Source organism: Tiliqua scincoides, chromosome 2 (assembly GCF_035046505.1).
Source record: "Tiliqua scincoides isolate rTilSci1 chromosome 2, rTilSci1.hap2, whole genome shotgun sequence".
In the NCBI taxonomy this organism is placed as follows: domain Eukaryota; kingdom Metazoa; phylum Chordata; class Lepidosauria; order Squamata; family Scincidae; genus Tiliqua; species Tiliqua scincoides.
In genome coordinates this window covers 144,995,837-145,110,564 of record NC_089822.1, presented here as the reverse complement: position 1 = coordinate 145,110,564, position 114,728 = coordinate 144,995,837, and the positions used below count along the sequence as shown (strand labels likewise).

The window sequence follows — 114,728 nt, the reverse complement described above, 5'->3', positions numbered from 1 at the left end:
CTGGTATTATCTATGTGTCCACTAGGTGTCAATCTCGTTTGTCAAAAACATCCTTAGACTCACTCTGCTCTTTGAGCAGCACTTCTTTGGTTGGTAATGAAATCCCGAGCCTATCAGGATGCCCACCATCTCCACCACCTGATGTTCCAATTGAAGATGCAGCTGGATGTCTGAGGAGCCTTCCCCAATCCCCCTGGAGCTGGGTTAAGGAAGATCTGCCATGAAGTCGTGACCCACTACATGGTCAAATTTAATATTTGAGAGAAATATTTCAAAGGTTTGTTGCCCAACTCCCCAGTCAGATACCTGGGAACAGGAAATCTGCCTTTTGTCAGCCTTCAGGCATCATTAAGGCACACCCAAGGCTGGTGTCAGGCTATTTTGTGCCCTCTGCAAGGCTAACTACTTACACAGACACTGTGGATATGTGGGGGCACTATTCAAATATTGAAGCAGCCCACACATGCCCCCAAAACGCCCCCCTGCACATCCCATTACCTTAGTTTTTGTGTTTCTTAAAGAATGCGAAATCCTTGCTGAACTGAAAAGCGGCATACGGTCAACAAGCTTGCATACAGAGGCTTCACACCCCTGCTCCTTTCCCTGTGTAGAAGGAATGGAAGTGAGAAGCCACTGCAGCTAGCACTCCGCCTCTGGGGAGAAGCCGGAAGTGACTGCCTTGCATCACAAGTGGCACAAGGTAACAACAACAACAACAACAATAATAACAGTATTTATATACCGCTTTTCAACAAAAGTTCACAAAGCGGTTTACAGAGAAAATCAAATATCTAATGGCTCCCTGTCCCAAAAGGGCTCACAATCTAAAAGATGCAAAGCACCAGCAGACAGCCACTAGAAAAGACACTGCTGGGGTGAGGTAGTCACTTCTGGGTTCTCCCCAGAGGAAGAGGCGCTGGTGGCTTTGTGCTCCCGAGCCTATGGAGGCTCCCTTTGAAGGCGCCAGGGCAGTGCATTATGCCTCTGAGGGAGACTTTGGGCACAATCCTAATTCACTATCCAGCACCAACATAAGGACAATTTAGTTCCAAGGTAAGGGAACAAGCATTCCCTTACTTTGAGGAGGCCTCCATGAGTGCCACCCAACTACAGGGTTCAGCACATGTCCCATTGGCACCACTATGCCAGTGCTGCAAGGTTGGTTAGGATTTGGGCCCAACTCAATGTTAACAGGAAAACACTTCCTGTTAATGTTCAGTTAGGCTCCATCTAGTGTGCAGTCTGGTCCAGTTATTCTTCATTTCATCAGTGATTTAACTTTGTTTGAGGAAGAAACGCCACCACTTTCTGCACTGGTACCCAACAACTATGGTAACGGAGTTGGCACAGGCTCGACCTGGATCCACGGATAATTCAATCCACAGATACATGATCTGCAGATACAGAGGCCCACCTCTATGTTTTGTCTGTGTGTGTGTTTTATCCATTCATTCGCAACTTTATCTATGTGACAGAGACCCGCCTCTGTTTTGTGTGCACGCGTATTTTGTTCATTCTTGGTGACTTTATCGGAGAGAGCTCTCCATAGCACCATGTCAAACATGGCTTCTTCTGATTGTTGGACTTCATCTCTGTATCTGTTCTGATGGTATCAAGCCAGCACATTCTTTGCCTGCGCCTTCTTCTTATTCCAGTAACAATTCCTAACATCATTGTCTTCTCTAGTGAATTCACCCACATGACATGTTTTATGTATGTTGTGATATTGATCTTAAAATTTAAAATATATATATATATTTGCATTTTTGCAGTTGCATTTTTTACATAGGTTAAAAAACTAATCTTTATAAAACTGTGCCCCACCTGAGATCTGTGCCGTAGGCAGTTGCCTAGTTGTCCTAATGATAGCACTGACTCTGGTCACATCTGTGCACATGTTTCCTCAGTTGTGGTAAGTTTAGCACGTTTTCTGCTATGGAGCCCCTGATGGGGTAAGGAATCAAACGACAGAAGATTGCTTCAGCGTGCAAGTGCTATATTCGCAGGTAGAGGGGTTTTGTCCTCTCGAGGCCTGGGGGACCATCCTTTCAGATTTCACTTGCTGTAACCTCTCTCCCCTCTCCTCTGTGAATGCAGTCTAACCTGGTTTGCTTGGGATAACTTCTCTTCTTTAATCCTCTGCAGGATGCTGTGTTAACCCGGTTCGCATTTTGAACTGCAGCCACTCCATTATCTTTTGGGCCCACAAGAGGGTGACCGCTAGCAGTTTGGAATGCAGCTAGGGCTTGGCCCTGCCATGCAAGTCAGCTGGTTGGCCAGGCGTAGTATGCGATGGGGCCAGCTGCTGCCCACGATGGTGGAGTTCCTGAAGGACCACCCCCCACATGCGATAGTTGTGATCCAACTCAGTGGAAACAATCTGGGCAGGAGGTCCAGTCTGTCACTGGGGCTCAGAGTGTGCAAAGACTTGCCACTCTCAAGGGTGGCTGCCCGGCACCACTTTGGTCTGGTTGGACTTCCTGCAGCATCACGTGTGGCGCGGGGCCTACGCTGCCCCAAGAAGAAGGTCACCAGGGAGATTGACCTGTTTGTCTCACAGGCGGGCAGCCGGGTTATATTGCATCCTACTATTGTCTTCTTTCTGCCATCCCCCTGCAGGGGGGATGAGGTTCACTTGTCTGAGAGGGTGCTGTCTGCTTTCTAGAAGACCTGCAGGGTGGCCTTCGGGCGCTTCTTCCCCTGTTTAGGAGTGAGGGAGTCAAATGCTAGGCTGACCCCTCCTTGTGGCAGGTGGTGTGGGTTAGAAGATGTGAGATGGACTTAGGTGTGCACCTTCAGGCAGCATAGGCAGGGCAGAACCCACTTTTAGTCCTCAGGGGCCCAGCGGCATGAGGGCATGGACGGGGCCCTGGCTGGAACTGCAGGGCCAACTCAGAGGCTCTGCGGCTTGAGGTGGCATTGCCCACAGTCTGGCTGTCTCACCCCTTCACAGGGTAGACCTGGATAAGCTGCGCCGCCTGTAAAAGGGGCCAGGCTTGAAGTCGGGTGCACAACCAGCCCAGGGAACAGATGCGATTCTGGTTCTTTCTGATGGTCCAGCCTCCAAACCACAGGTGCTTTTCTGCCTCATAACTGAAGGTCTCATCCTCTTTCTTCTGTACTATCTTTAACTATTAATAAAGTGGTCCTTTCTCCCAGCTACGTTGTCTTGACTGCTGCTCGCTGCAGCCATAGGGTGTCCACAGACCTAAATTAGAACAAGATTTTGGAAGAAAAACAAAAAAGAGTAAACTTTTGTCACTCTTCATTCGTGCTGACTGCACATATGCAGTCACTTCAATACATGAAGGGGTCTGCACGTGTACAAGCTGTCTTCTAGCACATGGGCATGCTTCTGTTAGCTCTTCATACTTGCCTGAAAACTTTGGATTTTCATCCTCCATTTCAAAATTGCATTTTTCCATACCAGTGCAATTGTCTGTTGGCACAGACTTCTGTTTCTCTGCTGCTGTTTCTGCATTTCAGTAGCTGCTAAAAAGAGAGAAAAGTTTGTACAGGAACTTAGGCAAGATGGAGCATGGACAGAAAAATCACAGCACAGTTCCCCCTCCCACTGAGTGGGAAAATACTTCATACATGCCTCATATTTTGATCAGATCAGTAGCTGGGTACGAGATGGTACCATGCAGTGTTTAGGCTTAGCAGTGAAGATGGGAACTCAAGTCAGGTGAAGAGTCAGGTGACAAAAAACATGTTTTTTTGCTGACTCATGTACACTCAAGTCAGGCGTGTGTAGCGACATCACGGAAGATATCACCAAGGAGACAGGGTGTGGTGTCCGCAGTGCCCCTTGCTCTAAGTAAATGTAGGGTTAAAGCCTAGCTGGTAGCTGGAGGTGTGCTGCACAGCCACTAGAGGCTAAAGTGAACCTGGGAGCATATAAACAGGACCTGGAGGAACTAGGGGGTGTGGATTGTAGAAGGAGTGTAGGTTGGAGGCTGGCCCGCCTCAGACTGTGACTCAGCTTATTGGCTCTGATTTGGCAACGTCATTGATTGGACTGGCTTACTTGGAATCTGTGGACTGGGACTTGACTCTGACTTTTGCTTGCTGCACTTGTGAGTTTAACAAGGCAAACTAATCAGCCTTAAGTGGGCATGAGGCCCAGTGGGGAGGAGCTGTGGCAAGACATTGTGTTGACTCACATGTCAAATCCTGAGCTGCCTGGGGTGTGGGGCTGAGGCAGCGCCAAAAATGGCTGCTGCTGCATTCTACATAGCCCAGGCAGCTGCCAGCAGCACCCCAGAAGGGGACTTTCATCCCCTTCCCTGGGTAAATGGGGTAGCCCTGCAATGGGGCTACTTGTTTCACTACCAACCATAAGGTCAGAGGTGAATCAAAAAGTGCTTCCATGTTGGACGGTGAGCCTGACATGGAGGCTTTGGATCTGGTGGAGCTTTGCTCCACTGGTCCCACCTCCCTCCCTTCCCTTCCTTGTGTCTTTTGGGCACAGTTCAAAGGACTGGCTTTGATGTCCTTCAGAGTCAGTGCTAATTAATAGGCTGTACTTTAAATCACTGCAGGATCCTCAACCTCCCCACCCCAGTTCTTACCTGCTGAGTTTCTCCCCCTCCCTGCCTCATTCCTCCCTCACCCCACTCCTTCCCAGTCTCTGCTTGCCATTCCTGCTCTGGAAAACACTGTGGGGCTTCCTCATCCAGATTTCACCATGAGGGTATGTCTCAGCTTCTGCTGCACCTCAGTTCAGAAAGGAAGGGCTGATGGCAACTAGTTCCTTGTTCACATCATCAGCTGGCATGAGGGAGGCTCTTGGGAGACAGTTAAAGGTGCAGCTGGTCCACCCTCCTTCACAACTGCTTTGGAGTTCAGTTTTACTTCACATACAACATTGGCTGAGGAACTCAGTGGTTGCATAACCTCCAGCTGTCTTAAATGATTTAACGGAACAAGAATGATCTCTTGTGTGTGTTCACAGCTTGTTCCCTATGAAGTGAACCAGTCATCCTACATGCTGCCAGCCCTATGTGCAAAAGGCAGCCCCCCATGCGCTTATGCTCACACACACAACTTTAACAAATCCACTTTGAAAGGTCACTCACTTGTGGATTCCACTCAAGGTTCAGAAGAAAATAGGAAATATGATTCCAGAGACTTTCTTCAACCAGTCAAATCAGAGCTGCTGTTGGGTAAGAAAATAAGTAACAGCTGTCTAAACTATGCAACTTTCTGTAAAAACAGAGTCTTGCAAGTTACTTAGTGCTGCCAGCGGAGGATAACGCTTCATGTATCTGATGAACTGAATAGTAGTCCACCAAAGAGTCTGTGGATATAAATTGTTCAGACAAAGGTACTGCAAGATTTTCTGTTGCAGAGTAACAGGGCTGCCCCTTTGGACATCTTGTACAGTGACCTTGGGATTGCAATACTGAGGGCGGAACTTTTGGCTACTACTAGACAATGCAGTTTCAACATAACATTAGTCCTACATTTCCCACTATGTGGTTTTGGTGTTATTTCTCAAGCCTTTTCAGATTTGATCAGATTCAATGGAAACACTTGCAAAAATACTGCTGCGACTATGAGGCTGCAATCCTAACCACACTTTCCTGAGAGTAAGCCCCATTGAACAAAATAGGACTTACTTCTGAGTAGACCTGGTTAGGATTGTGCCCTGAGACAGCAAGATATTAACGAGATCCAGACTGGGAAAATTAAATAACCTCACCAATATTCCAATCAAAACCTGCAGATATTAGCAATTTCACAGCCCAATCCTATTCGTGTCTACTTAGAAGTAAGTCATAGTCAAAGGGGCTTACTCCCAGGTAAGTGTTGATAGGACTGCAGGAATGAAATTGGTCTTATATTTTGTTCAAGAAAGAAAATACTTCTGACATTGAATAACAAATGAAATGAGTGTTGGCAACCTTCAGTCTCGAAAGACTATGGTATCGCGCTCTGAATGGTGGTTCTGGAACAGCGTCTAGTGTGGCTGAAAAGGCCAATTCGGGAGTGACAATCCCTTCCACACCGGGAGCAAGTGCAGTCTGTCCCTGGTCTGTCTCCCTGGCTATGGGCCTTCCTTCTTTGCCTCTTTGCCTCAGACTGTTGGCCAAGTGTCTCTTCAAACTGGGAAAGGCCATGCTGCACAGCCTGCCTCCAAGCGGGTCACTCAGAGGCCAGGGTTTCCCACCTGTTGAGGTCCACTCCTAAGGCCTTCAGATCCCTCTTGCAGATGTCCTTGTATCGCAGCTGTGGTCTACCTGTAGGGCGCTTTCCTTGCACGAGTTCTCCATAGAGGAGATCCTCGTCCTGAGTACACTTCTGTACTGCAGCGAGTCATGGACTCTTCGCTCACAACAGGAGAGGAAACTGAACGCTTTCCACATGCGCTGCCTCCGAAGCATCCTCGGCATCACCTGGCAGGACAAAGTTCTAAACAATACAGTTCTGCAATGTGCTGGAATCCCTAGCATGTATGCACTGCTGAAACAGAGTTGCCTGCGTTGGCTCAGCCATGTTGTGAGAACAAATGAAATAATATGTAAGAAACAGGAGATAAAATAATCAAAGTAAAGCAATAAAGAAAAACAAACAAAAAAAGCTTAAAACATGTCAAAAACCTGCTGTTAAAGTAAAGCAACAGTTGTATACTGGTACAGAAGGGGCCAAATGAACCTCCCAAAGCAGGTGGCTCCATCTACTTTTGGGTGCCATGGCAGAGAAGACCCACTTGTATGTTCATATCAACCATGCCTCAGAAGGTGTTAGGATACACTGAACGGTATTCTCAAGATAACCTAAGCAGACGAGATGATCAGTTGCGGGTCATGGTTCGAAAAGCCATTTTGGGATTTAAAGTCAAACCAAGAGTTTGAATCCCAGCCCTAGCCAGTGTGGTTGACCCAGCAGCGGAGCAACTTGCTCCAAAAAAAGCAACATTGGCCAATGTTGTTACAACATTTACAGCTTTTTGTGCCAGTTGTACTTGTTGTTTCCAAACAGCATTTAAAAGTATGATGGGTGACAAAGTCAAGTGTTAATCCAAACAGGTACCTTGCAAACAGTGTACTCATTTTCTGCAAAAAGCAGCTTTGGGGGAGGACTTTTGGCAGCAAAATGGTATGCCCCATTCCTGATCAGGATCAGCCTGGCCCTGCTCCCCCCCCCCCATGAAAGTAGCTCAGGGCACACCTCTTTAAGATGTATTTGCATACATTTTCAACCCCTTGAAATCTGGATGGACGAGCAGCATGCACTATTAGTTTTACTACTAAGTGGCAAGGAGAAGGGTAACATTTAGAAAGCTTACCTTAAGCAATCAGAGGTGGGAATTTATCAGAGAATTAAAAGAGAATTTCCAAACTGTGGAAAAGTATCATTTCTCCTTCTTATAGTGACTCAGGACCCCATCCTATCCAGGCCTTACAATGATGGATCTCATAATATGCCACTGTACTGCCCAACCACTGGCATGGCACCCTCTTCACTGTTCTGCAGGCTAGTGCCACCAGCACAAAGCCCTGGAAGCCATGCATGGGTGCCCACAGAACTTCCACCATTGCCCTTAGGTAAGCAGTGGAAACAGATCAGGGGAGGATTAGGATCAGTGTGACAAGATACAATGGAGGACAGAGTGCCTATACCTTTAACTACTTATAGAAGAGGGAATTTTAGCAAGTTCAGCTCAGCATGGAAGGGTTTAAAAAGCTGCACCTGCCAAAATTCCCTCTTCTATGCACTGGTTAAAGGTATATTCATTTGGCCCTCCATTGTATCTGGTCACCCCAATTTGGGGTGGATCAGGGAAAGGCTGGCCAGTCCAGGCAGCCCCCAGGGCAGACTGGGCTGGGAGTGGGAGGATCTCAGCAGCAGTTGTGCATGCTGAATCCTATCCTCCCTTCCCAGCTCCAAACCACCCACTGAGTCTCTTCAGACTTACATCAACTATGAAACTGGGTAGGTATGAGGAGACCAGGTGGCTTACACTGGCCTGGGATTAGATTGGGCTCTAAACTACAAACTGCAGATCAGAATGGTTTGAAGTGTAAGATACCATATAATTTTCTGATTTGATCCAGGCAAAAAGACATCTTCCAAGCAAGTGAAATGTAGGGGAAGCAATGGAAATTTTTTTCCCCTATGTGAAATGACATATTGGGGGGGGGGAGTGCAACTAGGAGTAGAAGCACAGCAAAGTCCCCGAATCTCCCCCCTCCATAGTTCTACAACATGTTGTGACTGGAGAACAGATTGGAAAAAAAAAAACTTGCCATGCTACTTGTTTAGTGTAATATTTTATTGGTCCTTATTCTACAAGTCTGAAATGTCACCCCATTCAGCGCAATCTGTATCAACAGCAGCCTGTTGATTATTTTTCTGCACGTTGGAGGATTTTATGTAATGTTTTAATGTTTAACTTTTATTATATAGTTTCAAGATGACTTTGTATTTTGTACTTTTGTTAACTGCCTTGGGTACGCACACTATGGGGGAAAGGCAGCATATACATATACAGTGGTGCCTCGCAAGACGAATGCCTCGCACACCGAAAAACTTGCAAGACGAAAGCGTTTTTGCGATTTTTTCTGGTGACTCGCAAGACGAATTTTCTATGGCCGTGCTTCGCGAGATGAATTTTTAAAATTAAAAAGTTGAAGTTTTGTGCTTGAAATTTTTGAAATCCTCTGTACAGTATGTATGCCTTTAAAGAGCACTTAATAAACACTTTGTAAACCAAATTTGACTTTGTTCTGACTTTTTTTTGCCCATAGGAACGCATTAATTTAATTTCAATGCATTCCTATGGGAAACCGCGCTTCGCAAGACGAAATTGCGGAACGAATTAATTTTGTCTTGCGAGGCACCACTGTACATATAATAAATAAATCCCTGTTCCCAGACCAACCAAATCCCAGTCAATGGAGCATCCTTCTCTGGAAAAAGTTTAATCTATTCATTTTCAGTCCATTATCACTCCCCCCCAAGCAGCAGAACAGAACTTCCTGAGGCCTTGATGTCAGCAGGCTGATTCTAAAGAACCAAGGAAGACTAGGCTATGGTTGGACTCCATTTTGTGGAGCTGCCTCCATTTTGAGACAGAGAGCTGAAGCTGTGAGCCAGAAGAAGACAGATGGGAGTGAGGTTGGGGAAAGTACAGCTGAGCCCCCACCACTTGTGATGTCTGATCTTTTAGTGACACCAGGACATTCCATCAGTAGGTCAGGAGATTTCAGGCCTGTCTTCTGATTGGATGATTGATTGTGCTAAAGGTACAAAGATACCTAGTTTGGGGAGGCAGGTATCAGAACGTCTTCTCAACACTTTTCTAGATTTCCAGCATGGAAAGGTGAACTAACAGTGTTCTTACTGGGCTCAGAGAGCTAACAGTGGAAGGCTTAGTCAAGTTGTAGGAATATAGCTTTATTGTATTAACGTGTGTCTCTGGTGAGTCTCTACTGGTCTTTCTTTTGTCTTATAGCTTTCATTAAGTGAGATGTAACCACAGCTGTTTAATTCGGAATAAATATACTAAGCTATAAGCTTGCATTCTTTGTGAGCATCTAGAACTGTTGCCATTCTAAACTCAGGCACTCTGTATGGTTAAGGGTGCAATCCTGACTTGCACTGGAGCAGGCAGGTCAGTGGGCCTGTGCTGCATCCAGCACAAGTTTGGGGCCAGAAACAGTGGAACCCGAGGCAAGGGGAAAACTCTCTCCTTACCCGTGTCACACTGCACTGGCACTAACCCCAACCCTATGCGGATCTGAGCCACCTCAGGAGGTGGTGCAAATCCAAGTAGCGCCAAAGGGTGCTCTGTGCCACTCAAGAATGGCGTCAGGGTCCAGAATAACCACCAGATCCTGGCCCCACCTCTGCCTACCCTCCCTCTGCTCTTCCCCGACAGATCCCTGCTTCTGCCAAGCTCCACCGACCCAAACGTACCCTGTCAGGACTGGATCTGGCACAGGGAGGCCAGTGCAACTCCATGTGCTGGCCACTCTGACTCCAAAGTTGGCACAAACATGCTTTGTGCCAGCCTAACCTGGGAGTTAGGATTGTGCTGCATGCTTTATAGCTTTTACTGGGTCCTTGTAGTTCGGCCATTATCATCCACGGAGACATTCATAACCAAGAGACAATCCAGTCTCCTCCAAGAAATTTGTTTGCATCTAGCTATATGCCCTAGGCTGGTCATAGGTTGTATGAGCATGTGAATTACAGTAATCAGCATACTGGTGGCACCACAGCCCAAATTCCAAGATGACCTCCACTTCATTTCATGTAAGTGTTAAATGCTTTGTGGAACGTGACCACTTGTGTCATTCTGCAAGTCAAAAGCCATAGGGTACAAAAGGCAAAACAATTTCTGTTTTATTTACAACCTTTTAATTTCAAGATACAGAAACTATCATCACTATTAAGTGATATGCAGCCTAATCCTAACTAACCCCCACCCCAATGCAGCCGCACCAGCAAAGCAGAGGGGGGCAGTCCAGAGGTTTCCTCAAGGTAAGGGAATTTTCATACCCTTATCTTGGGGTAAGCTTTCCTTACCCCAACAGATCTCCTCATATAGTTATTTTACTGGTGCAGAACTGAGGTGAGTAGGGAGAGGTCATGGATAATGAACAGGGTTAGCATACCAACGCACATGTGTGGTGCCAGAAACCTCCCCTTCCCCATTCTGCCCCCCACCCACCCAGACACTTCACCATTCCTCCCCATCCCTGCCACATTCTACCCACCCCTGCTACAGGCTTACTTGCCCCTGCTGGAGGTAGCTAGCTGCAGTAGTGGGCCTTTGACACTGCCACCAATTGTGGCAGCACTCAAAATCACTGCCAGTGGCATGCTGTGTGTGTTGCCAACATTCATTTTACAACAGCAGAAAACTGTTCCACTCTCAGAATGGGCAGTACAGCCCTAGTTAAGATTGGACTGATTGTAATTTGGTGTGTACAGTATATCAAAGTACAGACCAAGTTCTGATTCAAATGCCTGGGTAACTCAGCTTTAGATAAATATGCAAATATATAATGGTCAAATGCAAAACAGTAAGTAGTACCACACTGGCATTTATTCCTGTATGTCTGGTATCACAGATGATTAAAATAGCCTTCAAATAGAATACTTTTTTGCTCTGAAATTTAACACATGTGAAGATCTGTAAGGGGTGCATATTTCCCTCTCAAAATGTTTTTAAATTTTTGGGTCTTGTGAAATACAGTTCTCTTAAGTGAAATACTCTTAAGGCAAAATTTTCAACTATTGTTTTAAATGTCCTTGACAAAATACTTTCAAAGTCAAGCTACAATATATGGTAAGTATGGCTCCTGAATCTTGCAGATCTTCTTGCCTGCTTCATATTTCTCTGTCTTCTGCCACATGAAACAGAAGGAAATATATACTTGGAAATATATACACTAAGCACTTAAGAACAGCCCCACTGGATCAGGCAATAGGCCCATCTAGCTCAGCTTCCTGTATCTCACTAGCTCATGAGACAGCCTAACATGTGAATTGATAGAGGAAGTGTACAGTATTTCAGCCCATGCAACCTTCAGTTTGTTGAAATCTATGAATAAAATTCAGAATCAGAACTATTGATCTTTCAAAAATTGATTGTAATTAGATAACTGCACATGAGCTGGAATAATTTTCAAGGAAAAAACACTGATGGTTTAAGGCTGCAATCCTAGGCACTTACCTATGAACTACAATGGGACTTACTTCTGTGAATAACATGCATAGGATTGGGCTGTAACTGACATGGACATGGGGCTCATCGAGTGCAACTTTGTGCAGTGTTACGATGGACATAATAAGAGATCCATTCAGTGAAGGGTTCATTATTGTTTATTTAATAAAATAAATTTTAAAAATTAAAATTTAACAAAATATCCATAAATGAGCCTTTTTCAGCAAGTTGGAAGCAATTTGAAAAAGGGATTCTTGCTTGCATATGTATATTCATCCAATATTGCCTCTGATAAATAAGTACTGTACTGTAAGTTATCATATTGTTCTGGATAATTCTAACTGCACAGACAGGATTTCTTATGCAAACCCCTTAGTTTCAGCCTGTACAGAGCAAGCAGGGCAGGGACAGCAGATGCTTCAGGCCATCTGCCTCATATCCCTCTTGGTCAAGGGATCACAAGCACTTACATCTGTACATAAGTCTTTTCATTATTCCATGCACAACTTAGAGCTCTTCCTGCTGCAGCTGTTTCCATTCAAAAGTTGTGTCCGGAGCCATATCACGCTCTTGCTCTTTGCAAAGTTCCAGGAAAACCTGCATGATACAAGCTTTCTTCAGCTAAGTAGAAGAATGCTAAACACCCACCTCATACATTTCAATATAGTTTTCATTTGCAAGAGGAACAAGTTCTCACTTGTGTCTCGATAAATGCCACAAAAGAACATTTCCGTCCAGCCATTTTTGGTTAGAGTCTTTTTTGTTTCCCTAATGATGCACCCGAGTCCATTCAAGATGTTAATTAACTGTCCCTCATATTTGGGCAACTAGCAGTCTTTATCCAGAAATGCCCATCTAACTATCAAGCAGATGGTCCGAACTATCAGTATGGGCACCTCCAATCAGAACCCAACTCCCACTCCTAAATGCATGTACACACACGTGCACATCAACTATCTTTGGCACAGTGTTCACAGTTTCCAAATAGGGTATATGGTACTGGACAGAGCATATAAACTACAGTTCTAAATGCAGACTCCCACTACTGGATTGGAAACACCTGGACACCTCTCTTGTGCACTTACATTGGCAGACAGGAAAGTGAAACCTGGCTGGTGCTGAATAGGACTTTTGACCACCTAGATCACACTTTTCCCTTTCAGGTATTACCACTACAGACAACCCACAGTTGAACTTTAAATTCATCTTACCTGTTCCAAAGTGTTCAAAGAAAAGCTGTAATCCTCAAAGCCGAAGCTTCGTTTAGCTGTGTGGATACAAAGTTGCACCAGTTACATTCTACAGATTTAGGCCTGATTCTGATGTCTCATTCCTGCCTTCTATGCACACTCTGAGAGGACGATTGTGCCATGTTGCCATATCAACAGGACACACCCTCCCTGCTATCAACATCCCAGATGTCCAATAATGGGCAGAAAATCTGGAGAGAACACACATTTATAAAAACCCAACATGTGAAAGTCAAAATTGTATGGTTGATTTTGACCACGTGATGTGGGATGCCAGATTTTAACATATCCGGTATGTCTAGCACAAGTGTACACCCACTTCAAATGTTCCATGTATATGTGGCTATACGGGATACTACTGGTATGAAAATGTCTCTAATGGGTAGGACTGGACACTCTGGTTTGCTCGCTGAGAAGAGGGAAGATAAGAGACAGTATCTTTCACACCACGTCTTCAATACCTCTATACAAATAAATGAACAGTATAATAGACAGACCTTCCTCTAGCTTGGAGAAGGCTTTGGACAGAGGCAGTGCATCTTGCATTGGGATCTTGTAGACCAACAGAGTGGACACCCTAAGAGAAGGAGACAACAATCCAGCCACCAATATAGCTCTGACCTGAGCATGGAATCATTAAAAAAAACCATTTGGTCCCACTTGGTAAGTGAAATCCAAACAAGACCCCTCCACATTTTCTTTCATAAATAGCTGGTTAGCAAGATTCTGGCTTTTATGAAGAGTTCCATATGCACAGTATTGGCTTTTGGGAGAGGAAGGGAACTTCATATAAAGTTCCCCATCCAAGTGGAAATATTATATATTGATCAGGGCATGTGACTTTGTCCCCAGAAATAATAACTCCTGCTTAACACTGTGGGGTAGGGACAGTTTAATAATGTACATAAGTAAAATGTTAGTTTATTTAGGGCACAATTCTAACAGCCACTTGGGCTGGCGCAAGCCGGCCCAAGAGTGTCGTCACTTGGAAGGCCAGCACACAAACATCTGCCTGCCTCCCCGTGCTGCTGTGGGCTCCGGAGGATGGGTGAATTGTGCCGGTCCAGTTCAGCCGACGCAGTGATCTGGGGCGCATGGGGAGGGCAGGGAGTAGGTAGGAGGGAGGCATTCTGGGGTGGGGGGAGAGCAGGTGAGTAGGTGCTCCCAGGGGTGGGTGGGTGGGGAGCGGGAGGCGGGGCCAGGATCCGGCAGTTATGCCAGATCCTGACCCCCATTCCCAGGTGTCATGGAGCAGCCTCTGGTTGCTCTCTTCTGCTTGGATCTACACTACCTCCTGAGGTGACTCAGATCTGAGTAGACTCATTGGGGCCACTGCAGCATGGCATGGGGGTAAGGAGAAGCGATTGCCCTTGCCTTGACCTGCACTGCTTTTGGCCCCAAACTTGCACAGGATACAACGCAGGTCCACTGGCCTGCCTGTTCCAGCGCAAGTTAGGATTGGGCTGCTAGTTAAATTTAAATCCCACCTTTCCTCCCCATAATGGGATGCAAAGGGTGGCTGGATTTGGGTGAAAGGAAGGAAAAATAGATATTCTCTCCCCATCCTCCTACCCCAAAATGTCAGGGATGATAAAAGAAATACAAACAGAACTAAAATCCAGAATATATTCACTAAAATAACACAGTACATTTAACAGCAGGTTGTAGAACTTGGCAGGTTACCTTGCTTGCCGAGCAGCATGTGGGAAGATCTTCAAGATCTCAGTATTCAGAAGGTCTCCTTGTTCTATGCCCTTTACTTTGATTTGAAGCAAATAATGTTTGCCAAATTTGCTTTTCATGTACTGAATAGAACCCAGGCACCTAAGGAAGGAAAGAATCAGCATACAGCACAAGGACACAAAGTGTAATCAATGCAGGGTTTCCTGGGCACTGCAGGCTGTCACTAGACTAGTCAAACTGTCTGGCACATCACAGGTTAATATGTTCTTCTTAATGTTTGCTACTGTATGAGTGCTCACAAGGTAGGGCTTACAAGTATTGGAGATCATTCACTTCGACTGCAATCCTAACCAACTTTCCAGCGCTGACATAAGGGCAATGCAACTCTGAGGTAAGGGAACAAACATTGCCTTAGCTTGAGGTGGGCTCCATGACTGCCCCCAACTGCAGGATGCAGTACATGCCCTACTGGCACAGCCATACCAGTACTGGAAAATTGGTTAAGATTGTGCCCTTTATTACATAGGAGTACATTTACTATATGTATTTGACCCTTCATCCAGATCCTTTTAAAGCGATCACATAATTTTTTATAATAGCGATCATATGATGTTTGGAGGAAAGATAATTATTATTTCATGCTTAGTGCATAGGCTTCGTGTAGGAAATAGATCACCCATGTCTTGGGCACTGACCCTCTGAAACACAAGAAATGATCATTCAAGCAAAACAAGCTTTTCTTTATAAAGAGATGGAAACAAGAAGTCTCATTCACTCCATCAGGACCTTCTTTACTAATGGTATCTTATACTAGAAATAAGGTGCATGAGAAAGCTCACCTGAGCAGCCCAGATACCATGATAGCGACTCTATCACACACTGCCTCAGCCTCTTCCATGTGATGAGTTGTCAGAATGGCTCCTTGATCCTTGTCCTTCAGTACAGTGTGAATTGCCTTCCTGTAGACGACAGAAGACTAAGTATGAGGACCTCCAGGTTGAGGTCCTGGAGCGCTGTCTGGAGGCAGTGAGGATCTGGATGGGGGCTAACAAGCTGAAATTAAATCTGGATAAGACAGAGGCTCTCCTGTCTTGTTTAAAAACAAATGTTTTTAATTTGTTTTTAACCTTTGTTGTAAGCCACCTTGAGTCCCTCCAGGGAGAAAGGCGGGGTAATAATAATAATAATAATAATAATAATAATAATAATAATAATAATAATAATAATAATATGGAGTGCTATTAGGGAAGTAGAGTGCTGAAGCAGTCATGATGGCCCTTTTGAACCCAAAACATTCAGGATGGTGCACCAGCAAGAGAACAAATGAGGAAGAGGCACCCCACAGAGCAAAGGAGGTTGGAGAAGCATAGGATAGAAAATACCTAGTGAAGGCTGTGAGAGAGGATGGTGTTGAAGAAGCTAAAGAGAGGGAAGACCATTTTAAAGAGTCATAGAAAGCATGGGGAAGGTGAGACAAAGTGGAGTTCTTTGGTCTGTACCCTGAGTCAAGGACTCAGCTCTCCAACCCACAGAGTTTGAATTTAGCCAGCAGAATAAATGAGCCCCCCTCTAGAACAAGGACACTGAGGATCATATGTGATTATACAACACCTATGAATGAGAAGGTATTTTGTTGCCCTTGGGAAAATATAAGGTGATTGGCAGGCAAATGTCTCTCTTCACCCAGCACAGCCAGTCCTATCACCTGGTGAATCTCAGTAGGGTTTTCTTCATTCTTCTGTCCCGAGTTAAACTCACCACATCTTGCTTCTCGGGTAACTCTGGTCCTTGCATTTCTGTTCCTCCTCGCCCACCTATTGCTCATAGCGAGACACAGGCCCAATGGATACCTTCCTGGCATCTTCCCTGGTCTCATTACACCACTTCTGCTTCCCTGTGCTCTTGTGTAGCATCAGGCACTATTTCCTTCATTTATCTTCTGCAGTTCTAAGCAGCAGAAGCACAAATTTCATGAAGTTTGTGACTGCTACTTAATGAAAGAGGTGCAATAGTGAAGTGTTTTTAGCTAAGCTGTGACCTAATCTTACCTGCTGAAGAAGTTCCAGACAAATTTAGATCTTGTTACTAGCTATTAAGGGGAACTTTTACATTTAGTCCCTCATAATAGATTTATAAAACCTGCCACCACCATCAGAGACCACTGGGGAGTTTCTGGCTAAGAACCTTCGGTCATCTTTGCTTAGCAGTTCAGTTATGGAGCTTTAGAGCCCAATCCTATTCTAAGAGAGGGGGCTTATGGGGATCCAAAGCTCTGTAACTGAACTACTGAGCAAAGAAACTGAAAGTAATTGTGCCTTTTCTTTGTTATCTATATGCCTTTAATAAACTATCTTGTTTTGAAAAGCTCAGTCTCATGGTTACAGTTAGCCTAATTTTGAGACACTTTGAGGTGGTCTGCACCACTCACTCACATCAATGATCTCAAAACTGTCAGACCCTGCTGAATTTGACCACTCACTCTAGTATTTCCCCCAATTTGATTCAATTTGAATTATTGTATAATGCGCATGACACGGGTAGCAACACACATGTGCATATAAATGAGCAGTGTTGGCAAAAGCAGGCTGGCCCTAGCCTTCCAGATCCAGGTGTCTGTATGTGTCCTTTTGACAGGGTTAGAGCACAACCCTGATAGAATTTGCAGGCCTGAATAAGGCAGGGCCTAATATATTCCATAAGGAATATAACTCCCCCCTCGACATCTTTTTAACACAGAGATTGCTGGCCTCTTTTCTCTCTTATCTGGCCCCATCTACTTTACCCATAGAAAAGGCTGGTATTTTCCCTTTAGTTTCCGAGTCCCTTCATTGTGCTATAAGTGGCATGATCCTAGTAATTTTAGATTGTGAGCCCTCTTGGGAAAGGGAGCCATTTATTTCCTCTGCAAACCCTTTTATGAATTTTTTTGTGGTTGAAAAGCAGTATATGAACATTCTTATTAAAAAATAAATATAATAATGCCACAATCTTTGAAATGACAAAGACGGGGGGGGGGGAACTACCCATCTACAACTATCTGCACTGCTCTTATGGGTTGGGATGAACTGATGTCACCTAAATAAATCCAGCATTGAAAGGTTGAGTTACGTTATCTTCTGGGCACAGACAGTGAACAAAACAAATATGTTCCAACAATTATCAAGTCCAAAGATTACCCGTGAGATGAAAAGCATTGCACCACAGAAACATTTTAGCCACATTGGTAAATTGTAACCACTTCTATTGGGGAAGACGGTTTGTTTTTGCAACCAGAAGGCCCAAACTTAATAGGGGCCTTGTGCAGCCGGAACCAGTGTTCCAGCAGCACAAGGTCCTTTACAGCTGCCAAAAAATGAGACACACCATTCAGCACAGTTGGGTTGCCACAAAGAGTGGCTGCAGCCATGTACCAGCAGCTGGAGAAAGAACTCCGGTGTGGGTGATGGGTAGGAGGTGGGGGACAGGTGGAACACATCAGAGACCAGGGTGGGGAGAGGTGCAGATTGAAGCTGGGAAAGTAATAGTATTGGTGGTGGCAGCACCTCCAATAGCCTATTCCCCTTCTCAGCCTTGATCTGCCTTCCTGGGTCCACTCTGCAAAGCAGCTGGCACAAGTCCAAGTAGACCCATTCAGGCAATCAAGGCTTTCTTGGAGTAGATCTCCAGGACCTGAAACTTTGCCATGGGATGCAGTGCATGTTTCAATGGTGCGGTTTCAATGGCTATGGGAGGGGAATTTAGGTAGGATCGGGCTAGACAATTTTTTTAATAGCATAAGCTTTCGTATATCACAAAAAGTATGCAGAAGTTATGCCTGTAAGGTTGCAATCCTAACTACACTTTCCTGAGAGTAAGCCCCATTGAACAAAATAGGACTTACTTCTGAGTAAACCTGGTTAGGCTTGTACCCTTAGCCTTTGATTTTGGTTGGCTGTGATCCGATTTTTAAGAAGACCAATTCAGATTCTTTGAGTGCCTAAATACGAGTACAGCAGGAGACATTACTACCAGATGTATATTTAAGCTTAATGCTATGCTATGCACAATACATTTACAAATCCAGTACTCATATATTGACAGATGAGTCACTCACCACACCTGACGCTTTCCTTTGGGATCCATTCCTGTTGTTGGTTCATCTAAAAGCATCACAGTTGGACTACCCAGCATGCTCAGGGCAAAGCATAACTAAAATGGAGGAAAACAAATTCTATTTGGGATAAGAAGTTACATAGATAATATATGCAAGTACTGCATCAGGGTGGGGCAGATTTCCGCCTAGACTGTAGGAATTTCTCTAGGAACGCATGAATGGGACAAGCTGCAAACATCAAACTTTACCCAGTCAAACAAGTCAGCAAGGGATCTCTACAGTGTTTTCATTTCAGTTTGGCTCCAGCAGTCTGGCTGATGGACAAGATGTTCTCATTTTATTCTTCCAACAGTCCTGTGAGGTTGGTTAAGCTGAAGAGACAGTGGCTTGGCTCAAGCCCTTCCAGGAAGCTTCATAGCTAAGAAGGAACATGGGCATCCAACACTCAAACTTAACATTCTCCCCCATACTACACTTGCTTCCTACCATAATAATTCCTAACAATTAGTACCTTTTCTTTACATATGCCTGTCATTGGACTATATGGGTGCCCACCCATAAAACGTGACACTCTCATAGCAGAATAGTCCAAATCAACTGGGCTTTTTTGCAACAGCAGATCTTATGATCCACTGTCACAAAAGGGCCAGCAAAAGTGCAAGTGTCATACTGCTGTTGCATGCGATGAAGCCACTGCCAGAAAGAGCTGGTAGCTCCTTGCATGCTTCAGAACTTTCTGGATGCTGCAACGAAACAGGTAAGTCAGCAGCATGGTTGCCTATGGGTGGTTTGAGGGAGGTTAAGGGCAGGTAATGGGCCTGGCTAGGGGCATATTGAGTGCAGGCTGGAGGGGCGTATCAGTGGTAGCGGCAGCATCAATATGCCCCCAGCCCAGGCTTGACATGTTCCTTGACCTACTTGGATTTACAGCAGCCAAAAAGCTGGCACAGATCCAAGTAGGCACATTGGCAACCAGGCAGTGGCAGAATAGGAACGTAAAAAAGTTGTTTGCTTACCTCTCCCTCACTGCCTGGTCCCTGGTCAGCCATAGCAAGTAGTGAAGGCTGTGCCAGCACCATTGAACCCAGCAGAGGATTGGGCTGTAAGGAAACTTCAGAAACCATAAGCTGGTTTTCTTTTCCTCTACAATGAAAGTCAAAGCAATCATTGAAAAAATGATTGCTATCTGAGGAAGTTACGGGACGTTTCACTGGACTTTTAATACAGGCAATTAAGGCTACAGTCCTATCCATACTTACCTGGAAGTAAGCCCCATGGGATTTACTTCTGAGTAGACATGCATAGGATTGAGCGCTAGGATTCCCAACAGTGCAACCTTATTCATGCCTACCAAGAGGTAAGCTCCACTGAACTCAGTAGGACTTACTCCCAAGTAAGTGTTTGGGAATTGAAGCCTAAAGATGGTTCCCAGTTCATAACTTGTGACTGATCACTCCCAATTTGGTACTGAATCCTAACAGCAGAAAAATATTAATCAGGAAATAAATGCATTTGTGAGTGTGAATATGCTTTGAATGCAACACCACTCCTCTACAAGTACGCTTGTGGAGTAAGCAAGTATAAAATATCTTTATCAGCTCACCCACAGCATGCAGCGGAGGCTCTGTCAGTACTGCTGTACTCTGAGCTGGCCCTGGATAGAATTCGGCCATTTAAGGACTGAAGTTGTTTATATCACAGGCTGAAAAGAACAGTCAATCCTCTCCCCTCCCTGCCCTTTTGTGCCATATGTCATCAGGTATGCTTTTAAAAACGTGCATAACACGCACACATGGAGGAAAAGCTGTGTGCTGGGATCTTGTGTAGCTATATGGTTTGCTGGGGAAGGACAAGGGAGGCAAGGGTGAAAAGTTTAAGAAAACAAATTCATTATGGAGATACTTAACAATAAGGAGGAATGAAAAACCAAAATAGAACAGTGCCTTGCTAAGCTTTCCCACTTATAAATACTTAGCTACCTAGACATTACAGTTCTAATAATAGTTCTGCTCCTGACCATTCATTTGCAGTAGTTCATAAGCATAAACAGTTGTTAAGGAGAAGAAGGAAAGGACACACAGAGCAGTGCAGACATGAAGGTAGAAAAGAAGGGGAAGAGGGATGTAGAGAAATTATGGGGATTTCCCAGAGTACAGCAAGAATGAGCCAAGGGTTAAAGAATATGTGGGCCTACTTCCCAGAGTTTTTGTAGACTTTTCACCCATAGAATTCTACAGGACCTTTGTGGGATGAACTCATCAAGGGCCTTTTCTTTATTGGTTGGTGGCATGCTATCCTGGTGCACGCTATCCTTGATTTTGCATCTTGCCAAGCATGTGGTGGCTAGCTTAAGAGATTGATTCAAGTGAGTTTAGCCCTGGAGCTGGTAACCACTGAATCACCCAGACAGAATGGGGAGGGGGTGTTGATTGCCACTACTAATCAAAAGTGTGGCCTTTCTCTTTGCCTGTAAATACTTCCTGTATAGATGGTAGAAGATCTTAACCATCTGTACAGGAAGTATTTACAGGCATCCCCCGCTCATTCAACAGGTTAGGAACAGGAGCAGTGGTGAAAAGCAGAAATGGTTGAAAAGCAGAACCTGGTCTTTTTCTCAGTTTACACATGTTGCTTCCAATGCTTTTTTAGCTAACAAATTGCAAATCCCTTCTTGTCTTGCAAATTCCTGCTGTTGCACAAAGTTTTCTGCAAATGGACTCTCATTAATGCCTTTGGGAATGGGAATAGACCTGGAACTAAAGCGAGTGTGCGCAAAACAGTTTGAAGCACCATGTCATAGTGAATCAACGGGGGGGGGGGCAATTCTAGCCTTTAGAACAGTAGAGAGAGGTTGAAAGAGTGGAGCCTGTGTTGAATGAATGATTTCTGCTTATAAATGAAATGCGTTGAAAGACTGGATCCTTGAAAAACAAACTGTCAGAAAGCAGGGGATACCTGTACATAACTGGCCCGGGTTACCCTTCACTAGCACCCAAGTATACATATATAACTGCATGTGCTTCTTAAGCGTATGAAAAGGCAGAAAAAGACTAGCCAAGCAACACATACAAATCCAAGGAGCTTGGAAGTTAATCCTTTCTCCAAGCCAGTGCACTGTTCTAGGAACACCAATAATGAATACTCTGAATGTAAGGTAGCCATAGCCAACCCTAAAGATTGGGCCCATCGTTTAAGGAGGAAACGACACTCACTTTCCTGGTTAATCCAGCAGCTAATGTCTTCGTTGCCTTTTTTAAATGTCCTTGGAGTTCTAGAGCTTGTACTATTCTGGGGGAAAAAGCAGAAAAAAACATGCAGGTTTCCTAATATTGTCCAGGATGCTACAACACTAGATAAGTGTATCATATCAGGTGTTTGATTGCTTAAGAACTCCTATTTATTGTCTCCCATACAAATAAAAAAAACACATCTGAAAATGCCTAGCTTCCCAACACTGCTATTTTAGGTATGTTTACTCTGAAGTACCGGTAAGTCTCATTGTGCTCAATAGAACTTACAGCCCAATCCTATCCAACTTTCCAGTACTGATGCAGCTGTGTCATTGAGATGAGCACTGCACTCTGTGGTGGTGGGGTCAGTCATGGAGGCCTCCTCAAGGTAAAGAAATATTTGTTCTCTTACACTAGGGCTGCACTGAGGTTGTATCGGTGCTGGAAAAATGGCTAGGATTTGGCCCTTATTCTAGCTAAAGGTGTTCAGGATTGCCACCCAAGCCCAGTCAATTTAGAGAGAGGGTAGAATGAAAACGTTTCTTCTCAGTCCCCCATGACTTTGACAGAAGAAGAATCCTTTGCTGACCGTACCGATTGATAGCAATGTTGGCAGCACCTTTCGGTATCCCTTTCACAGCTGCATAAATCTCCAGGTGTTCCTTCACGGTCAGGTGAGGCCAGAGGGTGTTCTCCTGGGGGCAGTAGCCAAGGAAGCCAACATTGCTCTCTTCTGTTGCAGCTGCATCAGCCCCTTTTATCAGTACCTGATATTAAAAAGAGCTGGCACTGTAACGTTGTTTAAATTGGTTCAACTTAAGTGCGCTTTTGAATGACCAAAAGGCCCCAGAGGAGAAAGTAAAAGGTAGTGAGACTCCGAATCTGATAAGATGAAAAGGCCTCCCATGATGTAGAAGTAGGCAACAGACATGCCTGACTGAAGGGGAAGGAATGATCAGGGACTTAAACACTATTACACTCCTTAAGTGGGACCCACACCAAAATGCGGCATCTCCCCAGCTCTCATGTCCAACTGGCTCAAGCATTCCTCTGCATCCTGCATTCCATGTTCTGCTGTTGCTTTTCTCCAACTTCTATTTCAACATTCCATGGCTCCTGGAGGCCACTGAGCGTGCCCAGTCTGCATAAGGCTGTTTTTAAATTCTTTTTTTTTGTTTTTCTTTTACCTTAGGGAGTTCTGCCAGTATGTAGAACTGTCAGCTGTACATATCTATCAGCATGCAAGTCCTGCGCTTGATATTAAAGCACAGGACTTTAATGAGTTTGAGATGATGTTCACACAGCTATGGTTGTACACAAATGGAAGCATAAATAACATAATTATTACAAGCATATACTGAGCTATGATGAACAGGTGAAGAGTGTTAGTATGCCTTTAGTAATTCAAGCAGGAACTAGCAGTTAAGCTGGTGGCCAGCTAATACTTGAGAGGACACAAACTCTTTGTAACCCCTGAAAATGCTTTCCGCAGCTGAAAGCAAAAAGTCTGGACTAGATCCTACAATGTGCTTTAATCCGTGGCTTAGAGAAAGTCTTCAAATTATGTTTTGGGCATAATTATTGCTCATTGGATTTACATTTCATTATGTGAGGCTCTGCATACCTGTCCAGCAGTCAGATCTGTGTCTCCTGTAATCATATTGATTGTTGTACTTTTCCCAGCACCATTGGGTCCCAGTAACCCTAATACTTCTCCTAGAACAAACAAACAAGCACCAGTTCCATCCTTTTTAACAGGGCTCCATCCCATAGCAAACATAGATTCTATGCATATGGTGGTGGCTGTCTTTGGAATGGCTACACAGTTCTGCCTCATTGTAGGTGGCTCTGTCACAAGGTTATGCTTCAGGTAAGGCCAGGTCTCATCCCACACCAGTGAATTAGGTCAGTGGTTCCCAAACTGGTGCGTAGCAACCTACCAGGTGAACAGGAAAAAGCCCAGAAATCAGCAGCAACATGATTGCTACAATTGCACTGCTGCTGGGCAGGGAAGTGTCTTTCATTTTCCTGGGGGTTGCTATGGCTCTTCAGAGGGTCTGGGGAGCCTGTGACCCCTCTCCTTCAAAATATTGTAAAAAAGGGGGGGGGGGAACCAATTCCAGTTTTCATCCTGAGATAGGAAGTGTTTTTTTTTTCTTTTTTCAACATTTTCAAGCCTTGAGGAATGCTACAGAGGGGGTTGCAGGCTCCCCAGATCCACCAGAGAGCCATAGCGACCCCCTAGATAAGGGGGAAAAAATGCTTTCCTGCCTGGCAGCAGCACAATCATGGTTATGTTACGCCCCCCCCCTCAATATTTACAGGGTTCCCAAAAGGGTTCAAATGCTTATAAAACTGATACAGTACTTAGGAGGAAGGAGGACATCTCACCTTTTTTAACACAAAAAGAGACATTTCTCGTGGCCACTTTTTTTTCCTTCTTCCTGAAACAGGAACAGGCCTTCTTGATTTTGTATTCCTTGCGCAGGTTGTGGACAGTGATAACTGGTTTCTAAGGAGGGAGGCAAGAAGACACATTTGCTTAGGCCAGATCTATATTGTTGTTTCCTGTTCTTCTTCCAGCTTGAATGGATCAAAGCAGGTCCCAAACAAGGCAATCTTCTAAGGGGGATGTTGTGCTGTAGTTGATTTGGTTGATGGCACAATAGACAGTACTCACTCAGCCAGCACTATAATCACACACCTTGGCAATGCAGACAATTTCTCTTTTATACATTCTTAGCGGGGCTCTGTTATGATGGGGAGGGGGATACAACGACAAGTTCTAGCACTTTAACATTTACCACTGCACACAAGATGAGCACTGCTGGATCAGATCACCAGACCAAGAGTGGTTCAGCATCCTGGTTCTAGCAGTGTGTCAGGCAGCTGCTTCAGGCAAGCCCAAGTGCAGGGTGTGATATAAATATATGTAGAAGGGCAGGAGGTCTGGTCTAGAGGGTAGAGCCTTTGTTTGCCTGAAGATAACATCCGCAGGTCGCCAGTTTGAGGCCACCGGCACCCTGAATGGTGAGACCTTGAAGCAGCTGACAAAGTTGAGACGAGTTATTCCACCTGCTCTTTGGTGTGAGCGAAGAAGCGTCTTGGCTGCCCTCCATGTGAGAGATGAAGAAGTTGCTTGTCAGCTTGCATGGGAGGAAATTGGAGGCCAGAATGTGATACCAGATCAAAAAGATCCGTCTGAAATGTTGTGGTTCTTGAATGAGAGAACCTTCTTCAATTGTAAAAATCCCTACTGGGTTTAGAACAGCCTGCCCATGTAAACCGCCTTGAATAAAGTCTGAGGCGAAATCTGACGACCAAGAAAGGCGGTATATAAATACATTTATTATTATTAATTATTATTATTATTATTATTATTATTATTATTATTATTCTCACTGTTCCTCCTCTAGCAACTGATCTTCAGAAACACCTGGAGGGTCCACTAAGCTTTTCTCATAGAGAAAGTGCTCAGTCCATTGGATCATTTCTTACTGCCCTCTTTGGAATTTTTTCCTCCTCTTTTTTATCCTTTTGAGAATGGATGACCAGAACTGAACACACTATTCCAAATGTATCTTCACCACAATTTATGTTGAGGCATGACAATGCTGGCACATTTATTTTCACTAAGGGCACAATCCTAACCAACTTTCCAGCACTGATATAGCTGTGCCAGTGGGGCATGTGCTGCATCCTGCCGTTGGGGGGCAGTCATGGAGGCCTCCTCAAGATAAGGCAATGTTTGTGCCCTTACCTCAGAGTTGCATTGCCCTTACCTTGGTTCTGGAAAGTTGGTTAGGACTGCACCCTAATTTTCCTAAAAATCCCTAGCACCTTTCCCCCTAAGGGGCCTGGCTGGTGCAGCGCCTTGTTCCATACCAGGATGCTGACACTGCCACTGGCAAGTACTAGAAACCCTTTCATTCCTGGCAGTGGCACCATCCTTGCAATCATGTCACTGCCTTTGCACCCCTCTTCCACAAAGACTTACAGTGGTTCCAAAACTCGTGGAGAACCACTGCATTAAGCCTATCTCAATCACTTTCAGGTCCCTTCCGAAAGAAGACTCAACAGCATAGAGGGAATGCTGTGGCTGCATTTTTCTGGGGTTTCTTGCTATGCTGGGCCCAGCTGCTCAAGAGGAAGCAACACCCAAGGTTCAACTGCTGCTATATTTGCTGCATAACCAATGGCTAAAGCAACACCCCCTCAATCTAAGGCTGAAAACAGTCCCTTCTTCAACCATCCAGGTTGGGAAATGTTGGGAAAGGCTGGGCATTTTTGCTCCCCCAATGAACATCAACAAATGTCCTATGCTGGGTCTCGTTAGTCAGTGACTCCTCCACCCTCCTGTTCTGGAAGGGACAATTGTTCCATTTAGTGTGACTAAGACTGCATTCTACGGCAGGCACCAAAAAATGCAACTGGAGGGGGTGTTTCCTCCAAGGCCCAGTTAGTGTACTTGTTATGTATGCAAGTTATGCAGGATCGAAATCCTGCATAACTGATTGGCCCGGACTTCTGGCTGGCCAATCAGGTGGTGGATCGAAATCCTACCATCTGATTGGCCCTCTAGTTAATGTTTCAACAGCACCAATCATGGGGGGTCTGGGCAGAGCTAAAGGATATAAAAGCCAGGGGTGTTTGCCTTGTGTCAGATTCATTCAGATTCTTTGCCAGGTTCTGTTCTGAAGATGGAATAAACATATTGAGCTGTTATCTCTAGGCCTTCCTTTATTCACACGAACCCACTATATAACAGTACCCCCTTCTCATATGCTTCCTCTCAACCAGGCCGTACATCAGGGGTGTCAAACTCATTTCACACAGTGGGCCAAATAGCATTTATGAAGCCTGCTGATGGCTGGAAGTGATGTCATTGGCAGGAAGTGATGTCATTGAACAGGTCATAACCAATAATAAGTGCTTTTTCTCACTTAGGAACTCAATAGCTACAAATGACAGAAGAGAAAATATGCAAATCTTGATCATATTTCAAGTTACATGAGAGCCCAATTTTCATGTGGGCTGACCTTTCAGCAGTAACATCTCAGCACAGCTCAGCAGCTGAGAGACTGAGGGCCAGATAAAAAGCTTCCGCGGGCCATATCTGGCCCCCAGGCCTTATGTTTGACACCCTTGCTTTACATGAATAATGACAGGTGGGACAGGGAGGAAGGAAGGAAGAAAAAGGATGATATATTAGGCCACACACAAAAGGAAAAAAACCTGCTCCTGAAAAGAGCCTTGAGAAACTCTGGAATAAAGGTCTTGATTATCTGCCAGGAAGTAGGGCAAGTCTGGAGGATGCGATAGCCCCTCCAACTATGGGGGCCATGATAATCTTTAGGACCCAGCCTACAACTCCAGGAACAAGTGTTAGTGGACAGTGCTGGAATGCCCTTTGGAAATCATAGGAGAACAGTTGTTGCTGTTTCTAGTAATAACGTTTATATACTGCTTTTCAAGAAAATGTAGTTCACAGAACAGTTTACACAGCAAAAGTTACAACACTGAAACAAATATCAGAACCAGTGCTTTCCAAGCAGGAGGGGTGCATGGATTATGTTTTACCTCTGTGTGATTTGCAGAGACCAGCACACTCTGAACTCTCTCTCTCTCCTCCTGAACATCTCTGTCTTCGTCTTCACTGGGTTTCTCAGGATTCTGCTGGCTGCCCTGTCTGGCTGGAGAAAACCTACAGCTAAAAGACATTGCAAAGAACCTATAAAGCTCCAGGCACCAATGAAGGAAGGTTTACAGTTAAGTGTGCTGTGAATGATGTGCAATAATGCTAGAGTTGTGCTCCCAGAATGAGGCTGAAGCACGTGAAAATAACCCACTTTCACAACATTATGGAACCATAAGCACTGATGTAATCTTTTGCTCATTCTGGGATTGTATGTTTAAACTATGAAATACATCTCACGTACAATAGCAACAAGCCCCATGAACTTCATAGCCAGCACCTAAGCCCGCTGAAATGAACAGCGTCACCAATAGTGGCTTCTAAGACATGGGAGCAGAACTCAGAAAACTGGCAATCTTAAAACCATAAATAAAACTCACACTTAAAACTGTTGACAATTCATTATAAAACAAGAGGACAACCTGTGCATTACCAGGACAATGGGGCTTGCATAACCCTAAAGACAGGATCTCTTCTCATCACTGGCCTGCCGTATTTCATCTCCAGAAGTCCAAGTAAAAAGACGAAAATGACACTCTGGACCAAAGGCTAAATGAAAACAGAAACAGCCAAGTATGTAAGATGAGTATATAGAACTAAAATCCATTTCATTAGCTCTATTTGAAGCCTGTGAACATAAGAACAGCCCCGCTGGATCAGGCCATAGACCCATCTAGTCCAGCTTCCTGTATCTCATAGCGGTCCACCAAATGCCCCAGGGAGCACACCAGATAACAAGAGACCTCATCCTGGTGTCCTCCCTTGCAACTGACATAGCCCAACATAGCATAGCCTGTGCTTGGCTAAACGTCTCTGGTTCTGTGATTAAAGTGGCTAATTTATCATCCTCTCTTTTTTTTGTGCTACTTTTTCGCTTACAGAGAGCCACTCAGCCGATCACCTATAGCCTTGTGATCTTTAACTCGTTTGAGTCAATTTTTGCTATCAACAATTGATCAGAACACTGCCTAAAATCTGTACTGCAGATAAAAAACTCGCCATTTCTCACCGCAATAGAAGATACAATAAGTTCATTCTTCATATCAGTTGCATACTCAAAGTCAGCTACAAACAGTGCCTATAAGAGAAACAGAACTGATGATGTAAAAAACATAATAAAATATTAAGCTATGCTTGCATGTAGCATCCAGTGTGTGTTAGTGGCATATTTAGAACCTGATGTTATCCATTAGCTTTGTAACTTCCTGGTTCAGAGTACAGATATGCAGTGCTTGGAATGTCTGGATGTGCTGTGTGTTGAAAACATTTACCTGAGAAGCTCTTCTTACGGCACAATCCTATTGTCTTACAGCACAGTCCTATTGTGCCGGTGCAGTGACAACTGTGCGGTGTGCACTGTTGCAAACATGCTGTAAAGCAGGTTGCAATAGCACAGAAGACAGGGGTCCTGGCAGGAAGACCTATGTTGTCCAGCCAATGCAAGTAGCAGGAACGCAAGCCAGGGCAGGTAAGAGCTGGGGAAGCACAGGGAGCGGGTGTGGCAGGGAAGGGCAAAGAAGGGGGTAGGGGATCAGGCCCAGAGGGCAACAGGATTGGCAGCACTGGGGCACTGAACACTATGTTACTTCTGCCTAAACATGCTTAGAACTGTGCTGTTAAAAATATAGTTCTCATTTGCCATTTAAATGGCAATTGTGAACATTCTGCCTCTAAAGCACACTGAACCTTTGAAATAGTTAGAGCTTCTTTTTTGCATTACAGTGTCCTCCAAAAATCTACTCATACTCCCTCATACCTCCCCCCCCATCCTGTTGCCTGTATAAGGTGGCCGTGTGCCACCTCCACCTTCAGTGCAAAAGTGCCATCCATGTATTTCAGGATGTACAGAGATGGTGAGAGGAAACCAGGAAGAGATCCCAACCCTCCAGTCATTTGAGGTGCTGTGGCTGGAGGCAATAAGAAGGCTGAAACAGAGGAGACGCCCTGAGAAATAAGGACAAGTGCACATTTCTGCCTTAAAGACTGAGAGGGTATACTATGCTGGCTGTGATAATTCTAGAAGCTTCTCCTTGTACAATATCAACCATGCAGTTCCACAGGAATAAGCCTATGGGTCACTTTGCACAGGAACCTACCTCTGTCAAGGAAATAGAAAAATTTATGGCGGTCATCATAGGAATTAAGAAGTTCATCAGATGATTCAGGTAGGTCAGTATCATGATTTTTACGACAGCAACTGTAGCGACGAGAAATAAGGAAACCTAAAATGAAGCAAGAGAGAACCTTAAAAAAAAATTTACAGAGATTAAACATCTCCACTCACTTCCTTTTGTTGTATCTGATGCTTGAAATGACCTCACTGACCGGGGGATTTTTAATTTCTTGGGCTGGCCGCATCAAGCCCCATAGCTGGCTCAGGTAGCACACCAGTAGATGGTGAGGCCAACTCAGAACATGTTCCAAGGTGCTCATTCTTCCTTGTTCTAACCACTCTATGAGCTAACTGGATCTTGGAACAAATATTCAGCATCCTGTTAGCTAACCAGGGTCTGATGCTTCTGAATGGGCCTGGAACTAGGGAAATGACTGGTCAGAATCCAGGATTTCACAAAACAGAAAGTGTGCCTAAGGGCCAGAGTATATATTCCGTGGAATTAATAACATGGCTTAATTTTTTTTTTTTTAAATAACATAGCATGTCAAGAGAGTGGTGAAAGTGGGTGAAACCATTGTGGGGGGTAGTGGTGACTTAGTACTTTTGCTCCTTCCATGATTCCAATTCAGATCGTACCCTATGAGCTATTTCAATTCGGAAAAAAGTAAAATCAGCTTTCAGTGTAATCTTTCCTTCCTAATTAAAACAGCATACAAGGAGGGTCACAATGGGTAGCAGATCTGGAAAACAAGTAAAGTGCTAAAACCTGCCTAGCTGCCACTGGGGCTTTACCACCACCCTGGTGCTCTATTTTTCCAAAAAAAAAAAAATGACAGGCACCCTATGCACTCCAGATAACATGTAGTCAGGCCTACAATGGTCCTCTGAGGCTTCCTTAAAAGGAAAATTCTCTTCCACCTGCTGATGAATGCATATGTATGAAGTAACACAAGAAGCAGCAGCAGGGATCTGAGAAGCAGTTTTGGGGACAGTGGCAGACAGCTGTAACAGCAAAGCTGAAGAAGAGAGCTGAAGCACCTTATGGGTTGTAGGGCTCTCTCTAGGGATCCGAGACCAAGTGGATTTGCTGCCTGTCAGAAGTGCATGCTATTTGTCTCCACCCAATGCTCAGTTTCTATATTGTAAATACACTGGATAATACCAAGTCTCCACAAGCCTGCAATGAGCTCTACTCCAAAGGAAGCCCAAACTCTAGAAGTGCTGCCCATCTCAATCTTCTCACTGATAAGGCCGTAGGGAAGACATAACAACACATTTTGACATGACGTACCCTATGTACGTAGGGGGCCCTTCAAAAAATTCACAAGCTCCATCCCCTGACTGCCTACAATTTGGTCCCCTGAAGTATGGTCCCCTGAAGCCAATTTGAAAACACTAACTGAAAGGCTAGCACAAAGGGGGGGCTGGCCACTCTCTGCCCCATCCTATAATTCAGTCACTGAAAATAGCAGTGAGATAGGATAGACTATGAAGCTACAGAAATGAACACATCCATATACTTACCACAAGGAAGATGAACGACCAAAAACTACTAGCATATGCCTTTTTTCGAAAGAGGAAGGCAATGATGTATAGGAGCAAGACAATTGATATGCCATAGCCAAATACAAAGAACACCTGTTAGGGAAAAGGTTAGATGCCACGTTAATAGTAAGCTCATATGCCTTGTTTAAAGTATCAAATATTTAGACCTAAGAATTGTATTCATATCAGTGTTATTCAAGTACTATAACATCTGAATTACCTGTATTAATTATTGCAAATACTTGTGTCTTAACACCAGGGCTAATAGTAGAGTAATTTCCATAGACAAAACTGGCAAGTCGGTTGTTTGAATGAATCCAGGCTGATGTGATTAGCACATAGTGTAGCAGTCATGCGATTCTTTCACCACATATACTTCAAGGAGGAGCATAACCTCTGTCTCCTGTCCCTTTAAGACCAGGGCAGAAACCGCAGGCAGCCAGCACCTCCCAGCTAGAAAGAACAATACAACTACCCCTTCCCTCATGGCCTTTCAGCAAGGGCTCAAAACATTCATATTTCATCTGGTGTTTGAGTGATGCTTTGTTGTCTGACCTGATGTCTATGTGTCTGTAATAATTCTGTGGTCTATAAAGCTGCACCTCAATGGTTTTACTATTCTTATTATGACTTTATTGTTTCACATATTGTACATTTTAATGTGGCATATGCAAGTCACCTTGGGCATTTGTTTCAGTGTGGGAAAGATGGGAATTAAATATTTTACAAATATTTTATAAAGTAGTGCGTGAAGATAATGTACATTAATGCATCAGAGAGCACAAAGGACTTTGTCCCTGCTATAGGCAATTCCCATCACCCCAGCAATCCCCATGGGGAGAAGCTGGAAGAGTTCAAATCATGTGATGGCACCCAAGACATCAGTCTACTATCAGGGAACAAACAGGACCCTCTCCACTCACCAGATTTATCTGTGGAGCATAGCCTGGCCTAGACATTCTGAGATGAATCCAGGCAGCAATAAATGCTGAAACATTTATTACCACTCTAAATGGTATAGCTCATTCTACTCCAAATCCCCCACTGGATTATTTGCGCTTAACGGCAGCAACTTTCTTGTACAAAATTGGTCATGTATCACCTCCTAATGAATCTCTTAAATATATGGGGCAATATGAGTGTGTTGTACAAGAAGTTGGAACCCAATTAAGTCATTACATGACTCTATATAGAGGGTTGAGCCTCCGTTTGCCTGAAGATAACATCCGAAGGTCACCAGTTCGAGGCCACCGGCACCGTGCGACCTTGAAGCAGCTGACAAGCTGAGCCGAGTTATTCCATCTGCTCTGAGCGTGGGAGGATGGAGACCAGGATGGAGGCCAGATCAGAACGAAACATCTGAATTGTTGTAGCTCTTGAAAGATAGAGCCTTCTTTCAATTGTAAAAATCCCTACGGGGATTTAAGTTAGCCTGCCTATGTAAACTGCCTTGAATAAAGTCTGAGGAGAAATCTGAGGACCTAGAAGGGCGGTATATAAATACCTGTATTATTATTAATTTTAAAACCATGAATTTTTAAGTTATTTCCAAGTCCACTTTTTAAACAGTATAAATGATTAAACTTACCAAGATGAAGGCAATGCTGGCATTATTTCCACTAAGTACAGAGGCAATGAATAGAAACCATGGGCCGTACACTAATAAAAGTAGAATCCAACACAGAGGAATGTCCACCATAGCTAGTCCACACCAGTATGCAGAAGTAAAGAGTCCTGAGACGCGGAGCTGAGCACGACTTTTTAACTAGCAAAGAGAATTACAAAAAGATTGTTGCACCTTCAATTTCCTCCTTAAATTGTGGTTTATGTTGAATACGAACCACAGTAGCAGAGTTTAACTAATTCCCTACATGCATATTCTCTTTCTCCATCAGACCCACAAAGAGTCAATTATTCACAATAATACTCATCTGGCTTCCAGCTCTATTTCCCATTTCCCTAGTTTCTTTCTGCTTCGTAATCTTGTACCACAAAATTTATTGCCATACATATCTTTCCAACTTGTTGGTAATAATTTACTGTAAAATACATTCCTTTGTTTTCCAAATCTTTGTGAATCCCATAATGTCTTCTGGATGTGCAAAAGGTTGATGCTCACATACCAATCACTGTGCACACAGAGCTCATGAGCAGGAAATCCCCAAGGGACCCATTAGAGCTGGGTGTTCCTTCCTATCCATGCCTACATGCATCAGCATGATGGGCTCATGGGAAAATGGGTGGTCTTAGCATGCCTCTCATATTCCCTTCCAGCGTGCTCTCTGCCAGATTCAAGTTATTTGAGTAATTTATACTGAGGTGAGCAGAAGCGCAGGAGGGGAATAATGGAGGCACACAGAGACAGCCCAGAGTTCATAAGCAGAGTTAATGTGGAAGGATAAGATATACAAATCCAATAGATCAGTGGTTCTCAACTGGTGGGTCACAACCCACCTGAGAACAACTGCCCCTTTCATTTTAAGGGGGAAAAGCAGAAATACAATTCCTAGGATCATGCCGCTGTGGAGGAAAGGGGACTGTTTTGAACCTAACTTACCTGCTGCTGGGGTCCAGGAGGTGTGGGGAACCTCTGCAGAGCCCTCTGCAGTCTTGTAAAATGGCTTGTAGAATGTAAAAAAACATTCACAATCCACTTCCAGGTTGTGATCATGAAACCAGATGTGGGTCGTAATTTTTTTTTAACACATTCTAAAAGCCGCTCCCTGAACCCCCCTGGACCTCAGCAGAAAGTTATGTTAAAAACAGCCCCCCTTCCCCTGTAGCGGCACAATCCTGAGGATTGCGTCACTGCTTTCCACCCCAACCCAGCAAAGACTTTCCTTGGTTCTCAAACTCTCCTAGATTCAACTAGATTCTCAAACTCCTAGAGAGTTTGTAATAGACAGAAGTGCAATAGACAGTGCAATAGACAGAAGTCAAACTATAAGGGTCTATGGTGTGAGGATGGGCCCCCAACCTGGAAAAAACAACATTGCTGATGATGCTTGGACTGCAACAGTAAAACACAAACAGCTTGCATGCTCACATTTGAAGCACCACCCTAAATGAAGTCAGTTATATTCACCAGAACTGAATATTTGTCTTCCTCAACCCCAAGAAAATTTTTACCAGATTTAATTTTTACCTTGTAGTAACGAGCGCTGTTCATTGCAAAGTGCATTGGAAAAGCAGGGAATAGCACAATGCTCCCGATAAAGTAAAAATTAGCAAAATACGCCCACAGATCTTCATTATGAATTGTCTGGGGAAAGAACAAAACAAAGCTTACTAATAAGTGTCTGTTATTGTCACATGGTTCGAAAGTACATCTACAGTAATTTAGTGGGTATTTAGTAGGTTTAGGAATGACCAAGAACAGGGTGCCCAAACCCCGGCCCTGGGGCCACTTGCAGCCCTCAAGGCCTCTCTATGCGGCCCTCAGGGAGCACCTAGTCTCCAATGAGCCTCTGGCCCTCCGGAAATTTGTTGGAGCCCACACTGGCCTGACGCAACTGCTCTCAGCATGAGGGCAACTGTTTGGCCTCTTGAGTGAGCTGTGGGATGAGGGCTCCCTCCACTGCTTGTTGTTTCACATCTGTGATGCAGTAGCAGCAGCAAAGGAAAGGCCAGCCTTGCTTTGTGCAAGGCCTTTTGTAGGCCTTGCGCTATTACAAGACCTTCGTTCATTCATATAAGTTCATCTTTAATATATTCATTTATGTAAATTTATTCAAATTTGAAATGTAAATTAATTTGGCCCCTGACACGGTGTCAGAGAGATGATGTGGCCCTCCTGCCAAAAACTTTGGACACCCCTGACCAAGAATAAAAGGCAACCAAATACTGCCGAGGCAGGTAGTCAAGCCAGGAAGAGAGTGACCAGGTGGACCAAGGGCAGTGCAGCCTGAATGTGAGTGAGAAGCTGCTCAGACTTTGACACCAGACTAGAGTTACAAGCTTGCTAGCTCCAGGTGCAGCCTTCTTGACCCCTTGAATGACTTGCTTCCTGCAATCAGGTAGCTGCAATAGCATCTTCTTTCATCTCTGCTGGGACACAGAAATCCAACACACAATTTCTGAAAGCTCTCTGCTGCGTAAAGCTCTGTGATGCCATAGATCAGAGTGGTCCAACTTTTTATACTATGGGAGCCACAAGACTCTGGTGAAAACCCCCAACTGTGCGAGTGGAAGCAACTGGCAGTGACATGATGAAATCACTGCCAAATGCTTCCGGGTTCTGAGTTGCCAAAGTCACTCAACACGTTCAGGTGGCAGGAGAAGGAGGTGGAGGCAGTGGGTGAGACAGGACTTTAAGGACTGCCAAAACAGTCTTTGTGGGTCACATGCAGCCTGCCGGCCACAGGTTGAACCACCCCAGCATAATTTTGCAGGTGCCCCTCTACTTTTTTTTTTAAGCTTTGGCTAGGACTCCTCTGCTTTTAGTGAATGAAGAATAGGTACCTGGGGGTGCCCACTGGGAGGTCAGCTGGAGGGAGGAAGAGAGTTTGCGCCCAGCCCACAGCACTCCCTGTCTCGCAGCAGCCAGCTCTAGAGCAAAATGGGGGCGGGGGGAGAAGAGGACAGTGCTTGGAGCTGCAAGGGTAGGGAAAGAAACAGGTACTCCAGGCAGAACTGCATCAGGAGGTGCAGGAGCTTGAGCAGGAGCATGTTGGCAGGCACCTCCTCTACCTCAGTTGCCACCTGAGTCCACAACCATGGCACTCGGCCACCACCAGTCCGGGGCTTTGTGTCAGGGCTGGAACAGCGGCAGCGCAGCAGGCAGCAGTGGGCTCAGGGAGTCGTGGAGAAGGAAGAACCAGAGGCCGATCATGGGGATCATGGCAAAGGGACAGTAAACACTTTAGTTTCAGTGCTAGCACTCATTCCCTTTGCCCTGGAAGTAGGATCTGACTGTCTGGTCCAAGTCACAAGGAGAGAAGAGAAAGAAGGTCCTCAAAGGACAGAAACAGAGCATCTTTCCTCTGCTTGTGGTTTCAGAGAAACAGAGAAAGGAGCCCAGCTGCTGTTGTCTGTGGCACCTGGACTCTGTGCTGTCCATTCAGGGCTGCAACAAGACTCACAGATTTTTCTAAAGATCCATCATTCCAACGGATACAAGATCGCAATGATATCCATGCCCTGGAGAAAATGCAGCTTGTAATTTGTGAATTTTTTTTGGTGAAAAGCGGTATATAAATAATGTTAATAATAATAACCCCTGGCAGAAGGAGACCACATATCCCTTCTCCTATCTATGGAATGCAGCATCATTCTTGTAGAAAGAGAAACAGAAGGGGTGGCTACAAAGGGATGGGACTTAACATAACATACTTAACATAAACCTTTGTTACACCTGTACTAATCACTTCACTACTAATGACCTGAATAGAGATCACTGGAAGAGCTTGTATACAGAGATATCTCTCCTGAGAAAACCCCTGGATGTCTTATAAGCTCAAGAGATCCTGAGGTCCCTTGAAATAGCATTTTACAATTTTGTTCTTTAAGAAACGATATCCTACATTTTAATGAATTTTGAAAAATCCATATACTGTACATTTCTTAAAACTGATTTTCCTATATATCCCAGCCCTGTGCAACACACAAGCGCGTGCGCATGCATGCAAAATGGGTTTTATGATCCAGTTGAATCACTTACCAAAAATAAATCATTCCAGATTCTAATGTGGGCAATGGAATTTGACATTCGTAGAAGTGCATTGCTGATTATGTTGATCAGCACTGGAAAGCAATTAACGACTTCCATGTGGCACATAAGTGTGAACCTGTATTTCTGAAGCAAAGCAAGACATGAGATCAATGCTGGAACTCAAATGAATCTGTATAGACAGGGTCAAGAAAAAACAAATGATAAAAGAAAAAAGCTGACGCTCATAATTTGCATTCTTTTTCCACAAACCACTTTTACTGATGGTGTCCATGCACATATGGACCTTTGTGAGCCTCTTGTTGCAGATACAGAAATACAACCAAGTGCTAATAGGTTACCAAATGAATCCCATTGTCCAGGGGTACCTACATCTAACCATTGTTGTCTAATAACTAGTTGTTTGGGAAAGGTATAGAAGAACTGCTTTTGGAACAACTAGGCTCAAGAGTCAGGAAAATGCCTTTTGTCTGAAGCCTAAAACATGCATCATCAAATTCCATTACTAGGCATTAATTTCCATTGTGTGATTGTTATGATCAGGCAGGAATGCTCTTTTCTGTACCATCTGTAGAGCAAGGGCATATGGAACCCCATTATGAACTCTATCCCTCACATCTCCCTAACCAGGCCAAAGAGCCTGAAAACACCTTAAGATGACCAATCCAGAGTGTACATAGGGAAACACCATCCAGATTAGCATCTACGAATAATTCACCTGACCATAGATGGGGAAGTTCCTGGAGTTGTGTGAGTTTTCCCACTTTAGGATTAGCCAATAAGAAACATCCAAATACACCTTTAAAAAGGAAAGTTGGTGTGAAGATCTCCAGTCGGATTAGGAAGTCAGAGTCAACTACACCAGACAAACCTGCCCCTCAATCTATTACTTTCTGAGAAAGCGGATGTTTTGATGCATGGACAAGGTGGTTAGATAAAGTTTTCCTTTTTTTTCTTTCTTTTTTTTTGCCTTTCCCCTGATCATAGCAGTTTTCTTTCCTTTACTTTGCCTATTTTTCTTTTTAATAAACCTTGTACTACACAGTATTTCAAAAGGATCCTGCCTTTTAAAATACTGTAGCACTGCATGTACTTGTAACAGTTCCCTGTTGTCTTTCCCAACACAGTTTTAGAGAGGGGAGCAGGGATGGATTTTCTGCTCTTGAACATTGATGGTACCACAACAGTAAAGCAGCCTTTAACACCCATTTCTTAGGAGTTTATCATAGGTCCGATGTTAAGGTTCATTTTCCCAGGAAGAGGAAAGTGTTGTAAAGTTACCTTTTCTTGAAGGGCTACTTTTATAGCTCCATTGTGCACCAGCTGGTCACTGACATTGAAGCCGGTGATTGCTTCTACCAAGACATTCTGACTCCTCACAGCCTGGATAAAGTTGTCAATGCTTGCACCTGGTAAGACAGTATGACCAGAGGACACACAAAAGAGAATCAAAATGAAGTAGAATGTAGAATTTAGATAAATTTTATTGCTTCACATGTGATGCATAGCTATTTGTACAGGTGCTAAAAGGGTTGCAATATTAGCTACAAGTTAAGCTTATAATTCTCACCTGTTTAACTCTGTGGTAATACCACATATTTCAGCACTGCCTGTATTTTGAAAGAAGTGGGTTTAGGATTGCAATATCATAATCCCACTGACTTCATAAACTGGGCAAGACAACCTGTGTTCCCTTTGCAATCTGATTTGTATCTGGGCCTGGCAATCTCAGTTATTTTCCTGAAAAAATTGGAAAAGCAGTTGCATTTTCTTTTTTGAGCTCAATTACAGACCAAATTGTAACTATTACTGCTGCATCCCCGTTGATGACGACATTCGGAGCTGAAGAGGATCTAGTCCTTTCCCAGGAAATATCTGCCTCCTTGCCTTCAACTCAACCCACCCACCCCCAATCCCAGTTTCCCTTACTGCTCTGCTGGTGATAGTAGCAGTGAAAGGGAGGAAGAAGGAAGGACTCTTTCGACCCTTCCCCTCACCTCAATCCTGCCATTTGGCACTGATCGGGCAGCAAGCCAGAAAGCAAAAACCAAGGAAATTGGGGAGGGGGGAACAATGTACCCTTCCTGCTGATGCTGCTCCTGGGTTGCCTCCTGCCAGCTCTGCAGGATATTCTGTCTCCATATTCTGTTCTGCACCCTTACCTGTATCATTAAGGATCAGAAGTCCGGAGTATCCTGTCAAAAACTTTGTTCCTGGCTCAAAATAAAGACCAGGATGCAGCTCAACATTATGTAGGTTCATCCAAACAGCAAGTGAGATTATGTGAACAAGCACAGGTGCTAGTACAAGTGCAGAAAGGAATAGTCTGTAATTAAGGAGAGAGTCTATTAATGCACAGGACAGATGTGCCTGTTGTATTATTTTATCTATAAAGACGAGGTAAAGGAGCTAACATTTATAGAATCGTAAAATACGAGAATTAGAAAGGATCTGGGTGGTAATCCAACCCCTGCTCAGTGCAGGCGACTTCTCCAGGATCCCCGATAGGTGGCTGTCCTGACGTTGCTTGAAAACCTCCAATGAATGAGAGCCAACTGCTCTGCCTCAGAAAAGGTAGGTTTTCCAGCTTTTGCAGTTAGGACATATCTAGCCTAAATCAACTTGCCTGTCATTTCAACCCAGTGGTTCTAGTGTAGTATTCTCCAGAGCCACAGAGCTGTCTCACAGCCCTTCACAAACTTGAAGACACCATCATTTGTCCCGTTTGTCTTGTTCAGGACAATCCTATCAAGCTCTTTCAACCATTCCTCCAAAGACCTAGTTTCCAGATATCTCACCATGTCCGTTGTTCTTCTGGAACCATTTCAAGCTTAGAAATGTTCTTAAGATGTAGTGCACAGAACTAGATGGAGTATTCCAAAAGAGATCAGACTAATACAGATTAGAGTGGAAGCATCACTTCTCATCTGAACAGTATGCTTTTGTTAACGTACCCAGCAATGCATTCACTTTTTTTAAAAATAAAAGTTACATTACACTGTTACTTCAATTTAGTTTGGGGTTCCCTTACTGCCCAATTCTAACTAAAGGTGTCCACCGGCAGAATTCTGACAACAGAAGTGTTTGGATCCCGCCATACATTGCACGACACTGGTGAGTACAACGAGTTCACCACCACAATTGTTGCCCGCTGTTTGCGCAGGGTGGTGGTGAGGCCATTGTTCACCAGCACCACATGAGTCAGCAGTGGGAACAGGTGGTAGGAGGGACATAGAAAGGGGGAAGAAGGGGTGGGAGGGGCAGGTGAAGCATTGGTATCCTGTCTCTCTTCCTTACTTACCTTGGTTCTGAGCCAGCAAAACAGCTGTTGCAGAATCAAGGAGACCAGTAGGGAAAGAGGAGGCTTTCCTTTACAAAGTTCCCTTACCCTGAACTCTACAACAACTCCCCACCCACAGCTGGCTTTAAGCCAAATGGACCAATTGCTCCCAATTGGGAGCTATCTACTCTAGTCGTGATGCAATTTTGTATAAAAATGTTGCTTAGCTTTATTTGGTCCATTAACTCACATGCGCTTCTTAAGTGCACATTTTGATTGCTTTCCTCTCTACCATAGAGATACAAAGTCTATAATATATTTTATTTATATCTGTAGGATTCTACAGACCTTGGCTGTGAACCTGGGGCCCCACAAAAAATGTTTCCAATTAGGCCCTGCAGCTGCTAAGGCCAGTTCTGCCTCCCCCCACCATAGGATGCAGCATGTGTCCATCAGCTGGGGGGGGGGTCAGTTACAACTGGGACATTAGATACCTAGATCCTTTTCACACATGTGGTGAAAGCAAGTCAGTATGTCCCCACCCTGTACTGTGATTTTTTTGTACCAACATGCAGGACTTAACGTTTGATGTCACATCTGTTAATTGTCATATTGTTCCCAATGATCAATTCTGATTCAGGGCTCAATCCTATCCAATTTTCCAGTGCTGCTGCAGCTGTGCCAATGGGGCGTGCACGGCATCCTGCGGTGGGCAGACAGTCACAGAGGCCTCCTCAAGATATGGGAACATTTGTCCCCTTAACCTCAGGGCTGGGTTGCGGCTGCACTGGTGCAGCAAAGTTGGGTAGGATTGGGCCCTCAGTCTTCCAGAGCATTAGCCATCTTACCCAGCTTAGAATCATCTGCAGATTTGATAATCATGCCCATGATAATCATCCAGGTCATTCAGCAGCACAGGCCCCATGAATGGTGAAGCCATTTATTAGTATTCTTGGGAATGTCTGCCCAGCCAGCTGTTCCAAGTTAGTACATGTAAATGCTATTTACTAATAATATTGTTAAGGAGTGAAATCGTTTCACAAGGATGTGATGCAAAGGAGTTTTAAGAAGAGCTCTCTTAGTTAGGGAGTTTACTCTCAGCTGCTGTTCTCCCCATGGGATTTTAAATGGTGCTTATCCTGAAACTTTCCATGGAGGAAGAGGCTTGGGGGTAATATTCTGAGTAGGACATGGCTAGTGGGGAAAGGCCAAGTACAGGGGGGGCCGTAATGACAGATCCCATATCCACAGATTCACTTATCTGTGGGGGCCCCCATGCACCTCCGCTCACTTCCAGGGCTGGGCAGCAATCCCTGATATCCATGGTTTCAGTTAACCATGGGGGGTTCCTGAAAAGAACCCCTGGAGATACCAGGGCATGCCTGTATTCCTTTCCAATGTTTCACTGGCTAATTTAAATTCCATCCCAGCCTAAAGTTTCTTTGTACCATATAAACACCACTCTAAGGTGTACCTTAGAAGCCCAATCCTAAAACTTCTTACAGTTCAGTTATAAGCTTCAGTTCCACTGCTGGAACTGGTGATCTGGTGGCAGAACATGCTTTATGGCGTTATAAGTGTTTATGGAAGCACACATAGCTGCATGCTTCTGGGCCGCCACCACAAACTCTGAGGAGCACCCTACGTGCAGCGGCAACCTGGAAAGGCCCTGCTAATGTTGGTAAGTTGGTGGGGTGGGTGGATCAAGGGAGGGAAGGGGGCACACTAGAGGCAGAATGGGCTATATCCTGGCACAAGCATCTTACTCTGGGATGCTATCCCCCTGGAGCCTCCTGACACTCTCCTTCAGTCTCCTTGGACTTGCACCAGCTATATAGGTGGTGCAGGTCTGAGGAGACCCATTGACACTTGAGGGATTCATAGAGGGACTCATGGAAAATAGTTTCCTTTATCTCCCCCAAGCCTCCTGATCCCCCCTCCACCATAGCATGCAGCACAGCTTGTTTTGGCACAGTTGCATGCTATGGTGAGGGAAAAGATAGAATTGGACTGTAAATGGCCACGCCAAGAAATAAATATTTTAGGAGCTTAGTTTTCTTAGGGCTAACTTTATTAAATCTCCAATAGACTAACTACCATATACAGAACTTTGTGAAGCGGTTTTTGGTGCAAGACAGCATTTTGCTGAAAAACTCTATGGCATCCTAATAATTCTGGATAAAAGTAAATGCCCCAACAGTCCAACTTTTGCAATATCTCATTCCATGGGCAGCCTGTATCTTCAAATTACTTGGGCATTAAAACGACAGCTTTCAGAAAAGCAAACTAGAACAGCAACCGGATGTGGCACTCACATGGCTCCCCAGACTTTGCTCTCCCGCTTGAGATTTAAGAAGTGCATTCTTGCTACTGTACAAACTTGTTGCCTCCAGAGTTCTGTGCCTCTCATTGTTGACTTTCCTGTGTCTGAGAGCAACTGAAGATCTTGCTCTACTTCAACGAGAGAGGAATCAGCCCTTTTTTCTTCTCCCACTTGGCCTCTAAGAACTCCAGAACCTACGACCATTTTCAAAGTGCAAAGTCAAAACTGTGATACTAGCCTTAGAAATAGTTACTGAAAGTCTGCCTGTCTGCTCAAGCTCTTTTTTTTTTTTTTTTGGCCTTATCTTCCCTTAAAATACACTCTTCTTGTTATCAGGCATCTCCCAAGACATGTGTAACATGCAAACCCAGGGGAAATCTTCTAAGGGTACAGTGATCAAGTGCAGTGGCTCGTGGCACAGCTCAACTGACTCAAATTTACAAAGTACTGATGGAACTAGAGCAGGGGTGTCCAAAGTTTCTGGCAGGAGGGCCACATCATCTCTCTGACACTGTCGGGGGTGGGGAAAAATTAATTTACATTTAAAATTTGAATAAATTTGCATGAGTTTACATAAATGAATATATTAAAGATGAATTTATATGAATGAATGAAGGTCTTGCGATAGCTCAAGGCCTATAAAAGGCCTTGCACAAAGCAAGGCTGACCTTTCCTTTACTGCCTCTGCTGCATCACAGACATGAAACAGCAAGCAGTGGAGGGAGCCCTCATCCCACAGCTCACGCAAGAGGTCAAACAGTTGCCCTCACGCTGAGAGCAGTTGCCTCGGGCCAGTGCGGGCTCCAACAAATCTCCAGAGGGCCAGAGACTCATTGGAGACTGGAGGCTCCCTGAGGGCCACACTGAGAATCCTCGAGGGCCACATGTGGCCCCAAGGCTGGGGTTTGGGCACTCCTGAACTAGAGGAAGAGAGGATAGCGGTAATGGAAAATGGGAAAGGGCTATCAGGAGAAGACTAAGGAACAATGGGAGCATATATTCAATGCTATTTCTTACTTGAGATGCATGTTCTATCAGTACTTTATCAGCTTCAGGCTGCAATTCTATCCACACTTTCCCCATTGACTATAATAGGACTTACTTCTGAGTAGACATGCTTGGGATTGGGCTCGCAGACAGCTTGATCTGTGTTCTCCAAAGCCTAAGCCAGGCGTGCAGGCTTGGAGTGGGTTGTGAAAACACTTTACTCTCTTACTGTGGGGAAAACTCAACCAATACTGTATGTGCCCAAACAGAAACCTAATGTATCTGAGCTTCCTCAACCCAGTAGTTGAAGCAGCTGCAGAGACTGTTAAGGAAATTCTGCTAGCTTAACTTTTAAAAGATAGACCAAGGAGATCTAGAGACCAACACACATACAACTCTCAAACCAAAAGGGGAGGCAAGAATGTCATTGATTTGACTGCATTGCACAGATGATGTATAGATCTGTGACCCAGATTTTTGTAGTTCAAAATTCTACATGACAGCGTGGAAGCTATTGTTGGGTGATTTCTCAAGGACAGCTCTTTTGTTACTTGATGGTCCTTGATGTTCTATGCCTCTATTGTTCTGCACCCTGAGGAGGCTGTGCATCAAGTACCATACAGCACTTGACTGAGTTTACAATGAAGCCAAGGTTGAAGGCACACCTTTGCATCCACTAATGTCATTATTTACTTCAAAGCCAGGAAAGGACCTTGTTTAGGAAGTTTTGGCTGGTCATGGAATTTCCCAACAAGAAAGGCAAGGCATGTCCAAAGCCAGCCAGCTAGATGCAGGGGAGGACCCAAGTTTCACCTTTCCATATGTCAGACAATACCCTTCTCCAATCCTCCTTGCCACTGTCACCACACTGATCTTTCCTCATTCAGGTTCCTTCCCTCAGATCTGCAAGCCTGGGAAAAGGTGTTCTGATAACCCTACAGCATTCTTTTTCCTACATACTTACGATTCTGAAACTCACATCTTTCCAGCCACAACAGGACATTTACCTTCTTCATCAGTTGTTTCATTACCCTCCAGCTTCAAGAAGACATCTTCCAGAGTTGTCACTGTTATCCCATAATTAATGATTCCCAAGTCTGTCTGCTGGTCCATATTGCAGAACAAAGCTTCATAACAGGAGGACCAAAAGGAAAAAAAAAATCACATGCCTGGCTGCAATTTGCCTTCTAGTTTTCAGACCAAAATTTCTAATCCTCACCATGACCTGTGATCATAATTTGAGTAGAGTAACATTTTGAGAAATAACTCTGCTACTTGGGCGAAGTGGCACCTTTTAAAGTGTTATCCTATTCTATTCAGAAGAGGGAGAGTAACTATCCCTCTTCACTCCAGCCTGACATCTTTCCTGTGGAAAAGCCTTCACTTCCACCATGGGTCTACTGGTGAGATGTCCCTTCTGAATCTCTTTTTTGACTGTGAGCCCCTTTGGAACAGGAAACAATGCATTGATTTATTTTGCTATGTAAACCATGAACTTGTTGGCATCCTTCAGTCTCGGAAAACCATGAACTACTCTTCTTGAAGAGCAATACTTCAATATCATTAATAACTCTGCTGATTGCACATGCACAGATGAAGACAATGACATTCAGGAGCTGTAAACCTCACTGTTCTTACTTACTGAAATTTATAATTACCTGGGAACTTTTCCATGTGTTCCAAGGGCAGCACATAGCTCAGCTCATTTTCACGTTGTCCTGATAATCTGCCATTGGGAATGTATTTTTTGACAAGAGCTGTTGTCCTCTCAGGGTCACCCAACTCATTTATATGCATTCTGTTTATATTAAAAAGGATTTTAGCCGACACCAAGGCTTACACACATTTATTTACACCTAGTCCTATCTAACTCTCCCCCACCAATTCAGCCACGCCACTGGAGCACAAGCTGCTCCCTGAAAGGGGGGGCAGTCCTGGAGATCTCCTCCAGGTAAGGGAACATTTTGTTCCCTTGCCCTAGGCTAAGCCTTCAGTTCTGCGATGGGTCTACTTTGACCTATGCTAGCTATTTTGCTAGCTCAAGTCCAAGTGGAGCAAGGAAGGTGGATTGAGACCAGGAAGTGGGAAAAGATATTGGTGACACTGCTACTGCCAATGCTGCCTCCTCCTGGCCTCAACACTCCTCCCTCCCTACCCTGTTCCCCCTCCTCCACACCCTATTCTGCCCACCCACCACCTGCCCCTCCCCTAAACTTACCAGTGCCAAATCTCTGCAGGATGTTGCACCTGTTCACTGCTTACAGAAGAAACCTGGCTGCATGGAATGGTGGGTGACCTTTTGCGACTGCCATAAAGCCCATTGTGTCCCTGGAAGTCAATCCTGGTGGCACAGTGTGCCCATAGGATTGGGCCCTTAGAATATTTTCTGAATCCCAAGTCACAGCATCTCACCAGCATCAAAGGAGCACACATACTTCCCAAATTGTCTAAAGCAGCGATTGCCATATTTTATAGGCTTAGGAGCAGAACAAGACATTGCCGTTGCCAAGACAAGGCCATGAGATCACTGTTGAAAGTGTTAGCTATTAGTTCAATACCCCCTCTTCTTCCCTGTTACATATAGTAATGAGACACAATATATGTACATTGTACATTTCTTTCCCCCAATGCTACGTGTAGAGAAATTAACAACATGATTAAGTCACCGCACACATTTCATTGTTGAATGTTATGGGGAAAAGAGGCACAGGGCTACTGAAAACAGCACGTACAGTTCATAGCCTTAGCAGAACGTCTGCTCCTCCATCAACCTGGAACTCTCAGCAAGTACAGAGTGCCATCTATTCCCAAAACCCCCACGGATACCTAAACCCATGGATTAGGGCACCATAAACCATCTGAACTTCCCCGGCCCTCAGAATGCCTCACAAGAGCATAAAAATGTCACTTTTGGTGGAAGCTGGAAACTGGAAGTTGCTTTTTTTTTTTTTTTTTGCCTGAAATGTGCATTCTGAGGGTCAGGGAAGCCATGTGGGGCCTCCTCAGCCCTCAGAAGATGCTCCAGACAGCTCTGGTCAGGTTCAGAGGGTCCAGGTTGGGCCATGCAACAGGTTTGGAATCTGCAGATGATCAAATTTATGAGTACCAAACCCACAGATAAGAGGGGTTGACCTGTATACCTGCTCCCACCACTTTCTAGGCCTCTTTACAACTTTTTGAGCACTTATATTCCTCCTCACTGCAGTTGGCATAACAGATCACCATTTTAATATATCTATGACTACACATTTTTACCAGATGATAAATGTTATTGTAGATCAAAAGCACATCCCCAAATTCAAAAGTACCTTAAATGATAGCCGATGCCCCATTTTTTCTTCAAGAACAAAGATGAACCAACACACTGCAGCCTGCCATGTGAGATAAAAGCTTTCCGGTCTATGGAGAAAGCAAACAAAATTCATTCTATTTCTTAAAACATAGTTTTTTTCTGTAATTTTCCAAGATTAAAGAAGGAAAAAAGTTAACAGATGTCACATTCTACCAAAACACAAAGAACAATACCTTCTGTTATTAAATCTCTCCATAATACTAATCTACATGTTGTAAAAATGAAACTAACTTTAGCACATTTTGCAGTGTATGTTTTCTTGCTTGAGTTTGGTTCCAATACTACAAAAAGGCTGCCAGTTTTAACAAAGTGTGTCTGTGCCTACAATTCTATACATCCTTACTTCATCGTAAGCCCCACTGAACAGAGTGAAATTTTCTTCTGGGTAAACAGACAGAAGGAAATTTCTGATCATTATCCTGCAATATGGACAGAGGTTAAGAAGCTCCTTGCTGAATTTCCAGTATCATGTTCAATGGAATGTGGTTTACTGTGGTCCTTTAACTTCTCTCCACACGAAAACATTCACTCTAGATTAATAAACGTGGTGATTTAAGACTCCTGCTAAGTGACTTTAAACCAGGCATTGGGAAACTGGTATAATTTCATTAAGAACTTACTGAACACTGATGTAGTTACTAAATGTGATATCTAAGATTCTTGCTAAATGACTATCAGACTTGAAAAGCTGGTATCACTGAATCAAGTTCAATTTTACTGAATGCATTCAAATGAAAAAGTTTTACAGCCCAAATGTAGAGGGCTGGTTGCAGTGGCATCACTAGGGTTCACGTCACCCAGGGCGGGAGGCCAGCGCATCACCCCATGCAGTGGGTGGAGCAACACTCCAGGTGGTGGGTGTGGTGATTGACTATTGCCCCACCCCCACTGGTTTTTTGGCTGTACCTTTTGATAGAATAAAAATATTTCAAAGCAGTTTGATTCATCGCATTCTGCATGAAATTACACATTGATTGATATATAACATGATGGTATTATTTTTACAAACTGTGATTTTAGTGATTTTGGTCACTAGTAGTGTCACATCCCCCCAGGGTGTCAACTCACTTTATTGGAGCAGTTCTCAAACTTTTAGCACTGGGACCCACTTTTTAGAATGACAATCTGTCCAGGATGCATCATAAAGCAAATTAAAATAAATAATTATAAATAATTAAAATAAAATAAATAAATAAGGGAAAGCCAGCCCTGTTCCACCAAGTGAATTTTCTCTGTAGCCTGCCTCAGTAAGATTTTCACCCCTACACAGTTCAGTTTAAGTTCTTATATTTCAAGCATATCACTATCAGGACCCACCCGGCTTTACAAGTCTGAGAGCCCAATCCTATGCCTGCCTACTCAGAAGAAAGTCCCATTATAGTCAGTGGGGCTTACTCCCAGGAAAGTGTGGATAGGATTGCAGCCTAAAACAGAAAAAAAATTCACTTTATCCTGTCAAGCCTCTGTTTCATTCTTTTTATGAATGAATTACCAGCCCCACCCTGGTTGCCTTCTGGAGCATTTGTTGAGCTCCATTTTCATCAGATCAAGACCATTCTGATGGCTTCACATTTCCCTTTGCCTGACCTGCCCAAGAGCCAAGGCACATTTGCTTACTTGCAAGTAAACGTGACCATGTGGCTTAGTTTAGCTTTCCATAGGGCTCAATACATTCGTAAGCTTGGAGGGAGGTACCTCCTTCTCAGGTGTTTTGGGGGGGCTACATTCATTGGATCAGGACCATTCTGGTGTCGTTGGATTCCTCTCAGCCTGCCCTTTCAGATGAACTAAGGCTGTTTGCCTACTCACAAGTAAACGCGTGATACGGCTCAGTTTCACTTTCCTTTGGGATCCATGCATGTTTTGTTTTCTGGTTTTTTGGCCATAACTTTTGATAGAAAGGAGATATTTCACTCCCGTTTTCTGCATTTCATTTCACCAGAAATTCCGCATCCAACGGTATATAACATGATGGGGTTACTCCTAACCACCGTGATTTTAGTGCATCGCCCTCCCAGTGCGCATTACCCCCCTTGCACTTCACCCAGTGCTGCCCACACACCCCCAGACCTCCCTAGTGACGCCACTGGCTGGTTGCAATGTTGCAAAGGCCCTACAACACTGGAAAGAGCAGGCTGCTGGCAGCCATTTTAGATCTACTATCCAAAATGGCAGCAGCAGTGGCAATGCACTCCTGCTCCTGGCAGGAGTGAGCTGGTGGCGGGGTTGGGCAGGGAACAGGGCGGGTATATGTGGAATGGGGCACGGAGGGGGAAGGAGAGGGAATGTATCCTGCTGCATATAACCTGCCATCCCCTTCCTTGTTTCCCAACACCCCCCCTTTCTCTCCTCAGATTTGCAGCAGCCAAAGGAGGCCCATTGGTGATTGGGAGACTCATGAGGGGGTGTGTGTGTGAATATACTTTCTTTTCATCTCCCAAGCCTCCTGATCCCTACCACCACAGTAGCATACAGCGCAGCCCATTTTCTAAATCACTGGATGAATAGAATTGAGCTGCTAATTGGATTTTGAATAAATGGGCAATTACTATTTTAAATGTTGTTGTTATCTCCTTAATGGGTCATGCAAACCACTATTCTTAATTATGCTTTTTATAGGCTAGGGGCACTGAGGGAGAGTTTATGGAACCAAAGGGATGGTGACCCAAAAACATTTGGGACCCACTGGCCTTGGCTGACAGGAGAGATCTTTCCGTCACCATCGTCAGGGTGTAACTTTCATAGCAGAATGTAAAGTAAGGACGTAAGTGATGGTGATATGCATGAACAAATGAAATAATCACGTAACAGGCAAGAGGATCCAGCATTGAAAAAAGCAGGCATAGGAGATGAGATGAGTGAACCTAGAACAAGATGTGAAAACCACCTATGAGAAAAGCAGCCACAGCCCATTAGACTGCTGAACATGAAGTTGGAGGAGCACCATTCTAAACATTTCATTGAGCCATTTGAATGCCTACGGTTGGCTCTGCACATGTCCTTTGTTGCAGCAGCACTGAAACCTTGGTTCAAACTAACCAAGTTAGAAGTGTGAAGGATTCAGAACCCTCAGTTCTAAACAACATGTCTTTGTTCCTCTCTCTTCCTCTTCAGGTTAACACTTTTAGACGGTTTTGCAGTACAAAACTCACCAGCAAGAATATCTGCTTCGTCCATGAACTGAGTAGTGAATAGTGTCACTCGGCCGGCTTTGCGTTCATTCAGTAAGGCCCACACTTGATGCCTAGAGTAAGGATCCAATCCTGCAGTTGGTTCATCTAAGAACAACACCTGCATGAAGCAATAAGATTATTTTTCAGTACATCTGAATTAAAAACATGTAGATGATTTTTTTTTCTTTTTTCTTACATTGGTACACAAACAGAACTCTGTAGCTTTCAGAAAAATGGTTTTTAATATTTTTTTATATTGCTCTTCACTATTAGAATTACTGTTGTCTAAAGCTAGAACCCAAGAATGTTCTTAGACCAGAAGAGAAAGGGAACTTCTATGGTAGGGCTGTTCAAACCCTGGCCCAGGGGCCAGATCAGGGGTTCGGACAAATCCGTCCACCCAGTGAGCGAACCTTACTATTCCATCTGGGCGCCGCAAAATGTCCTCCATGATGGCAGAAGATTGGTGATCACCTACTATATGGAAGAACCCACAGTGTATATTGCTAAAAATCTATAGCAAGGGAGGCCAGGACTGAAATGTTCCAAGGCTGGCCACAATGCACCAAGTTCTTATCAGAGGAGAAAAAGCAATCCTCCAATACAAAGCCCTTTTGCTATGGAAAGACATAACTCAAGAGGCCTCTATTGTTCTTACAGCTAGAAGACTTGAAACAGGTCCTCTTGACTCCATTGCAATATTGAGTAAGTCTGATTCTAGTTTACCTGTGGATCCCCTAAGAAAGCAATCGCAAGAGATAATTTTCGCTTCTGTCCACCACTTAAATTATTAGCATGGGTGTCTTTAATGGCATTCATATCCAAGAGAGTCAGTAGTGTTTGAATCTGGAAAGCATAAAAATAGAAATTTCAAGCACTGATATGTTGGGTTTGGGGAATTTTTTCCCCTCTGCAGAGAAGTTGCTGTTTGGCTATCAGCTGGAAGTTGGACTAAAACGGCAGTTTTGCAAGGCACTGAATACAATGCTGAATACAATATTCCCCATTAAGATCTGGAATGCTCACCTACACAGCAAAATGCCTGTTCATGAAAAGTAAAGGGGAATGGGAAGAGAGACCACTTCTTGATTTATTACATTTTCATTCATACAATTCTGTTCTATTCGGAGGAGCTGTGATCTCCCAGACATCATAAGTGCAGCTCCAACCTAGTGGGGGGTATAAGGCGGGGCTCACCACTGGGCTCCTGCTGGAGCTAGCCCAGCACCAGCCGGTCGCCCGGGTTCCACGGCTTGGCGGGCTCCCGGACTGCCGGGCTGCGGAACAGGAGGTGGGGGCGTGGCCTGGGGCATTCTGGGGAGGGGGGAGGCGTGCCAGGGGCCGGGTGGGAGGCATGTCGGGGGAGGGGAAGAGGCGGATCCACGGAGCTGAGCTCAGCAGGATCCAAGGCACTTGTGAAGGGCTGCAGGCCCTACACGAGTGCCTTTACCTTTTGGTTGACGCTAAAGAGAATAGCCCCATTGCGAGGTTGCTTCCGTTACTCGGGGGAAGGGGATGAATGTCCCGTTCTCCTGAGGTGCCTTCCGCAGTAGCGCAGGAGGAGCAGGATCCAGCGGCAGCCCTCCATGGAGCCGCTGAGCCTGGGCACTGCGGGCAGCTCAGGATTGGGCTGCCTTCACCAGTCCCAGCTCACATATCTAGCTGAGGACAGTCACATTAACACCATAGAAATGTCCTGAGTTTGTAATATTATCAGTGGAAACAAATCAGCAGTGCTTCAGTCTACACATGGAAGGCAAAAAAGGTTTTAAAGGCAAAAAAAAAAAATTCACTACCAATCAGATCTGAAAAATCATAGTAGAAAATTGCAGAAAACCTGGAAAAAAACAACAAGCTGGCAACAGTGTGATCTGACCTCTTCACAAAAACTGACTGAATGAAGGATGAATATTTCCAACTACAGGAACAGCTTATGTGGAGTTGTCAACAGATCTCTGCGCAACATATTCTTGCCAATATACATTCACCTCATTTTCTATATCACTGGATGGAATCCCCTTTATCCTGGCAAAGGTCTTTAAATTTTCTTTCACTGTCAAATGTTCAAACTGAACGTTGAATTGGGGGCAAACGGCACTTATTTTCCTAATCTGTTCCATATCTTCCCTTTTAGATATACTGTACGTGAGGATGGTTGCAGAACCTGTACACAGAAGCAAAGAAATAACACATTGTTTAATTATCGAGTTGCTGAGGGTCAAGGAAAGAAGTGCCACAGTCCATTTTGTCTTCTGGATCCACAAAGAAGACATAAGATGTTCCAGGAAGCGATGCACATGCATTGAGGCAGGTGGGAACTGGAAACAGAAGTGAATTTTTGGACTGGTTAGTTTGGATGATTGCCGAAACCATACACCAGCAGGAATCAGCCTAGAATTTTCCAAGCCAGCGGGATTAAGATAACATTAATTTGTGGAATTTGCTTTCACAAATTGGGGTGCTAACCACTGGCTCTAAAAGAGGATGAAGCAAATGTACTGTAATAGACTTAGGGCTTAGGCTTCATACAAGCCTGACTCTTAATATACAAAATAAGAATTGTGATAATGCACAGCTGGAAAGACTGAGACACTAACAGTCTAATCCTACCTAAATCCCCCCCCCTGCAAATGCAGCTGCACCACCAGAGTGCACACTTCATTCTGTATTTGTTCTATTTGTTCCCTTGCCCTGGAATAAATCTTTGCTGCCTGAATAGGTCTACTTGAACCCATTCAGGCCAAGGCAGACTGAGGCCAAGAAGGGGGAGAGGATACCAGTGGCGCAGCTGCCAATGATATCACCCCCCCCCATCCTGGCCTCGCTCTGTCCCTTCCACAGCCTGGTCTCCAACCTGTTCCTCCCCATCCCTGTCCCACCCATTGCCCTTCTTCATACTGAGATTTACTTCTGAATAAACATGGCTGAGATCAGATTGGCAATCTACTAAATTCTTACCGTGAGATGGCTTGGAAAGTCCACTGAGAATGTTTAGCAGGGTAGTTTTCCCAGCTCCAGTATGCCCAAGGACTGCAGTAATCTGTCCTTCATAAATGTTCAGGGACAAACCTAGCGTACAAGAAATTACCTTGAGCTCTAAAAATGACAGGGTACCCTAAGTCCCACCTTTCATTGTCTTTAATGTGCCAGGCCAACTCCAAGTCAAGGTGGGGCCCGAGTCCAAATTGCCAAGCCCCCTTTTCTTGTTTTCTTAGGTGTACGTAAGCCTGCATGTGCTGTCTTCACCTCCTCCTCTTCAACTCCTTCACACATGGAGGAAGGAGAGATGAAGAGCAGGTGGAGGGAGGTGACAACTCTGTTTTCAGTAACAAGACAGCTGTTGAAAATAGGATCCCAGCAGCTGCCCCAGTTCCACCAAGAAGTTCTTCAGAAGCTGAGCTGGAAGAAGATGGTAAATTCTTTCCTCCTCTTGCTCAATTTACAAAGATGGGGTAGCAGTATTGTGGAGCAAGCACATAGTGTCCACTGCCCACTAGTTCACCCCCAATCCCTTTGCTTGTTTCAAGGCCATCTTCCTCCTGGAACTTTCTACCTTCTCAGAGGGGCCTGCCCCATAGGCTGATAGTCGTGGTAGCTCCAAAATGACAAGGTACCCCAAGTTCCACCTTTCATTTCCATCAGCTGCTAAAATTCTACTTCTCTGCATTTCTCACGGGACTTTGGAATTTCAAACACTATCCTGGAGTTTTGTACCCTCCCCCAGAAAGGTCTATTCCACTGTTTGCTCGGAGGAGAAACTCTGAGCAAAGGGTTCATGGTGCTTGAGGCTCTCCTACAATGTCTTCCCAACATTGTTATGTGTAACTATACACATAAACAGGTTTGGCTGAAGACAGTGCAAGACTCCAGGATTTGCTCTTACAGGCGCTGCAAACAGCCTGAAGGTTGAGTCAAACACCACCCCAGCTGGAAGAGTATCAGGAAAAGTCACAACAGCCACAGGCATCTTGTTGCTTCATTCCACATGTTGGAATGCTATCCACATGTTGGATCACTATCCACATGTTGGAAACCCTTCGGCTGCAGGACAAAAGGCCCTGGGCTCTTTTCTGAAGTGCTCCAGTTGGACACTCTCTGAATATCTGGGAAAGTATCAAAAACACTTCTAGAAAAATAGGACAAAGGAAAAAGAGAACACAATTAAAAATATCTCACCTCTCAGTGCTTCTGTTTTCTCGCTCTTTGTGCGATATGTTTTCTTAATATTGTTTAGTCTAAAAAATGGGAAGACAACTTATGGTGAGGACATTCCCATATTGTAGTCATGATCCCGACAACCACCCCAGCACATCATTTCCATGATCAGCAGTCGCTTCAACTTCCAGTCTAATTCACCGCAGTGTTACACGCAGTGATGTAGCCATCCCAGAGTAGAGGGAGGCACTGCTCCAGTACTTTGGGAAGAGCTGAGACCTGGAAGAGCACCTCAGGCCAGACTGAGCTCTTTTTGCCTGTGTGGAGGCTCAAGCAAGAAGAAAGTTGAAGCAGCAGCGATAGCCTCTCTGTGCGCCAAAAGTGGGGCAGTGTTATTCAGCAGTACAAGGCACCCACAGAGGAAACTATGAGAGAAAGCGACACCCAGGAGTTCTGATCCAAGAGCGTTCTGTACTGAAAGGGGCATGAGCCTTCCTTCTCTGGACCTGGCAGTCCCTCAGCTTTTCCCTTTCTACCATAATGATTTCAGTGCACACACTCTCAACTCCAACCACTTTTAAAGGAAGGAAGATTGTTCAGTTTTGGGGTCAGAGACAGAAGGTGAGTGCGATGAATCTCTGTATTTCCCTGGGTTCCCCATTTCTTATCTGTCTGTTACCCCATATATTGAGCAAGTTTAACTCACCAGCAGCTTCTATGCATTTAGCAGCTAAGGAGTATGGGCCAAAATCTTCAGTAAATGATTATCATCTAAAATTTACAGCATGCTAATCATAAGATGTGTTGGGGTCCCGCTTCCCTGTGCAGGAGTGACTTTTACCTGATGGCTTCCTTCCCATCAAATTCAGGAGGCACAGCTTCAGCATTATCATTGAAGATATTAGCATGACTTTGTTCATCGTCAAGAGCACCGCCAGTATAGCTGCTTCTTGGTTTACACCAGTACGACTTCTTCAGGAAAAACAAGGGAGGATAGGGCACTCCGTACTTATCTAAAAGAGACATCAAGAAAGCAATGCTCTTATGCATCTACAGATCTTGTACGTGTTTAGTCTGGGCATGAAACTTGCAGCCCACTTCTGTGACTCAGCTTAAGTACAGTAATTTGGAATAACAAGAAGGCATTCTTCCCTGCCTTCATTTCCTTTGCCTTTCCTCTCTTGTATCTTTTCTGGCTATCTTGATGGAGTGCACTATGCATTCATAGATGTAGAAATGTCACTTACAATTGTAAATGTCTAAGTGCATCCCAATAATTGCAACTAAAGCACTGTTCCAGCATGCATCAGGTGCATGTTGGGAATACAACCTCATTTGTATTCACAGAGTCTATATTTGGGCAACATGTTTGTATTCAGGATCTTAAACTGAATTTAGAAGCTAAATCTGGCAAAAAGCTAGCTTTGTCTTTCTATCTTGCCATTTTCTAAAAAGCTGCATTTTTTCCTTAGTTATAGGCAATCTGTTCAAAAAAGAGATGAGACCTGGGATAAGGAAATGCAACCAGCCAAAATACAATCTGAAAGCTAGTAAGTATTAAATATACTACACTTACCAGGCACCACTTTGTCAAAATAGAAAGCCAGCAGCATATAGAAAACAATGTCAAAAGCCAAGGCATATAGGTATAATTCTTCCATCAGGTGAGACACATAGAAGGTTCTTCCATATTTCTCTAAAATGAAAATCTGTACAAAAAGAGCAAAGTCTACATTCTCTGGGTTTCAAAGTCTAATGGACAAAAATAAGTGTTTGAAATGCAATGTATATCTTTGTGAATCTATGTAATGTTCAGAATTCAACTCCCTACTTAGCCTAGTTACAGATCCAATAAAGGGAGCAATAGAATAACATTGAAGCAAACAACATTTGAATCTGTTGTCAAATTTCTGCACATTTCCAGCTAGAGTACTTTAGGTAGGGAATGAAAATGGATATGGACATGCCCTTTTCTTAGCTGAAAGTCCTCCAGTATTGTAGCCTTTCCTCATTAGGAAATCCAGAGGCTTCAAGTCGCTGATCATTTTGGTTGCGCTCTTTTGCACTTTTTCAATATCCTTCTAGTGTGGTGGTCAGACCGTACATAATACATGCCCTGCCTCCCTATATGCAGATTCAGGAGTCAGGGTTTTAACTAACCATAGGTTTCAAACATGCTATGGAGGCTAGACCTGAGCTCCCAGATGCGACGAGAGATGTTCTTTGGTCATGTCTGAGGGCCCCCCAAAAAGGTGTTTAAAAGGCATGTCCAGTTTTTGGTGAAAAGCGAAGGTGCCCTTCTGACATTACCAGGTCCATTCTGAGACCCATGGAGGCCATATGCAGCCTCTATGGGCCTCAGAACAGCTCCAGATGCAACCAGACCAAGGTTCTAGTCATGTCAGGAGTCCCTATTGGTTCATAAACAATATTATCTTTTAGTTTTGGTATCCATGGGGGATCCAGGAACTGATCCCCCACCGATATGGAGATCCGACTGTCCTTTAAATGTAGCCATACTATAAGATTTGTGTAGGAACAATATATTAGCAACATTCTACTTGATCTCTTTCCTAATGACCCAAAGCATGGAATTTGCCTTCTACTCAGTTGCTGCACACTGGGTTGACATTTCCATTGCACTATCCGTGCATCAGGCATGATCACAATCAGTTTTACCAGGTGGAATTATTCATCCCAAACAAGGTATAGCACTGTACCTTTGCAAGTGCAGTGCCAAAGGCAAATGGGCTGAAGAGACTCAAAGTCCACTCCACAGATGCAGGCAGAGTCTTGAACAATGGAACAATGCTGAGTTCTCCAAAACCAAGGGTGAGAAAAAAGACGACAAAGCAAGTGGGTTTGGGCTTCTTTAGGAGAGAACTGATCATGAAACAGAAATGGATCTGAAAAAAGAGGAAACTATATGTTTACTAGGAACCGCTTGAATTATTGATTTAAAAGAACAAAAAAAGTGACCAACTCACAGCCCAATTCTATCACACCGTGACAGGAGAAGTCACCTTTTGCTGTCATAATGGTGCAGCACCACCCTAATGGCACACCACTGCCAACTATGAGGGTGGGTCAAGCTGGCACCTACTCACATGCACCAACAACCCACCCAGTCTTCACCACAGGAGGTAAGTTGGTAGCAGGGGAGAGTCTTGGGCAGGGAGGAGGACGTTTGGGGATTTTCAGGGCACTTCCAGGTGTGATGTCATACCCACAGTTTTTGTTTTTTTTTTTTTGAAACAAAAAAATCTGCTGCCTCCCCCCACACCAACCTCTTCCCCAAAGCCCCCCACTGCCTCCCACAAGCCCCCAAAGTAAGCAGCCAGAGACTGTTCCCTGCTGGCCCTCTTGCAGAGGGCCATTTTTTCAGGAGGTGTGAGTGATGATCATGGGGGGGTTTGGGACTGCATGGCTGTTGCTGCCAGGCAGCCTGGTGCAATTGCTATCCCCGCATCCCATCTAGGTATACCACAGTAGCCATATAGTCTCTGCTATCTTCAAGTTCTTCAAAGAGTTTGTAAAGGAATGTTCCATGAATGTGTCATGAAAGTTTTAACCCTGGCTATTTTTAATCCTGCCCAAAGTACTTTAAGGATTATCAAACAAAAGTTGAATACTTACTGATGATATGCCATAAAAGAAGAATAGAAGAAAGAGAACAGAGAAGCTGACTGTGGTGAAACTATTTGTCACAACAGCTGCCAGCATACAGGACATGATCAGAATGTACACAGCATACACCAAGCTCCAGGACAACCTGCAAACAAAAATTCCTTGTTAGCCTTCTTAATTTGAATTTGTTTTCCCCATCCTTTCCCCACCCTTTATAAGTGAAAAGGAAAAGGGCACAGTCAACTTTTAAAAGAACAGACAAGAAAGAGAAGGAAAGTGGGGAAATGTATATACATAACAATACTATATTGTATATATACAATATACTGGAGTGTTAATGGAGTATTAACCATTTCAATTTTATGGCACAAGGTCAGCACATTGATCAAGAGGACATTTTTATTGAAACAAGTTCTGCATACAAGCGCATTGCCTGTGAAATTTCTTCTCTATAGCCATAAGTGAGGGAATATTAAGCATGCATACACATACATATTCTTCAGTGATGCCCCAGCAGTCAATGAATTGGTTTGGGAGCAGAAAAATGCACAAAATGAATATTATAATGTGCAGGGCCTTTTCTGTTGTGGCACTGTCTTTGGAACCAATTTACAGAAAATCTAAGGACAGCCTCCTATTCATATGGCTTCCAGCTGGATTTGAAAACATTTTTATTCCACTTAGTGTTTGAGAAAGGAACCTCTTAGGGTTCCTTTTTTAATACAACACCCATGGGTATTTGTTGCTGTTTTTACACTATTCACATTATATGTTACTACTGTTCTTACATCTTTTAACTGCTCCAATTGTTTTAACTGGTTTTTATTTAATGTTGGGCAGCCCAGTCCTGAGCTGCCCAGAGCACCCAGGCTCGGCGGCACCGAAAAGGGCTGCCACCGAATCCTGCGGCTCCTGCACTACCGCAGGAGCCTCCTCGGGAGAAGGGGATGCTTGTCCCCCCTTACGGCACGTTTGTGACTGTGATCTGTGGCACAGAGCGTGCCGCCCACCACAGGTTTGGGCTCTTAATCAATTATGTTTTATTGTTCTACACCAGTTTGAGAACTGGAAAAAGGTATAAAAATCTTTTAAGTAAATAGCAATAAAATAAATATAACTCTGATCATTATTTTGTTTAGTTTTTCTGCCTAAACATTATGAGGAGAAGGGTAGGGAAAACTCAATACTAGTTCAGTAGCAGTTCCAGGGTAATGTTTAGTTCTTAAAACAACTTCATGCACAGCCTAAAATAAATTCACATATTCTTGACCCATATCCCTTGCTCTTTTTTCCCTATTTACAAAACTGCTGGTTTTTCTGTCCTTGCAATCATCATCATTTACCCTTGAACATTTTTATACTGTACTCATTTCTCCAGCTAAGAAAGTACATCTGTGATTCTCCGAGCTCACCAGAATGCTGTGTCCTGTAACCCCATTGTCTTCATCACCTCCTTCAGCTTCCTTTTCTCCCGTGAAACATTTTGTGACAAGAAGTATGTAAAGGGAGAAAAGCATATTGAGACAAGCAGGAAAAAAACACAGTCTTCCATCTCATCTGCAAGTTGAATAGAAGGTGATCTCATACGGACACCACTAATTGACTTCATTTCATCCCAAACAGATTTATTGGTGATCAGCTAAAAAAATAAAATACAGGTAATTGAACATTTTCACAGTACTTTTTGAAGGATAATTTATTTCACAAGCTTCGTCACTTTCTTTGCCACAGAAACATTCTCACTATACTCCCATTTTACAAGTTGGAGTTATGTCACAGACAGCCCAATCCTAAGCTGCACTGTCACAGCAGGGCCACATGGCCCCCACTGTATCCAGCACAGCTGAGGAGCAAGCTAGAGGTCTCTTCAGGGTAAGGGGAAATTTTTTCCCCTTACCCCAAGTAATTCCCCAGCATGCCCAATGGGGCTACTCAGATTTGTACCAGCTATTTAGCTGCAAGTCCAAGCAGCCCAGTGTAGGGTGTTCAGGTCCAGGAGGAAGGATAGGATACCGTGAAGCTTGCTCCACCCATCCCACCCCCTCCCAGGCCTGAACCACCCCTTCCCCCATCCTTCCGCCCACCATTCTCTCTTTACCTCATCCATCACTCCTGGGTACCCAACATGCCTACTCAAATCCATGCCAGCTATTTTGCTGGTGTAAGTTGTTTAGGGACAAGGGGGCATGTCGGAATCAGAATGGGAACTCTGAATTCTGCAGCCACTGCTGCCACTAAGTCTCACCCTTGTCCAGACCCCAACCTGTCCCCACCACAACCTTACCTGGATCAGTGGCTGATCTGCAGACCACTGATACCTTTGCCTGGCCTTCTGGGCACTGCACTGGCGACATTGGCCCAAAGAACAGCAGAACAGTTGCCATGACAGCAGACTGCATGATGCAGCAGAGGACTGCGAGATCCTCCGCTATATTGCAAGAGTTTGGGAGGGGAAGTGATGATTTCCCCAGATGTTCTGCTACAGACATTGGGTAGCATCCACCATTTCCTTGCTCCAGATGAATCTGTGGATGCATCTCATTCTTAAAAATACACTTCCAATTAACTACGTTTATACTTAACCGTTGAAGGCCTGAGGTAAAACCAAGAAAAATGCAAGGAAGGGGGAATTGCTGTCTTTTCTCAAAATCCAGTTTTGAGACCTTGGACATTTTAAGAAAAATGTAAACACTCTTCTGAAGTATTTTCTCTTTAGAATTATTAGTCTAAAAATTAAAAAAAAATATATTCAACTATTCTTGCCTTTCAGTCTTTCACAAAGTTGCTTTATCTACGCACTAGAGCATTGGTTGCAAAACTTACAGGCGTACCTACCTTCTGCAAAACATTTTAAGGTGCATTGCATCCTCCAAATTAGTTTAGAAACAGAATCAAAAGTTGCAAGATGGAATGCCACCAACCTGCTACAGAAAGCTTGATTTTCAGCTTTGATTTTAACTTTTTCATGTGCAAACTATCAAAAAGATTATGCTTAGCCGCCTGAATGATGCTGAACTGAATGATGCTGAACTGAATGATGCTGAACTTGGGGAGGCACAGTGGTAATATGCAGCTTCATCTCCAATACACTTGTGTCAGTTGAGAATTATTATTTGAACAATAATTTTTTTCAAATCTACACAACCTAATATAACCTTTGTTTTGCAGACAAACACGACTGCTAAATAACAAAAAGTCGCGTACCCAGGCACATGACAGTGCAATTAAAATTCAAAAAACATACTGGTCTTTCCAACTAAACGTACTTACTTCTATAAGAGCACTATCAATGCTAGACTGCAATGATAGAAATCCTTGAAACCAGTATTTTGGATTTTTACAATAGTCTGCTGAATAGTTGTAACAGGTATCTAAGTTCAAGAGAAAAAAAGTGAACAATGTTAGTTGATTATATCCAAAATCCTCATTAAACTAGGCTGCAATACATTCCTTACACACTCATGGTGCAGCAGGTCCCATTGAGTTGAATAAGACCTACTTCTAAGTCGACGTATTTATTATTTAACAGCATCTAAAAACTGTAAGGAAAGTTCAACATTCTTACTATAACAACAACAACAACAACAAGGTATTTATATACCGCCTTTCTGGTCAACAGATTACTCCTCTGACTTTATTCAAGGCGGTTTAGCTAGGCAGGCGTTTCTAAATCCCTCAAGGGGATTTTTACAATCATAGAGGTTCTCTCTTTCAAGAACCAACAACATTTCAGAATGGATCTTCCTGGTTTGGTCTCACTTCTGGCCTCCGGTTCTTCCATGCAGGCTGATAAGCAGCTCCATCTCTCAGATGGAGAGAAGCCGAGACGCTTCTTGCTCACACCAAAAGCAGGTGGAATCACTCAGCTCAGCTTGTCAGCTGCTTCAAGGTCTCACCATTGTCAGCTGAGGGAGCTCATTCTCAGGGAGCTGCCTGTGTCCTCAAACTGGCGACCTTCTGATGTTATCTTTGGGCTAAAGGAGGCTCTACCCTCTAGATCAGACCTCCTGCCCTATATGACTAACATTCTTACTATATGAACATTCTTACTATATGACATTTAATTGCAGGGGAATAGCGAACTTTCTAAGATCCAGACCAAGGTCAAGACATTTTACTGCTGAACCACACTTCCAAAGGGCACCTGAATGGCTGATAGTTGAAAATGCTGTATAAGCAAACTTTTCTGTCTAATCAAAAGAAAACCCGTATAGCTAGATTATGAGCCCACAATTGGACAGGGTTATAGAAAGGAAAACCTCACCTGGGTCTCTGGGCAGCACATAACAGTTGTTATAAGATGTAACAGGAAGCAAGCAGGCAAGCAATGGGATGCAAGGGAAAAGAAGAAAGCAAGCAGGTGGCTGGGGGCTTGAATAAGGACAAAACAGAGAGGTGCCCCTGGCACTTTCTCTTCATTTGCATGGAGCTTGGCGCACACCCTCCTGTCCCTGAGCTGTTCCTGTTTTGAATCAACTGGAGCAGAGCGTGTTGGGAGCATCTGCTTATCCTGTTCATTCGAAGCCAGAGCAGCGCAGAGGAATATGCATGCTGAGCCCCAAGCAGGGCCACTGAAAGATGGCATTGGGCCCAGGGCAAAATGCCCAATTCCCCCTCTTCTTAAATTTTCCTATAAACCAGATGCCACCACCCTCTGACATCCTTACTTTGAGAAATGTCACTGCATTTCTCTCTTCTACCTCAGCAAAGTCCCCCTCCTCTGCTTTTTCTTCTAATAATGCCACAAGCACCCAAGGATTGGCTTTCACTTTCTCCCCTCATTACTATGTGGTGATTTTGAAACAAAGCCCACGTGAAATAAGCTCACCTGTTCTTTTAAAATTTTCTCACTTTTTCTTTTCTTTGCTCCAGTATTATGGTTGTACTCCATAGTGTTAATTTTACCTTCAAATAATGCTAAAACACATGAAAGCTTGATCCAGTGCCATGTGTTCCAGTAAACTAGAAGGGGTGGAACTTCCTATTGGGGCCTGGGAATTCTGTGAACTGAACTGTGACCTACTACGTAGTAGCTTGATTCTGAAGATGTAAATTTCACTTTCCCATGTTTGAACTGTACTAATACATGTTGGTGCTTATAGAGAAGACCTGGGCTGCATTTCTGCCACAGCTTCAATCCACTTTCAATGCACTTCTATTTTTCCAATGCATTCTGTGGGGATGGGGGACTGTAGTTTGTTAAGGAATCTAAGAGCTGTTATAGCTACCCATAAGACTACAGTCTCCCTAATTCCAGAAACTCCCAGTTTCACCCCTTCCCCAACCCCACCACTTCTTTACCTGCTCCAATGGCCATGGCAAGTTCCAGCAATGGATGAAGAGCAGTGCTGCCTCTTGTGGCGGTGCTCCCAAAATGGTCACCAACAGAGTGCTCTGCAATAGCGGAACTACACCATACAGTACAGTCCTGGATAGGACTGGGCTATTAATCTCCTTTTTCCTTGTACAGGTCAGTCTTGGGATGTCCGCATCTTTCCAAAGCAGCCGTTTCACAACCCAGACCAAGAATGGTTTGCTCCCTGATGCTTCTAGAAGGCGTTTAATTGACATGCACTGCCTGTCAGAAGCAAGTGCAAAGAGCAACCCAGTTGAGGTTACCCTCCATCCATTGTGCAGAAAGACCTTCAATGGAAAGTTCAATTATTCTTTCTCCCAACACTTGTTTCCGTGCAATCCACCCAAAGTGGCAGTGCCACAAATAAAAGAAGACTTTACATGTTGATATGAAGGACATCTGCAGCTGGGCAGAAAGGCACTTCTAAGGTGGTGCTTCTCTGATATTTAGGAGAGAGCAGCTGTTCTTATTCGCCCAGCATTGCTTAGTTTCTGTTGGCTTCTGGGGTTTCTTTTTAGGTTGTGAATAGTGTTTCCTCTAAGAATTAACACTACTGTGTGGAGCCCTACCAAGGTGTACAGAGGCACAGCACTGTCTTCCCAGCAGCCGGTGATGACATCACCACATCATTGCCAGCTTCTGGGTCAACCAAGCCCCAAGCTACAGATTGCTCAGTTGAGAGATGTGTGGCCACACTTGAGGAGGAATGTTGGCTGTGAACTCTTTGGGGAAGTGAACTAGTGTCTCTGACACTGAACCAAAACATTGGCTCTGCAAATTGCTTTTTGTTGAAAAACAGTACATAAATAATCTTCAAAGAAGTTCACCTTTATAGATCTTGTTTAATCACACCCGATAGTGTGCTATAATTCAGTTTAACAAATTTGAGGATTACGTGAAAGCTTCAATATCTTAACATCCCTCATTCTTTAGACCCAGTTGTTACTACATTCTAAGGCAGGGGTGTCAAACATGAGGCCCAGGGGCTGGATGCAGCCCATGGAAGCTTTTCATCTGGCCCTCAGGCTCTCAACTGCTTAGCAGTGCTGAGGTGTTACTGCTAAAAGGGCAGCCCCCACAAAAATTGGGCTCTCCCATATCTTGAAATATGATAAAGATTTGCATGTTTTCTCTTCTGTCATTTGTAGTTAATGAATTCCTAAGTGAGAAAAAGTGCTTATTTTTGGTTATGAGTTTAATGACATCACTTCCTGCCTAACGACATCACTTCTGGCCCTCAGCAGGCATCATGAATGCCGTTCAGCCCTCGGTATGAAACGGGTTTGACATCCCTGTTCTAAGGGATTCGCATTTAACTTCTGATTCTACCTTATTTATGTCACATCTTACAGAATATATAGATTCCTCAGTTATTCAGGGGTCGCTATGCTTAAAATAATATCATCTGCATTCAGTGCAATTTTGTCTTATTCCATGAATATTACCATTTGCCCTTATTGCAATAGCTAGAGTTTCTAAAATCAAAACAAGCAACAATTGACTATTTAGGTACTCTCTTCCAAAAATGAAAACTTCACAAGGTGCTGAATGTGTAGACAGAGAAGAGGGAAAATATCTCATTTTTATATGCATGTTAGAATAAGCATATGACAACACAGTCTTCTGTAGGTTTTCTCAGAAGTAAGTTCTACTGAGTTCAGCGAGACTCACTCCAGGTATGTATATATGGGGTTGCAGACTGAATCAGTTGCCTACATTTAAAAAAAATTGCAAGAATAGAGAATTATCTGCATTTGAATTCACTGAACACAAAACAGTATCTACAGGCTGGAACATAAACATATGTTTATCATGAAATACCTATGCTGCTAGGGCCATCATTTGGAGAAACTGAGTTCTCAGGAGAAAATCTGAGTCGATAGGAAAAATCATCTTGAAATACAACCCCCACAGTATCATCATCCTGTTTTTGTGCCAATTCCATTGCTTTTTCATTTTCCACCAGTTGTATTTCTACATCTGTAATATAGAAAGCTTGTCATTATTATATGGAATCCCATAATGCCATACAGGAGTGAAAAAATGGCTTTATGCATAAATATTACACTACTATAACAGAATTTCTCAAACTGTTGGTTGAAAACCACTGCAGGGATGTGCAGTGGGTTATGACGCAATGCTCAAATCTGCCCCCCAAAGTCTTACTTGGTGTCCCCAGAGGCTGCTTCTGGCCTGCAACCTACTCCCTTGGCCTCTGTGGGCCTCAGAATGCTTCCCAGACATCACCAGAAACAACTTCTGGTTTGTAGAAGCTACTTCTGTTCAATTCCATTTTCCTTCCACGACTTCCTGTCGCATCCAGGAGGCAATCTTAGGACCATGGAGGCCAAGAGAGTATGTCACAGGCCAGCATGACCTGGAAGCATTCTCTGGGGACTTCAAGCAAAGCTTTTGGGGGGCAGATTTGAGCATTGCATTGCAACGCACTGCAGAGCACAAGGTGTGCTGCGGCACCCAAAGGTTTGGGAATCACTATACTATAACATTACATGGCTGACATGATACAGGAATTGCTCAAGAGATCACTTCTGGATGTATCACATTACAGGCTGAATTCTGCTGATAACAGACAGTGCAGTCCTAGTGCAATGTCTATTCAGAAGTAAATCTCACTGAATTCAATTAGGCTTACTCCTAGTGTGTGTATCGGATTGCAGCCTCAGGCAATGAAAAGAAGTTGAACTACAGAAAACAGGAATCCCTGCAAACAGGGCAAAGAGGCACTTTTTCAAGTGCTGCTTCTTTAAATTGAGCAGGGGCAGAGTAACTGTTCCTATTCACCTCAACAGAGTGTCTTTCCAGTGGCTGCTTGGTGCTGTTTCTTCTGCAAATTTTTAGTCTGTGAGCCCCTTGAGGGCAGAGAAACATTTATTTTCTCTGTAATCACTTTGCAAATTATTTTGTTGGAAAGCTGAGTATTAATTATCATGATCACAATGTGTTAGGTAACTGGAGATCCACTAAGCTAAATCTAGTCCCCAAAGGGTTCCCATATGGTACCCAGGATAGCTCCTGATCCCAAGGAATCCCACCCTCCACACATACATAGTGCAGAGCATTGTGCATTTCAATCACTTTCTCCCCTAACAATGAAAAACAAACATTAAGTCCCTGCCTATACACATTCCATACTGCAGTGGAATGTTCTTCAAGAGAAATTCTGCACATGTACAGGGACACTCTCTTGGGCAATAGGCATTAAGGGAAAGTCCATTATTGTGTTTCATGGCACTATTTTTTAAGGCAATAACCCTTGAGTTACACTTTTCCTGCAGGTCCTGAAACTGATAGTTGACTGGAAAAGTTCCACATTGTTCTGAAAGAATTTGTGGGAGTCTCGTGGAAAAGATGGAGAATAGACAGTGCAGTAAAGTATCCTAAATGTTACTGCTGGTAGAAAAAGGGGGATGGATGGGTGAGGTTTTGCCCTACAATATATATACCAATAGTGTTTTGTCTGGTTGTTGTATAGTTTCTGAAAACAGACCAAATGGGGGAAAGTTAGGATAAACTATGCGTTGGAAAGATCAAATCGAGGCCTTAACTGGAATCTGAAAAACAAAGTTTATTCCATGCATAATTATTAACATTATTATTATTAACAGTATTTATATACCGCTTTTCAACTAAAAGTTCACAAAGCGGCTTACAGAGAAAAATCAAATAACTAAATGGCTCCCTGTCCCAAAAGGGCTCACAATCTAAAAAGATGCAAATGAATACCAGCAGACAGCCACTGGAACAGACAGTGCTGGGGTGAGGTGGGCCAGTTACTCTCCCCCTGCTAAAAAAAGAGCACCCACTTGAAAAAGTGCCTCTTACCCAATTAGCAGGAGTGCATAAAATACACATTTTACACTGTCCAAAATTATATTTGAGGGCTGTTCTGCTCGATGTTGCCACTAAAAAGAGGGCAAGAAATGTTCCAGGGAAATTTTAACCCAAGATCCAGGAAGTATTCCTTTTTTAAAACAACTTCAAAAATTATGGGGGGGTCCATAAGGCTAGCACCAAGATCATTTTCTTAGCACTTTTTTGATCACCTGTTCCAAGCCTGAGCCTTTTCAGAACAAAAGTTTCCATAGCTCAAAAGAGTACATTGGATCAGATTAGGCCCTACTAAAGCAATAATATATCACAATGTTTTAACTGACCTTTCATGACGGAGACTGTGGTTACTTTCTCCATTACTTCTCTTGCCATCTTTGTCCCAGGAGTATAAACTATCTTAAGCCCAGTAAAATTGAAGGAAGGGTCATCTAGCTGCCCAAGGGATGCTTTAGGTATTTTATAAAATGACTTAAAATGAAATGATTTGTATGGCAATCCTAGTATCAGAAGAAGAAGGAGCAGTGCTGGGAACCATTCCTAGAGATTAAAGAACACACAGTGAAGACAACTGACTGGCAGATGGACAAAAGAGCCCGCACAATTGTGGCTATCTCATTTCAGTTGCCCAAGAGGCAGCTGTAATGTTGCATGATGAACTCCAGGAACCCCAAAGTTATTTCTGTCACTTGTATCCTATGAATGGTACAAGTCACAGTCAGTATGGTTGGACTTCACAAAATCATTGTACACTATAGGAAATGTTCTGAGTGAACCTTTAGGGCCAGAAAGAGAACAAAAGAGCCTTCTCAATCCAGCAAGATGAACTGCAAATGCCCGCAGCTGACAGAGATGCAGTGAACATATGGATTTGCATCACAGTGCTTGGTTAGGACCCACTGAAAGAGTAAATACATCCTGTGAGCTCTCACACATACCCAACAACCTCTGTCACTCTGCTGTTTACCTCCACACAGATGTTCAGCCTTCTCTTTATGGTTCTATTCTGTTTGATAATTGTATGTTCATGTACATGCTTTGAATGTTCTTCTTTGTTTTGGGCATTTGCCTGCCTTTGTGCCTCTTGGATAAGCAACCTGCAGTCACTCCGGGGTCTCTAGTCTGAATCCATCACAGGTGGTTAGGGGTAAGGGGATTAAGATTGCAGGAAGCACTTTTCCTGCAAATGCAGTCATTTCCCCCAGACTCTTTGAGCTTCACAGGCCTCAGAATCTTAAAATCATACAGTTACCTGAGCTGGGCAGAGAATTGGATCAGAGGCCTCACTGGACTACCCCTCTGTGTTACTATAAAGGAACTGAAAAGGCCAATTCCCTGCCACATTTTTTTTACTGATGCTGAATGCACTCAGCATTCCATTTTTGTCAGAAACCAAACAGCCTGCCCAGTTCTTATTAGATCACTTCTTTTTTCAATTCTTCTTAATGTAAGACTGTGTATTTTTCTGCCTCTCTGGGAACTTCTCAGACCATGGAGACAAGCCTGGCCCATTCATGAAGCAAGCTGAAGCAACTTACTTTAGATGGAGATTCTGCTTTGTTCTGGTCTAAAGATGAGCATTAGGTTTAATGTTTATGGAAAAGTTCTGCTAAACCCACCCTCCTTCTGTTGCAACCCTGATGGCATAAAATCTAATGTACAAAAACACTTTGTTTTGCATTCCATCATAGCTGACCTGTGTGTCAGCTGTGTGCCAGGTAATTGTTCTTTATGATAAAGAGAGAAGAAATATATCTGAACTAAAAGCTGCTTGTATTTGAGTGTGCAATTGCTCTTGATCAAAACCCCAATGAGGCAGCTGGTTCCCCAACAACATCAAATATCAGTACAATACAAATCTTTCTTCTCCTGTTAATATGGTTTTCTGCTCTAAGACAACTCAACAATGGAAGCCAGTCCCTGTTCTTTTTTTATGAGCCGTTTCTCCTTACATCATTCAGAAGTAAGTGATTAATAGAAATATTATACTTTTTCCAATAAGATTTATATTCTGCCTTTTCTGTTAAAAAACTCTCAAGCCGCATATAACAGAATTTTGAAAACACAATGCAGTGCAAAGCAATAAGGCTTAAACTTTTAGACAATAAAAACACAAGGCCAGGCCACCTTTTGCTCTTCAAACTCTGGTAATTTTTCACAAATCTTTTATAAGGGAGAAAAATTGCTGAACTGAATCATTTTTTCTGCCTCGCCAATTAGCTCTTTATACTTGCCTGAAAACTTTGGGTTTTCATCCTCCATTTTAAAATTAAATTTTTCCATACAAGTGCAAATGTCTGTTGGCACAGACTTCTGTTTCTCTGCTGCTGTTTCTGCATTTCAGGAGTTGCTAAAAAAATATTGTTTACATTAGGCAAGATTTAGCATGGAGAGACAAATCACAGCATAGTCCCCCCTCCCACTCTTCCAATGCTCCATGGACATCTCATGTTTTGATCAGATCAGTAGCCGAGTACAGGATGATACCACGCGGTGTTTAGGCTTAGCAGATTCGATGGTTTTGGGGTGTCCCCTTTTTCTTTGCATGCTATAAGGGACTTTCAAGCAACAATTACCCCTGGTAGTCAGGAGGCCTTGAAGCCTAAAAGATGACCTTGGACTACTCACCCTCTCTCAGCTTAACCAACCTTACAGTGAGGATAAACACGGGATGGGGAGGAGCCATGTAGACAGCTCTGAGGTTCTTGGAGGAAGAGCAGTATATAAATGTGAAACAGAACTACTGGTAAATCAAGTTCTTTTTAATAATACGAATGCATTTTTGCCCTTTTTGTACCTGATCCTATGCATGTTTACCCAGAAGTAAGTCCCACTGTGTTCAATAAGTTTCCTCCCAGATAAATGCATACACTATTGTAATTTCATTTATTTAAAAAAAAAAAAAAGTGGGAAAGACCATGTGGCAGAACAAAGAAAAGCCCAGCCTGATCTGGCCACTTGTTTCCTGTTCCTCTGCTCATTATTGTCACTTTTGCTGGTGAGGCTAGGTCTGTGCCCCACCAGCCTCTGCTCCCCACTCCTGCTCTTTGCTGGGGTGGGAGAAACACTGGAAAACACTGTGACACACCCTTCTCCAGATTTCACCATGAAGGTGTGTGTCACCTCCTGCTGCGCTTGTTATGATGTTGAGAAGTGGGGGGGAGGAGGGAGGGCATGACACAGATGGCAGCCAGTTCCTTGTTCACCTCCTCAGCTGGTGGGAGGGATGCTCTTGTGGGGAAATATGGGGCAGCTGGTCATAGATTCAGGAGCTCACACCAGAATATCAACTCCCTAGCCTAGCCCCTCTCCTGGAAGCAGGAGACAAGACAAGCTCCGCTGCGTGGCTTCTCTTCATTCTCCGGGCTGTGAACGAGCTCTGTGCTCTTGCAAGAGGCAAATAGTGTCTTCTAACATCTCCTCACTGAAGGATTGGGACGGTCCCTTCTGCAGGAGGAAGAGCTGGAGCATGTCCAATTCAGCCTCCCAGCTGGCCGGGGCTGCAACCTTCCTCTGAGAGGAAAGCAGCAGGCATCCCTGCTGCCCAAGTAAGGAAGTGATGACTCCGTCCACCTCATTGAGGCTATTGCAGGGGCCGCTGCTAGGCAGAGACAAGGAATCTGGTAGGACAGGCATGGGGGGAAGCCTCCCCATCCACCCACTGTCTCCACCAATCCCATGCCTGATGCAACAGGTTCAGCCCACCTCATCAGTTGGGAACATGGTGGAAGGCCCGGTGGCTGCATGACCTCCATTGTCTTGAAAGATTTAACAGGACAAAAACAATCTCTTATTTGTGTTTACAGCCCATTCCCTATGAAGTGAGCCATTCATCCTACATGCTGCCAGCCTTATGTGCTGAATCCAGCAACCACCCCTGTGTTCACAGATTTGTGCGCTCACGCACACACACACACCACGCACACACACACACACACACACACAGAGAGAACTTTAACAAAATCACTTTGAAAATAACTCACTTGCAGATTCCACTCAAGGTTCAGAAGAATAGGAAATATGATTCCAGGGATTCTCTTCAACCAGTCAAATCAGAGCTGCTGTTGGATAAGAAAATAAGCAATAGCTGTCCAAACTGTGCAACTTTCTGCAAAGGCAACAGAGTCTTTCAAGTTACTTCTTGCTGCCTGCTGAGGATAAAACTCTATGCAGCTAAGAAACTGAATCATAGTCCACTGAAGAGTCTGTGGATATAAATGGGTTACTCTAGATGGTACTGCAAGATTGCTTCTGGTTTTTGTTGCAACAGACTAACACGGCTACCCGTCTGGACAATTTGTAAAGTGATTGCAACACTGAGGGTAGAGCTTCTGGCAACCATCAGACTGTGCAGTTTCAAAATAGCATAGATTCTACATTTCCTACAGTTTGGTTTTGGTGTTATTTCTCAATCATTTCAAGATCGATACTGTATTATCAGATATGAAAGTGCCAATAAACTTCAACGGGAACACATGCCAGAATATTGCTATGACAAAGAGACAAGATAGTAATGAGATCCAGACTGGCAAAATTAAATAAAACCACAAATATTCCACCCAACCTTTGCAGATAATGTTTGGGATTTAATCCAGGAGTGAGACTGGACTGATTGTATGTTGTTGCAAACATACATAAATTTGTTTCTTGGAAAACACTTAACCTGCTTTTCTGGTTCCAAGAAACTGCTCATGGTGGCTTACAACAAGAATAATTAAAGAAGACAAGCACCAATGTATAATAAAATCAGTTGAATAAAAAATAACAGGAGAGAAAATAAACTGTAAACAATGGGAAAGTAAGCACAAAAGATTTTTACTTACCTACCCTGGGCTGGCCGTCACCCCGCCTACCATAGCATACAGCACGTGCTCCGTCAGTGGTGTTGTGTGCTATGGGCTAGCAAAGGATATGATTGGGCTGCTGAGATTTAAAGGGATAACTGAGAATTTGAATCATGCCAGTAGCCAGTGTAGATGATCTAGCAATCCAACGAAAACTTGCTCCAGAAAAACATTTGTCAGAATTCTTACATTTCCAGCACTTTGCGCCAAATAGCATTTAAAAGTAGCACCAGTGACATGGTCAAGTGTCAAACCACTCTGAGTGATGATTTTTGGCAAAAAATGGTGTGTGGACCCCCATGCCACATTCCTGATCAGGGCCAGCCTTCCCCTCCCCCGCCCCCACAGCTGCTGTCATGAATATGGTTCAGGGCACACCTCTTTAGCATGCATGAAAAGCTGAACAAATGAGCAGCATGCAATATTAGTATTACTGATGAGATAATCCCTGGAGAGGCAAGGAGAGAGCTTACCTTAAGCAAACAATCTGAGACAGAAGTTTAGCAAAGGGTTAAAAGAGAACATACTCATGTCAATGAGCTTCTTTCTGTGCCTGGGACAGATTTTCCAGTGCTAGCAGCATCACTCTCTGCTTCATTGTGCCTTTATTGTTTCATTCCTCCAATGCAGCCAAAAAAGGCATGATCTTTCACAAATACTGCGGCTTTTTCCTCCCACTGTTTCCTCCCCTCCCAAGTCTATCCCCAGAAGTGTTCAACAGATTTCTTTGTTCTGCACTGGACTAGTCTTGTTTGATGCTGGATCACTGAAGAAAAACTATGCTCCCGAATTTTTGGAGAGTCAAGCAACTATATGAAACTCCTTCTGTCCCACATTTGAAAATGAAGGTGCATTTTTTTGTAGCATACGGGATGGATGATCTACTGTCCACAGAGCAAACAGAGATATCAGGTGGGCTCTTTTGTAAACATGGGAGGGTAAAGTTCACTGTGTTTACCTCTGAAGTTTGAAAGCATGCATTCTGAAATACATACATCATGAAATCCCAAATGCATCATGAAAGGGATTTCATGATGAACAAAACCAATCAAAAATATTCATTTAAAGGAGTTCTGACTTTTCCTTCCACACTGGGGCACCCAAGGCAGCTTACAATATATGATAAAATCACAATAAGTGCAATACCACCTCCTGGAATCTGTTGCCCAAGAAAGAGGGTCCCCAACTCAGCCAACCAACCCGGAAAGACACCATGGTCAATGGTGTCAAAAGCTGCTGAGAGGTACAGCAGGACCAACAGGGATGCACTCCTTCTGTCCAGCTCTCTTTTGAGGTAATCCGCCATGGCGACTAGGGCTGCCTCCATCCCACAGCTCAGCTTGAAGCCAGAATGAAATGGATGCAGATCATGTCTTGCATCCAGGGCACACTGAAGTTGTGACACCACCATCTGTTTGATCACTTTACCCAGAAACAGGAGATCTGAGAGTGGTTGGAAAATACTCAATACAGTGGATACCTGGGAGAGCTTTTTCAGGAGGGGACAAACCACTGCTAGCTTTAACACCAATGGCAACACCCCATAAGATATAAATTTACCAACTATCTAGTCCAGTGGTTCCTAAACATTTGGCAGGTCATGTAAAAAGCGGGACCCACTTTTTAAAAACAACACTCTATCAGGACCCACCTAACTATGAGATGAAAATTAAGTGTCACAAGCCACTCAAGCCTCTGATTTTATCTTTTTTTATTATGGGGGGGGGGGAAGACCACCTTCTGGAGCATTTGCTGAGATCCACATTCATCAGATTGGGACCATCATGGTGGTCTTGGGTTACCCTTTGCCTAACCTTCAGTAAAAGCTGACACAAGCTAACCTACTTGCAACTAAACATGCACATGCTGCTCCTTCTGTTTTACATAGGGTTCAATACATTTTCCTCGCCTACTATCAGCTTGCCAGTTTTGCGACCTGCCAAAAATTGGGTCATGACCCACTGGAGGGTCCCGACCCAAGCTTGGGAACCACTGATTTAGTCCATTTGGCCAGTTCCCCTAGACAGATCTCATAAGTCAAAGCAGGCACGGGTCATGTCAGCGGATATCCCTAAGACTCGCACATACATATGGTTATGTGCATGCTTTGCCATCAGCACTTTTAATTGAATGTTAAATTCTGGAAAACAGCTCCCAGTCTGCTGGAAAACAGCCCCATTTTTCTCTTGTTATTATAACTTAGTTAATTTTTTGCTCATTAAGGAATAATTTAGTACCAAAAGGCTGCCTGAAAGCCAGCCAAAAATAAGCATGATTAACTTTACAAAGCGTAATCCAGGGATTATGCAACTGAATGTTCAGTGCTTTTATCCAACACGATCAGAAATAAACTAGATTGAACAGATCCCAGTCTCCTTTTTTAAAAATGAGACTATCTGTTTGTAATCATGGTAATTTGCTTTTCTACATTTTGCATCTTGCTGATGCTGCATGAAAGCAATTTATCACCCAACAAGAACTTAAAGGGCACTATTGCTCAGCAGTGCCATCTGAAACTGTCAGGTAAAGAAAAGTAACTTAGGGAGCAATCCAGAGGCACCCATGGGTTGGCACAAGTCCTTTGTGCCAGCCCAGGAGGGTCGTAAAGCACGTTTGGGGCTCCTCAAGAGGAAGGCAGGCCAGCGCTCAGAGGCGTGCTGGCCTGTGGAGCCTGATACAAGCCTACGTGCTGGCTTCCTCCGCAAGTCTTGCATCGGCCCAGCTAGGCTGACTCAAGGCTCTGGGGTGGGCGAGAGGGAGGCATTCCTGGGCGGAGGAAAAGTGGCCCCAGGGGCAGGTGGGTGGGGAGTGGGAGGCAGGGCTGGGATCCGGCAGTTATGCCGCATCCCAGCCCCTGTTCCTAGGGAGATCGGAGCAGCTTCAAGCTGCTCCGCTCTCCTCGGACTTGTGCCACATCAGGAGGTGGTGCAAGTCCGAGGAGACCTATAGGGGCTAGCTTGCTTTACCCAGAGGTTTCCCCTTGCCTCTGGCTGAGCTGCCTTGGGCCCCTATCCTGCGCTGGGTATAGCGCAAGCCTTTTGGCTTGCCTGTTGCAGTGCAGGGTAGGATTGCGCCCTTAGTTTAAAACATAAATTGTTTACGTCTTTAAGCAACAGATTAAAACAATCCATGGCTTAAAGACTCAAGAAACAATTTAAATTTAAATTATGTTTTAGCCCATTTATGTACAGGTGTACATATTTCATCCCTGTTCTGTATATGTTCTGTATATGTATATGTTCTGTATATGTTCTGTTCTGGTTTGAAGCCCACTCTGAGGAGTTGACACCAGTCATTGAGGAAAAGAGGAGAGCTCAAGCAGCATACAAGGCCTGTCCCAGTGAGCGCAACCTGCAGGTCCTCCGAACTGCTCGCAGCAAAGTCCAACAGACTGCCAGGAGATGTGCTAACGACTACTGGCTCCAGCTCTGTTCCGAGATACAGATAGCAGCTGACACGGGCAACATCAAGGGGATGTATGATGGTATCAAGCAGGCCCTAGGTCCAACACAGAAGAAAATTGCCCCTCTGAAGTCTGCCACAGGCGAGGTCATCCAGGATCGGGCGCAGCAGATGGAACGCTGGGTGCAGCACTACTCTGAGCTATATTCCAGAGAAAATGTAGTCACCGAAGAAGCGCTGAACAACATTGAGTGCCTGCCTGTGCTGGAAGAGCTTGACAGTGAACCAACCCTAGAAGAACTTCACGTGGCCCTGGACTCCCTTGCCTTTGGCAAGGCACCTGGAAAAGACAGCATCCCTGCTGAAGTCCTAAAATGCTGCAAAGAGATCATCATCACTGAGCTGCATGAAATCCTCTGTCTCTGCTGGAGAGAAGGTGGAGTACCTCAAGACATGAGGGATGCAAACATCATCACGCTGTACAAGAACAAAGGTGACAGGGGTGACTGCAACAACTACCGCGGCATCTCTCTCCTTAGTGTTGTAGGAAAGCTGTTTGCCCGAGTTGTACTAAAGAGGCTCCAGGTACTTGCAGAGAGCGTCTATCCAGAATCGCAGTGTGGATTCCGAGCCAACAGGTCCACCACTGATATGGTATTCTCCCTTAGACAACTGCAGGAGAAATGCAGGGAACAACGACAGCCACTCTTTATAGCCTTCATAGATCTCACAAAGGCTTTCGACCTGGTCAGCAGAGACGGCCTCTTCAAGATTCTCCCCAAGATTGGATGTCCACCCAGGCTCCTCAGCATCATCAGATCTTTCCACAAGGACATGAAGGGCACTGTTGTCTTCGATGGCTCCACATCAGACCCTTTTGACATCCGAAGCGGAGTGAAGCAGGGCTGTGTTCTTGCACCAACCTTGTTTGGGATTTTCTTCGCTGTCCTGCTGAAGCAGGCCTTTGGAACTGCAACAGAAGGCATCTATCTCTGGACCAGATCAGACGGAAAGCTCTTCAACCTCTCCAGACTGAGAGCAAAATCCAAAGTCCAGCTGAAATGTCTGCGTGACTTCCTCTTTGCCGACGATGCAGCTGTCACTACCCACTCTGCCAAAGATCTCCAGCAGTTCATGGATTGTTTTAGCAAGGCCTGCCAAGATTTTGGACTGACAACCAGCCTGAAGAAAACACAGGTCATGGTTCAGGATGTGGACTCACCTCCCTGCATTACAATCTCTGAGCATGAACTGGAGGTTATCCATGACTTTGTGTACCTTGGCTCAACGATCTCCGACACTCATTCTCTCGATACTGAGCTAAACAAGCGCATCGGTAAAGCAGCTACCACGTTTTCCAGACTCACAAAGAGAGTCTGGTCCAACAAGAAGCTGACAGAACATACCAAGATCCAGGTCTACAGAGCTTGCGTCCTGAGTACACTTCTGTACTGCAGCGAGTCATGGACTCTTCGCTCACAACAGGAGAGGAAACTGAGCGCTTTCCACATGCGCTGCCTCCGACGCATCCTCGGCATCACCTGGCAGGACAAAGTTCCAAACAACACAGTCCTGGAACGTGCTGGAATCCCTAGCATGTATTCACTGCTGAAACAGAGACGCCTGCATTGGCTTGGTCATGTCGTGAGAATGGATGATGGCCGGATCCCAAAGGATCTCCTCTATGGAGAACTCGTGCAAGGAAAGCGCCCTACAGGTAGACCACAGCTGCGATACAAGGACATCTGCAAGAGGGATCTGAAGGCCTTAGGGATGGACCTCAACAAGTGGGAAACCCTGGCCTCTGAGCGGCCCGCTTGGAGGCAGGCTGTGCAGCATGGCCTTTCCCAGTTTGAAGAGACACTTGGCCAACAGTCTGAGGCTAAGAGGCAAAGAAGGAAGGCCCATAGCCAGGGAGACAGACCAGGGACAGACTGCACTTGCTCCCGGTGTGGAAGGGATTGTCACTCCCGGATTGGCCTTTTCAGCCACACTAGACGCTGTGCCAGAACCACCTTTCAGAGCGCGATACCATAGTCTTTCGAGACTGAAGGTTGCCAATACAAGTTCTGTATATGCAATGTTGGGCAGAAATGGCTTCATGCAACCACGAAACTCACCCAGAAACTCATCCAGCTACAAAAGCCTTAGCATGTTTGTAAAAGTAACTTAGCACTATTATAATTCCGGTCTCCTTATTTACTATGTTTACTTTGACTGCCATCACTCTATCAGTTAACCAGAAAGAAACAGAATAACCAGGAGGTGCACCATACTCTTACGTAACCATTGGTGGTATCAGAAAAAAATACATTGGAAGTGAGGGGTCATATGTAGCAAGGTAGATTCTGAAGGAGCAGTCTCTGTGTCATGTATTAAAACTTCTCAAGCAAATGCATCTTCCTGTCGCAGAGTCATCCAGAAGGACTTGGGTTCATCAACAGAGTGAGAATCTCAACACATTGACAGCGTTTGTACCAACCAAAGTGTCCCTGTTTGTGTCCTGGCAGAGAACCCATGTTTGAATAGCATTACAGCTTTTTCCTAAGCAGTACGTGTAAGAAAGAGTTCTGACCTCCCAGGCATCCTGTTCAGCAGATAACGTTAGTTACAGGGAACCACATGCCCAAGAGGTCCCTCTGTGCAGAGACTTGTCTATCACTGATGATTAACTGAAGTATTTGTGCATTCATCATAACACAGCATTATCTGCAACATTTCATATTTGAAAAATATTCAGAACACTCTTTTGGTAATGGCCAATAAATAGCATTGGCCCCTTCTACCCATCTTGACCCGTAAGGGGCCTGAACAACAGCTAGAACTTCCAAAGATGACACCCTCTGTTTGTCTACTGCAGCAAAAACAATGAAGAACCTTGCAGCACTTTAACCACTTGATTTCAGCATAAGCTTCTGCCTGATGTCTCTTGATGAAGTAGATTGTAGTCCACAAAAACAGCATAGACTGAGCACATAGAACCAACTAATAAAACAGACCCAACAATCAAATAATGTAAGACCACAGCAGGGAAAAAAGTCACAAAAACATAATCACTCACCAGCAGATTTACATTTAATTTAGCCTTGTACAGTGGTGGAGCTAAGGCATCTGACGCATCTGGTCAAATAAGATTTTGGAGCTCCCCCCCCCCCCGTACAAATGTCCACCATGAAAATTTGGTCCCTGTTTATACCCTTTGCAGAACCCCAGGAAATCCCCTAAATAAAAGACATGGGGAACCCAGGGGAGGGGACAACCAGCCCATGCGGAGCAAGAAAAGCGCAAAGCTGTTTCTCCAGAGCGAAATGGGAGTCCCCATTTAAAGGCCCCTGTGTCAGTATGGAGCCCCCTCCCAGCAGGGACAATTGCCCCCTCCCCAGCCTCCCTTAGGAACACCATTGGCCTTGTAATTAAGCCCCCAAAAGTTATCAGTCCATAAACATTTTTATTCACCTGCTTACTGAGCAGGGCTTTTTGTCGTTCGTTTTAGCTATTTTAAGCCATGTATCTCCACATTTTTTAAAGTGCTGAGAATGTTTCAAGTGGCTGGCTCCTGCAGGTCACCATTTTCTTTTCCCTTTAGAACAGGGGTGCCCAAACCCTGCCCCTGGGGCCACTTGTGGCCCTCAAGGCCTCTCAATGTGGCCTTCAGGGAGCCACCAGTCTCCAACGAGCCTCTGGCCCTCTGGAGATTTGTTGGAGCCCACACAGGCCTGACGCAACTGCTCTCAGCAAAAGGGCAACTGTTTGACCTTTTGTGTGAGCTGTGGGATGAGGGTGACCTCCACTGCTTGTTGATTCACATCTGTGATGCAGTAGCGGCAGCAAAGGAAAGGCCAGCTTTGCTTTGTTCAAGGCCTTTTATAGGCCTTGAGCTATTGCAAGACCTTCATTCATTCATATAAGTTCAGCTTTAATATATTCATTTATGTAAACTTATGTAAATTAATTCAAATTTTAAATGTAAATTAATTCTTTTTTTTTCCCCTGGCCCCCGACACAGTGTGAGAGAGACGATGTGGCCCTCCTGCCAAAAACTTTGGACGCCCCTGCTTTAGAACATGCCAGTGAAGAATCCTAGCACATTCATGTCTTATCACATAAGGTCATTTCCTGGCATACTCTAGAACAAAAAATGGTGATTGACAAGAGCTGGTCACTGGAAATGCTAGTGCTGAAGCCTCCTCTGCCCACAGAGGCATAAAATTTAAAAAGTTGGAAATATAAAAAGCTTCTCTGCTGCCACTCACCTTGACATAATTCTAGGTTGTCACAGGAGCCCAGGTTAGTGCTTTATTCCAATTCTGACTTTGATCAGATACAAAAGAAAACCAACTATTGTATAGAAAAGGGAATTTTGGCAGGTGCAGTTTTTTAAACGCTTCCTTGTTGTTGAGCTGCACCTGCCAAAATTCGCTCCTCTCTTAAAGGTATAGGAACTCTGTCCTCCATTGTGTCAGGACACCCTGAATTTACAGCACAATCCTATGCATTTCTAGGCAGATAAGACTTACTGCAGCCTATTATCAGTAAAGGCCCAAAGGTCCACTGAAAGGTCTACTGAAATATTAATATTATTTAGCATTTGTATAGCAGTTCCTAAGGATAGAGGCACTTCACAAATATTATTTTTATGTTTACAAGGCCAACCATAAAGCAGCAAGTAATATTATCCCCTTAATGAAATGTAATGTAACGTAATAGAGAAGTAAATGGCAACTTTCAGTATCTTCTCTAAATGCTCCATAATATTGAAATATATTTATGCAAACTATTGATGTTCTACTTTTTTGCCCGATAACAGGCCTCCAGGGCAGCCAACAATTAGAAATAAAGCACAATATAAATAATAAAATGAAACCACAATTAAAAACAGTGAAATTACATGCAAGCAGGAACACACGCAGCCATAAAACAGCAACTACAAAGTCAAAAATGTTACCAAATATTATATCACTTTATTGTTACTATTATCAGTTACACACTCTTTTGACTGATGGAAACAGCAGCAGCATCTTTCCTCATCTCTTTTCACAGCTGTACAACTCTCCAGATGTTCTTTCACAGTCAGGTCTGGCCAGAAGACATTCTCTTGAGGACTGTAGTAAGGAAGCCAGTTCTGTGGTCTTCCAGGAAAGATGCAGGGAGCTTAGCGGCTCAGCCCTTTTTATCAGCACCTACACAAAACATCCTGTTGACAGCTGCTTTAAATGTTTGCACAAAGGTCTCTTTTCGAATATTAAGTACTTCACAAACAAAGAGAAAACAGTGTGGCATCACCACATGGCGTTGTTCTGCATCAAATAACTAAAATGCAAGAGTAATAATGAATGGTGCTAGAGTTCCCTTGCATCAAAGAAAGCTTAGAGATATTGAAGCCTGCCATTGCCCCCTGTATGTAATAACAGTAACGCATTTTGAATTGCATGGCAGCAAGCCTCACTGAACATGGTGGGAATCTGCTTCTGAGTAAGCATGCATAGGATTGCCCTGCGCACCTCCATTCCTATGTATGTTTATGGGCAAAGTCATGTTTATTTTGTAGAGAACCAGTTGCACACCTGCCATTAAGTCCAAAGGGGCAAATGCCCCAGGCACAAACCTCAACGGGGTCAGAAACTGTGCTTCCAGTTTCCTGAATGCACAGTTTATAGCATCGGGAAACTGCTTCCCCGATGCAGCTCTGGGTCATGCAAGGTTCCGTGAACCTCAGGTGAGTTGGGGGGGTGGATTTTCTTGCGACAGCCCGCAGTGGGGCACCATCGTGAACCTTTTCCCTGGGCATGGGGCTGGGAAGGTCCGCCACTGGAGAGAATATGCCTACTTGAGTAGCACAGCTGCAGTTCTAAAGCTGCAATCCTATATACCCTCTCTCAGGAGTAGGCCCCATTGAACAGAATGTGACTTACTTCTGAGTAGACATGCCTAAGCTTGCACTTTAGCAGCCTAATCAAACCTAAATCCCAGCTTGGCAATGCAGTGGTGCACAGGTTACACTGCATTCCTCAGGGGATTTTTGGCTGCTGGAGGTCTCCTTGGGTTAAGGGAACATTTGTCCTCTTGCCCCAGGGTAAGCCCCAGCAGCTGTAACGGATCAAATCGGACCTGCACCAGTGATATGGTGTTGATCTGTGCAGGCAGAACAGGCTGGGGAAGGGGGTTTGAATATGGCGCACAGCAGCACTACCTATCCTGCCCCCTCCTGGGCCCAATTTGCCCACTCTCCCACCCTGCATTCATTGCTGCCCCGTCCTGCCCTCTCCTCGCCCTGTTTTAGGTAACCATTAAATCTCACCCCATTTCTCCAGGCATGTTTAAATCATTCTTTGTTTGATGACCCTGAAAAGAAACCACACACACCTTACTAAATGAAAATAAAAAGTAATCCTCCAGTTTTACTGCAAAACAAGAACAAACAACAGGGCACAAAACGATGTGAGGAGAACCCACATGCAGGAACCACCCACCCAGTTAATCACTGGGAGTGCTTCATCTAGTAGCAGATTCTGAGGAGTCTGAGGGGGTGGCGGACTCAGGTTGCCTTTCAACATGCACATTTCTTTTCAATCAAGCAATTTCAATCAAACTATTCTGCTCCCGGTTATTACTAGGAATTGCAAATCTTTCTTTTGTCTGTCACTGAAATGCTTTGGCCACTGTCAGTTTGCTGTTTGATTCTTTTCTTTTCCAGCCAACTCAGACCTGTTGTACTCCACTGAGAAGCTCTCTTCCGTGATCATTGTAACTGAACCCTATGTATCTATCTCAATCTGTATCAGTTGATTACTGGATTCTACAATAACATTGAAAACACCATTTTGTTTCCCAGTGAAGGATGTGGATCACTTCCTTTCTTTTTCCTCTAAGTGTGGAATCTTTGGCGTGCTTCCTTTTTCTCTGGCATTGTGGGTTTGTGACCTTGTTTTGCTATCAATATGACCTTGTCATGGCCTTGTGGTGCTGTCTGACAGCCCTTCTATATGTTTAGGCTATGCACCCAATGTTCAGGAATCTATGGCAATCCTAACCTGCTCTGGAATAGGAAGGCCAAGTGGCCTGCACCATATCCAGTCCAAGTTAAGAGGTGGCTGTGGCGTAACTCAGAGTAAGGTGATTTATGTCCCCTTACCCTAAATAAAGCCCCAGCCACCTCAATGGGGCAACTCGGATCTGCACCACCTAAATCACTGGTTGATATCCAAGCAGCCCGGTGCTGCTCGGCAGGGGGGCTTAGGATCTAGACTAAGTGCCAGAGGCTGGTCCCACCCCCTCCATGGCCCAGTCCACCCACTGGCCCACCCGTTGCCCACCCTTTCCCCACCCCAAAATGCCACCCTACCCTGCCCTCCTAAATCCCCCACACTAGCCTCCCCAACCAGTGCAAACTTACCTTCCCAGGGCGTCATAGAGGCTGGATTTATCCTCTGTAGGCCAACGCACATCCTCTTGCCGGCCCAGCTGACTCCTGAGGAGGCACAGGTGTGCCTTACAGCATGTTTGCAACACTCCTGGGCTGGAGCAAGACTTGCACCAGCCCAAAAAGTGCTCTGGATTGTGCTCGGAGACACTTTATGTTAATCAATTGAAGCTGAATGAACTCTACAACAGAAGCATCATTCCAGGACTTCAGTTGTTTGTTGTGGACTTGTTCTGATGTTTCTAGATATAAATCCTTTCTCACTGCTGCTTCCACAGCTGTTGATTGAGACATTCAAAATTATGCATGGGAAGGATAAAGTGGATAGAGAGATGCTCTTTACACTCACATAACACCAGAACCAGGGGACATCCACTAAAATTGAGTGTTGGGAGGGTTAGGACAGACAAAAGAAAATATTTCTTTACTCAGCGTGTGATCAGTCTGTGGAACTCCTTGCCGCAGGATGTGGTGACGGCATCTGGCCTGGATGCCTTTAAAAGGGGATTGGACACGTTTCTGTAGGAAAAAATCCATTATGGGTTACAAGCCATGATGTGTATGTGCAACCTCCTGATTTTAGAACTGGGCTATGTCAGAATGCCAATGCAAGGGAGGGCACCAGGATGCAGGTCTCTTGTTATCTGGTGTGCTCCCTGGGGCATTTGGTGGGCTGCTGTGAGATACAGGAAGCTGGCCTAGATGGGCCTATGGCCTAATCCAGTGGGGCTGTTCTTATGTTCTTATTTCTGCCAGTAATTATCTTTGAATGTTTCTCATCCACGACATAAATAAGCCTCTCTGAACAAATCCAAAACATTGTCAGCTTTCTGAGTTCATGTACATCTCCTGGCATAGACTGCACTATTAAAGAGCAATATTGTATTAGTGCATTGTATTGTTTTTATTATACTTGTAAGCTGCCTTATGTGCCCTTTATTGGGAGGAATGGGTTAAAAATCAAGCAAAACAAATAAAGTATTCAACAATAATTTTTGGCCTGCTATAATGTTCTGTTAAAAATCTTTGCAGGTTCACTGAGCTTTTATTCACTGATTTCTGAAGATATATTTTACTGCAGCAAAGAAGCGGAGAAAGATTGCTTTTTATTTGTCCTAACCTGTTATCATTTTCTAGAAAATAAGAGCCTACTTTTTCAATATATTTTTGCCATTGTTATGTTTTTGCAGTCAGAGACTGCAGAGACTGCCAGGAGATGTGCTAACGACTACTGGCTACAGCTCTGTTCCGAGATACAGATAGCAGCTGACACGGGCAACATCAAGGGGATGTATGATGGTATCAAGCAGGCCCTAGGTCCAACGCAGAAGAAAATTGCCCCTCTGAAGTCTGCCGCAGGCAAGGTCATCCAGGATCAGACGCAGCAGATGGAACGCTGGGTGCAGCACTACTCTGAGCTATATTCCAGAGAAAATGTAGTCACCAAAGAAGCACTGAACAACATTGAGTGCCTGCCTGTGCTGGAAGAGTTTGACAGCGAACCAACCCTAGAAGAACTTCACGTGGCCCTGGACTCCCTTGCCTTTGGCAAGGCACCTGGAAAAGACAGCATCCCTGCTGAAGTCCTAAAATGCTGCAAAGAGATCATCGTCACTGAGCTGCATGAAATCCTCTGTCTTTGCTGGAGAGAAGGTGGAGTACCTCAAGACATGAGGGATGCAAACATCATCAAGAACCAAGGTGACAGGAGTGACTGCAACAACTACCGCGGCATCTCTCTCCTTAGCGTTGTAGGAAAGCTGTTTGTCCGAGTTGCATTAAAGAGGCTCCAGGTACTTGCAGAGAGCGTTTATCCAGAATCGCAGTGTGGATTCCGAGCCAACAGGTCCACCACTGATATGGTATTCTCCCTTAGACAACTGCAGGAGAAATGCAGGGAGCAACGACAGCCACTCTTTATAGCCTTCATAGATCTCACGAAGGCTTTCGACCTGGTTAGCAGAGACGGCCTCTTCAAGATTCTCCCCAAGATCGGATGTCCACCTAGGCTCCTCAGCATCATCAAATCTTTCCACAAGGACATGAAGGGCACTGTTGTCTTCCATAGCTCCACATCAGACCCCTTTGACATCTGAAGCGGAGTGAAGCAGGGCTGTGTTCTTGCGCCAACCTTGTTTGGGATTTTCTTTGCTGTCCTGCTGAAGCAGGCCTTCGGCACTGCAACAGAAGGCATCTATCTCCGGACCAGATCAAACGGAAAGCTCTTCAACCTCTCCAGACTGAGAGCAAAGTCCAAAGTCCAGCTGAAATGTCTGCGTGACTTCCTCTTTGCCGACGATGCAGCTGTCACCGCCCACTCTGCCAAAGATCTCCAGCAGTTCATGGATCGTTTTAGCAAGGCCTGCCAAGATTTTGGACTGACAACCAGCCTGAAGAAAACACAGGTCATGGTTCAGGATGTGGACTCACCTCCCTGCATTACAATCTCTGCACTTGGAGGTTGTCCATGACTTTGTGTACCTTGGCTCAACGATCTCCAACACTCTTTCTCTCGATACCGAGCTAAACAAGCGCATTGGTAAAGCAGCTACCACGTTTTCCAGACTCACAAAGAGAGTCTGGTCCAACAAGAAGCTGACGGAACATACCAAGATCCAGGTCTACAGAGCTTGCATCCTGAGTACACTTCTGTACTGCAGCGAGTCATGGACTCTTCGCTCACAACAGGAGAGGAAACGGAACACTTTCCACATGCGCTGCCTCCGACGCATCCTCGGCATCACCTGGCAGGACAAAGTTCCAAACAACACAGTCCTGGAACGTGCTGGAATCCCCACCATGTATGCACTGCTGAAACAGAGACGCCTGCGTTGGCTCGGTCATGTTGTAAGAATGGATGATGGCCGGATCTCAAAGGATCTTCTCTATGGAGAACTCGTGCAAGGAAAGCACCCTACAGGTAGACCACAGCTGCGATACAAGGACCTCTGCAAGAGGGATCTGAAGGCCTTAGGAGTGGACCTCAACAGGTGGGAAACCCTAGCCTCTGAGCGGCCCGCTTGGAGGCAGGCTGTGCAGCATGGCCTTTCCCAGTTTGAAGAGACACTTTGCCAACAGTCTGAGGCAAAGAGGCAAAGAAGGAAGGTCCATAGCCAGGGAGGCAGACCAGGGACAGACTGCACTTGCTCCCGGTGTGGAAGGGATTGTCACTCCCGAATTGGCCTTTTCAGCCACACTAGACGCTGTTCCAGAACCACCATTCAGAGCGGGATACCATAGTCTTCCGAGACTGAAGGTTGCCAACAACAATGTTTTTGCATAGCACTTTTGAGTAGGACCCTATTTCTTGTATAACTCAGAGATGTAATCACATGTACTGATGGTCAACAATCATTGCTGAAATCAGCATTTCATTTATCTTTATCATTGAAAAAAGATGGAATAGAAATGAAAAGGAACAAGAAGTGAAAGTGCAGGGGCAGCATCTGGCTCCAATCCATAGTAATAGGAGGCTCTAATTTTAAATTTAAAAATGCCCTGTTATTATAAATGCATTTTTCATTCCAGTATGAAAAGGGAAGTGAAAAGCGAACTGGAATGGGAACTGAAAAGGCTTAACAGTGAAACCATTAAAATGCCAGATTGCTAGGACTTCAGTTGAATATTTCGGTGACCAAGAGGGATCAGGAAAGATAAGTCCCCTAGAACAGATTTTCTCAACATTTGTCCCCCACTGTACCACTTTGCATGGTTCACCTATTGAAAGTACCACCAGAAGTAACTGGCGATGATGTCATCACCAGTTGCTTCCATATTTGGAGGCCAGACACAATGTGACAAACATCAGTAAGAGGCTCAGGGTGGACAGGAGGGCATTTTCAAGTACTCAAAAAGCACATGCTGGAGCTCTTCCCACCAAACTGAGCCTCCTACCGCAGTTTGTCACATTGCGTTGCTAGTCTCGCTGCTAGGTAGGGATCCCACAAGTACCACCAGACACCACCTCAAGAACCACCAGTGGTACGGGTACCACTGGTTGAGAAACACTGCCTTTCAAGCTAAGATCAAAACTATCCTAGACTATCTCAAATGAAGAAAGAAGTTCAAAGTTTTCTAGGATTCTGTTCCTATAATGGTTGCTTTGTAGCTAGCAGCTCCATTAACTGATTTGACTAGAAAGAAACTAAAGGCCCAATCCTGAACCTGGTCAGCATTGGTGCTGGGCGCTGTAAATATGCCGTAAACATGTGCCGGCGGGCCCAGCACTGGCTGGAAGAGGATGCGCTGCTGCTGGGGATAAGTTCAACTGCTGGGCAGCAGTGCGGCCTCTGGGGAACAGAGGGAGGGCAGAGTGAGAGTGGGGAGGGCAGGGGGGAAGAACAGGGGCAGGAGGGGATGGGATCAGCAGAGCTCTGCTCCACTGGATCATCAGCTCTAGCCTGACACATTCTCTCAAGTCTGCACTGGCAAAATAGCTGGTGCAGACTTGGGAAGCCCCATTGGGGCTTTCCCCGGGGGAAGGGCATGAAAGTCCCTTCCCCTGAGGAGACCTCCAGCTGCTTCCCATAATTCATTGGATACAACAGTAGCCACTTTGGCACCACTATTCCACTGGGCACCGGGAAATTTAGGATTGGGCTGTAAATCACTTAGTGAACTGGCAGCTCCATTAACTGACTGGACTAAAAACAGCATTTTCTGCTCTACAATGGGGCACCACGTGCCAGAAAGAAAATGTAAAAGGAGCTCTTGAAAATCATGGAAGGGCAGAGTTCAGTTGTAGTTTCTTTTTCTTTGTGAAATAAAAGATGAATGAAAAGATCATAATCTGTAGAAAATTCAATTCTTTGCATTTGGAAAATGTCATAAATGGAAAAAAACAAAAGTATCACAAAATTCACATTTTCACCATATAACTAAAAAAAAAAAAACCTGGGCTTTTTTGGTTTGAGCACACACATTAGCCCCAATTCAGAACTATCTAGTAGTCAAATAATTGGGTTTAACAGCTCAAACCAATCTCCCACCAGCTAGCACAATGCAGTAGCACTAACAGTGCAGTAGCTGCATGCAGTGGTGGAGGGCGGACCAGACCGCTCTCCTCCTCCCCACCTCTCCCCATGCCCCCATCTACCTCTCCATTGCTTGGCACCACTGAGCGATGGAGGTCTGGTGCTCTGCTGGCAAAGCGCAGGTGTTAGGGCTCACCATTGTGTCACCTTATGGCACATTTGTGACAGTGATGGTGTGTGCCAGATTCTAACCCCTCTTTCAGCAGCTTCCCTGTCCCCCTTTTTCCCCTTGTGCCAGTTGAAGAGCTGGCACAGGTCCAAGGAGACCCTTTGCAGAGCAGGAGGCTTATGGAAGGGTAAGGGGGTAAGAGGGGGTTAAATCTCTTTCCCCTCTAAAGCCTGCTGATTCATGCATCAACACCCCACTGGATACAGCATGCCTTTTTTTGGCACACCTGCACCAGCAAGAAGGAGAGGATAGATCTTTGAGACATTTAACTTGACTTAACCACAGTGGGATGGCGCCAAGAAACATGTGCTGCTCAAGTGGGTGGAAACTGCCGGAAAAGAAATCAGAAGCTGCGCAAGATTTGCAATCACAGAGGTTCTATGAGTGGAAGTTTTTTGTACAACAGAAAATGGAAAACAGTTTTTGAACAAAGCCTATTGCCTCAGCCCAAAGGGTGGGGAGAGTAGAGAGTAGACAGCCACCTCCGCATACTGTTGCTCTGGGACAGGATGAGAGGACAAAAGGGTAAATAAGAAGAAACTCCACTAGAGAGCACTCAGATGTTGTCGTCCAGACAATTTAAAGGAATCTGGCAGACAAACAATGAACAGTGTGTTCCTCACAGTCCCTGGGACAGTTTTCCTCACGCACTGTGGAGTTCAGCATTGAACTGTGGACTTGGCTCCCTGTGAAGCCTCACATCATGGGCCGAGAAGATTGCTAGAGCCAATTTTCAGTTCAGCAGAACCAATGCACAATAAACCTTTCATCTTGCTACTGGCATGAAATGGGATGTAGCGCGTCTTCCTCATGACATGTCATCTTCCATACATCAAATGCTTCTTTCTTACAGAATTACATAAGTAAGAACACAGCAGAAGACGTTTCTGTCAGGGTGCAATTGGCAGGTGACGAACGACTGCCTTCTTTGGACGCAGAGCCCTGTCACATTTCTTTGGGCCCAGACACTTCTCACGTGTGAGCCCCCTTATGCACTCATGAAGGGTTGGGTGGGTTCTGTCAGCGCAGAACGCAGAGGCAGAGACTTGATTCTGTCAAGCTGAGCAGGATGCAGTGGTGAGCAGGCCAGTTTTCCACGATGAAAGCAACAGAAGAGCAGCATTGAGCAGTAAAATTTGGATGTTTCATAAACCTGTGATTTGCATAATCCTCTCCTGCCCTCCTTTTTCCTCCAATGTAATAAACCTTCCCTCTTTTAAAAAGGCAGCCAGTGTGCTGTTCTTTTTGTCTAGTGCTGCAATCTCTAAAATCCTCCACTTCCTCCCAGTTTTCCCAATCCCAACTTCACGTAAAAACACGTCACTTCCAATATGTGTGTTGACCTGTAATATTGTTTTATTTTTTTGGAGGTGATAGCATGTAGATTAGCATGCAAACTGGATCAGAGGAAACAGCGCTGTCACATGTTTCTCCCACCATAGTTCCAATCTGGCTTGGATATCCCTCTGCCTATTATTTACAGTAGGGCAAAAAATTTCCATTCGTGCCAATAGGAAATGTTTTCTCATTTAAATAGTAACAGACAACAAATGATCCAGCTCAGAACCATGGTGGGAACAGAATGTTACAACACCCTACCTCCTCCTGCAGTTCCAATCCAGTTCACTGCATGGTATCTAAACCTAAAAACTAATATTGCAGAGTCGACATATGCATTTTAAAGGGTTTCATCACTTGGGTATTGGATTCTTCTGGTGTCCTCTTATTCATATATCATCAGCTTAAAACAATGCATCTTTGCCAACTGACATCAGCTGGAGATGTAGCCCCTCCTTTGTAGTTTGGCATGGGTAGAAGGCTGCAATACTATGCTGATTCCTTACACTCATTTCTGGAATGGGTGGAGGAGGAGAAATGGTTTTCAAAAGTACAAATATGCCAACCAGCTGCTTCCTCTCACCAGTCTGAGAGGTCATGAGAAACTGGCAAGGTCCCAAAATACTGGAAAGAGGCAAATATAATATCTGGTCCCAATTCAGGTGTAATTAATCTAAACACTGACATGAATAACTGTCGCTGGATTCAGGGTCCTGTTTTTTCAAAGAGAATGAACCAAATCCCAAGGACTGTCTGAATTCTTGAATTCTGTTCCTCAGGAGAACATTAGACGAAATAATAATACTATGGTGTTCATATTTATGTGTTTTTGTTCTGTTTTTTCCTTTGCAAAGCAACGTAGCTTTGGTCAAAAGCAGTAAAGGGTTGATTGACTGACTTCTCACTGTTTTATTTGTAGAACAAGCCCAGACACACAGCAATCATGAAATCTATGCTGTGCAGCAATGGGAAAATAGCATAGTGAACCTCAGCATAGTGAGAACATTTGTGCAGAATGACAAAGTGTTACCATTTTGCTTGACTCCCCCCCTTCCCCCCCCATTCCCATTCAGACTTTGATCTTAACAGCTCTGCTGTTTGCTTGTATTGGAGATACATCAGAGAGTCACCAGAGGTTTCTGACACTATTGACAATGACTGGAGTTCAACTTGTGGAGTTGCATGTTGTACACCTGTATGAAGAGCAGGAAGTGTTTGGCCCCATTTGCCCTGACGACAGGCTAACCCAACTGGTCATTCTTCCACCAGCCAACATTTGCACTCAATGCATGGAGGAAATCAGCCCCTATATTCACACTGCAGGCCCTCATTCTTTTCAGACGTAGGATTAAGTGATGATGATGATGATGATGATGATGATGATGATGATGATGTGGATGCTAGATCAGTATTCAATGTGGCAAAAGTATACCAATCTTTACCAATCTAATACCAATTAGAACAATTATAAACATAAACAGGAACAGTTTATCTGTCAGTGACATAAACATAAACAGGGACAGTGTTATCTGGTGTGCTCCCTGGGGCATTTGGTGGGCCGCTGTGAGATACAGGAAGCTGGACTAGATGGGCCTATGGCCTGATCCAGTGGGGCTGTTCTTATGTTCTTATGACAGATTATACATTACACCAGTGGTTTTCAAACTCTCCTGGAGAGTTTGAGCCACAAGTGCTTGCAGAGGTGGGGGGGGGGGGAGGCAGCAGGGGCAAGCAGAAGGCAGCGGTGCAATCCCCTGGATCACCTCGCTCAAGGGGCTGCAGGAGCTTGGATGCACTTACCCAAGCCTCCTGCAGCCTCCCCGGGATGTGGGGAGCCCGGTGCGACCTTTGGCAGGACTCCCCACAGCAGTGAAAGTAAAAGCAGAGTGGATCGATGCGATCACTCCGCTTTCACTTTCACTGCTGCGGGGAGCCCTGCCAAAGGTCGCACTGGGCTCCCCACACCCTGGGGAGGCTGCAGGAGGCTTGGGTAAGTGCACCCAAGCCCCTGCAGCTCCCTGAGCGGTGCGATCCTGGGGATCGCACCACTGCCTCCTCCCTGCCTCTAGGCTGCCCCCGCCCCTTAAGGGGACAGAGGCCAGGGCCCACAGGCTGGGGCTTCGTGACGCCCCAGTTTGGAACACCCTGCATTACACTAAGGCTGCAATCCTATACATACTTTCCTGGAAATAAGCCCCACTGAAAGAAATGAGACTAACTTCTGAGTAGACATGCTTAGAATTGTGCTGTAAAAGCATAACATGGTTTGCTGTAGTTGCTTTTTTTTTTTTTTTTTTTTTAATCTAGCAGCCCAGGGAAGTTCACAAAACAGAGTGGAACCCAAGCAAGGGGGTGGAAGACATTAGGTTTTCGCTCTTCCCATTGATTTGCTCTCAATTACACCTTGCTTAGTGTACTATTTTAAACACACACACACACACACACACACACACACACACAGCTTCCCTTGGTGTTCACTGGAAGCTTTTTTCATATAAAGTACCACACGAGGGAACAATCAGGAACACAACTGCAGTAGGGACAAAGTGTTAAGACCCTCCGCACCTTTTCCATGGTTCCATTCTTTAAGTGGTTCCCTCAGGCAGTGGCGTCACTAGGGTTCGCAACACCCGGGGTGGGAGGCCAGCGCGTCACCCCCATGCAGTGGGTGGAGCAACACTCCAGGTGGTGGGCTTGGTGATCTACCATCACCCTGCCCCCACTGGTTTTTTGGCTGTACCTTTTGATAGAATAAAAATATTTCAAGGCAGTTTGTTTCATCGCAACCTGCATGAAATCACACGTTGATTGCTATATAACATGATGGTATTATTTTTTAAAATGGTGATTTTAGTGATTTTGGTCACTAGTAGTGTCACGTCCCCCGAGGGTGTCAACTTACTAACACTTTATTAGAGCAGTTCCCAAACTTTTAGCACTGGGACCCACTTTTTAGAATGACAATCTGTCCAGGACCCATCATAAAGCAAATTAAAATAATTATAAATAATTAAAGTGAAATAAATAAATAAATAAATAAATAAATAAATAAATAAATAAGGGAAAGCCAGCCCTGTTCCACCAAGTGAATTTTCTCTGTAGCCTGCCTGCAATTACACCCCCCCAAAAAAGAAATTACACCCCCCCCCCCCAAAAAAAAGAATCAGTAAGATTTTCACCCCTACACAGTTCAATTTAAGTTCTTATATTTCAAGCATATCAGTATCAGGACCCACCTGGCTTTACAAGTCTGAGAGCCCAATCCTATGCCTGTCTACTCAGAAGTAAGTCCCATTATAGTCAGTGGGGCTTACTCCCAGGAAAGTGTGGATAGGATTGCAGCCTAAAACAGAAAAAAAATTCACCTTACCCTGTCAAGCTTCTCTTTCATTCTTTTTATGAATGAATTACCAACCTCACCCTGGCTGCCTTCTGGAGCATTTGTGGAGCTCCGTTTTCATCAGATCAGGACCATTCTGATGGCTTCACATTTCCCTTTGCATGACCTGCCCAGGAGCCAAGGCACATTTGCTTACTCGCTAGCAAATGTGACCATGTTGCTTAGTTTAGCTTTCCATAGGGCTCAATACATTCGTAAGCTTGGAGGGAGGGACCTCCTTCTTGGGTGTTTTTTGGGGGCTACGTTCATTGGATCAGGACCATTCTGGTGTCATTGGATTCCTCTCAGCCTGCCCTTTCAGATGGACTATGGCCACTCACCTACTCATGAGTAAACGCACGATACGGCTCAGTTTCACTTTCCATCGGGCTCCATGCATTTTTTGTTTTCAGGTTTTTTTGGCCATAACTTTTGATAGAAAGGAGATATTTCACTCCTGTGTTTTGCATTGCATTCCGCTGAAAATTCCACATCCAACGGTATATAATATGATGGGGTTACTCCTTACCACTGTGATTTTAGCGCGTCACCCTCCCAGCGTGCCTCACCCCCCTTGCGCATCATCCGGTGCTGCCCGAACCCCCTGCACCCCTCTAGCAACACAACTGCCCTTAGGTCAGTTTAAAGCATACACAGTAGCACTCCCGGGGGGGGCACAGTGCTAAGTTTTGCAGGTGCCTCAATGTGCTGTGTAAGCTGTTCCATCCCCTTGCCTCTGGAGCCATTCCAGGTTACAAGAGCAAATCGGAGGTGTCTTCCCTACGTTGACCTCACTGCCCAGATTAGCTTCAAAGGCAAGGGGGAAGGGTCACTCACATGGTGCATTTTGGTGCCTACAAAACCTAGTACTGTGCCCCCTCTCTGGGAATGCTACCAAAAACAACACAAACACAGAGGGCCCCGTTACATGATTACATCTAAGGGGCATGTTATGTCCATCCCCTGCCTGCCGCTCCTTCTGGGGTCCTGCCTGCCACAGGGTAAGTCCCCGGGTAACAGGACACATCAACTGTGACCCTGAAGAAATGAAGCAGTCAAGAAGCAATAAATAAAACCATTTTAAATTATTATTAATAACTGAATTTTAAACACACACACACACACAAGGCAATAGCAGCACACCAGCAGCATAGTGTTAAAATATGGCATTTAATTAGGCTAATGAACATACCACGGACTCACTGGAATAAAAATGCTGTTACTGCCTGCTGAAGGCAAGCGGAGACGGTCAGGACAGCTTCCCTTAGGAGTGCATTCCACAAAAGAAAAGGCTCTGTCCCCTGTGTCCACCCACCATGCTTCTGATTGCATGGGGTGGAGAAGCAAGACCCCAGATGTTGTGCTATCCTTAAATGCATCTGGGAACTGGCCGTAAGCAGAATTTTGTAGGAGTGTTAGAGGGGAAAAGTGCATGAGTTGCGAGCTTTGATAAGGGATTTTTGTGCTGTCTTCAGTGTACTTTGATTGCAAATATTTTACAAAGAGGTTTCTCCAAAACCTTTGATCTCTATGACTGTTCTAGGGCAGCAGTCTCCAAACCTTGACCCAGAGGTCAGAAGTGGCCTGCCACAAGCCTCTTATCTGGCCTGTGTCCAGCCTCTGGACCCCTGAGAGCCTCTGGCCTATTTGACCGAACAGATTGGAGCTATGCTCCGGTCATGTCTGGAGGGTGCTCTGAAGGCACACATCCTCCCCGGCCCTTAGAACGCCTTTTAATGGTCTAAAAACATCACTTCCTCGTTTTCCTGAAAAACTGGAAGTAACTTTTTGTGCCTTCTGAAAGCTTTAGATGGCTTTCTGGGGGGTCAGGGGGGTCTCCCCAGCCCTAAGAACCTGTTCTAGGTGTTTCCTGTGATGTGCTGGTTCTGAGGTATTTACTCCTGTTTATTTAAGTAAGCTGCTTGAGGAGTTGGGGAATGGGAGTCCCCCACTCCCAATTTGAGTGTGTGCTTTTTTTTTTCTTGGTGTGTGTTGGTGCTTGGAGAAATTATGGAAATTTGAGCCCATTCATTCATCTAAGTTCCATCTCTAATGTATTTATTTAAATTTCATTTTTTTCCCCAGCCCTTGACACCGTGCCAGATATTTGATGCGGCCCTCTGGCCAAAAACTTTGGACACCAGTGTTCTAGGGAAATAAACAGAATTGCATGCGAGTCTTCTTGCTCTGCATTCCCTGTTTCTGCAGGCCCTTTTGAAAGTTCTGCATTCAAGTGGCTTTTCACCTTGGCTGAAAGACCCTGCTGTGTCAATAATAGAGGCACTTTGTCTATCTCCTCTTTCACGATGCTGGGAATTTGTGCAAAATAACGAAATGCTAATTGACCTTCTAAAAAGGGCATCAATAATGGCAAAACTGGGGAAGAGGGGAGAACCTATTGACAACAAGGACTTGTGTGTGTGTGTGTGTGTGTGTGTGTGTGTGTGTGTCCCCAGCATCTCAGAAACAAATAATAAGTTGTTGGAATGCTTTAGCAACAGAAATCTCAAGGGAATAAATGTAACTGCAAACAGACTACTAACTAGCTATATATCATGTATATGATGTAAAAATTAAAATGTCATACATTCTCTTAACAAGTTGTGAAAATGCATTCAGCATGACAAAAACAGTGAAATGGTGCACATTCGGGTTACATTTCCTCTGTCTTTCCTAGAAACTGTTTCTGTCTTCTGTCCCTATCCTGATTCCAGAGGTACTTATCAATTGGAGATACTTCTTCTCCTGCTGCCACTCCAGATGGCAGTATATTATTGACATCAATTGATCCTAACTTCCCAACAGGGCTCCTCTTGTGCCTTCCTATGTGTGGAATAATGGTAATGTATATTGAAAGTTCCAAGAGTAGTTCCAAGTTCCAAGTTCAGCCAGCAGTAGGTATCTAGTAACAAAAGAAAAAGGGGACAATCCTAATTAACTCCCCACATAGCAATGCAGCGGTGCCTGTTGTATGCTATGGGGTGGTGGCGGCCTCCAGAGGCCTCCTCAGGGTAAACCCATGCCAGGCCACTGAGTCTACTTGGACCTGTGCCAGCTCTATAGCTGGCACAAGTCTGTGTGGACCTGAGTCAGGTGATTGAGGCAGGAGGGAGGTTAGGATTCAGCTTTCACCACTGCTGCCAACCCTCCCCCATTTCTGGTCCCGATCTGTCCTCCTCCCCTCCCATCACCCCATTCCATTCACCCCCACCTCACTCCTACCCCCTGCACTCACTTACCTGTGGTGGGTCTCCAGAGGCTGCTGGCATGTGCAGCCAACTGCTTGCTGCTTGTGGCCATGCCAGACCTCGTGTTCCAGTGTGATGCCTTTTGTGACAGCCAGAAAGTGACTTAGGATTCAATCAAAAAGGGCTGCTTAGGTCGGCGCTAGTCCCTTGCATCAGACTGGAAGTGTTGCAAAAGTGCCATATGCAGGCTGGCATATAGATGTGCATCAGCCTCTGGAGGCCAAATCTGGCCTCCAGAGAGCCAGTGCCCAGTAAATTTGAACCAGCCTACCTTGGCCAGCATAGGGGTTCAGAGAGGGCAAGGGGAGGGTGGAACCCCTTCCAGGGCAGGTGGGAAGACTGGCCCAGGAGGGGAGTGGGTCTAGGATTCAGCACTTGGGCAGGATCCCCCTCCTAAGTGACCCGGCCTTACATTGGGCCAGTCAGATCTGCACCACCTCCTTAGGTGGTGCTGAACTGATAGACCAATAGGGGCAGCTGCCGCGTAACACAGGGGAAGGGAATGAATTCCCCCTACTCTGAGTTGCACTGCCACCTGGCCCAGCCGTGCTCTTGAGGCAGTGCAGGCCAGCCGGCCTGCCTGTTCCAGGAGAGGTTAGGATTGGTGTGCCCTCCTGCTAGAATGCTCATTCCAGTGGTATACGGCATCAACAGGAAAGGTAGGGACATGCTTAAGCCACAGAAATGAGTTTCAATGAAATCCATTGCATGTTTACTCAGAAGTAACTCCCACGGTCTTCAATACAGTTTAATTCCTAGTAAGTGTGTTTAGAACTGCAGACCTAAAGCTCTAGGTAGAGAAGATGGCCTGGATCCCTCCCAATTGGCACACTCCCATCACACTTTAAAAGTCTTACAAGAAAGGTTCGAAGGGTAATGCCTATCCTAAGTGCATGTACACACCAGGACATACTCCTGTCACCTTCATCTGTTTATCCCAGATTAACTCAATTTATTAATCCTGGATATTGCTGTCACAGCAACTACAACAAAATCTACTGCTCCACATATAAGCAAACATAAAAGAATGGACTTGAATGGCCCAAGTGTTTCCAGTAAAGATTAACTGAGGAGTGTTTCTTCAAGCAAGAAAATAATGGACTGAAGGGAAGGAGTAGAAAAGGATGTTTCCGGGATCAGCTGGAAGCCAGTTTTGCTACACTAACCAAAACGGCATGGAAACAGAATGTCCTGCTCTGGGGCCTAGTTTTGTTCCCTCACCGAAAATAACCCGAACTTTTCTGGCTTTGTCTATTATCTTCTGACAAGGAACCATTCTTGTGTGGCTGTGTTTTTTAAGAAGTATGTTACATGATGAAATTCATGGAATTCCTGGAAAAGTCACAGGAGGCTCTTTTTTCCTCTGCTGTTTTTGAGAAGTGAAATTAAGTCTTCTATATAAAATTGGCCCTTTTACAGCTGACTGCTGGATTTTGCAGTCAAAATCAAAAAGGATGAAGGGTAGGCTGCATTTTCAATGTCTTCTCATCGTCTGCCATCTACTGGTGAAATTAAATTGCAAGCCATCCAGAAACTGCTGCCAAATAACTTATGCCTCATCTCTCTGTTATGATTTCTCTGCTAAAACAAGATAAAGACAACATACGATAAATAAAACAAATGTATTTTGAGTACAATTAATACAGTAACAATTGTCATTTTCAGAAAGCTAGTAGCCACGGCATACACCAGATATGAGAAAGTTCATGGAGGTTGTCCCTTTCTCACAGATAGGCTTCATAACATAGCGCCCTGGGCATGCCAAAGTGGATGGGCATGGGGAACAGGCCTTCTCTGCCATGAATGCCCTCATGGGGGAAGCCTGTCTGACTTGCCTTCAGCAAACATAACAACACATTTATTCCAGTGAGTCTGTAGTACATTCATTAGGGCTGCAATCCTATACACACTTTCCTGGGAGTAAACACCATTTAACACAACAGGACTTACTTCTGAGTAGCCATGTTTAGGCTTGTGCTGTAGCTTGATTAAATACCATGTTTAACAATAGTGTGCAGTAACTGCCATTTTTGTGTGTGAGTGGGTGGGTTTTTTAAAATTAATTATTAATGGTATTTTACATTGGCCTACAGGGAGGTAAAGAAAAAAACGATCTCCTGGGCCAACTTGTCCCCCTCCTTCCCAATAGCATGCTGTGTGCACTCCATGGGTGGTGCTGCATGCTATGGGCTGATGGGGGATAGGATTGAGTCCTTAATTTCATAGCATATTAGTGTTCTGCCAAATTCTCAACTCCTGCCGACCACGGCAATTTGTCCCGTCCAAATATCCCAACTCCCTTTTAATGCCCGCTTTTTGGCTAATTAACACCCTCCTTTTCCAGGAAAAACAGCTGCAGTGTGCAATGGAATGAACACAGAACTCCTTATCTATAGCAAATAACAAGAATTTATTGCTACAAACACAGCCACTCCCTGCAAGTCCCCTTGTCCAGAGGCTTTCCCTCCCCAAAACTCCACTTAACTCCGGGGGTAACGTCTGAAGCCTCCAAGTCCAATCCGTCTCCAAAACACAGTCCAGTCTTCTGCAGTAGAGTTCCTCCTCTCCAGCAGTGTGTCTCCTCCAGCAGGGTCTTGGCAGTCCTCTCTTCCTGTAGGTCTGGGTCAGGTAGCCCTCTTGGTCGGCTTCCGGCTGGGTCAGCGTCCTGCTTGGCCAGCCCTTGGCTCCTTCTGAAGCTGCCTTTTATCCTGCAGCCCCTTGTTAAGTCCAAATTCAGCTCAGCTGTGAGCTACCTTGTTAAGTCCAAGTTAGGCTCAGCTGAGCTATCTCTTCAGTCCATGAGTCCATGCAAAGTCCCATCAAGGTCCAATGAAGCTCAGGTGTCCATCCAGGTCTCCATTGGCCTTGATTGATTACAGCTGTGGAGCCAGCCCTGCCCTTCCCAGAGCTGTCAAACAGCTGTCAAAACAGGGAATCGCTGTCAACACCACATCATCCACCTGATGATCTTCTGATCTTCCATTACAATTAGTGGTCAAGGATTACTCTACAACTTGGTCTGCATGAGATTTTAGAGTAAGATCACGGCTCATTGGAGATCATTGTCACGGCAGGTGCATGGTTGAAAAGAAACATGGTTTGCATCCCAGATACTGGCAGTGTAACAGAGTTTAGTTAATATTCAATTAAGTGAGGTGAAGGCCAGGAAAAATAATCACATTTCCAAGCAACAGATGAAAACAGCTGAATTATCAACAAATGAATTGGCCAAACAAAACTATTTGTGGATGCAGACAACCATGAAGTGACTCTAACTATAAAACAGTTAAGAACCATTCTGAGAGTGGATAAATCCCCTCAGTTACTCAGGCCTGCAAATTTGATCGTCAGAAAAACTTTTTTTTCAAAAATTTATGATGGTTTTATATGAATTTGGGGTGCAGATTCAAAAAATGGCATCGGTTTTGCCCAATCATGTCTTGTTTCAGAAATATGGCATAGACTTGCTAATGAATGGTTCAAGCAGTCTTCTTGTGAGGAAGCTATGGCATAGGCTTCCTCATGCAGAAGCTGTTTGAACCATTCACAAATGAGGCTATACTGTATCTCCAAAAATAGGCATGTTGGGGCATAACTGATGCCATTTTTGGAATTAGTACCCCCAAAATAGGTCTAACTTTTAAGACAGCAAAATATGTGTTGGCCTATCTTGTGCTTTGTGTATTTTAAAATCATTTTTAGCCAAAACAAACAGATCAGGGATATGTCCAGTGACAGTCAACAGAGCTTGTGTATTGCATAACCCTTCCCAAGTGCCTAGTTGTAAACATTTCAGATATTTCTCTTCACTGGAATAATGTGGTGAGACTTAAGAAAATGGAGTGGCAAGTTAAAGAAAGCATTTGTTCTAATTCACTTTCCATCATGTTTATGATGGTGTCCAACCTTCTCTCCCACAGTATGTTCCTGCCAGTGTTAAGACACAGAATACCTTAGGGATACAGGGGGCTCCCATATCCACAGATCTCATGCCTGCAGTTTTATTTATCCATGAATGAGGGAGCATGCCCCGTGCCCCCCATTCCCAGTGCAATTTAAACTTACCCTGGCCAGTAATTCTTCCTTAAACTAGGTCTCTATGAGCTTAGAACTTACTCCAGCCAAAAGTTTTCCTTAAAGCAAAAGAGTGCTAGGATCTTCTGCTTAATGGAAAACTTTTTGGCTGGAGCAAGTCATTAAACAAGCTAATGGGCTCCCAGGGAAGAAGGTAAGTTTAAATAGTGCAGGGTGGCCAGCAGAGACAAGCATCCATGGTATCTATGGTTTCCAGTATCTGTGGGAAGTCCAGAACAGAACCCCTCCAGATACTGGGGCATGCCTATATAAAGAAAAATCTCCACATACAAAGCTTATGAAAGCAGCACGAGAATAAAAACAATTATTTTTAGACATATCCAGACATTGTGGTTTTCCCAAAATGACCAGCCATCGTTGATCTATCTGAACAATGTCCTCCCAACTGATGCACCATTGTTGAGAAATCATTGATTTCCAGCACTCAGTTAAATAACTGAAACAGCTGTAATGAACCATTATTCTTGCTGCAGGAAGTGCAACCATCATGTATATTTTCTGCAGGAGGGAGGCCATGCCTGTGATTGCTATGGACGTGACAAATTCCTCTCCCCCAATGTGTGCCCTTTTGAGTGGTTCATCTACAGTATGGTCACATTTTATGTGGGGTTTAGGTTCCAAAGTGAGCACCTAAGGCAAAAATCACAATACAGTATACAGGTTGGACCCTGGTATCCGCATTCATTCTGGAACCCCCCTCGTGGATACAGAAATCATTGGATATTGGGTTCCAAATTTAAATGCCTTTAAAACCCCCACCAGCTCAAAAATAGGGGTTTCTACATTTTCCTGATCAAACCATGCTGTTTCCAAACCTGAAAAGCTTTTCTTTGCACTGAAAGATCCACTCCAGGTCACTCAAAGATTCCTTCCTTCTCCCAGGTTCGCCCCAGAATGCATCGCGATGCATCACATTTGGTGGAAATGCACTGAAAAGCTAATCATTATGAAGAACTGGAAATTTCATTAGCCCCCCACAACTCATTTCAAGGCATCTCAAGAAAATGTACACATACGTTAGTGTCAGATTAATACACTATAATTTACACATATTCTGCATATGTTGTACACAGAAGCAGTTGCTTGACCCAGTCAATCAATTGGACCAAGTGTTCAAAATGTTCCCTTCTGGCATCTGTACACTGCTGACACAGCTTCTTACTGAGAGAAGTCTTTTTAGAAGTTTGATGACATTTTAAATAAAATATTTGCAGATTATTTAACATTGCTAAAATATGTTTCTACTATAACATTCTTAATTTTGTCAATGCAGTAAAAAAAATGATACTTTGGAAAGAAATTAAAACTGAAAGTCCTGTGGACTTGGGAATAGTTTGAAAAATTATTTGCTCAGTTCAAGCAGAAGAGGGCGTTCGTGTATTGCCTGCCAAACAAATTCCGAGACTTCCAAAGTCTGGTTTATTTCTTGTAGGTCCCAATAGAATTCAAGGACCTTTATGTAGAATAAATGAAGTTTAAATCATGGGCAATATATACTGGATAAATGCCAAATAGCCACAAAAATCACAATGGACAGTACAAACAGGAATATCCACTCTTTTGATGACTCCCCAGCAAACCTCTTTTATTTAGTAGGATTTTTTTATCAACATTCAAAAGTCCTTATTAGCAATGGTGTTTTAATGTCTGAACATAATCTAATTATGGTTTTTCACTTACTGATACATGTTTTTCCAGGTGATAATACTGCAAATATACTATTTCATATGCAGATATGAATTATTCAAATACAAAAGTCAGCTCTACAATCTAAGAGTCTCTTGTAGGTATGAAGGTTCCACTGGGCACACCAAATAACTCCCACCCACCAGAGCTTCCCCATTTATTTTAATGAAGAAAGCAGCTCCATATTCACAAAGCCCAGATGCCATGCAAGATCTATACATTCATCACTTGATTTCAGTACAATTCTTGATGGATTCCAGGAGGGAGGAGGCAAGCCCCCAGCAGCTGCTCATTCTGTGACTGAAGTGCCCTGCCCTGCCCTGTACAATTACAGCACAACATTGCACACATTAATCGAACAATTAACTGAACAATTACTAACAGGTGGGAACGAGATTTTAACAACCAACATGGCAAAGTACTTTTACTGTATATATACAAGAATTGTCTCAAGAAGTTGAGTCTAATGTGCATGGATATTTTTCTGTTTAACACTCTGGTTTTATTGTTAATGCCAATAAAGGTTTTTGATTTGATTAATTAATTACAAAGTGCCTAAAGTGTTCTAGGCTCTGTACAATTTTTTTTTAAATATAGGCCCTGCCTACAAGCTTATCATCTAATAGACATTGTTCAGGAAGGTGCTACATGCACACAAATAATTTTAAAACCGGTTTTAGCATCTTGGCTGCCCTCTAAAAACCATTGGAAATGCAGTTTCTGGGCCAGATTCTGTACCTAGTTCACGTATAACTAAACAAGTGCATTTAGGTGGAGAGAACATATCAGCCGTGTTGTATTCTAGCATAGTGAATTTACTGTGTGCTATTCCCTTAAGCACAAGCCAGCCCCCAGATTTCCTCGCCCCTTCCTTTGGCCTTGGAGAAGAACCCTGCCAGGAAACTGTAGAGAACCTTGTTTACAAAGATGTGGCGATAGCATCATGTCCATGGAACAGCCTGAATCACATTTGCAGTGAAAGGAACACATCCTCTGTATGTGGGGAATGAGGAAGGCAGGACTTGCTTAGGTCAGGGCAACACTTTTATCAGAGTACATCTTCTGCTGAGAAGGATGAGAAGGTACATGCTTCTCATACCCCTTCCTCAGGAAGAAATGAAAAGAGATGTTTCCCAAATTTCCTCCTTAAATTTCTACACTTCAAGGTCAGATGGAGAAGTGAGACAAAACACAAAAACCTTTCTGTTCAGAAGCCTGAACATCTCTTTCACAACTGATGAACCGGGGGACAGAGTTGCTGTGGTGGCGACGGAGATGGAGACAAGGAGGACTGAGGGAAAGAAAGGGAAAGAAGCAGGAAAGCACCAAGATTCCAGCCATGGTGCCACACTGTGACTGAGGTCCATACCAAATATGCGGTTATTCCATGGTAAAGCACATTCACAAATCACATCCATGAGTTTCCACCTAGGTGGGATTTGCAACTACACATTCACTGCAATCCCGGGCTTTCTTGCAGGCAAAAGCTGTGCTAGTCCCTCCTCCAGTGCAGCCAGTCATCCTTCTGCAGTCTTTGGCTGCGTTCTTTATTTACCTTCTAGCGCTAGAAGGTAGCACTAGAAGAGACCTGAGAGGGTGTTCAAGTCACATACTTTTTTTAGATTCCAGCAAGTTAGCTACGCTAGAATTTTTCCGAGCAAGCTTGGAGCTAGAAAAGATGACTGCCTCTATGTGGACATCACGTCCTCCTATTTCCTATCTAAAGAACAGAGGAAACTGTCAGAAGCATGGCAGCTCCCATAGTGTGCAGAGTGTGTGGAAACAACATGGCAACCTGCATACAATTGATTTCAATGAGGACATGCAATTTTTCCATTTTTAAATTAACTGCGCTAGAAGCATGCTAGGACACAGTCCTTATTTGCGTGCAGGTATCACAGCAGCACTTGCCAGTCGAAAGGGGTGGGAGCTTCCCCCTGAGGCTCTGCCCTGCTGAGGCCAGTAAACCTCCTGCTCTTGCCAGTGACAGTGGGATTCATGTGTTGTTTTTATTGTACCAGGACTGTATGGAGGACTGACCTGTTTAAGCAGAAGCAAGCCACTGGCCATTCCTTGAGACTTCTGAGCAAGCAGGCATCGGATCATTCCCCAAAGCAGGCACATGGGGACGGTTACCTAAGCAGCTGCCTTTATCAACCTTATTCAGAAAAGTAGTCAATGAGATCTCAGTTCCAAATATAATTCTGTGTGTATACGTGCTGATACACATATTCTGGGCAGTAAGCCCCAATGAACACAATGTGACTTACCTCTGAGCTGGAATGCATAAGATTGTGTCAGAAGGTCCCCTTTCCCTGCCTGGGAAGCAAAAAGTGCCAAACCTTTGCATGTTCTGTGAACTTAGTTGGAATGGGGAGAGAGGGGAGGAAGAAGCCTCCATCCATTCCCTTCTGGATAGCTAAAGGGAAAATAAGGATGGGCAAACGCCTGTTTTCATGGGAGTTTCTGTACATTTGGTTTGGGTCTCAGGCCTTGTTCTTGGTGCTCTAGACCAGGGGTGCCCAAACTCTGGCCCCGGGGGCCACTTATAGCCCTCAGGGACTCAGAATCCGGCCCGCAGGGAACCCCCAGTCTCCAATGAGACTCTGACCCTCCAGAGACTTGCTGGAGCCCATGCTTGCCTGATGCAAGTGATCTCAGCATGAGGACGACTGTTTGACCTCTTACCTGAGCTGTAGGACGAGGGCTCCCTCCCCTACTTTATGTTTCATGTCTGTGATGCAGCAGCGGCAGCAAAGGAAAAGGTAGCTTTGCTTTGTGCAAGGCCTTTTATAGGCCTTGAGCTATTGCAAGACCTTCATTCATTCATATAAGTTCCATCTCTAATATATTCATTTATGTAAATTTATTTAAATTTATTCAAATTTTAATTGTAAATTAATTCTTTTTTTTCTGGCCCCCGACACAGTGTCAGAGAGATTATGTGGCCCTCCTGCCAAAAAGTTTGGACACCCCTACTCTAGACGAAGAGGGAGCCCAGACTATGGCTTGTTTATAGCTTAAACAGCTCAATCCTAACTAAATTCCCATGTGGAGATGTAGCAGTGCTGGCACAGTTTCCACTGCTACCCACAGGGGATTTTCAGCTGCTAGAAGTCTCCCTGGAGTAAAGGAACATTTGTTCCCAGCAGCCACTATGGGGCAACTTGGACCTGCACCATCTCAATCACTGGAACAAGTCTGTGTTGCTCCATGAAGTCGAATCAGGTCTGGGAAGGGGCTTGGAATTTGGTTTGTGCCATCTCCTCCTGGACCTAATCTGCCTCTTCACCACCTCTGTCACTGCCTCATTCTGCCCATCCCCCTCCCTTGTTCTGTCCCTTCCCTGCCCCCTTGCAACGCCCTCCCTGTCTCCCTATAACCTCCTGCATGGGCTTATCTGTTCTGGCATGCACTAGAGCGCAGGAGGCTGCTTTGTCCTCCCTGCCTGCAGGCCTGCAGCACATGGTGGAGGCTGCTTTGCAACAACCATAAAGCAGTCTCTGCTGGTACAATACTAGTTATGCCAGTGAAGGAGGGAATTAGGGAAAATTAATCTGCTAACTAAGCAAGGTGCATCTAGTAATAGAATTTTCCAGAAAGAAAGAGAGAGAGAGAGAGAGAAAAAGACATAGTTTCTCCCAAGCTAACTAGCTAGTGGGGGGGGGGGTTGGTCTGAGAATCCAGTGTTTAGTATTTTCCCTTACCTGTGGGACCCAAGGCTTCCATGCCACTAACCGATTCAAACTGCCACAAGACTCACCACCGGCACCACACAGCCATGGACAAAGAGAATGTGTTAAGAAACAAAGCCCTGCCCTGAGTCTCCAGACAGACAGACCCCCTGATGGTGCATTGAGTCCTACCACTGCCACCAGTACTGAGGATGCCAGGGTTTACCTACCCAGCTGGGCTCTCTGATGTGCACAGATCTTCCGCCTGTGCTCAACCTGGCTAACCCCTTATGCAATCCCTTATTATCCAAATCCAAAACGGTTACTTTGACACTCCTTTACTCTCTACACCAACCTGACTGCTGAACAAGGGATTCCCTGGTACATTGCTCAATCTCTTCGCCTGCACTCCACATTTGGGAGGAATTTGCATGGTTGTTAAGCAGTCTCTCAGAATGTATGCCTACCTTCTGTCATTTAGGAGTTGTCTATTCATATATATTCCTTCCCAGTTTGATGCTTGGTCAGGCAACTGTCTACAAGCTATTCAATTATTTCTCTGATGTTTGCAGGGTGAAAAATGCTTTGCTTACCACAGATCCCTGAAACTACCAATTACAGGAAGGATGAAACAGACTATCCTCACTGAAATGAGTATGTAGCTAACCGATTGCTGTTTTTCAGAGATAATGTACAACAATTTTGGGCCTAGCTGTTTATGAACCTGAGGATATTTGTTCAGTTACTCTGAAGATATGGTCTGTTGAAACTACAGAGCATTCCTCCCCCCAAAGATTATTTTACTATTTTCCTTCTATCCTATCATATTTTGATAGCATTAAAATAGTAAAATATGTCTCGTTGATTGATAGGATACTCTTGCCACGCAGTTAACGTTTTGATTTTTCATCTATGGGTTTTTTGTCCAAGCCAGTTGTTTTTTTTAAAGTACTCAAGTATTTATTTCTTCCTTGAAATTTCCTAACTCATGTAAGTTAATATTCACCAAGCATGGCAAACATTGCAATAGCTGAACTGCCTGATCAAACCAGAGCTCTTTGCAAGAGTTTAGTTCCAAAAGTTCAAGATGGATAAAAAAAGCAGAGCTTGTTTTATAAGAAGTCAAGTGCAAATTAGTAAAGTCTAAAATTACAAAGAGTTGGGGAAGAAAAGGTCTCTGGTCACATATGCTTTCACCTTCTATGCAAAAAGAAGTCGCTGCAGAAAACTGACAGATGACCATGAAGAGTTTTCACTTGTTCAACAGGGTTGTGCCTTTGTTCTAGATCCAGGGTGAAGAAAGCATGGCTCCCCCCAGCCCCCAATGGGGACAACCAAGAATACACCAGCAAGCAGACAGTGAGCAGAGCATTTGCCTGTAGTGACTTTTGCCTGGCTGTACCCAGAGAGAGATTTTCCCCGTAACAGGGAACACTGGAAGCCTAGAAATCACAACTGTGGGGAGCAGGGCTGAGCAGGCCCACCTAGCTGAAGTAGCTAGGCATGGAAGAGGTAGTAAACTGATGAGATGTGCCTTGTCCTTTGCATCTGACCACCGTTCCTCTCTGGCCTGCCAGTCAATTCACCCCAAACTCTGATCCCCACTGGGCTTGCTGCAAGTGAGCAAGAGGTGGATTGGGGCAGTGGCAATCCACCCTCTAGTGTTATGCCGCAAGCCATGCATACTGGTATGGAACCTTTCCAGGTGCAATCCTGGCTCACCCTTGCACCAACTTGGGAGTGTTGGAAACATGCCATAAGGCATGTTTGTGCCTCCTTGTGAGTCGGCTGGGCTGGTGGAAAATGTGGGCTGGCCCGTGGAGGCCAGATTCGGTCTCCGCTCCGATAGAGGAAGGTAAGTTTGCGCCGGCCTCCCTAGGCTGGCGTGGGGGTATGGGGAGGGCAGGAGGAGGGCTGAATGTTATTTGCCATTTAGTTATTTGATTTTTCTCTGTAAACCGCTTTGTGAACTTTTAGTTGAAAAGCGGTATATAAATACTGTTAATAATAATAATAATAATAATAATAATAATAATAATAATAATAATAATAATAATAATGGAGACTCCCGGGGTGTGGGGAGGATCTGCCAGTGGAATGGGGACAGTTTGGGAAGGGGGGTGGGAACAGGATCCAGCACTTAGGCTGGGTCTATCCCCGGCCTGGGCAGCCTTGCACAAATCCAAGTAGCTCCATGTTACTCACAGTAAGGGGATATGTCCCCTTACTTCAAGTTGCACCCCAGCCTACACCTAGCCTACTCTGGATATAGCTTAGGCCTGTTCAGCGCAGGTAAGGATTACGCTGCCCATCTGTTCTTTTTGAGTCCAGGACATTTCTGTCCCAATATATGTATATTAGATGTATAGAGCCTTGTGTGGTGCAGAGTGGTAGGCTGCAGTACTGCAACCGAGAACTCTTCCCACGACCTGAGTTCGATCCCAGTGGAAGCTGGGAACTCAGGTAGTTGACTCGAGGTTGACTCAGCCTTTCATCCTTTCAAGATCAGTAAAATGAGTTTGCTGGGGGAAAGGTAACATGACCAGGGAAGGCATTGGCAAACCACCTCATTTATAGTCTGCCATGAAAGTGTCACAGAAATGGCGACACCACATGGGTCAGTAATGACTCTGTGCTTGCACAGGAGACCTTTCTTTCTTTATATTAGATGTACTTTTTATTTTTAAAACACAAAGGTAGAGGTAGAGTTAGGGCTGGAAAGAGAGACTTAGGACAGTGGTCCCCAGACTGTGGGTCGGGAGTGGGTCCCAACCTGATTTTTGGTGGGTCTCTAAAGGGTGATGGAAAGATCGGATAACTAATTGCCTCAAGCCCTGAGGCTATTCAAAAATCAGATACTGTAGCTGCTAATTACCCTGCAAGGAGTTCTGCTCCTGAAGTTTGCAAACGTGTTTAAATATAGGGAGATAAATGTCTGAGGGTGCTAAAAAGTTTGGGAACCACTGGCTTAGGATATATAACATGTGGTTTGTTGCCTATTTATAGTTTGTTTGCCGATGAGTTATAGTTGGATGCAAATAACCAGGGTGCAAAAAAAAAAAAAAAAAATCAGACACAAATGTCCAGAGACACCAATGACTAGGATACATTTGACCAGGACACAATAGTCCAGGATGTGAATACTCTAGCACTCTCTTGGGTTGCCCATGATGGGGAGGGCAACTGTATCTCCCCAGATACAGTGCCTGCTGCTGCAGGCAAAATGTTGTAAGCAGAGGGTGTCCCCTGTTCCATCCATGTCCACACTCACAATTATAGATAGGAGGGGAAGGAAGTGATATCCCAGCCTTCTTCTCTTCCAATCAGACTTTGAGGTCATTGCCACTGCAAAGGGGAACAGCAAGACATGAGACCAGATCTGCTTCTCCAGACCAGACCCCACTCTTTTGTTTAATTGCCTGGACAAGCAGTTCTGGAGGGTGGCCATGCATTGCATGGAAAGGGAAGAAACAGAGTTCTCCATCTCTCCTCCAAGACACACTTCTGTCAAACCTAATAGCCCTTTAGCTATTAATAATGACTGAAATCTGAAGCCATCAGTTTGCATACTTCACACCATAGTGTGAAATATGCAAAAACCTAGTGGGGTTTTCTTGCTATTTTCTTGGTGTCTGAAAGCACAAAGTGTTCCTTGGTAATAAATCAATAGTAGATCTGTGATCCCAAGTAAAATATTTTTATAGTAGGACAATAGAACAATGAGCTGAAGCAACTCTGCTTTGGTTAGCTTATATATTTTATAATCTGCTTCTGTAACACTTGGTTTTATAGCAGTGTAGATGGGCCATTTGTTGCCTAATCAACTACCAGTTTTGTTGTGCGAGTCCAGCACAGTTGTGGGTGAAATTTGCTTGCTTTGACTGCATCCCAAACTCACTGGAAAAACACATTGGAGCCCTCTATGCCTTTATGCACATTGGATCAAATTGACAATTCCAGCAAGGCTGTCCAAATCAGCCATTTGGCATTTATGTGCTCTTGAGGCAAAAAACAGGAAATACAATGTTAGTAAAAAAAAAATTCTTTCAAATCTTCCTGCCAATTTATCCGGATATTAAATCCAGAAACCTTTTAAAAATCTCTTTTCCTCAGGCAACTAAGTTCATGTTGTGGTTTGGTTTTATGTCATGTCACGGTTGGCTCCCATCATGCACTTCTGTGCCCTATTTTGGGCATGTGGGAGGGGAAGGGTGGCCAGAGCCAGGAAATATTGAGGAAAACTATGGAAAGCCCAGAGTGTGACTTTCCCATTGGCTAAGGAAACTGTGACTTAGTACTGAGGTCATGGGTGCTTCCATTAAGCAGTTCTAAGTTAAACATGCTTTTCTGCCTCTCAGGCCAGACTGCTCTTGTCATCACCTAGCAAGAATATTTGTAATCCTCGGCTGTTTGCATCACTTAACAAGCTCTGCTTTTGTTTATGAATTCCCTTCCCTAGTTACCCTTTGATGCAAGTCAGTGTATCACCTTTTTGCTTTGCCAAGCCAGCAGTTAATATTTCAGCACAGCGGATCAATCTTTTAAATATAATATTCCTCAGCAACAAACATACCTCTCTTCTCTGCTCACCCTCTGCCTTTTGCCATTCAGTTTTCACACTCCTTCAAAGCATGTCTAGTGCCAAACAAAAGTTCATTACCAGCCCCAACAGATGCATCACTTTAGCATAGCTATTAAATCACAACCCTAGTGGTAAACCCACAACAGTCTTTATCATGGGTGCAATTTGGAATACAGTCTCCAAATTTCACAGTTCCCAAATGCCAAAGAGCCCCATAGCTGACCTCATTACTAGACTTGCTGCTTCAGTACTGAACTGAGCGTATAGAAAGAGACAATATACAGTATTTTACCAACTGCTTAGAGCAGGGGTTTCTAAACTTTTCGGCTGAAGGGCCACATCAAATATCTGGCGTGGTTTCAAGGGCCAGAAAAAAATTAAATATAAAATTTAAATAAATACATTAGAGATGGAACTTAGATGAATGACTGAAATGAATGAATGAATGAATGAATGAATGGGCTCAAATGTCCAGGATTTCTCCAAGCACCAACACAGCCCAAGAAATAAAGCACACACACTTAAATGGACCCCCATTCCCCCACCCCACAAGCACAACTCTGGTTGTGTTTGGTCAGCTGGGCCAGAGGCTCTCAGGGGATCAGAGGCTGGCCACAGGCCAGACAGAAGCTTTCTGCGGGCTGCATCTGGCCCCCAGGCCAGGGTTTGGAGACCCCTGGCTTAGAACATAAAACCTGGGGGAAGGAGACTTCTGGTATTACTGGTTAGTCTAAGCAAGCATAGCCAAGGACAACAAAGCACATTAAAATGTGGCTTAGTTGCCCCCCACACAAACACACACACCTTTGGCTGAGGGACAAAAAGAACATTTCTACCTCTACCATCCATAAAAATATCAAGGAACAGATCCTGTTTCTCACTTGTGTCCCCCTCTCTCACATCCAAATTCTTTACACTAGAGTCCCTTGCCACCTGTCTGGATTCCCCCATCAGCAGCCTTCCCACACAAGACAAACTGGATTGACCTCCAACACTGAAAATTCTATCTGCTAAGGGGACAGGGGTTTTGCAAAAAAGGGGGAAGGGTGGAAAAAGGCCTGTAGTGGAAAGAGTTGGAATGGGAACAGACAAAGGACAGGGATAAAGCAGGTGGCCATGAGAACTGCTAGTCACAAGTTCAGCCCTCCAGAGAGGTGTTTTACAGTTTCAAAACTTTGGTTCCAGGGAGATGTAGTGCATGATATGACCATGAACAGAGGAACGTACCTTGTAATGAAACAGATCATTGTTCCAGCTATCATGCACTGTCAGTCTATTCAAAGCCTCAGACAGTGCTTCTTGCCCAGTCCTGCTACTTGAGATCCATCTTTATTACTGAAGATGCTAAAGACTGACCCTGAGATCTTCAGTGTGCGAAGCATGTGCTCTACCACTCAGTTGCAACCTCTCCAACTATTAAATGTAATTTGCATCTCCATCTTTCTGAATAACTCTCACACTAGATTGAAGAAGATTTAGCATAATGCAGATGTTAAAAGCATTCTCCTTGGCAGAGATGTCACTGAAGCGTGTGGGATATTTGTCTATTCTGACTCCGATTTTTCAGTTTGCTAGGAAAATTATGAAGAAGCCACAAAACAGACATCATTTGCATCATCAATAAATGGAGGGCTCCATGTTCATTTCATTGATGTAATAAAGCAAAGGATACACTCCAATTTCCCCCCCCCCCAAATCCTTTCCATATACTCATAAGAACGTAAGAACAGCCCCATAGGCCATAGGCCCATCTAGTCCAGCTTCCTGTATCTCACAGAGGTCCACCTTCTGCATCTGGCATTCTGACATAGCCCATTTCTAAAATCAAAGACAAGAAAGGATATTCTGGCTAAAAAAAAGAGCCACCAATGTTTTCATTTTTATTTCTAGAGGATGTGAACAAAAGGAAAATGTGACAATGCAATCCCCCCCCCCCCCAAAAGTGCAGGAAACTTGAGGGCTAAGCTAGACATGAAGTGGAAATTTGTAATTAGGACTCCCAAGCTCTCTCTCTCTCTCTCTCTCTCTCTCTCTCTCTCTCTCTCTCTCTCTCTCTCTCAACATTGAGGGGGTTATTTGGATGAAGGAAATAATGTAGAGACCTGGAGAGTTAACCCTTTGCCCCTGCACCAATTGCCCAAATTTGGCCCCCACGAGCTGCCATCAGCCGTGGAGCAGAAAACATAGACATATAAATTATTAGCATTTTGGGGAGGGTAGTGGCTTGCTTTAGTGCCACAGTGCAAGGAAAGTATTAGGCCTAATTCTTAATTACTGCCACAAGCCAATATTTGATATGATACAACCTCAAACACAGGGCTTGTCAATGCAGTCAGTTTGACACTTTCAAGGTGAGTGAGTCATGAAATGATGAGAAATCCATGGCATGTGTTCATGGGGAACAGCCCTGATGTGGGAACACATTGTGAGAGAAACCATTGTGGCTTTAGCATTTGTACTGAACATTAACCAGAGCTGCAGTGGGGGAAGGATTCAATCTTGGCTATTTTTTGTTTGTCAGGTTGCCACAGTTTCACAATTGTTCTGTGGGATATGGGAGCAAGCATCCAACATCTCACAATAAACAATGTCCATTGAAATGAAGAAATAACAAGCATGACCTTTAGCACATACCAGCAAATTAAGACAGCATTGTGCGCTGGCACATGAGAGAACTACTTGTTTCCTAGCCATAGGAAATGTAACAGGTTTTTTAAAATTATATTTATACCCCATTTTTCTGTCAAAATATGCTTGCAAGATCTTTGTGTGAATGGGTAAGGGTGGGGAGGGAATGGGTGAAACTGGGCATGGAGGGTGGCATGAAGGGGAGCAGGGAGGCTGTGGGACAGGTCAATCCAGTGGCGATGGCGTTCACAGGATCCCATCCCCTTTTCCTGCAGCCTCCTCATCCCCTTTCTCTCCTGTGACTTGCGCTAGCTGGGTATAACAGGATTTAAATCCCCTTTCACCACTGAAGCGTCCCAATCCACCACCCCCCATTGGATATCATGCACCCATTTTTGGCACAGCTGCACCAACTGGGGTGGGGGTTAGGACTGAGCTGATAATCACCTTAATAGCTAACTACTTCCGGAAGCTTGAAGAAAAGATTCTGGAAGTTCCGGTAAATGGTCTCATACTGCATTCTAGGAGGTGTCCGTTGGTCTGGACTCACAAGACCACACTACTACACAAAGAAGGGTTTTCAGACCTTTCCACTGGGTGTTCAGGCCAATGGCTCTGTGATCATCATCATCATGTCACTCTGCTCCCAGTTAAAAAAATTGTGAACTGAATCCAGCCATCACCAAGGCTGTCGGTAAGAAAAATGTACAATAATATTCTTATCATTGCCAGCTAGACAGATGTCACTGTCCAGAAGACACGATTACATCTTCTCTTTTCTCACTGCGTTAAGAACTTTGTTTAAAAGTGATACATAAATAAAAATATTAAAATGAATTAAAATGCCGTGTTTGCAAGAGAAACAGTAAGAAGGAGAGGGTGGTTTATGGAGTCTAATAATCTGGAGGATGTGTGCAGTTTTGAATCTGTTGGGACCAGATGTTTCAGTGTGCTATACCCAAGATTCAATCAACCATTTTGTTTGGAAGATTTCACAGCCAAACATCAAAATAAGGAATAGTTTTTCAGAAGCACTCAGTGCTCAGAAGCTTCCTGTACTCTTCAACTGATAGATGGTGATTATACATCTTTCCCAGGGGTCATGAGAGTGTAATTGCTTATCAAAAATATGAAATCCAGAAATGTGAATCCATAATCTTGTAACCATAGTTGAGATTCCCGTACTACGAAATGGAACTTATAATACTGTATACTGGGACCAACACCAGTCCCCACCCTTAAACCAAGTGCTCTGCTCACACCAGACCAGCCAGTGACTGCACAGCAAATACTGTATTGCTACATTGAATTCAGCAACCTGATCATTTCATTAGATCCGTATATGTTGAACTGGTCTTAGGAATGGTTTAACTCAGTGTTTCTCGAACTGTGGGTCGGGACTCACCAGGTGGGTCACGAGCCATTTTCAGGTGGGTCCCTATTCATTTCAATATTTTATTTTTAATATATCAGACTTGATGCTACCATGGTATGTGACTCTATCTGGAGAAATGTGACGGATCTGTACTTTAAACAGGTTATATGTATAGGTCTAACCTAATTATCTATGGATATTTTTACCTGCAGTTTTATCTCAATGCGATGAGAAGCGTCCTTTAAATTAATGGAAAAAAATCATTTAACACTAGCCTGGTTAATGCGAGAGAGGGCAGCCGACTGACAAGCCATCAATCATACTCTGTCCAGGCACTTAGAACAGCTTTATTCTAAGGAAGCAACCCCTCCCTTCTCCCTGAGCATGTGAAAGAAGCCTAAATGGCAGTGATGATCACCTCCTCCATTCTCCCCCCTTGCTGTGGCTCTTGGTGAAGGGAGGAATTGCTGCCTCGGAGTGAAGCCTTTCTAGGTGCCTGGAGAGAGACTGATTACCTCTGTGTGCATTACAAAAGGTCTGCAAAGCTGTTTTTAAATCACTGAGCAAAAGGATACAGGGGGCAGGGAAGACTGTACTGGAGATGTCCCTAAAATATCTAAATGTTTCCTGTGTTAACTTCTCTAGGAAACGCAGGTGAGATCTCCTTTACTCTGTTTCTGGAAAGCCTGTCACAGCACTGCAGTGAGTGTTGAAAACCTCATGTTTGATTCAAATCCCTTCCATTTTGGCGGCTCCTCTAACCGAAATGCTAAACTCTGGCTCTCAGAGG

General features: G+C 44.4%; 1 protein-coding gene across 5 annotated transcripts; it reads right to left on the bottom strand.

Moving 5' to 3' along the window:
• Positions 1-11,835: 11,835 nt before the first annotated feature.
• Positions 11,836-72,508, bottom strand: LOC136639250 (ABC-type organic anion transporter ABCA8-like). Of its 5 annotated transcripts, none has more exons than XM_066613274.1 (41): positions 72,437-72,508; positions 71,889-71,988; positions 71,049-71,126; positions 69,300-69,415; positions 67,392-67,605; positions 65,038-65,196; positions 61,131-61,231; positions 59,273-59,499; positions 57,870-58,005; positions 56,954-57,139; positions 55,810-55,942; positions 55,075-55,246; positions 54,255-54,313; positions 53,037-53,147; positions 52,067-52,242; positions 50,805-50,924; positions 50,058-50,196; positions 46,862-46,952; positions 45,212-45,351; positions 44,561-44,680; positions 42,559-42,760; positions 39,126-39,289; positions 38,245-38,372; positions 36,955-37,089; positions 34,441-34,557; positions 32,884-33,060; positions 31,275-31,388; positions 29,731-29,856; positions 28,644-28,712; positions 28,068-28,183; positions 27,520-27,649; positions 24,331-24,451; positions 23,564-23,655; positions 22,534-22,706; positions 21,922-21,997; positions 18,710-18,804; positions 15,456-15,575; positions 14,617-14,757; positions 13,431-13,510; positions 12,895-12,950; positions 11,836-12,280 (listed from the first exon to the last, which is right to left on the bottom strand). In XM_066613274.1, the coding sequence occupies exons 4-41, from the start codon at positions 69,402-69,404 to the stop codon at positions 12,191-12,193; spliced, it is 4,911 nt and encodes a 1,636-aa protein (XP_066469371.1). In that variant the 5' UTR covers positions 69,405-69,415; positions 71,049-71,126; positions 71,889-71,988; positions 72,437-72,508; the 3' UTR covers positions 11,836-12,190. The 5 variants fall into 5 exon arrangements, with proteins under 5 accessions (XP_066469371.1, XP_066469368.1, XP_066469369.1 ...); XM_066613271.1 differs by having other exon boundaries at positions 72,383-72,498; XM_066613272.1 differs by having other exon boundaries at positions 71,893-71,988; positions 72,383-72,498.
• Positions 72,509-114,728: the final 42,220 nt, after the last annotated feature.

Coding starts and splice junctions, on each gene's coding strand:
- LOC136639250 (XM_066613274.1), bottom strand. CDS start 69,404: ATGCAGAAACAGCAGCAGAGAAACAGAAGTCTGTGCCAACAGACATTT. Junction 42,761..44,560: donor TGAAACAACTGATGAAGAAG/GTAAATGTCCTG, acceptor AAATGGTCGTAG/GTTCTGGAGTTCTTAGAGGC. Junction 23,656..24,330: donor CTCTTTTTGTGTTAAAAAAG/GTGAGATGTCCT, acceptor TGTTTGTTCTAG/GAGAAGTATTAGGGTTACTG.